A 141,384-nucleotide genomic window follows, 5' to 3' on the forward strand; every position below is an offset into this window, starting at 1 on the left:
TCCATGATGGTTTGGATGAAAGAACATTTGAGCAAATCAAGAACATTGAGAGAGCTCATGAGGCATAGAAGGAATTGGAGGAATCATTTGAGGGCACTCAAGCCATGAAGGGTGCAAAGGCATACATTCTCAAAGAGAAGTTTGCAGGCTTCAAGATGAAGGAGGATGAGAGTGTGCCGGAGATGTTTCATAGGCTTTAAATGCTTGTCAATGATCTCAAAGCACTTAGAGAAGAGGTGAAGGATAAGGACTTCTTCCACAAGTTCTTAAGATGCTTGCCTTCAAGATTTGGCACATTGGTCACTATTCTAGTGAGGAGTGATTTGGACACCATGACACCAAACCAAGTGTTGAGAGATATAATGATCGATGATACATATAGAGATGATGATGAGAAGGAAGAAAAGAAGGAGAAGAAAGATGAGAAGAAGAAGAGCGTGGCATTCAAGGCCACATCATCCAAGGGCAAGGCAAAGCAAGATACATCAAGTGAAGATGATGGTTCATGGGATGATGATGATGATGAGAAGATGGCTCTCTTTGTCAAGAGATTTGGCAAGTTCATGATGAAGAAGGGCTACCATGCTAGAAGAAAGAAATCTTTATCCAAGAACAAGGAAGAGTTAAGAAGGTGCTTCAATTATAGAAGCAAGGATCATCTTGTTGCTCAATGCCCATACAATAGCAACAAAGACGATGACAAGAAGACAAGAAGGAAAAGAAAGAGAAGAAGGACAAGATGACCTTCAAGAAGAAGAAGGGTGGTTCATATGTGGTCACTTGGGATAGTGATGCTTCCTCAAGTGATGATGATGATAGTGATGATGACAAGACCACCAAGAAGAATGCACTTACAAGCATTGCTATCAATGAGAAGCCTTCTTTCTTCGACACTTCATCATGCTTCATGGCTAAGTCCACTAAGGTACAAATTTATGATGATGGAAGTGATGAAGAATATGATAATGAAAATGAAAATGAAAATGATAGTGATAGTGATGATGATGAACCTACTAAGGATGAACTATTTGACATGCTAGAAGATGCTAAAGAATACTTTGGCATTAAGAGAAGGGAATGCAAAAGCTTGCGTAAGGAACTAAAAGCCCTTAAACAAGTCTTTGATGAGCTCAATACATCTCATGAGAGGCTAGAGGAAGCCCATGAGAAGCTTGGCAAGGCTCACAAAAAGCTTGAAAAGGCTCATTCCTCTTTGCTTGATGAGCAAAATAAAAAGAAGCATATAGAGACTTGCAATGTAGGCTTAACTTGTGATATAATTGATGAATCATTATCTATGCCTACCATTGTTGCTCCCACTAACCCTTCTTATAGTACTTCTACTTCCACCTCATCTAGTAGTGATGGTTTCACTTATGATGCCTCACTAATGGTTGAGAATGACAACCTTAAGAAGGAGGTCAATAAGCTCACTCACACCTTGGCTAAGGCCTATGGTGGTGAGGACCACTTGCTTATGTGCTTGGGTAGCCAAAGAGCTTCTCTCTACAAAGAGGGATTGGGCTATACCCCCGAGAAGGCAAGGCGGCCTTTGCTCCTCACAAGACTAATTTTGTGAAGAACAATGGTCGGTTTTGCACTAGTTGTAAGCAAGTTAGTCATAAAGAGCATGAATGCAACAACAAGAGCAAAAATGCTAATGTATCCTTCATTAAGCTTGATTCTTTCTATATGCTTACTAAGGGTGCAAATGGTGTAAAGGCTAAGTTCATTGGTAAACCATGGATGGGCTCAAAGAAAAAAGTCATTTGGGTGCCAAAGAGCTTGGTCACTAACCTTCAAGGACCCAAGCAAGTTTAGGTACCAAAAAAATTGATCTTCTTTTGTAGGTCAATTACAAAGCCAAAGAAAGGCATTTGGTTCTTGATAGTGGGTGCACTCAACACATGACCAGTGATGCAAGAATGTTCAACTCAATCACAACCAATGGCAATGATGGTTATGATACTATCACATTTGGTGACAATGGCAAAGGCAAGGTCAAAGGGCTTGGTAAGATTGCAATATCCAATGACATGAGAATTTCCAATATGTTGCTAGTAGAGAGCTTGAACTTCAATTTGGTATCCGTGGCTCAATTATGTGATCTTGGATTCAAATGCATATTTGGGGTAGATGATGTAGAGATCATAAGTGTAGATGGCTCTAACTTGATCTTCAAAGGCTTTAGATATGAGAATATATACTTGGTTGATTTCAATGCTAGTGAAGCTAAACTATCTACATGTTTGTTCACTAAGTCTAGCATGGGTTGGTTATGACATAAAAGGCTTGGTCATGTTGGAATAAAACAATTGAAAAGATTAGTTAAGCATGACTTGGTTAGAGGCTTGAAAGATGTTGTGTTTGAAAAGGATAAGCTTTGTAGCTCTTGTCAAGCCGGCAAACAAGTTGGAAACACCTATCCTAAGAAAAGCATGATGAGCACTAGTAAAGCATTTGAGTTATTGCACATGGATTTATTTGGGCCAACTCAATACACTAGCATTGGTGGTAATAAATATGGCTTTGTGATAGTGGATGATTATACTAGATATACATGGGTATTCTTTCTAGTGGACAAAAGTGATGTATTTACAGCATTCAAATCATTTGTCAAGGGCATTCACAATGAGTTTGAAACAACCATCAAGAGAGTTAGAAGTGACAATGGTAGTGAGTTCAAGAACACTAGAATTGATGAGTTATGTGATGAATTTAGAATTAGACATCAATTCTCAGCCAAGTACACTCCATAATCAAATGGCCTTGTTGAGAGGAAGAATAGAACATGCATTGATATGGTAAGGTCTGCTTAGTGAGTACAATGTAAGTCAATCTTTTTGGGCTGAAGCTATCAATACGGCTTGCTATTGTAGCAACCGCCTCTATTGTCACCCATTGAAAGAGAAGACACCATATGAGCTCTTGAATGGTAGAAAGCCCAACATTACATATTTTCAGGTCTTTGGTTGCAAATACTAAATCTTAAGGAAAGGCACTAGATTGGGCAAATTTAATAAGAAATGTGATGAAGGATTCCTACTTGGATACTCAACAACTAGCAAAGCATATAGAGTTTGGAATTTGGATAGTAGTACTCTTGAGGAAGTTCATGATGTTGAATTTGATAAAACCAAGGGTTCATAAGAAAAAAAATAAGAACTTGGAAGATGTTAGAGACATTCAACTTTCAAATGCCATGAAGAACATGGATGCTGGTGAATTGAGGCCTAGGCAAGTAAATGATGATGAAGATGATCAAGTGAGAGTGCTCTCTAACTCAAATGTGCAAGATGATACAAATCAAGCTAGTACAAGTGGATCTCATGATAATGAACAAGATCAAGTGGCTAGTACATCATCTCTACCCAATGATCAAGCAAGTGCAAGCAATCAAATTCCAATACTCCAACCAACTAATATTGCAAGGGATTATCCATTGGACACTATCATTGGTGATATTTTAAGAGGTGTGCAAACTAGATCAAGATTGGCTTCATTTTGTGAGCATTTCTTATTTGTGTCATCTATTGAACCAAAGAAGATAGATGAAGCCTTAAAGGATGTTGATTGAGTGAATGCTATGCATGAAGAATTAAATAATTTCATAAGAAATCAAGTATAGGAATTAGTAGAGAGACCAAAGGGACACAATGTGATTGGAACTAAATGGGTCTTTAGAAACAAGCAAGATCAAGATGGGATAGTAGTAAGGAACAAAGAAAGATTGGTAGCACAAGGCTATACACAAGTTGAAGGTCTTGACTTTAGAGAAACATATGCTCCGATTTCTAGATTAGAAGCAATTAGAATCTTGCTAGCCTATGCTTGTGCCCACAACATCAAGCTCTATCAAATAGATGTTAAGAGTGCATTTCTCAATGGTTACATCAATGAAGAAGTATATGTTGAGCAACCTCCTGGTTTTGAAGATGACAAGAAGCCCGACCATGTGTATAAGTTGAAGAAGTCATTGTATGGTTTGAAGCAAGCACCTAGAGCATGGTATGAGAGATTGAGGGACTTCCTACTCTCTAAAGGGTTCATGATGGGCAAGGTTGACACCACTCTTTTTATCAAGAAGATTGGAAAAGATTTATTTGTGTTGCAAATCTATATTGATGACATCATATTTGGATCAACCAATCAAGACTTTTGTGAAGAATTTGGAAAAATGATGGCTAATGAGTTTGAAATATCTATGATTGGAGAATTAAATTATTTCCTTGGTCTTCAAATCAAGCAATTGAAGAATGGTACATTTATGAGTCAAGGCAAGTATATTAATGACATGATCAAAAAGTTTGGCATGAGTGATAGTAAAGCCATTAGCATACCAATGAGAATAAATGGCAACTTGGATAGTGATGCAAGTGGTAATATGGTGGATCAAAAATTATATCGGTCTATGATTGGAAGCCTACTCTATGTGGCCGCATCAATGTCGAATGTCATATTTAGTGTGTGCATGTGTACAAGATTTCAATCCTCACCAAGAGAAAGTCATTTGAAGGCTACAAAGAGAGTATTGAGATACTTGAAGCATACACAAAATGTTAGTTTGTGGTATCCCAAAGGAGCAAAGTTTGAGCTAGTTGGTTACTCTGACTCTGATTATGCGGGATGCAAGGTTGAAAGGAAAAGCACCTCGGGCACATGTCAATTGTTGGGAAGATCACTTGTTTCATGATCATCAAAAAAGCAAAATAATGTTGCATTATCAACCGCCGAAGCCGAATACATATCTGCCGATAGTTGTTGTGCACAAATACTTTGGATGAAGACCACTTTGAATGACTTTGGAATTAAGTTTAAGAAAGTGCCATTGCTATGTGACAATGAGAGTGCAATCAAGTTGACCAATAATCCGGTTCAACATGCAAGAACAAAGCACATTGATGTCCGCCACCATTTTATAAGAGATCACTAATAAAAAGGGGATATTTGCATTGAGAATGTAGGCACCAAAAATCAATTTGTCGATATTTTCACCAAGCCATTGGATAAGAAAAGGTTTAGCAAGCTAAGGAAAGAGTTGAACATATTGGATTTCTCAAATCTATATTGATGCACCCCCACTTATATGACATGCCTCTCCTTCGAGCACCCAAGGTAAAAGTTGATTGGTATGGCATACATCCTTGCTAAGGACTTGTTTATTGCATCTAGACATCTTTCATATTTAATAGGCTCATTCATGAAAATCAAATGAATTTGATGATTGTATGGTACCACTATTGCTTCTATGCTTATTTTGGTCTAGTGGTAGCATATAACATGTTTGTGGGCTTGTAAACCTAGTGTTTGATCTAAAAAATGTGCTCTAAGTGTTTAACTCAACATGGTACAAGATAACCCTTATTTGGAGGTGTGAAGAAGCTTGTCCTTGGATCAAATCGAGTTAAATATCTTTGGCAAATGTTCTAGATTGAACCAAATTTGGGAAATTGATCCTCACCCCATTGATTTGACATTGATAATCTCAACCTATCTATATTTTGAACCTTTGTGGTCATTGATCATAAAGGGGGAGAAAAACAAAGATATTAATGATATTAGTACATGGAGAGAAAAATAACGATATAAGTGATAGAGGGAGAATTTGACATAGGGGGAGAGATATGACAAAGGAAAGGGATCAAATTAAAAATTTAAGCACACAAGTAGGGGGAGCAAGCTCATAAACTTGTATGGTGCATTTCATATGTTTGCTTGCATGGCACATGTTTTAAATTTCAATATCCATGCTTGTGTGGTGTGTGCTAGTTGTAGGTTTGAATGATGAAATGAAAAACTAGCTTGCATAGGTTATCTAGTGATTTCATTTCTAAGTGGTTTAGAGCTAACCATGATGCTAAGGATGGTATATTGGTGCACATCGATCGGTATCATGCTTTAAAGGTCCATATTTTATACCTTAGTATCATTTGGTAGACATTGTCTCCTATATCTCCTATCTAAGCATATGTGCAACCTTCAATCCAAACTCTTAGCACATATGTAGGGGGAGCAATTGCTACCATACGGGGTTTATGAAACTTATCCATATTCTTTTACACATGGTAAATATGCTTGGGCAAGCAACATGGATTCAATTGAATTTCAATTCATATCTTTCTGTAAGGGTTGTCATCAATTACCAAAAAGGGGGAGATTGAAAGCTCTAGTTTGGTTTTGGTTAATTGATGAAACCCTAAGTGCTAACCTAGTTTATCAAGTGATCATGAGATAGGTAGCACATTCTAAGTGGTGAAGCAAATGAAGATCATGACATGATGATGGTGATGCCATGGTGATGATCAAGTGCTTGGACTTAAAAAGAAGAAAGAGAAAAACAAAAGGCTCAAGACAAAGGTATAAATGATAGAAGCCATTTTGTTTCAGTGATCAAGACACTTAGTGAATGTGATCACATTTAGGATCGATAGCCGTACTATTAAGAGGGGTGAAACTCGTATCGAAATGCGGTTATCAAAATGCCACTAGATGCTCTAACTCATTGCATATGCATTTAGGATCTAGTGGAGTGTTAACACCCTTGAAAATGTTTGTGAAAATATACTAACATATGTGCACAAGGTGATACACTTGGTGGTTGACATATTTGAGCAAGGGTGAAGAAGATAGAGTTGAAAAGGAGTTAGTCACTCTGGTCACGAAGTGACCGGATGCTAGGGTCTTGTGTCTGGTTAGTGGAAGCAGTGAAGACGCTGGCGTCGGTCTTTGACCGAACGCTGGGTCACTTGGTGACTGGACACTGAGTGGGTGCGTCCGGTCCCGTTGATGTGGCAGCGCACAGAGGAGATGTTGAGTGACCGAACGCTGGGTGAGTCCGGTCGAGCATGACCGGATGCGTTCGGTCATGATTTTTTGTAGCTGAAACCTTACTGGAAGTAACCAAACGCTGGGGTCCTATGTCCGGTCGTGGCACTATGCTGCGTCCAGTCATCACTTGACCGTTGGGATTGGGCATTCGGTATTTGAAGAGAGGGATGATGTGGCAGCCATCCATTGACTGGACGCTAGCAGAGTGCGTCCGGTCGATCAGACCGGAGCGTCCGATCACCCCTTGTTGTGCCCAGTGAAGGGATACAATGGCTCTATTTCGTGGGGGCTTCTATTTAAGCCTCATGGCCAGCTCAAGCTCACTCTTTTGGCCATTTGTATTGACATAGCAACCTTGTGAGCTTAGCCAAAGCCCTCCCACTCATCTCCATCATTGAGTCATCATCTTTGTGAGATTGGGAGTGAATCCAAGTGCATTTCTTAAGTGTTTGCATCTAGAGGCAATTGGTGTTCGTGTTTCGCTGTAGGATTCGCTTGTTACTCTTGGTGGTTGCCACCATCTAGACAGCTTGGAGCAGCGAGGATCATCGAGCGGAGGTTGGTGATTGTCTTCGGCTCCAATCGTGATGATTGTGAGGGGTTCTTGACCTTTCCTCGGCGGAGAGCCAAAAGGTACTCTAGTGAATTGCTCGTGGCTTGTGTGATCCTCATCTTGTGTTGGTTGTGCGGCACCCTATTGAGGGTTTGGCGTGTTATGCCAATTAGCATATGAACCTCCAAGTGAGTGAATCGCCACAACGAGGACTAGCTTGCCAGCAAGCAAGTGAACCTCGGTAAAAAATTATTATGTCATCATTTGATTCCAAGGTGATTGGTATTCATTCTTGTGATTGATTGGTTCCTTTCTCGACACGCTGGTACAACCATCTTGCTCACTCTCTTTACATTATCGTAAACTAGTTGTCAAGCTCTTTAGTGTAGCTACTTATGAGAGCTTTTAGTTTGGTTAGTGTTGCTCTTTAGTTAGTATTTGAGAGCACACTAACTTAGTATAGTGACATAGCTATTGTGTGGATAGAAACTATATAAACTAGAATTGTGGTAGATGGCTTGCAATTTTAGTAGGCTAGCGCAACACTTGCTTCGCCTCATAATTGTCTAACCAGTTTGTTAAGTGTTGTTGTAGAAATTTTTAATAGGCTATTCACCCCCTCTAGCCATTAGGACCTTTCATCGATACCGAACAACGCAGCAGCGTCCTCTCCGGTGTCGTCGTCGTCCTTAGGGGCCTGGTCTGCCACGATCAAGTCGTCGTTGCCGGTGAGCGGCCAGACGATATCGTCATCAGCAGCAGCCATGGCGGACGACTCTCCAGCACCGTTCCTCAACAGTGCGCGGGGCCACCTTGGTTGCTCTATACCATAGCTAGAGGACGACGCATCGGCTGCGGACCTACGCAAAGAGATGGAGGATGATGAAAAGACCAGATCAGAAAAGATCAATGGAAGAAGAGGAGGGTTAGGGCTAGGGTTAGGGTTAGGGTTTTACCTACGCAACCGGAGCCCGGTGCTACAGAAGACGAGGGCCACCAAGAGAAGACGACACACCGGTTAGCAAGGACGGCGAGCGGCGGAGGAGGGACAAACAGTGACACGAACTCACATAATCACCGAGATCTAGAGGGAAGAGAGGAAGAGGGAGATGGGAGAGGCAGAGAGGGAGGAGGAGAAGGGAGCGGCTCACCGGCGGCAAGCGGATCGAGGTCACCGGAGTCGGGGAGGACGAACACCAGTCGCCAGCAAAGGAGTCGGAGAGGCGAGACGAGAGAGCGGCGCGGCGGGTGGAGTGGGGACTGAAATGGATTAGGGTTCGGGGTGAGGGAGAGGGTGCCGCATCGGCTCGAATATATATGAGGGGGGGAGACGGGGAGCCGTTGGGCTGCTCCACTGCTGAGCCGTTGAGAGGTGGGGAGGGCCGGAGGGGAGGTGGGGATTGGGGAGGCCAGACCGCTCCCGGGCCATAGCCTAAAGGTCGGGCCGTGCCGGGCTGGCACGTCGTGCCTGGGGTAAGGCCAGGCACGGCCTGCTCTACTGGGTCGTGCCAACCCAGGCCCGCACACCACCGGGTAGAGCCGGGCTTGGGTCGGGCCAAATTTGCTGGCTTCGTGCTGGACCGCCGGGCCTCGGGCTGCACGGACATTTATACTTTGTTCCATTCAGGCGGGTGCAAGGAGACGTCTAGCAAACTATACATGGACTCTTCCGTGTCACCCATGGATGGATGGAACGTTGGATCAATCCGTTATCGATCTCTTGCTATTCGTCTTTCTTCCTGATCTTTTTTGGAAGCGGTATTTATTCTCTATTTGGAGGACGGCAAGACGCCGAGACCGAAGGGGATTCAGCCGGACTAGGGGACGGAGGGCGAAGCCGCATCGCCGCCGCCGGCCGGGCAAGCTGGAGGCGGCGTCAGCCGTCAGGCGTGTTGCTGGGGTTGTGGTTTCCGTTTGTGTTTTTAATTTTGAGTTGAGGCGCGCCACACGCACGACCACGATCGGGTGGGGTAGTGTGGGCCGCTGGGCTTGTTGGGGAAGGAGCCTTCCCTGTCTTTCTTTTTTAACGAACGGGCACAACACCGTTTCTATTTACAGGAAATAAATTACTGGCCAATAAATAATTAAAAAAATGCTCAGCAAACAAACTACAATGCAATTTGGCCAAATATAACTCGCCTGCCATCAATTATTGTCTAACTGTTGAACTTGAACAAATGGTTCATGTCCTCGCACAAGACCATGCGATTTACATTAATATATATACAAAGTACATGCCATCAGGAGTTCAGCTATTTGACAATGTTTCATCCCCACCAAACGCTGCATCGTGGACTTGGAGTTCTGCTGTTTTATCTGACGTGGAGATTCGTCAGCGAAGTAGTTCACAAGTTCTTCAAGGCAAAAGTACTGTGTCGCACTTGCCCATCAGCCACACCACCGTCAATGGACATCCAGAACATTCACAGGCATTGAGTTGAGTAGCAGCTCATGTATTGTGATTCTCAGGAGGACTGCTCCCATCTTTGGACGAAGATGTGCTTATCCACATTAATTCCAATGTCGTCATTAAAAGAACTCAGTCATCTCTACTTGTTGCCTTCCAGTGCCTTGATGTCAGCCTGGTTGAGCTCAACAAACTTCCCAATTCTGAAAAGTACAGAATAAACTAATACTCACTTTTTCATTCACAATCTTCTCTTTGTTAACATGAAGTTGATTAACCAAAAAAATAAGAAGTGTACTAAACATCTACTGACTGTATAACTTTGCTTCTTGACTACAATAATGATATGCATGCTGCCTCTTGACAGAAAATTCACCCATATGGCCATATGACTGGTATTTACATATCAGCTCCTAAAGGCATATATGAACAGCACATCATATCTGTGCCTGGCTGCCAGATTTACACAAATGATACTTCTGTGATAAGTCCATCAAAGATTGATCTTTCTGAAATAGATTGCTCAATTTTCCCATAAAATAGTCCAAAAGGCAGAAAAAGTTAGCCTAAAAGGGCATTTTGTAAAGCAGCTAAATTGAGAGTAGAATTGTATCAATCCATGCAAAAAGTTAAAGTATCAGTCAAACACACTGATACAGTCACCATTCGAGGAAAAAAACGACGTTACAGAAAGTACATTACCCCAGATCTGCCGGAAGCCTGAACCTGCCTATCCGAACACGTTTCAATGCATAAACCTATCATCAAGGAAAATTAAGCATCAATTACATACCAAGGGAAATACAATAGCACAAAATGTTATTTGGCTCACAAATTTGCATTCTATCATGTCCAAGCATACAGTGCCAGACTGATGGATAAGTCTCATGTGTGGCTGGTCTTTGTGGGGCTATGATGCTCACATGGTCATGGTCCTTGTGGCTGTTTTTCTGTTTTTAGGACAGCATCTTAGACTAGAGGACAGCATCTTAGAGGACAGCATCTTAGACTAGAGGACAGCATCTTAGCTAGGACAGCATATTAGCATCTTAGACTAGCATCTTGGCATATGCTTGGCTGGCTAGCAGCCTATAAATATGTAACCCCAACCCCTTGGGTTGGCATGGCATTTGTGTGAGCTTGTGTGAGAAATAGACAAGAAAATTGCCCCAACTCCTAGTGTCATCCTCTCTCGATGAGAGTAAGAATTCTCCTACTACCAAGAGTGAGAATTCAGCGACTAACAACTGGTATCAGAGCCGTATTATCCTGTAGCCTGAGCATCTCTTGCTCATCTTCTCTCCCAGCCCCACAACAGCCCCATCTGTTGGCAGCAGCAGCTCCTCCGGCCGCTCCTGTTCACTCCTCTCCTAGCTCGTCTGAAGCAGCCCTCTCCCCACGCAGCAGCCCCCCGGTAGCGCGTCATGTCCGCAGGGCAGTCTCAGCGCTCGGTCGCCTCGAGCACGCGGCGTCGGCAGGAGGCCGAACTTGCCGCGGCAGAGGAACGCGAGCGAGCGGCGGCAGAGACCGCTGCGGCGGCGGCAAGGGCGTCGAGGCTAGCAGCGGCGGAGCTGGCAGCAGCCAGAGCGGAGGCGGAAGCAGCGGCGGCGGCGAATGCAGCGCGTGCGGCGGCGGCGGAGGTTGAGGCTCTGCGCGGCAGCATCGGCAGCTCCATTTCCGCTGACGACACCGCCGACGCGGACCTCGAGCTGCTAGAGAGGGAGGCAGCGCGAGCGCGGGCGGCGCAGTGGACAGCCGCGCACGCCCACGAGCGTGGCGGCAGCCCAGACAGGCGTGGACGCGCTGGCGGCGCTCCTGGAGGAGGCGCGCACGGCGGTGGCGCTCCTGGGGCAGCCGCGCACGCCCACGAGCGCGGCGGCAGCCCAGACAGGCGCGGACGAGCCGGTGGCGCTCCTGGAGGAGGCGCGCACGGCAACGGTGGCGGACGGGTCGATGGAGAGCGCGGCCTTCACAGGCAGCGTGGCTCTCTCTCCCCGGATCGGTACCGACGGGTCGATGGAGAGCACGGCCTTCACAGGCAGCGTGGCTCTCTCTCCCCGGATCGGTACCGTGGTTACCACGGGCTCCAGGCTGTTGTCAGGGACGTCGGTCCCGGCGGTGGGTGGCCTACCCTCACCAAGACCAACTACGTCGAGTGGGCTGCGGTGATGAGGGTAAAGCTCCAGGTGCGGCACATGTGGGAGGCAGTCCGGTATGGCGACGTCGACTACGACCTAGATCGACGGGCGCTGGATGCTCTCATCGCTGCAGTCCCGCCCGAGATGCAGTTCTCGCTTACCAGCAAGCGGACTGCCAAGGAGGCTTGGGACGCCATCGCTGCGGCACGCATCGGCAGCGACCGCGCCCGCAAGTCCACACTGCAGGCACTTCGCAAGGAGTGGGAGAACCTGGCCTTCAAGCCAGGTGAGGACGTTGATGACTTTGCTCTCCGTCTCAACACTCTGTTGCAGAAGATGGTGCAGTTCGGCGACGACACTTACGGCGAGGAGAGAGCTGTCGAAAAGCTCTTCCGCTGCGTCCCCGAGAAGTACAAGCAGATGGCTCGCTCGATCGAGTCTCTGCTGGATCTCTCCACGATGTCGATCGAGGAGGCGATAGGTCGCCTCAAGGTCGTCGACAGCGATGAGCCACAATCCATCTCGGGGCCCATCACCACTGGCGGGAAGCTCCTCCTCACTCGGGAGCAGTGGCTTGCCAGCCAAGGTGACCGGAGGAAGGGGGAGCCTTCTTCCGCGACAGGCGGCCGCAAGCGTGGCAAGCCACGCAAGGCGCGCAGAGACGCCCAGGCCGGGGCGCGAGGACGTGCCGAGGGTGATGCCCGCGGAGGCGCCCAGGGCGGCGCCGCCGGTAGGCACAAGCCGGCACGAGACGACACCTGCCGCAACTGCGGCCAGCTTGGCCATTGGGCCAAGGACTGTCGACAGCCACGACGCGGCCAGGCCCACGTCGCACAGGCGGAGGAGGAGGAGCCGGCTCTGTTCATGGCACATGCCAGCATCGAGATACCTCCAGCGGCACCGGCCGCAGCGGCTCTCCTCCACCTTGACGAGCCAAAAGCACACGCCCTCCTCGGCGACAGCTCCGGCAACGACAAGACTGACGGGTGGTGCCTCGACACCGGCGCCACCCATCACATGACCGGTCGACGGGAGTTCTTCACCGAGCTTGACTCTAGCGTCCGAGGCTCCGTCAAGTTTGGGGATGCCTCCGGCGTGGAGATCAAGGGCGTCGGCTCCATCATCTTCACCACCGTGTCTGGTGAGCACAGGCTGCTCACCGGAGTCTACTACATCCCCGCGTTGAGGAACTCCATCATCAGCTTGGGACAGCTGGATGAGAACGGTTCGCGCGTGGTGGTTGAGGACGGAGTCATGAGGATTTGGGATCGTCGCCGTCGCCTTCTTGCCAAGGTATCCAGAAGCGCAAATCGACTCTACGTCCTTAACGTGCAGGTGGCACAACCCCTCTGTCTCGCTGCTCGTCGGGACGACGAGGCGTGGCAGTGGCACGAGCGTTTCGGGCACCTTCACTTTGAGGCCCTGAAGCGGCTCAGTGCCACGGAGATGGTGCGAGGCCTGCCGTGCCTCGACCATGTGGAGCAGCTCTGCGACGTCTGCGTGTTGACGAAGCAGAGGCGACTCCCCTTTCCCCAGCGGGCGAGCTTTCGAGCCAAGGAGAGGCTCGAGCTCGTGCACGGGGACTTGTGTGGCCCGGTGACACCGGCCACACCGGGAGGACGACGCTACTTCCTGCTGCTCGTCGACGACCTCTCCCGCTACATGTGGGTGATGGTCCTCGGCAGCAAGGGAGAGGCTGCGGACGCCATCAGACGCGCGCAGGCTGCTGCGGAGGCGGAGTGCGGCCGCAAGCTGCGCGTGCTGCGCACCGACAACGGCGGCGAATTCACGGCGGCTGAATTCGCGTCGTACTGCGCTGATGAGGGCATTCAGCGCCACTACTCCGCGCCGTACAGCCCGCAGCAGAACGGCGTCGTCGAGCGGCGCAACCAGACGGTTGTGGGGATGGCTCGGGCCCTCCTCAAGCAGAGGGGGATGCCGGCTATCTTCTGGGGAGAGGCGGTGGTGACGGCCGTCTACATCCTCAACCGCTCGCCTACCAAGGCGCTCGACGGCAGGACGCCGTACGAAGCTTGGCATGGGCGCAAGCCGGCGGTCTCCCACTTGCGGGTCTTCGGCTGCCTCGCATTCGCCAAGGAGCTTGGCCACATCAGCAAGCTCGACGACAGGAGCACTCCGGGAGTGTTCATCGGCTACGCGGAGGGCTCGAAGGCCTACCGCATCCTCGACCCGAAGACACAGCGTGTGCGCACGGCGCGCGACGTTGTGTTCGACGAAGGGCGAGGATGGGCGTGGGACAAGGCAGTGGACGACGGCTCAGCTCCGACGTACGACGACTTCATTGTCGAGTACGTCCACTTCGAGGGAGCTGGGGGAGTAAGCAGTTCTTCTTCGGCGTGCGCGTCTACCCCAGTCTCCGAGCCTCCACCGACCCCGGCACCTGCTACTCCGACAGCACCACGCTCTCCAGCCAGGACCTCGGCTGCGATGAGCTCTTCGCCGGCTCCACCACAGCCGGCAACGCCACGCACTCCAGCACCGACAGGCACCACTCCGGGCACGTCTACTCCACCACCAGCTCGTGTCGAGCACGGCCCGGTTGAGCTCGCTACTCCGCTCTCTCACGACGAGGAGCGCGTCGACGCGTACCACGACGGTGAGCCGTTGCGGTACCGTACGGTGGAGAACCTTCTCGGCGACCAGCCGGTGCCGGGACTGGTGCCTCACGACCTGGAGGACCTGGAGGCGCAGTTGCACCTTGCGTGTGACGACGGCGAGCCTCGGTCGTTCGCAGAGGCCGAGAGACACGCGGCATGGCGCGCCGCGATGCAGTTGGAGATGGATGCGGTTGAGAAGAACCGCACCTGGGAGCTTGCTGACCTTCCTCGTGGTCATCGCGCGATCACCCTTAAGTGGGTGTACAAGCTGAAGAGGGATGAAGCCGGTGCCATCGTCAAGCACAAGGCTCGCTTGGTGGCACGAGGTTTCGTGCAGCAGGAGGGGGTCGACTTCGACGACGCCTTTGCTCCCGTGGCACGAATGGAGTCCGTGCGACTCCTCCTTGCGCTAGCTGCCCAGGAGGGCTGGCGTGTTCATCACATGGACGTCAAGTCGGCGTTCCTTAACGGCGACTTGAAGGAGGAGGTCTACGTGCACCAGCCGCCGGGATTTGCGATCCCCGGCAAGGAGGGCAAGGTGCTCCGCCTGCGCAAGGCCCTCTATGGCTTGCGGCAGGCACCGAGGGCGTGGAATGCCAAGCTGGATTCCACGCTAAAGGGGATGGGCTTCGAGCAAAGCCCGCACGAGGCGGCCATCTACCGACGGGGCAATGGAGGTAATGCCCTGCTGGTGGGTGTCTACGTCGACGACTTGGTGATCACCGGCACCAAGGATGCGGAGGTGGCGGCATTCAAGGAAGAGATGAAGGCCACCTTCCAGATGAGTGACTTGGGGCCTCTCTCCTTCTACCTGGGAATCGAGGTACACCAGGATGACTCTAGGATCACGCTTCGACAGACCGCCTACGCCAAGCGCGTCGTTGAGCTAGCTGGGCTCACCGACTGCAACCCAGCTCTCACTCCGATGGAGGAGAGGCTGAAGCTGAGCCGCGACAGCACGACGGAGGAGGTGGACGCTACGCAGTACCGGCGTCTTGTGGGGAGCCTTCGCTACCTCGCCCACACACGGCCGGACTTGGCATTCTCCGTCGGCTACGTTAGTCGGTTCATGCAGCGACCGACGACGGAGCACCAGCAGGCTGTGAAGAGGATCATCCGCTACGTTGCGGGGACTCTCGACCACGGCCTCTACTACCCGAGGTGCCCTGGGGCGGCACACTTCGTCGGGTACAGCGACAGCGACCACGCCGGCGACATCGACACCAGCAAGAGCACGAGCGGGATCCTCTTCTTCCTCGGCAAGTGCCTCGTTAGCTGGCAGTCGGTCAAGCAACAGGTGGTGGCCCTGTCCAGCTGCGAGGCCGAGTACATAGCGGCCTCCACCGCTTCGACTCAGGCGCTCTGGCTCGCTCGACTGCTTGGTGATCTCCTCGGCAGAGACACTAGAGCGGTGGAGCTCAGGGTGGACAGCAAGTCCGCTCTGGCCCTGGCAAAGAACCCCGTGTTCCACGAACGCAGCAAGCACATCCGGGTGAGGTACCACTTCATCCGAGGCTGTTTGGAGGAAGGGAGCATCAAGGCGAGCTACATCAACACCAAGGACCAGCTTGCGGATCTGCTCACCAAGCCCCTTGGGAGGATCAAGTTCCTTGAGCTCTGCTCCAGGACCGGGATGGTTCAACTCTCCCACAAAACGACGCACAAGACTTAGGGGGAGAATGATGGATAAGTCTCATGTGTGGCTGGTCTTTGTGGGGCTATGATGCTCACATGGTCATGGTCCTTGTGGCTGTTTTTCTGTTTTTAGGACAGCATCTTAGACTAGAGGACAGCATCTTAGAGGACAGCATCTTAGACTAGAGGACAGCATCTTAGCTAGGACAGCATATTAGCATCTTAGACTAGCATCTTAGACTAGCATCTTGGCATATGCTTGGCTGGCTAGCAGCCTATAAATATGTAACCCCAACCCCTTGGGTTGGCATGGCATTTGTGTGAGCTTGTGTGAGAAATAGACAAGAAAATTGCCCCAACTCCTAGTGTCATCCTCTCTCGATGAGAGTAAGAATTCTCCTACTACCAAGAGTGAGAATTCAGCGACTAACACAGACAAACTATGTTAGGAATAGATAAAGGGCAGTGGCTTATTTGTATAGATCAGTGAATAGCAGTGTGTGGCACCCATCACCATCAGGCCATCATGTGTTACAGATATGTGTACGATGGAAGGCAATGTGGTCATCAGGTATCTCCGGTTCCCATTCCAACAGTAAAGTGGAAAACAGAAGGCAAAAGCAACATTATGCTGCCATCTCAAACCAAGATCTAAATAAAATAGTAACCAACTTATTCTGCAAAATAAAATGTCATCTAGGAATGGACAATAAACTACATAAGAACAGGTGGACAAAAACAAACCAACCTGTAGCCCTGCATTCTGTACAAGTTCACGGACTTCATGATTTCGTCCTTCATGAACCTGCAAGAAGTCAATAATATCAATGGGCAATAGAAAATAACACACGATGCTTAGCATGTTTAGAACATTTCTTCCGTCAAGTCTATTTGCAGCAACTAAAGAACAACTTGACATGTTAGAATGCTACTAGTATGGCCAACAAAAATGGGACTATAACAAGGCATTAGAGTAGGGACGAAGGGTAGAGAGGAAATTGCAATAACTACATGCTTGATTCCACAACCAACAAGCATGTGAAATGTAATTGCACTTCCTCATATATGGAAATACTGTGACAGTGAAGAAGTGAAATATAAATGCTGTAATATAACAAAATGTAGTTATCGCACCCTTTTTCACATTGCAACGATATGGCAATATGCCGATTCCACCAGGCTTTGAAATATAATAATGCAAGAAAAGGTTCCAACATTAGTTCCTCACAGGCAATCGTGGCTTTTCCAATTGTGAACAAGTTGAAACAGAGGTTTCTCAGCAGCATGTTCTATTTATGCAGAATGGAATTTATGTTAATTCCAAACAAATTATCCATGGAAGTACTTGCTTGTCACACGTTGTGATGGACTTCAAATGTTTGCCAAGCACTTTGGAAGGCTATAAAGTACCAACTAATATGCAACCATTCCCACAGGATACTATCCAAAAGAGCTTTCATGTGGCTATAGTGGATATACAACAACCGATAAAGAGTAAGAGGACAAGCAAAATCGCCTATTTTTTTAATAGTCCTGAGGACAAATGACAGACACATTGCTTACGTGAATAAGTGAATCCAAAAGCAAAGAGGAACAGGACAGAATAAATGAAGCTAGAAAAAAATACCACTATCTTCAGGCGGGTCTTTCTTGTATCTGATTGGGCATCCAATGGTTCTACTAAATCAGGAATGCACATGACCCCATCAATTTTTGTGCCTTCACTGATAGCTATGAGGTGTTTTTTGTGCACGGCACCATCAATAGTTACCACATATCTGCAGCATCGAAAAAACACAAACCTGTCAGATCAAATTTATGTTCCCTTTCTCTACTGTTCATTGCCCAGCAACCATTTTAAAAATGATTTATAATTGGAAAACCATGCACAGAGAAGATTTGTATATTGATGCTATTCTAATGGTCTTCTTTCATAGTTCTCATATTATATGGTAGAAGAGACGTTACTAAATATTTGTGCTACCCAATTCTGCATAACAATGAATAGTACTGTTCCAGTACATGTTACTTTTGCATTACAGTATTCAGATAACATATAAACCTGCCAAAGACACTAAACTTACTCTTTTGTTACATTTGAAGAAGGATGTGCAAGTTTTTGAGCAAACTCACCTAAAAGAGAGGACAAAAATCAAGCATAAGTCTTGGGTGACAAAAAACTGCCCTTTTCCAAAGTACTCCCTCCGTTCCAAATTGTAAGTTCTTCTAGCTTTTCTAGATACATACCACTCTCTGTCCCAAATTATAGGTCGTTTTGGCTTTTCTAGGCACATAGGTTTTGTTATGCGCCTAGATATACGATGTCTAGATACGTAATAAAAGTTATGTATCTAGAAAAGCCAAAACGACATATAAATTGGAATGGAGGGAGTAGTTTTTACTATGTTCTAGGTACGTAGCAAAAGTTATGTACCTAGAAAAGCCAAAATGACTTACAGTTTGAACGGAGGGAGTACATATTACCAAGTATGATAAACTTACCATCATTTGTGACTATTATCAAACCAGACGTGGCAACATCAAGACGACCCACAGTAAACAAGCGTGGTTTTGGCAGCCCTGGTTGAATCTTGTTCTGTAAATATGCATAGGTATAAATGTATAATAGAGATTTGTCCAATATAGATTCATAGTCAGAAAAGGTTCAGCAATTCATCAATTCTTGTGAATTCCATTAACATCATTATAATATGAATGTTATGTGAGGCCCTGTTATGGAACATACCCAGCCCTTCAAATAATCATTAAATAAGGAGACAACAGACTTTGAGTCTTCGCCACATGAGCAAATGTACCTGTAGCACAGAAACAAAATTTATTAGATTGATGATTCCTTTTCTCTGATTCAAAAAATATTTCACTGGAATACAAGATAATCATGGCATCATGATTAATGCACAAGGATGGTGTCAAAAATGACCTGAGTCCCAGGCTGAGCCAGTTCAAATATGCCTAAAGTCCCTTATGACTATGATATTTCTATATACAATTAAGTGAGCTTCCATGGACTTGTAGACCAAGAGCCAGGGCTGAAACACATGAAGCCCAGGCCTTGGCTACACGCCTACACCACTGATGATGCAGCACATAAGTCAAGTATGGAAAATAAGTGACCAACCCCTTTGGCTTGTAAACAGCAAAATACAGCTTTGGAGGCAGCTTCTTGGAAATGCGATTCCCATTAACGTAGATAGAATCCTTTGAGATGTCAACTTTGGTCTGCACAAAATGAATTTTTTTATCCTTCGATTTAACCACAGAAACGAAGTTTTGTTCATAGTGTAATGCAATGGAAAAAGTTTGGTAAAAAATCAAGTCATATAAAACGGTTCAAGTGTTCTTGGACCAAACAATTGTTGCTCTAAGACCAACAGAGAACAAATTTGGATGTGGCAACAACATTACTATGAAAGTAAAATATTATGGTACTAAACTAGTATCTCCTCATTCATGGATGACAAAAACTCTGAGAATTCATACCTGAGGAGAAGTACATACTGAACCATTGACAGTCACCTTCCCTTCGAAGATGAGTTCCTCACTGGTCCTTCTTGATGCCACTGCGAAGAGTTGTTTAGTAAGCATCTTAACAGATAATGGTAATCAAAACCAAAAGTTTTGAAGGGTGAAGTGTTATATTTCTAGAGTTACTCGGAAGGAACTAAATAAAATCACAAGCGCTCAACTGCAATATTCCAAATCGGTCCCCTAGCTGCATCATCATTGAGCAGGCAAAAGAAATGTTGAGTCGTTTTCAAGACTTCAAAGTCACAAAATGTCACAGGAGTGCTAATGGAGTGGCTCATGCTTTAGGGCAATTTAGCAGGAGAGTGTTTTCTTCTTGTTTTATGTCTGAAGGTGTCCCGACCTGCGCGTTGGCAGCCTTGGACTATGATTGTAATCACGCTCATGGTTGAAATATAAGCTCTTTCATGTGTTAAAAAAAATCCAACCTTCCAATATTACAAATGGCAATTGGAAATAGCAACCCAAACTTCGAAATAGCAACCCAAACTGCTAAAGGTATCAGGAGCAAACAAGCCAAGTATGCAATAGAAGCCGCCAATTTTGGGAGAGCTGTCTGATTCCAAAGGAGAACAACCTGGGTTTTCTAGTGTAGTTCATTTGGCCAAAAATGCTAGGTGCTAGTACAATCCAGGAGATATTCATAGTATCATACAAGCATGGTTATCTCCACAAATTAACAACAGCTGTTATACCACTAGAATCAAAAACCCAAAGCATCTGTCTTAACTAATCTGATCTAGGACGGGGAACGTTAAGCTATTACTACTTGATTCGAGGCTTGAGGTCCAGAAATAGAGTAGGACAAGGACTACCTCCTGCGGCGGCAAGGACCTTGGCGAGCCGCTGCGGCTCCCGCTCCTTGATATTCTCATTGTAAAACCTCCTGGCCGCCTTGGAGAACTTGGGCGGCGCGGTCGGGGCGTTCTTCCGTGCCTTGACGCTGGCATTGGAAGCAGCCGCGGCGGCGGCGGCGGCAACCGCGCCTTTTGGGCCCTTGAGGGTTTCCTTTTTGGCGGCCTTCTTAGCTTCCGCCTCCGCGAGCGCGATGGCCTGGAGCACGTCCGGCGGCGGGGAGGTGCTGAGGCGTGGCTTGCCGTCCTCTCCGCGAACGATCCACGGGACCAGCGGCTGCGCGGACGGGGCCTTTTTGGACGGCGCGGGCTCCGCGAAGGTGATGTTGAAGTCCGGGGAGGCGGAGGCGGAGGTGGACGAGGTGGCGCGGAGGAGGAGGGGTGGGAGGCGGAGCCCTACGCGGAGCACGGAGGCGGGCCGGGAGAGGAAAGGGTGGAGGGAGACGGCAGCGGTGGCGAGGGCCATGGGCAGGGGCGCGGGCGGGCGGGCGGGTGCTTCGCTGTTGCAGAGTTGCTGCAGGCGGGGTTTATCGGATATCGCCGCGCTTGCGCCACGGAGAAGCTGGGAGCCGAGAGACCCAGACGAAAATGGGCAGCACATCACTGGTAGGCTGCTGAGAAGAGGCCCGGTTCCATTCCGGCGAGGCCCGAACGGGTAAGCTTAACGGCTTTGGGCCTCTCATACAAGGCTTGTCGTGGGCCGCCCCAGGCCAGTCCCAGTCCTAGATTCTTTTATTATAATAATACGTAATATAATTTCTCAAAAAAATAATACGTAATATAATAGCAGCTCTTAAATTCCTTTTATGTTTGATCTCGAGATTCACGAGGTCATCATAGGCGCCTAACTGTCGACGGGACATCGTCTACCACTGAAATCATAGCGCCGTAGAATCCTAGGATAAATCTAGGAAAATACGAACACCCATGGCAATTATAGCGCCGTTAAATCCTGAAATAAATTCAGGAAAATGCGAGCACCCGTGCCAAGTCGATGACTTAAACCCGGATAGACTGGTTCCACCACAAGGAACTCAATCAATGATCAGTTAACATCTGTATTAAAAATAGTATTCAAGTAGCATTTGGACATCTGTTCTCTTTTAAATAAGATTGTAGATATATCCTCTTTAATGCGATTAGGTCTAGGAAGTGCCAAAATTTATTTGCTTGCTATTTCCAAGGTGGGTTATTTCACTCTCTTGTAAAGATGTTACTTAGGGCGTGTATGGGATTGGTTAACGAACTTTGCTCCACAAACTTCATCATAGAGAACTCCACAACCCCTTTAGGTGCTCTCACAAATATGCCTTTTTTCTCTCGAGCATAATGCGTGGAGCTGAATTGTTTGGCTAAAAAACATGGAGCAGAGCTAAAAAACGTGGAGCAGAGCTGAAAAACATGAAGTGGAGTAGTCTCAAACATCCCCTTAAGTATTAATAAACTTTCACTAGAGCAAAAAAAGATATATCTGTCGGTGCAGGACCCACGGGATACCCCACAAGAAAGAGAGAAGACCTAGTCTAATTAGGATTCTTCTCCTGTAATCTTAGTAGTAGTATTACTCTGTAATCCTACTAGAAACTCTCATTGTAAACCGACTAGGACTCTGGTCTCCTGACTATATAAAGGAGGGCAATGCTCCTTAGATCGGGAGTTCAAGACAACAATTGTACAACATTTTACGATCAATCCAACGCGAAGGCTAACACCGACTGGACGTAGGGCTATTACTCGATCCACGATCAAGGGTCTGAACCAGGATAAATCAACTATCTCTTGCGTTAACCGTCGAGTTCTGCATACGCTGAAGCCCGAACATACTGCCCCGGGTACTCCCGTGGCAGGCTATCGGTGGTCAAACATCGACAGCTAGCGCGTCAGGTAGGGGCTTTCGGCGACTTTGCATCCGAGAGCTCGATGGACCTCGACAACATGATCTTTTCGAAGGGATCAAACTTCATCTTCGGTTCATAGATCTGCGAGGCAGGCAATGATGTCAAACTCCAAGGTCGTCTCCTCGAAGATTTAGATCAACATCAGGACTTTTTCATTTCGGCGATAACGACAGATCAGCTAACCGGAAGATTCGCACAGCTCATAATGTCCAACCCGACTCAGATTCCACAGCTTCACGCATCCGATTCAAACTCAAGTTCCGCTTCCGAGACGAAGTCTTATCCGAGTTCTTTCGAAAACTGAGTTCTTTTCTGACAAAGCTCCAGAACATGATGTCAACATATTAAGAATACTACTCGGAGTTCACTGAAAGTACTTCAAAGAAGTCGGGTCCTCTTCCGTTCGGATTCTACAACATGGCAACATCTTATCAGACATGGCCCGAAGGATCCACTTATCCCATGCTTAGAATGCCGCTGAAGGGAGCCCAGGAAGGTTTCGTTTTAACCATAACATCTCAAGACTGCATCATTCACTGGCCAGGTACCGTTCCTGAGAATGACGGCACCCAACTAGTCGACGATACGACAATAGCAATTCTACCCTACTAAGAAGGAGATTCGATCTATGACTTTGAAACATCTACTGAAGTTATCAATAGCTCTGGTAGTACGGAAATCAACAACGATGACAAAACAACTCATGCTAGAGAAGTATTGATGATTCGCCGTTCTCGATCACCATTGATCCCCCCAGAAGCACCCGACGTAAGGTCTTCAGATGAATCCAAATCCAATATATCACCATTTATCCAGGGGCACGATGGTGAGACTGAAAGTCAAAGGCAAGCGAGAGAAAGAAAGAATAAATTGAAACAAGGACGTCAATGCCGTGCTAAGCAGCGAAAGGACACTTGGATCAAATATGAGTCAGATCTAGCCAAGTACAACAGAAGAAAATCAGAGCGAGAAGTTGAAGAAGGACGAACAGCGAATACACCCTACGATAAGATCCGAGAAGCACTAGAAGAACTCAAGGCGACCTCATATCCCAATGAAAAACAAGAACAGCTCCGAGATTTTCTCCGATCGACAGTCTTTCGGACAAACGATGGAAGGGCAACATCTCATAAACAGGAAGATCAAAATCAAAGGAAATCTACTTTCGAAAGACTTAGACCAAGTGGAAGTCACAACTGAGAAAGCCGAAGAAATCTCAGTCAAAATAATAGAGTCGAGCAACCAAGAAAGGCCAGAAGCAGAGCACCTACTCGGACAGCCACATAGAACTACTCTCACCAGGACGACAGTTGGCAAGAAGGGGGTGCAGAATCAGAATATACAGAAGCCAGAACGCACGATAAATTCTCCTGTTTTGTAAACAAACTTGCTTCAATACGACTACCTCACAAGTTCAAGCCGTCCAACCACTCCAAGTACGATGGCAAGACCGAACCAAAGCAATGGCTCAGGATTTACTCACAATCGATTGAATTAGCCGGAGGAGACGATGACATCAAAACCTTGTTGATGAGGACACTGCCACGCTAGACACACCGATGCCATGATCTTCCCCAAGTTGCAATTTGTTCCCAACTCAGCTGCCATGTCACGCTCGGATTCAGCAGACACGTCGTCACTGTTTCGGTCATAACTTTCTCATACGACATCGAAACAGGCCGTTTTTGGATGCATTGGAAAGGGGACGATGACGCCATCGTTTTGGATCTGGTCCCAGCTCTAGAAGGTCCGTGGATCATTCTGTGTGACCACGGCAAGGTGCTGTGTCACCTATTTGGGCCAACTTGGCCATGTATCGTGTCGGGCCTTAAGCCCAAGTTGTGGGCGCCCAACCCCTGGCCGTCCTCAACCCTAGGTCGAGTCTTAGACTATAAACACAGCCATCGCCGCTGCTACACAATTGAGTTTTGTTTTAGAGTTTAGTTTTTCATCGAGAAACTGAATCGTTCATTATAACTGTGGTGACAAATCCTTTTACAGTGATCCAGGGCCCCCATTCTTGATCTCCTCTACTGTGTCGATTAGTCCTTTGAAACCGAGTTCTTGAATCCTCTATTGATATTCGCGTCATTCATATTTGCAATTTCAGATTGCGTGTTTTACCTTCTTGCTTGTGCTCTTTGATTTGCTTGCAAGAAAAGCCTTCTTAGCGAGGTCAATCAAGTTGTGCTTGGTTGATAACCAATGGAGCAGTGGTGTAACGGTTGCAGGGTTTGAATCGTGTCTGATTTGAAGCCGGATCGCCAACATCGAGATCTCCACAAAATCGAACTTACCGGCTACCTCTCGGAAGATCGGGCCTGTACTCATCAATTGGTATCAGATATTTCAGGTTTACCACGAGGTATAATCTCGTTTGCCTTAGATTCATATTTGTTCATTACCTAGAGTCCACAAAAAGCCCAAAAATATTTCAATTTCCGCTGTCCTATCGCCCTTTGTGCCTTTGCAATTTCGTTTTAGATTCGTGTTGTTGAGTTTGTGTCCATGGTCGAGTCTTGTTGCTAGTTTAGGATTGTGTTCGTGGTCATAGTTCAATCGCCCGTTGCTATGATTTTTGTTTTTCGCCGCTATCCCATCCACCGTTTCCAAACAACAAGTCGAAGCCACCACTTTACTCGACTTGCCCCGCTAGCCGCCTTGTGTAACTTCTCGCCGCCATGCAAACCGATGATGAGGACATCGCCACGCTGGACACACCGACGCCATGGTCTTCCCTAAGTTGCAATTCGTTCCCAACTCAGCTGACATGTCACGCTCGGATTCAGCAGACACGTCATCACTGTTTCAGTCATAACTTTCTCATACGACATCGAAATGGGCCGTTCTTAGATGCGTTGGAAAGGGGACGACGACGCCGTCGTTTTGGATCTGGTCCCAGCTCCAGAAGATCTGTGGATCATTCTATGTGACCACAGCAAGGTGCTGCATCACTTATTTGGGCCAACTTGACCATGTATCGTGTCGGGCCTTAAGCCCAAGTTGTGGGCGCCCAACCCCTAGCCGTCCCCAACTCTAGGTCAAGTCTTAGACTATAAACACAGCCGCCACCGCTACTACACAATTGGGTTTTGTTTTAGAGTTTAGTTTTCCATCGAGAAACTGAATCGTTCATTGTAACTGTGGTGATAAATCCTTTTATAGTGATCCAGAGCCCCCATTCTTGATCTCTACTGTGTCGATTAGTCCTTTGGAACTGAGTTCTTGAATCCTCTATTGATATCGCATCATTCATATTTGCAATTTCAGATTGTGTGTTTTACCTTCTTGCTTGTGCTCTTCGATTCGCTTGCAGGAAAAACCTTCTTGGCGAGGTCAATCAAGTTGTGCTTGGTTGATAACCAACAGAGCAGTGGTGTAACGGTTGCAGGGTTCGAATCATGTCTAATTTGAAGCCAGATCGCCAACATCGAGATCTCCACAAAATCAAACTTACCGGCTACCTCTCGGAAGATCGGGCCTGTACTCATCACTTGTTCTTTCCCATGGCCCTAGAAACCATGCCACTCCAATGGTTTGACAAATTGAATCCAGGATCAATCAGAAATTGGGAAGACTTGCAAAGAGCTTTTTGTGAAAATTTTGCATGTATTATTACACATCCAATCACCCACACAGAGTTAAAAGGACTCAAGCAGAAAGGAGGTGAAAGTCTCAGAAATTACTATCGACGATTTGGCAAACTACGAGCTCAAGTACATGACATCACACAACAAGAAGTAATCGAAGCCTTCTCTCATGGAATCATGGCTAGGTGGCAATTTTAAGACTTCTATAAAGAAAACCTAAGAAATAATGAAGAATTCAGAAGAACAGTGGAAAAGATGATTACTGCAGAGGAGAAGACACGAGAAAGATTCCTAGATAGAAACAACAGAGACAACCCGGATAGGCAAATTCCTCGAAACAGCAGACATCAGGAGAGAAAGCGTGGTCCAGACAACATAGTAGCAATGGCTAACAAATCAAAGAAATTTACTAAACCTAGAAGATATGACGACATTGAAAACATACGTTGTCCCTTGCACCCCAATGGAAAGCACACCATCGAAAATTGCTACACCTTCAACGAAAGATACACTAGAAAAGATAGCAAGGGAAACAATAAAGAAGACAATCAGAAAAAAGAAGGAGACAACTATGAAGACAAGGGATTCCAAAAATCCAGAGGGACAGTGGCAGTAATCTTTGCTGAGGTTCCAGACTCCATAAGCAAACATCAAGAAAAACTAGCATTATGAATCATCATGGCAGCAGAACCTGCTACACCAAGATATCTCAACTGATCAGAGTATCCAATCCAATTTTCAAGAGAAGATCAATGGACCAGCGTAGGAAACGCAGACCATTACCCATTGGTTCTAGATCCAACCATTGCCGGTATGACTGTTACGAAAGTACTAATCAACGGAGGAGCCAGACTCAACATCATTTTTTAGAAACTCTAAGGAAGATGGGACTACAACTCACTGGGATGATCACACCAACAAGCACACATTTTTATGGCATAATACCCAGTAAGGCAGCAATGCCACTTAGACAAATCACTCTATCGGTTACTTTTGGGACTCCCTCGAACTACCGCACATAGTTCATCAAGTTTGAAGTCGCAGATTTCGATTCATCATATCACGCAATCCTCGGGCGCCCAGCACTAGCAAAATTCATGGCAATACCGCATTATCCGTACCTGTTGCTCAAGATGCCAGGGCCTAATGGCGTTCTTTCTCTTCGGAGTGATTTAAAGCACGCATTTGACTGTGATGTATAGGCAATCCAAATTGCAGCAAAGGCACAGGCAAACGATGGAAAAAAATAGCCACTATCGCCGCAGAAATAAGCCAAGAAGAACTAGAGATACCAGCTAAAAGACCAAGCATCCTAGCGCCACCAAAAGAAGCCAACATCAAGCAAATCAACCTAGGCACCGGTGATCCCTCAAAAACGGCAACCATCAGTGCCCACCTATCAGCAAAATAGAAACTCGCGCTCACCAACTTTCTTCGGGACAACAAGGATATCTTCGCTTGGAAGTCGGCCGACATGCCAGGGTCCCAAGAGAGTTGGTTGAGCACAGAATTGATGTCAATGAAGGCTCCAAGCCTGTGAAGCAACGACTACGACGATTCTCTCCCGACAAGAAGGCAGCAATTAAAAAGGAAATTACAAAACTAATGGCAGCTGGATTCATCAGGGAAATTCTCCATCCAGATTGGCTAGCAAATCCAGTTCTAGTACAGAAAAAGAACATGTACGAGTGGCGCATGTGTGTTGACTATATAGATCTCAACAAACACTGCCCAAATGATTCGTTTGGGCTACCACGCATTGATTAGATAGTTGATTCAACAGCAGGATCTGCCCTATTATCCTTTCTTGATTGCTATTCCAGATATCACCAGATCGCATTAAAAGAACAGGATCAAAGCAAGACATCTTTCATCACTCTATTCGGCACCTACTGCTGTAAGACCATGTCGTTTGGACTTAAGAATGCTAGAGCCACTTACCAAAGAGCCATCCAAACATGCCTTGGTGATCAGATCGGCGAAAACATAGAAGCATATGTAGATGACGTGGTTGTAAAAACAAAGAACCTGGATACATTGATTGAAGACTTAAAACAAACCTTTGAAAATCTAAAAAGGTGGAGGTGGAAATTGAACCCAAACAAGTGTGTATTCGGAGTTCCTTTAGGACAACTACTCGGATTTTTGGTCAGTCATCGCAGAATAGAAGCAAGCACCAAGCAAATTCAAGCCATAACAAAGATGGGCCATCCTTGAAGCGTCAAAGATGTACAAAAACTAATAGGCTTCATGGCGGTACTCAACCGTTTCATATCAAGACTCGGCGAAAAAGGGTTACCTTTCTTTAAACTACTAAAGAAGACAAACAAGTTCGAGAGGATGGAAGAAGCTAATGAAGCTTTCAAGAAACTTAAGGCATACCTCACTTCTTCACCAGTCCTCACACCTCCAAAGAAAGACAAAGACATGATGCTATATATTGCAGCAACTTCTACTATAGTCAGCACGGCGATAGTAGTAGAAAGGAAAGAAGAGGGGCGTGTGTATAAAGTACAACGCCCAGTATACTACATCAGCGAAGTGCTGTCAGAATCAAAAATCTGGTACCCACATGTGCAAAAACTACTCTACACCCTACTGATTACTTCACGCAAGCTTCGTCACTATTTTGAAAGCAACAAGATTACCATGGTGACAGATTTCCCACTAGTAGACATCTTACACAATAAAGATACAACAGGACACATATCCAAGTGGGCGGTTGAACTCGGTGCTCTCAACATCGATTTCACCCCCGGAAAGTAATTAAATCTCAAGCCCTTACTGATTTTGTTGCCGAATGGACAGAAATTCAACAACCCGTGTCAAGCGCCATCCTTGATCATTGGAAGATGTACTTTGATGGATCACTCAAGCTAGGCGGAGCCGACATAGGCATCCTCCTAATCTCTCTAGATAGAAAACAACTAAAGTATGTCCTTTAGATATTATGGCAAGCTACCAACAATGAAGCAGAATACGAAGCTCTCATACACGGGCTAAGAGTGGCTATTACCCTCGGAATCAAGCGATTACTCATATACGGCGACTCGATAGTAGTCATCAACCAAGTCAACAAAGATTGGGATTGCACCAAAGAAAACATGGGTGCTTACTGTGCTGAAATCCAAAAACTCAAAAAACATTTCCAAGGATTAGAAATTCTACATGTCCTGCGGGATTCCAACATTGCAGCAGATGTCCTCGCCAAACTTGGATCAGACAGGGCAGAGGTACCACCCGGTGTTTTCATAGAGGAGTTATCAGCCCCCTCTATCAAACAACCCGGAGAAATAAGCCCTCAAATCTCAGCAAAAGGCACCCAGATCTTGGTAATCACTACTTCATGGACCTAGGTTTTTATTGATTACATCAAAGAGAATAAGTTGCCAGCAGAAAAACAGGAAGCCACACGAGTCATTCGCAAAAGCAAAAATTACGTTCTAGTAGGAGACAAGCTATATAGAAGAGCCGCATCATTAGGTGTATTCCTAAAATGCGTCTCATTTGAAGAAGGCAAACAAATCCTAGACGAAATACACTCAAGTTGTTGTGCAAATTATGTCACTTCAAGAACACTAGTCGGCAAAGCATTTCGCACTGGTTTCTACTGGCCAACCGCCTTGAAAGACACAGAAAAACTCGTCAGAAGATGCAAAAGTTGTCAGATGTTCACAAGACAGGCTCATGTGCCAGGCCACAACCTCATCTGCATCCCACCCGCTTGGCCTTTCTCCTGCTGGGGGCTGGATCAAGTAGGACCTCTCAAGAAAGCAAAGGGTGGTTTCGAGTACATCTTTATAGCAATTGACAAGTTCACTAAGTGGATTGAATATAAACCACTCGCAAAATACAACGCAGCCAAAGCAGTCGAGTTCATCCAAGACATTATGCACCGCTTCGGCATGCCCAATTGAATCATCATAGACTTGGGTTCTCCCTTCACAGCTATATAATTCAAAAGTTGGGCACAGGATTGTGGCTTCAGCATTGATTATGCATCAGTCGCACATTTAGAAGCTAATGGACAGGTAGAAAGGGCTAATGGACTCATACTAGCTGGATTGAAACCAAGACTGTATGAAGAACTAGTAGACTATGGATCAAAATGGATTGAAGAATTATCCAAGGTTGTATGGGGGTTACGGACTCAAATAAGCAGAGCCACCGGATACTCACCTTTTTTCCTAGTGTATGGATCAGAAGCCATACTACCCGCAGACTTGATCTGGACGTCACCAAGGATAGAGTAATACGACAAAGGAGAAGCTGAACAAACACGAAGATTAGAACTCGACAGTATAGAAGAAGTTAGAGTAAACGCTACCCTGCAATCAGCAAGATACCTCCAAGGACTAAGGCGCCACTACAACAAGAATACCCAGTCTCGATCATTACAAGTCGGAGACCTAGTACTAAGAAGAGTACAAAAAACCGACGGACACCACAAACTACTCAGTCCATGGGAAGGTCCTTTTATAGTCACAAAAGTCATCAGACCAGGCACATACAAGCTCATAACTGAAGACAGAAAAGAAGTCAACAATACATGGCACAAGACAAAAGAGATCAACGATCATGATCAACAAAGATAGCGCTCATCAAGAACATATGTACCATTGTGAAACATCAATATTCAAGATCAATAAAGATGATTCTTTCTCGACAAACATATGTCTCATCATGGCTTCCTCCGAGTTGTTTCCTAAATGCAAAATGGCTGAAAATACGCCTGAGCATCCCGACCGAGAGCAAAATAGCTAAAAAGACACTTGAGCCCGCCGATGAGGGTAGCTAACAAGCTAACACCCGAAATAAAATGCAAAATAGCTGAAAAGAGCCTGAGCATCCCGGACGGGAGCAAAATAGCTAAAAAGACGCTTGAGCTCGCCGATGAGGGTAGCTAACAAGCTAACACCCAAAATAAAATGCAAAATGGCTGAAAAGACGTCTGAGCATCCCGGCCGAGAGCAAAATAACTGAAAAGACGCTTGAGCCCGCTGATGAGGGTAGCTAACAAGCTAACACCCGAAATAAAATGCAAAATGGCTGAAAAGATGTCTGAGCATCCTGGCCGAGAGCAAAATAGCTAAAAAGACGCTTGAGCCCACCGATGAGGGTAGCTAACAAGCTAACACCCGAAATAAAAGCTAACAAGCTAACACCCAAAACAAAAAAGAAAAACGCCTGAAACTAAGCCTGAGCATAGACCAGAGCAATTTCAAGACAAGACCCTCTAGCTACTTGTCCCAAATAGCAAGAGGCTCAGGGGCTACACTGGAAATGCCCAACAACACAAAGACCTACATATAACGAGTTGTTTACATGGCACAGAAGAAGGCCAGACAAGCACTCGACAGATTAGGAAAGGTTGTCAACAAAAAGACCTACATATAACGAGTCATTTACATGGCGCGGGAGAAGGCCAGACAAGCACTCGACAGATCAAGAAAGGTTGTCAGCACAAAGATCTATATATATAATGAGTTGTTTACATGGGACAGAAAAGTACTCGACAAATCAAGAAAGTTTGTCAAAATAGCGCACAAAGTTGTTTACAAGGCAAAGACGAAAGTAAGACAAAGTACTCGGCAAGTCGAGTAACTCTGGCCAATTGTACAAATCATCTAAGGAATAAACAAGGAATCCTGGCAGAGAAGACATCAACAAAAATCTTCATTCAAAAGAAGCATAATGTCATATTACAAGGCACGAGCGTAAAGGTCAAATACATCAAGCCTCATCATTAGGAGGAGAGAGAACAATATTAAGATTATCTACTATTCTACTAGCTAAGTCTTCAACCTCAGACTCCATCCTCTCAACGGCATCAATGTATTCTTGACTATCAGCTTCCTCTGCTATCTTGGACAAAGGAGCCACTGGAGAAAGAACCCAGACCTGGGCCAGGACATTCTTGGTACACAGTTGAGCGCACCTCTTCACAAACTCTTGGAAACGAGTCGGAATTCGAGGAATCAACTGAGCCCAAGATTGCCCATCATCCGCTGAAGTTCGAAGAACGTTAGCTACTGAACGAAAGGATTTCCACAAAGCCTTCCAGTTTTCAGTAGCCGTCGCCAACTTACCAAACAAGTCTTCAATAGTTTTTTGGGCCTACACAAGATCTCTATCAGCTCCATGCCTAATCAACTTAGCAAGCACGAGTTCCTCCTTAGCATGAGTAATTACCTCCTCAGCCTTATTGTGACTTGTACGAACAAGAGTCTTCATTTCTTCAACGCCCTCCGAGAGCTTCTGCTTTTCAACCCGGAGAGCTGTACAAGACAACAAACAACAAGTTGGCAGAAAGGAGAATTTGAATGCAGAAAGAAACAAAAAGAACCCTCAATACCGTTGCACTCCTTCTTTACGGCCTCCAAGTTCTTCATGGCCTCCGAGTTCTTTTGAGCCTCCTAAAAAGCGGCATCCCTCTGCTTCTCGGTCTCAACAACCCGGGCACGAAGAGATTTTTCCTCATCCTGATGTGTTTGATGCTCAGCCTCCATCTCGGCCCAAAGGAGGTCAAGATCAGCTTTTAGGGCGCTCACTTTGGAAGACAACTTTTTCTCATTTTTGGACGAGAAAAAGAAGCCGGTATGATTGTGAGAAAAGAACTAAGCAGAAAGAGATAAAGAAAAACAAAGCATAAGGACAGAAGAAAAGCAAACATCCAAAGAAGGAACGGTGGAAAAACTTACCTGGAGCTTTTCTCTAAAAGAAGTCGCAAGGGATGATAAGCTTCCTCAGGCAGCAGTTAACTCCGATAGCCGATGTGTAGCATCAAACTGCTGCACCACATCATCGGTAAAAGGCGGACCACTAGAGGCAAGAGAAGGAGAAGGAGAAGCTGGCCAAGGCGAAGAAGGCACGACCAGAGCAATCTCCCGAGAAGCCGAGGCCAATCCTTCATAAGGACCCGCCGCAATGGCCACGGTCACCTCCGGGGCAACCAAGTCAGCAGCGGCATCACCACTAGAAAGTCTTGTCACCCCCACAACCACTTCACCAGCAATGTGCCGTGAGTCCTGAGGCTCAGTACTCGGTGGTACAACAGAGGGCTAAGAAGAAGTCGATAGAGGGACGAGAGAAGACGAAGGCCTGAAAGTTGATAAAAGAACTCGCCAATGAGAACAAGAGAAAAGGAAAACAGAAGCAAAGAGATGAAACCATAATCCACTCACCCAGCTATCTTCTTCTTCGCAAAACAAAAAGAGGACCTCGCAGGGGGACCATGGCGGCAAAAACGTCCCTGCCACTTGGCGGCAACAGCGGTATAGCCGATACCGGAGCCCCGGAAGAAGCCGGTACCGGAGCCCCGAAAGAACTTGGCACCAGAGCTCCGGAAGAACTCGGTACCAGAGCTACCGAAGAACTCAACATCAGAGCTACCAAATGAACTGGCACAGGAGCGTCAGAAGAACCCATACCCGACGTCCAATTACTACAAAAAGATCAAGACTAAAGTCAAAACAAAGAGGAGGAATTCAATGGCAGGAGAATATGAAAACAACTCACCACCGCAAGATAAGGGGTACTTCATCATCCTCTTCCTCCTTGGTCTCAACCAAGGCCACCAGGGCACCCACTGAAAGAAGAACAAAAGTACTCGGTTCAAGATAAAAATAAGAAAACAAAGGGACAGAGAGTATTAATATGCTCACCTAAGAGCATGCTAGCTACAACTGGAGTACCTGGACGAGTACTTGGCTTGCGAGACTTCTTGGAAGCAGGCAGACCAGATGAAGAACCATCCGTTCGCCCCCTCTTTGAGACACTACGAGGACCTCGAGGGACTGGACGAGGAATATATTCTTCATATACATCAACAAATCCGGAAGAAACTCTAGAAAACACTATGGCGATTGGGAACTTACTGGTTATAGAAGCCCCTACAAGGTTCTCCCTAGTAATCACCACAACAGGGGGACATCAAGAGGGATCGGGTTAACAAAGTTGCGCTCGAATTCCTACAAAAAAGAATAAAACAACAATACAAGGAAAAGTTAAATAAAAATGGATACAACAAAAATACAGAAAGTATTCGAACAAAGAGAAAATGACTTACAGCTGAAGGCGGGTTATTGGCAGAGAACTCAGAGATAGTAAGCGGGACAACGCTTGCTCCTTTAAGCATCTTTTGGAGATGCTCGAGTACCTCCTTGATGATTAACTCAAGGGCTAGGACCATGCGTGAAGGGTCCTCAGCCCTAGAGTACTTGAAGCCAAGATGCTCTCGCTCCTTCAGAGGCTAAACTCGGCGATGAAGAAAGCTTGAGACAATACCGAAACCGGTCAAGCCCTACTATTTTAGAATACTGATTCTATCAAGAAAGGGTTGGATTGCCTAAACCTCAGCAGTCATCACAGGGTTCTTATCCCATCGGTCATTAACCAAGGGACTAGATCCAGAGTGGACAGCGAGAGAAGGGATCAGATTGGCGGCATAAAACCAGTCAGCACGCTAATCCCTTACAGAATCAACCAGGTCACAGTCAAAGAACTTGCTCTTAAGACCCTGGCGAAATTAAATCCCGCAACCACCAAGAACACTGGTGTCTTCACGGCGGGGTTGGGGTTTCAGGTGAAAGAAGTAACAAAACAGAGAAAGAGAAGGGGGAATTCCAAGAAAAGTTTCACAAAGATGAACAAAGATAGAAAGGTGAAGGACTGCATTAGGAGCAAGATGATTCAGGCAAATCCCAAAATAGTTGAGAAATTGATGAAGAAAGGCGGAGGCAGGAAGGCAAAGTCCAGCGCGAATGAAGGAGACAAAAAGAACGATCTCACCAGGACCTAGGGTAGGGACCCGATGCTCGCCTAGAATTCTCCATTCAGCAATGGCCTTGCTCTAGATCAAGCCATCGCCAACGAGTTCCCAAGCTGATTCTCGGTCATCGTCGAAGCTGGCCAGGACTTCTAGGCAGCCCTCATAGCCACGAACTCTTGGTTCTTAATCACGGAGAGTGATGATTCCTCGTCCATGAAGGTTGACTGGGACTTGCTCATAACCTTCTTCTTAACCATGTACTAATGGAGGCAAAAAAGCAACTAGGGGAAGAGAAAGCTTAGACGACGGTGCTAAGACGGCGGCGGCAATGGCGACGGTGGAGGTCTAAGAGCTAGGGTTTCAAGGCAAGAGAAGGGCAGTAAAGAAAAAGAAGATGAAGGGTCTTTAAATAGATTTTACATCAATAAAAACGGCCCACCAGGCCCGTTAAAGCACCGTGTGAGAACGCAACGGTCCATTTACCGACACAGCTAAAATGACGGAGGGCACAAATCCATACAATGGTACAATTCAATGGGCAGATTTCAGACTTATCCATCCAGCACTACGGCAGAGTTATCAGATTATTGCAAAAAACAACCCGTCAACCATGAAGAAAAGAAGGGCTACCTCACAAAGAACATAAGAAGTCGGTTATTACAGAAAGAACTCGGTAATCTCATGTACGACAGGGATTACAGCATAAAAGTAAAGGACAACTCAGAAGACAAGATTTGTTCCATTATAAGTGACTTCAAAAATAGAAGATTACAAATCTTACAAGACCCAACGAACTCGGTACCACGAAAAGCAAAGTAGCAAAGAGGAACACGGATACGGCTAGGCTCTAGATCGACTACGTGTCCCAAATTGCTACTCAGAAGGATAAATCGCCATCGGCTACACTATTTTCTTCAAAGGATGGACGTAGTGCATCCAAGGCGGAAATCAGAGAAGGCCGGTAGGCATCTGTCTACCCAAGACCGATGTGATGCTGGATATGGTGTTGATCTGCACTGGGCAGTCTCAGGACAGGCGACGAGGATCAACCCAGAACTGCTAGATGAAGGAACGAAGCCCACATCACAAGACTTCCTTCAACTACCGCCACGTACATTCTGGTATAATGCTGCTGCGGGATTAGCCTACCTCTAATCCCTATCACAAGACTTCCTCCAGCTATGACAAGACACACAGGAACTACAAAACACGCCCGGGGGCTACTCTACTTCACAAACTACCATATTCATGACCACGAAGGTTTCAACAGAATGTTCAATGGATGAAAACAAGCACTCCGAGAGGGTATTTATAGATCAAAGGAGCGGTGCACATGGACTAGGAGTACCAACAAAATAAGCCTAACAAAGGACATAGTGAAAAGACAGGACTCAATAATGGAAGACTCAGGCGAGAGGGAACAGTACTCGAAGACGAGCATATCCGTAATAATATACCAACACAGTACAACCCGTGAACAAAAGGCATTTACACTCAACCACCACACAACTACATCTGACAAACAGCAGACTACCAGAGAATACGCCAAGATTCTGCATCTGAGTTCTTCCTGAACAAAACAACCCGGATATACGCTCGGGGGCTGCAAAAGGAAAGGTATACAGTTTTTTCGGACAACTCAGATTCAAGACCCTCTAACTTTTTATTCCAAATAGCAAGAGGCTCGGGGGCTACACTTGGTGAGTGCACTTTTTAAAAAAAAAGCGCACGTCACTCGGAAGACTTCTTCAGGACAGACAACTTTAAGGCCACAAGACAAAAAGAACCCGAACATAGCTAAATCCAAACTCTTCTCAACAAAGAAAATGGGTATATGCTCGGGAACCTTTCGACGAAGAGTTAGAGAGACTTCAATAAAAGACCCTCAAAGCTCTTTGTGCCAAACAGCAAGAGGCTCGGGGGCTACATACGAATGGGAATACTTTTTTTCTTAAAAAAGGTATACACCACTCAAAGGTCTCATGAAGCGCTACACGATTTCATTCAAAAAAGTACTCGAACGACGCTTGTTCCTACTCGACGAGACTTGAAGGAACAAGACGAGGCTTCCATAACTCAACCATGAAGTGCTCGGGGGCTTGTCGGTACGGGACCCACGGGATACCCCACAAGGAAGAGAGAAGACCTAGTCTAATTAGGATTCTTCTCCTGTAATCTTAGTAGTAGTATTACTCTGTAATCCTACTAGGAACTCTCATTGTAAACCGACTAGGACTCTGGTCTTCTGACTATATAAAGGAGGACAGGACTCCTTAGATCGGGAGTTCAAGACAACAATTGTACAACATTTTACGATCAATCCAACGCGAAGGCTAACACCGACTGGACGTAGGGCTATTACTCGATCCACGATCGAGGGCCTGAACCAGGATAAATCAACTGTCTCTTGCGTTAACCGTCGAGTTCTGCATACGCTGAAGCCCGAACATACTGTCCCGGATACCCCGTGGCAGGCTATCGGTGGTCAAACATCGACAATATCCACTTAATGAAATACTTAAAATGGTATGGTCGTGAAAAAAAAATACATACAATACCAAAAAAGTATATTATATTAATCACGAAATTTCAAAAATCCAGGTATCTAAAAATTTTATGTAAAAAAAGGTGGTTGTAACAAGTACAACCAAGCAGAGCCAACTAACAGATGGAACATAAGTGATTTAAGGCATATTTGAACCCCTGGCGTCCGATTTTGGACGCCAGATCCACCCCCGATTTGGTGGTCCAAAGCAAACCACCCTATCCATTTCCGAGCACCGGTGAATATTCATCCTCCCAGTTCCAGATCCCAGCTTGCCAGCTCATCGTCCAACTCGACAAAGGAATCTGGCCCCTTGGTCTCATCAACGAGCGACCAGCTAACGTCCGAGATCCAACGTGCCTTGTTGTGGACACCAACGCCACCCACCGGAACAAGAAAGAGAAGACGACGCATGGCCAAGCAGAGGCAGCAGGCACCGGCCAAAACGAAGAAGTCCACCACCTCTCGGGAATCCACGACCACCACAGGAAAAAGAGACGAGCGCGCCGCCCTTTATCCGCGTCACCTGCGCTCCTCGCTGCCGCTGCATCTTCCTCAGACCCGTCTCGCGCACCATTCCCATGGCCGATTCAGCCGCGCTCTCCACCTCCCTACCCCGCCCGCTGGCGTCCAGGAGGCCCCTCTCGTCCCCTCTCCACGCCAGGGCCCGGGCCCGCTCCCAGCGCCGCTGCTGGCTCGGATCGCGCTCGCTCCACCGGTTGCGTGCTCGGGCGGGGAAGGATGATCCGGAGGACCTCTACGGGCCCTACCCATGGGACCAGCCCTTGGATCTCACCACTGGGCTCGGTAAGTTCGCCAGCGGACTCTCGGTTGCTGCCCCGAAGCCCCGATGCTTCGGTTGCAACCTACGGTGTTGGATTCACCTTTCGCTAATGTATGCTATGTTGTGCTGGATCATGTGCTGCGGGTTGAGACTTTTATAAGAGTGCTAGTGATTGAGGCAACGATTGCTGTCTTCTGCTTTGCGGAAAGCTAATGAGACATATAATGGAATCAATATTTAGAGATTTTCGTTTGCTTTTCGAAAGTGTTTCTTTTTCCTCTTCTGCGCACAGTTTTCACACCGTCTAAAAGTCCCGATTTGTGTGTCCTAGCAGACATTCAGTGGGTGCCAGAAGACAGAGTCACGCTGTTCACTTCTGATGGCCTGATCCAAATTGGGGGTTCCCTGGTTCCTCGTCGAGTTAGTGCTTCTGAGGTACTGAATCTTTGCAATCTGTACATCCCCTATTACAGTTTTGGCTGTGATGATTTGACAGTATGCTATTAGAATACATAGATCCTTAAGCCTTAATAGTTGGTACTAATTAGAAAACTCCATTTCTAAAAAATAGGAATTAGAAAGCTTTGTGCATCATACTGAACAGCAGTAAATTGATTGTAGCTGTAGTTGTTTTGTGCCTCTTGCTATAAAACATCTGAATGTCTGATTCAACTCAAATATCTATTTGGATGTAACAAAAACATGTGAAAGGGAAATATGAGCGCGTGTTTAGTTGGTGGAAGTTTGGAATTCGGGCTACTGTAGCACTTTCGTTTTTATTTGGTAATTAGTGTTCAATCATGGACTAATTAGGCTCAAAACGTTCGTCTCGTAATTTTCAACCAAACTGTGCAATTAGTTTTTTTTTCGTCTACATTTAATGCTCCATGCATGTATCGCAAGATTCGATGTGATGGGTACTGTAGCACTTTTGGGAATTTGGTTGGGAACTAAACACGGGCTGACTTTAATTGTAGATATATTCGACATTTACATTCTGACATACTATGGTAGACACAGGCCCACCTTCACAGGTCGCAATGCACCTTATTTGCAAGAGCTCTCAAGTATGTAATGAACTAATGACTATGAATATCTAAGGAAGAGTAAATTTCAGGCGACTATAAGTATTGTGTCAACTACTGCATAATTACACATTACGAATCCATTTCACAATTCCACAAAATTATTTCCGATATCAATTGTACAGAAGCTCTGTGCATTGATTGTAGAATTAGTAACAAGTATAACATCCATTTTGGCGTAAATGCATTTTAAAAAGTTTCTTTAATTGCATGCATCTCTAGCTACATCTTACTAATATGAAAGATTCTTCACCTTTTAGCAATGTCCGCTGATGCTAGGTCCGGAGATATCATATTGACAAACTCTATGTCACTTCTGTTAGTTTTGCTTTGTCCTCATCGACGTTTCCCATGTTATCTGGATTTTTCTTCTCATGTCACTTTTTTTTTTCAGAAGAGGCAACGGAAAATGAAGAGTGCACAAAAGTTGCGCCGGTTTCAGGAGAGCTCTTACATGGATCCAAATCAAAGTCTTTGCCTTGGAGCACTATTTAACATAGCAGCAACAAATGTAAATATTTGTTACTTCTTACTTGCTTATCATATTTAGACTTTCTTTTAATTATACCATTTGATATCTCAGGGCCTAGACATGGGCAGAAGATTATGCATCTTTGGCTTTTGTCGTTCTATTGAAATGTTAAGCGATGTGGTGGAAGATACAGTATTGGAGCATGGTGGCGAGGTATGTTTTGCTATTTGGTGAACTCTACATGTGCAGGACTTTAGTTTGAGAAGTACTAAATGGTGTGCCTTGATCTGCCCTTAGTACTTCGAGAAGAAAAAACTAAGAGGCAAGAGCGCAGTACATGGTCAATGATTACTGAAATTATATGGCTTTGGTGATGAAAAGACAGTACCCAAGGAATGAGGCGCACGACACGAAGCACGGTAGAGAAACACCATTAAGTTTAATCGATAAGAATAAAAGGTCTACTGAATATAGAAATGTTGCACATACATCAATATTTTGCAGATAACAGTGATCTAGTCAAGTGACAAGTTCTTTTGAAGTTTAACCATTCACAAGTAGCAAGCTAAACTGAGTTTTTGTGGGAAGTTTAACAGTGACGTTAACAGAATTTTCACTTATGCTTTTTAATAGCTTTTGTTCATCTGAATCCTACCAAATGTCTTGGAAATATTTAGGAATTTGCCACCCTAAGTGCATTTGCAGGATTTCCAATCTTGTCCCTCTGGCATGCGGCCATGCAACCCATGCATCAATAATGCATCCAGTGATAAATCCTGAAGTGTTCTAATGACGAATTCTAAGCATATATGGCCGCAGCAGAATATGTGTGAAGTCATAGGTTAATTTCACATAATAATATTTGAACCAACTTAGGGGTGCAGTACTGAACTCACGGCTCAGATGCTCACACCTCGTGCCTTGAACACATTTAGCTTAGGCGAGCATTAACATGGAGTTGAGTGCATGATTAGTTGATTATATTTAGTTTGCTGTAATGGGCATTACCCTCGCAGGTTGTCACTGCAGAGAAAGCAAACAATGACGGCCTCCAGGAGAAGCTAACCATGTCTGTCGCAGTACCATTGCTGTGGGGGGTTCCTCCAGCATCAGAGACCCTCCATGTCGCTGTGCGGAGCGGTGGCGGTATTGTTGATAAGATCTATTGGCAGTGGGACTTATTCTAGGATGTCCGAAGCCAAAACGTTAACAAAATTGATTCCACGATGTATATATATCTCTAATTCTCTGCACGCATTGTGCAGGAAGTGTAAACATAGTCTCTACCTGTACAGTCCCGGTCACCCTTGTGCATATATAAAAGAACTCTGGGATCACATCTCATTTTTCATGCATCTGTTTTGAAGTTAATGGATTATACTTATTGAACATTGATCAGTGCGAGCCTATTATGATATGCCTTGTTCGTTTCGCTGAAAAGTCAGGCTGAAAAGTATTGTTTGCTGATTAGTTGTGAGAGAAAAAAAAATATTATACCATAGCTAATAAGTTCAAGCAAACATTGTATAGATTTAGGGATTCAGGACCGAAGACAAAAATGCTAGTCCGGACGCCGCGCGCGCGCGGGAAATGTCGTGCCCACCGCTCATTCCCTCTGACCCTCCTCTATCTCTGGGCGGGCGGGACTCGAGAGCTGGCATGAGGACGAGCACGCCCTGTCTGCAGGATCCTAGGTGCGTTGCGCGCCCCGACCACCGGCCCACGGCTCGCCATGACCCATCACCAGCGCCGAGGCCGTGCCCCCTATGACTCTCTACCTCTGAAACATAGAACACTTGGATGCAACATACGACTAAAGCAGATGAAACATTTGGAATATGCAATTGCAACATGTGTGTGAAACATATGCAACATCCAAATAAAAACACTTGCAAATTGCAACATGAAAACACTTATAGCAACATAAGACTGAAAAACATTTCGAACATACTTTTGTAACATAGGTGTGAAACATGTGTAACATCTAGATAAAAAACGCTTGCAACATGCGTCTAAAACAGATAGAACATTCTGAACAAACGTTTGCAACATGTGTCGGGTACCGTAAAACGGGGTACCCCGAGCGTACATCAAAAGAGTCACTTAAATCCCATCAACAACAAAGCCAGAAGGTAAGCCATGGGTTCACCACCAGCCCCGTCCGAGCCCACCGGCTCTCCGCCTCACCTGAGGCCTCGCACGGGAGGTCTCGACACCCTGACGAAATCTTCGCCTCGCGCGAGGCCTCTCGCGAGAGGCCTCGGCAAGGATCCCAATCTCCGTCTCGCCCGAGGCCCCGTGCGTACAGCCTTGAATGAGACAGCTATTCTTCGTATCGCCCGAGGCTGGCTTGTCAATAACCCATCGCTCCCGCCTCGACCAGTCTTCCCGACAGCATGTCACGTCCTATTAATGCGTCAACCACTCCCGCAATCTCAGTCGGACGACGGCTCGACACCACGGAGTGGCCGACGGGACAAGGAGTCGCATCAACACCATACCGGCTAAGACAAGGCACGGCGGGGATTACCGGCCACTGTGTTCTGGCGCTGTGCCCACGATCAGCGCCGGCGCTACGCTGTGCCCCGTAACACCCGCCCCGAAGACAACACGGCATGGGAAGTCTGGCCTGGGTCATCATCGCCTCCGAACCAGCGTACCAGACCGACCGCTCCCTCCGAGCCTCGGCACCCTACATCAGGGCCTCGGCCATCTCGAGATTCACGTCTGCCGAGACCCCCACCATGGTTTGGCCTCGGCACCAACCGAGCCTCGGCCTCGCGCGCAGTCAACCCACAGCAACCCGCACACTGACCGCTGCATCCGCTTCGAGGTAGCCCTAGAGCTCCCATGACGCACAGGATTGGATGTGACCAGCACGTCGCCCCAGCGCTTCAAGGACGGACCACTTCGACGACCACGCCGCCATAGGAACAGGCTACAGGGCTCGGACACGCCGCCTCCGTTCGCACGACGCTGTATAGTTAGCACACGTACTACCCTGGTCCTCCCTTCAACTATAAAAGGAAAGGACTTGGGCCATTTCTGGGAGAGGAACACAGGCACACACAAAAACAACACCCTGTAACACGCATACTCCCCCGCTATCTGAGAGCAACGTCTCAAGCAGCCCGCATCACTCCGTGCCGAGACCTGGGACTAGCTCCCTCTCTCACCCAGCTGGTAACCCCCTACTACAAGCACCTCGGTGCAAGGAATATAAGATTGATCTCTTAGACTGGATGTAGGGCACCGATTGCCTGAACCAGTATAAGCCTTGTGTCTCTTTGCATCACCATCCGGGATCGGGAACACGCAGTATAAATTTACTAGTTGGTTGAGGACCCCTCGGTCTAAAACGCCGACAGTTGGCACGCCAGGTAGGGGGATCTGCGTGTCAGTTTTGTCATCCCAACAAGTTTCGGATGGCAGACCCTGTACGACCACTGTGTCTCGGCACAGTGGTCTGGTTTGGGAGCCTAGAGTTCATGTCTCTAGGGCACGAGTATGACATGGTACTCCTCACACCCCGAGCCTCGCCTATCGACGATGACGTCATGCACCGGCAGCCCAGGCGCAGGCGGCGCTCGGGCGGCCGCTCTCACCGCGCTCGCTAGGCACGACGCGAGCAGGATCACCTCGATGCTACGCGAACCCAGGGCGACTCGCCGCTCTCCGCTGGTATCCTACGACCAGCTGTTGGCGCAAGGTCCCTGGTTAGGGACCTGTCTAGCCTGAGGTGACGCCCCGACATCAAGCTCCGCTCCACCACTCCCTAAGGAGCCAACTCCGGTAGAGCAAAGCCCGACGATGGCACCCTCCCCATACCCCTTTGGGTTGAGAAATGCCGCCGCCTCCTACGCTTACGCCTACGCTTCCATTCACGCGGAGCCCTCAGGACACCACCAACGCTTCGCTCTCAACTTCGACACAGCCACGTCGACTCACACCTAGGCCAACTCCTTAGAGGAGGACGAAGCATGGGCCGGAGCGGATTTCTCTGACCTCCACGACTGTGAAACCATGCGCCGCTTCTTGGCCGCGAGTGACTATTGCTTTGGCTACTCTGATTCTGACGACGAAGGCGCTCACGATCCCTCTCGTGAGTGCTTCCACATTGGACTTGGGATGCCAAGCACGGGCGAGGAGGACGAGGGGGTAGGCAACCGTACCCCGCTTCATCAGGGAACGGGCGATGCCACGCCCTCACGCGTTGTCCCATCGATAGCACGGAACGAGAACCTAGTCCTCGGGCAATTTCGACGCCCAGACCTAGAGTAGCTCCATGTACTTCAGGCTAAGGTCGAGCAAGATCGACTCCTTCTACAACAGCTCTGAAACAGTCTTGAGCAGGAGTAGTAGGGCCGCGATGACGGCGGAGGGGCCCGATGGTGGGCCCGCAACGTGCACCACCGCATCAACGATGACGAAGGGGACGATCGTCCCCCAATATTCAACCACGCTAGCCAGAATGTCGCGGCTGCAGCGATGCTGGTTTACGCGATGCCTGAGCCATCTACCATGGAAGGGCGATGGGTTCGCGGCGAGCTCCGAGATCTCCTCGAGACCGCCGTGGTGCAGCAGGCCAAGAGTTCCACCTCCCGGCGGCGTAGAGCCGCCTCGGACCTCCCCTCGGCACCACATTGGTAGGATAAGGAGGCCTCAGTTCGTCTTGAGCCTGCTCGGGCGCTAATAGCCCATGGGGTCCCCTTGCGGCTCAACCGCCTCGGCAACCAACGCGAGGTGCAGGCAGACCATGAGGTGGTCAGCAGGCGACGACGCCACGATAAGGAAGGGCCCACCTGAGGCTACCATCCACACTAGGGTGGCTGTTATGACAGTGAGGAGGACCGTAGTCCTTCTCCTAAACTATCTGGTCCTCAGGTCTTTAGCAGAGCCATCCGTGCTACACATTTCCCAGCCCGGTTTCGGCAACCAGCCAACCTCACGAAGTATAGCGACGAGACCAATCCTAAACTCTAGCTTGCCGATTACTGTCTGGCTTGTCAGCTAGGTGGCGTGGACGATGACCTGCTCATCATCCGCAACCTCCCCTTACTCTTGTCAGACTCGGCGCGAGCCTGGTTCGAGCACCTTCCGCCCTCTCAGATCCACGACTGGCGTGGCTTGGTTAGGATCTTTGTCAGGAATTTCCAGGGCACATACGTGCGCCCTGGAAACTCCTAGGACCTTAAGAGCTATCACCAGAAACCAGACAAGTCTCTCCAAGACTTCATCCGGTGCTTCTCTAAATAGTGCACCGAGTTGCCTAGCGTCGGTGACTCAGAGATCGTCCAGGCTTTTCTCTCCGGCACCACCTGCCGAGACTTGGTCTGAGAGTTAGGACAGAACATGCCATGCTCGGCTGCCACGCTCATCGACATCGCCACCAACTTTGCCTTGGGCATAGAAGCTGTAGGGGTCATCTTCCCCAAGAGCGACGCCAAGGGGAAGCGGAGGGATGAGGCCCTCGAGGCCTCGGTTCTCCACCTCCCCAAAAGAAAGAAAAAGGGGCGCCAAGGGAAGCAGGCCATCCTCGAGGCCGATCTGGTCACGGCTGCAGAACGCAAGAATCCTCGAGGCCCCAGGGGCCCCAGGCCCTTCAACGACATGCTTAAGAAACCCTGCCCTTACCACCAGGGCCCGGTAAAGCACGCCCTCGAGGATTGTTCCATGCTGCGGTGTTACTACGCTAGGCTCGGACTCCCCAACGACGACGCCAAGCAGAAAGGCGCCGGCGACCGGGATGATGACAAGGACGATGGGTTCCCAGAGGTGCACAACGCCTTCATGATCTTTGGCGGACCCTCGGCATGCCTTACGGCGCGGCAGCGAAAGAGGGAACGCCGAGAGGTCTTCTCGATCAAGGTGGCCACTCCCCGGTACCTCGACTGGTCTCGGGAGACGATCACCTTTGATCGAGATGACCACCCCAACCATGTCTCGAAACCCGGGCAGTACCCGCTCGTCGTCGACCCAATTGTGGGCAACACCCGGCTCACTAAGGTGTTGATAGACGGAGGCAGCGGCCTCAACATCCTCTACGTCGGCACCCTGGAGCTCTTGGAGATCGACCGGTCGAGGCTCCAAGGTGACGCCGCGCCTTTCCACGGCATCGTGCTAGGGAAACGCATGCGACCCCTTGGGCGCATTGACCTTCCTATTTACTTTGGCACCCCTCCAACTACCGCAAGGAGGTCCTCACCTTCGAGGTGGTCGGGTTCAGGGGAACCTACCACGCCATCCTGGGGCGGCTGTGCTACGCCAAGTTCATGGCGGTCCCCAACTACACCTACCTCAAGCTCAAGATGTCGGGCCCCAATGGTGTCATCACAATTGAGTCCACGTACAAACATGCATACAACTACGACATCGAGTGCATCGAGTATGTCGAGGCTTTCGCGGAGGCCGAGACCCTCATCGCCAACCTTGACCAACTCAGTGGTGAGGCGCATGACTCCAAGCGTCATACAGGGGTGTTCGAGCCCGCGGAGGCCATCAAGCTCGTCCCGGTCGACCCCGCCTGCCCTGATGACCGAACACTGAGGATCAGCACCACCCTCAACATCAAATAGGAGGCCGTGCACGTCGACTTCCTCCGTGCGAATGCCGACATTTTTGCATGGAGTCCCTCGGACATGCCGGGCATACCGAGGGAGGTCGCCGAGCATGCCTTGGACATCCGGGCTGACTCTAGACCGATGAAGCAACGCCTATGCCGATTCAACGAAGAAAAGCGTAGAGCCATCAGCGAGGAGGTGCAGAAACTCTTAGCGGCCGGGTTCATCAAGGAAGTGTCCCACCCAGAGTGGTTGGCTAACCCCGTGTTAGTTAAGAAGAAAAATGGGAAATGGAGGATATGTGTAGACTACACCGGTTTGAATAAAGCTTGTCCAAAAGTCCCCTTCCCATTACCTTGAATCGATCATATCATTGACTCCACTACGGGGTGCGAGACCCTGTCTTTCCTTGATGCGTATTCTGGTTACCATCAAATCAAGATGAAAGAGTCCGACCAGCTTGCGACTTCTTTCATCACCCCATTCGGCATGTACTGCTACGTGACTATGCCTTTTGGCCTCAGAAACGTGGGGGCCACGTACCAGTGGTGCATGACCTAGGTCTTTGGCAACCACATTGGGCAAATCGTCGAGGCCTATGTGGACGACATCGTAGTCAAGTCCAGAAAGGTGAGGATCTCGTCAACGACTTGAAGATAGCCTTCAAATGCCTTAGAGAGAAGGGCATGAAGCTCAATCCTGAGAAGTGTGTGTTCGGGGTCTCCCGAGGCATGCTCTTGGGATTCATAGTCTCGGAACATGGCATCGAAGCCAACCCAGAGAAGGTCTCGGCCATAACCAGCATGGGACCAATCAGAGACCTCAAGGGAGTGCAGAGGGTCATGGGATGCCTTGTGGCCCTAAGCCGCTTCATCTCGCGCCTCGGTGAAAAAGGCTTGCCTCTATATCACCTCTTGAGAAAATCCAAACGCTTTTTCTGGACCCCCGAGGCCAAAGAAGCCCTCGCCAAGCTCAAAGCACTGCTCACCAATCCTCCTATCCTAGTACCACCGGCCAGAGACGAGGCCCTCTTACTCTACGTCATCGCAACGACCCAAGTGGCCAGTGCTGCCATAGTAGTATAGAGGTAGGAAGAGGGGCATGCTCTACCCATCCAACGACCTATCTACTTCATCAGTGAAGTGCTTTCTGAGACCAAAACACGATACCCCCACATCCAGAAGTTGATCTACGCCATAGTCTTGGCCCGACGCAAGCTGCGCCACTACTTCAAGTCCCACCCAGTGACCGTGGTGTCATCATTTCCCTTGGGAGAGATAATCCATAACCGAGAGGCTTTGGGTAGGATAGCCAAGTGGGTCATCGAACTAATGGGGGAAGCCCTAACCTTTGCGCCTCAGAAAGCAATAAAGTCTCAAGTCTTGGCCAATTTTGTGGCTGAGTGGACCGACATCCAATTGCCACCTACTCAAGTCTAGATAGAATGCTAGACCATGTACTTCAACGGGTCTCTGGCAAAGACTAGGGCAGGCGCGGGTCTGCTCTTCATCTCGCCCCTCGGAGTACACATGCGCTACATGGTTTGGCTCTATTTTGCCGCCTCCAACAACGCAGCGGAATATGAGGCCCTCGTCAACGGCCTGCAGATCGCCATCGAACTTGGAGTACGGTGTCTTGACATCTGGGGCAACTCGCAGCTCGTCGTCGATCAAGTCATGAAGGAGTCAAACTGCCTTGACCCCAAAATGGAGGCGTACTGCAAGCTGGTATGCCGCCTAGAAGACAAGTTCAACGGTTTCGAGCTCAACCACATCGTGCGGAAATATAATGAGGCCACGGACGAACTTGCAAAGATGGCCTCGGCACGGGCTCCAATCCCCCCGAACGTCTTTGCCAGAGACCTCCATAAGCCTTCCATTGACTATGCCCCAGCAGTGGAAGAGGGCCCACTGGCCGAAATCACCACGGGGCTCGACGCCCCCTCCGCTGCTGAGACTCTCTTGACCAAGCCCGAGGTCATGGAAGTCAACACCGAGCCTCCCTAGGTCGACCAAAGCGCAGACTAGCGAATCTCATTCCTTGATTGGCTTGCTCGGGGAGAGCTTCCTAGTTACAGGACCGAAGCCCGACGGCTTACACGGTGAGCCAAGACTTACGTCCTCTGCAATGGCGAATTCTATAGGTGAAGTCCCTCCGGTGTCCTCCAACGATGCATCACCATCAAGGCAGGTCAAGCCCTACTTTGAGACTTGCACGCAGGAGCCTGTGGGCACCATGCGGCGCCTCAAATGCTCGTCGGAAATGCTTTCCGCCAAGGGTTCTACTGGCCGACGACGGTGGCCGATGCCACCAAGCTAGTACGCTCCTACGAAGGATGCTAGTACTATGCTCGGCAGACGCACCTCCTAGCTCTAGCCCTCCAAACCATCCCCATTACGTGGCCGTTCGCCGTGTGGGGGCTCGACATGGTTGGGCCTCTGCAAAAGGCCCCCGGGGGCTACACCCATCTACTGGTAGCAATCGATAAGTTCTCCAAATGAATCGAGGCTCGTCCGATCAATCGAATAAAATCCGAGCAAGCAGTGCTGTTCTTCACTGACATTATCCATAGGTTCGGGGTCCCTAACACCATCATCATCGACAACAGGACACAGTTCACCGGCAAAAAATTCTTGATGTTCTACGACGACCACCACATCTGTGTGCCCTGGTCGGCCGTAGGACACCCAAGGACCAACGGCCAAGTAGAACGTGCCAACAGCATGATCCTAGAAGGCCTCAAGCCAAGAATTTACAACCGGTTGAAGAAGTTTGGCAAGAAATGGCTCACCGAACTCCCATCGGTCATCTGGAGCCTGAGGAACACTCTAAGCCGAGCCACGGGGTTCACGCCATTCTTCCTGGTCTATGGGGCCGAGGCCATCCTCCCCACTGACTTGGAATATGGTTCCCCAAGGCTATAGGCCTATAACGAACAAAGCAACCACACCACCCGAGAGGACGCCCTCGACCAACTGGAGGAAGCCCGAGACGTCACGCTGCTGCACTCGGCTAAATACCAGCAAACCCTACGACGCTATCAGGCCTGGCGCATCCAAAAACGAGACTTGAAGGTAGGCGACCTGGTGTTGAGGCTGGCGTAGAGCAACAAGGGTCGCCACAAGCTGACCCCGCCATGGGAAGGACCGTACATCATCGCCCAAGTGCTGAAGCCTGGAACCTACAAGCTAGCCAATGAGAAGGGCAAAATCTTCACCAACGCTTGGAATATAGAACAGCTACGTCGCTTTTACCCTTAAAAGTCCAAGCATTGTATATATTGTTTCTCATAATACAATTGAAAAGCGTTCTTTAGTTCTAATTTTTCGAGACCCCCCCCTGAGCCTATCGTTGGTCTCAGCAATACGATGACACTGTAAGGGAGACTCGGCTCTGCTTCCGCAGAACCGAATCTCCCTCGGGGGCTAGATGGGGGATTCCCCCTAAGTCCCACGCACCATTTTTTAGTCATTTTTTGAAAAAATTCCTACTCTAAACCCTCTAGCACGCTCTGACAAATCGGTTGCGGAAAACCCAAGGACCAAAAGCCCGTCTCAGGGCCAGAAGGCCGGTAGAGTCGCGAGACAGCCTAAGCCTCTAGGCTACGGCGCTCCCTCACCACCCTTCGCCCAGGGGACGGCTTAGGCTCCAAGGAGGTTTTTTGCAAAGAAATCAGATCAGAGACAACAAGAGGGCAGAGGCTCGGAAATACAAGACAAACGATTAAAGAAACACGAGTACTTCAAAAGAAAGGCCTCCACGGCCACAAACGTTACGATACATAGTTAATTCCTATCCTATTTACATGGCCTCTTAGGCCCAGGTCACGGCTTAAGGCCTCCAGCATCGGCAGACGGCGGAGGAGCGACCACCTCCTCTTCGAACAGCTTGGCCAACGCCGTACCGAGGCCCTCCGTCGCCTCCATCAGCTTCGCAACCGCCTCGTCAGCCTCCTCGTCATCGTCGGGCAGGACATAGCCATCACTAATGGCTTGGAGGTCAACGCCTATATAGTGCAAGGCGATGACGGCTAGCGCGCGCTTGACGCCCGTGTGCAGCGCTCCTCGGAGCCGCTCGCGCACTTGACCACTCAATGCAATCAGACGGTTCCCAAGGGAGCTACCTGATTGAACCCCCTCGACCTCTAAGGCCTCGTAGGTGGTGTGGGCGGCACTCTTTAGTGCCCCGTGCTCCCCGATCTCGGTCTTGAGCACTGCCTGCACCGCGACGGAAGCCTCGGCTACCCGGGTAACCTCCGCCTCTGACTCTGCGCCATAGGAAACGAAACAGGGTTGAGCGCAAAGGAAAACAAGCTAAATAGGGATAAGCCTATAGAACTCACCCTTGGCCTTCAGCTCCCAGTGTCGAGCCTCGACCCAAAAGGCCTCGGCTTTCTCCTTCAGGCGTTGAGCCTCGACTCGAGAAGCCTCAGCCGCCCTAGAAGCTTCACTCCCCAGCTCTGCGTCACACCAGGAAGTTAGGGAGCGAACATAAGGAAAAGAGAATAAAACGAGAGGACTAGGACTCACCCTCGGCCTTTCCCCTCCAAACCATAGCCTCGGTTTGCGAGGCCTCAGCCGCTGCAAGGGCCTCATCCAAAGCGCCTTTTGTCAGCTGGTGCGCACTCTGTTCCGCTCCTAGCTGCCCAGCAAGAGCCTTGCCCGAGGCCGTGGCTTCTTTGGCTCGAGACCTAAAGGCATCCCAATCACTGGCCATGCGGGTGAGCTCCTCCTCCAACTCCTTGACCCATGCCGCCAGAGGGGCGAGCTGCTCCTGAGCCGTGGCCGCCTTGACCTTCGCGTCAGCACAATGAAGGTGGAGGTCCTCCACCTCTGCGCTCCTGAGCCATGGTCACTGAAGCTAGTCCCAGACATCCCTCTCCCGCTGGAGAAAGACCGACTTCCCAAGGGACCGGGTCTCGAGCTCCTAGAGGAAACAGAACTGGGGTCAATCCCTATAAAGAAAACCCGAAAAAAGACCACCGCATGAGAAAAGAAAGCACGGACCTAGGCGACTCCGGGCAGATCGTTGGCCACCACGGACAGCGCCGTCCATAGTGACCGCTCCGCCAGCTGGCGATACTGCTCGAATGTGTCCCAGTGACTGCCCTTGACCGCGTCCTCAAGGGCAAATAGAGGCTCCACCCCAGGGTCATCCCGGCTCTACCACAGGACACGCGGGTGATCCCACCCACGGGGCTCGGGTCGTACACACATGAGGCTAAGCTTCTCTCGCCCGGGGTTGGAATCGGCTGTTCCACGACACCGACCACCTCGGCGCCGGCCATCTCCTACGCCTAGGAAGTATCGTCGGAGGAGATCGGAAGAACTTCCACCTCCCGGGCGCTCTCCCACAACGACGACGGGCCTTGAACCAAGGGTGCCGTCGAGGCCTCCGCGGCCTTTGTCTCCACTTCCTGGGTCGACAGCCTCGCCGCAATCACGTCAGCCTTAGTGGTCCCAGGGGCTTCGGCCTTCGCCATCATGGCCTCTATGGTCCCAGAGGCTCCGGCCTCCACCATCGTGGCCTCGGAGGTCCCAGGGGCTCCGGCCTCCACCACCGTGGCCTCGACGGTCGCGGGGGCTCCGGCGCCCACCGCAGTGACCTCGATGGCCCTGGGCGCCACGGCCTCCGTCGCCTCGGCCTGTGAAACCACGAGGACCTCGACCTCGGTGGCCTCCGCAGGCAAGGGAACCTCGGCCCCATCCGACCCACGGGCCTCGCCATCATGGGGTGGAGGCGCTCCCTCCCCCGCCTGTGTCGGGGCCACCCCGGTAGCCCCTCCTTGGGTGGCCGGCTCCTTCGGGTTAGCCCTTGCCGATGCCACGCCACGTTGTAGGGCGGCTTGCGCCTTCGCCACCCAGTGGGCGGAGGAGCCAGGGTTAACCTTGAGCGCTTTTAGGGGCGCTAAGGTAGGCACCTCCGTAGGTCGCTTTCGGCTAAGGACAAAACATTTACAAGGTCAGCCCAAGACGAAAAAGCACTATGGCTCCACCAAAAATACACCTACCTCGAGCGGGGCTACAACTGCTTCGACACGGCGACCCTTGTCTGCGCAGGCGGTGGCGGCGGCAGAGGCACGACCTCCATGTTCATCGACGCCGGTTGGTCCTTGATGGACCCCGGTGCCCCCTCGATCCTCTGCGGGGGCAGTTGCGTTGCCCCCGCCACCACCTGCTCCACCACTGCCGCTGAGCCCACCAGGCTGATGACACGCTTGCCCAACGCCCGCTCCTTGGGCATGTCAGCCTCGGCCCTGAGGCGGGCAACCGCCGACCCAAGGGTAGCAGCTCCTCCTCCTCCTCCTAGGAGCACCGGGCTGCTTGCCGACGCCCCAGGCACCGTCTCCCCTACGTCAGGGAGATGGTCCAAGGGACCCCGCCCCATCTCACCCTTGTCATCCCCATCAGAGGCATCCATCGATATCGACAGCGACGGGGACTCCTCCAATGGGAGGCCATCCTTCCTTTGCTGACGACGGCGCTTATCCAGTTCCTCACGTGTGAGGATCTTCTTCGTGCGCTTCGCCGCCTTGGCATCCTTCCGCTTTTTCTATGCCTCGGCGTGCGCCAGGTTGATCGCCTGCCGCCTCGCATCCTCAGGAATGGGCGGTGGAGAGGCGCGCACGTCCCTCATCCCCTACAAGAACGGCGAACGCGCATAAGGGAACGAGAAGTAAGGAGAAACGGAGAAGGCTCGGGGGCTGCAGCGACGCGTGACTTACCAGCGAGAGGAACCCCCGCAACGGGCACATCGCGACGGGGGTCAGGTTGCCGCCCCTCAGCTTCGCTTCCACTGTCTCCCCCACTCGACAAAGAATTTCCTCGTCGGAAAGGGCGGAGGAGGACATCCGGATGCCCTCATTTGGCTCACCCGGCCTCATCTCGAACAGGCGCCGCCACCGAGCCATCAGCGGTAGCACCCTCTGGCGGTGGAAGGCAGCCACGACCACGGCCATAGTAAGGCCACGGCCCCGTAGCCTCTCCAGCCCCTCTAGAAGCGGCTGCAGCTTGGGCTGATCTTCCCTCGGGACGTCGTACTTCCACCTCTCCGGGCAGCTCCCCACAATCCACCCAGTGTAGGGGGGAAGTCCGCCATCATCATTGCGGAGATATAACCAGCTCATGTACCATCGATGATTGGATGACGCGAGCTGGGCCAAGATGTAGAGGTGCTGGCGGTCCTGACGCACTTGGAGAGTGCAGCCACCGGCCCTCACCGCCTTCCTCATGCCCGATGTGCCCGTCGGCTTAGTGGTATGCCCCATTCGGAAGAGATGGAGCCACAACTCCCAATGGGGAGCAATCCCCAAGTACCCCTCGCAGACAGCGACGAAGATGGCCGCCTACGCGATGGAGTTGGGGTTGAAGTTGTGGAGCTCCACGCTGTAATAGTGCGGGAGCGCCCGCATGAACCGATCTGCCGGAACGCTGAGGCCATGCTCGTGAAAGGAGACGAAACTCACGATGTAACCGTTGCGAGGCCTTAGCTCCGGCTCACCCGATGAAGCGATCCACTTCGGCCTGCTGGGGTCCGTCACCGGACGAAGGAGTCCACCGTCGATGAGCAACTGAAGCATCTCCACGGTGACGTCAGATGGATCCTAAGGGTCTGCCTCGATGACAACGATGTCGCCGGCCATGAGTACGATGGAGGGTTCGAATGTGGCGGTGAGTTTCTCTCTCTCTCTCTCTGGCTCGCCCTTCTCCCTTCTTCTTCCCGGTGCTCGCTGCTCTAGCGATGGCTCGATGGGGGCAGAACTAACGTAGGCAAGGTGAGGTGGGGAGGGGTGAGGCTTATTGCGTATTTATGCAGGGCAAAGGCGAAACGAACGAGCGATGAAATCAGGGAAGTTTCCCCCGGATCCGACGCGGTTAACCCCGATCCAACTTTACCGCCCACGTGCCCACCTTTTCCTCATTAAATGCGGGAACAGTTACATCCCATCTGCTGACACCACGTCGCGCCCGACCGCTACGGCAGCAGGCGTCATTCCGTCTCCCAGAAAACCGCCTCAAAAGGCACGCCAGCCGTTGCCGAGCCAATGGGGAAGATATTCCCCCCGCCCTATCCCTTCCAGATGAAGGAACCGGGCGTCGAGCCTATTATGATCCAGGGGTTCGAAGGCTGGGCCCCTAGGGGTTTCGACAGCCACCCTAGGGCAACAGAGTCAGGGACGACCATGGGCGAGCCCACTTAGGGCCGAGGCCCAAGCAAGCAAAACGCTTGGGATGCCCTAAGTCGTGTCTGAGACTGGCAGGGAGGTCTCCGAATGGGATCCCACCGTAGGGAGGCACCGAGCCACTGAGGCCCAGTGAACGGCCTCGGCACCCACTAGAGAAACCCTCCGGTACTCTTAGAGTGCGTCTCTAGACCACTAGCCATCCCCTAGCGAACGGGGCATGGGCCTCCACTCAGACTTACCCGATAACAGCTCACTGGAAGTGCCATCGCTCGTGCCCACCGAGGGTAGCCTGGCACATTCCACCCCTCCTTCTGAGCGAAAAGGAAGCGTGAGGGTCGTACGAAAAGCCAAGGGAACCACCTGATGGACCTCTTGCTCCATGCAAAGGCTAAGGGGCTCTTCCTGCAACCTTGCCGAGACCTAGCGACCCCGGCTCGCACTTGAGGGGGCTCGGCAAAACAACCCCTCCTTCCGAGCGAAAAGGAAGCGTGAGCGTCGTACAAAAAGCCAAGGGAGCTCCTGATGGCCCTTTTGCTCCGTGCAGAGGCTAGGGAGCCCCTCCTACAAATATGCCAAGACCCCGCGACCCAGGCTCGCACCCAAGAGGGCCTCGGCAAACAAACCCTCATGCGCGAGGGACGTACAAAAAGCCAGGGGAACTCCCAACGGCCCTCTCGCTCCATGTAGAGGCTAGGGGGCTCTTCCTGCAACTTTGTCGAGACCCAGCGACCCAGGCTCGCACCCGAATAGGCTCGGCAAACACCCCCTCTGTCCGAACGAAAAGGATATGTGAGGGCCGAACAAAAAAGCCAGGGGGCCCCTGACCGCCCTCTCGCTCCGAGCGGAGGCTCGGGGGCTCCTCCTGCACCCAAGACAAAGACAAACGACCTAAGCCCACGCTAGAAGTCTCGTTACAAACACAATAAAAGGGCGTCAAGCCCGTTACGGTCCAGGGGTTCGAAGGCTGAGCCTCCTAGGGTTTCGACAGCCGCCCCAGAGCAACAGAGTCAGGGACGACTATGGGCGAGCCCACGTATGGTCAAAGCCTGAGCAAATGATCGCTCAGGGCGTCCTAAGTCATGTCTGAGGCCAACAGGGAGGTCTCCGAATGGGATCCCACCGTAGGGAGGCACCGAGCCACCGGGGCCCAGTGAACAGCCTCGGCACCCACTAGAGAAACCCTCCGGTACTCTTGGAGCGCATCTCTGGACCACTAGCCGTCCCCTAGCGAATGGGGCACGGGCCTCCACTCGGACTTACCCGATAATAGCTCACCAGAAGTGCTATCGCTCGTGCCCACCGAGGGTAGCCTGACACATTCCACCCCTCCTTCTAAGCGAAAAGGAAGCATGAGGGTCGCACAAAAAGTCAGGGGTACCCCTGACCGCCCTCTTGCTTCGTGCAGAGGCTCAGGGGCTCTCCCCGCGGCCTTGCCGAAACCCCGTGACCCAAACTCGCACTTGTGGGCTCGGCAAATATGATAAAAACTCCTCACTCAAACACAAAAAAAGCCCCTGGAGGAGTAAAATCCACTCCTCTAGGGCCTCGGGGGCTACACCCGGCGGGTGCGCTCGCGCGCACCCACCGAAACCTCAAGAAGCGAAATGCAATCCCTACAGGAGCGGCTGCAAGCCAAGTCTCGACAAACCCTCAGGGAGAATGCACGCACTCCCCCTAAGGCTTGGGGGCTACTGTTGGGTACCATAAAATGGGGTACCCCGAGCGTACACCAAAAGAGTCACTTAAATCCCATCAACAACAAAGCCTGAAGGTAAGCCATGGGTTCACCACCAGCCCCATCCGAGCCCACCGGCTCTCCACCTCACCTGAGGCCTCACATGGGAGGTCTCGACACCCTGACAAAATCTCCGCCTCACGCGAGGCCTCTCGCGAGAGGCCTCGGCAAGGATCCCAATCTCCGTCTCGCCCGAGGCCCCATGCGTATAGCCTCGAATGAGACAGCTATTCTCCGTATCGCCCGAGGCTGGCTTGTCAATAACCCATCCCTCCCACCTCGGCCAGTCTTCCCGACAGCATGTCACGTCCTATTAATGTGTCAACCACTCCCGCAATCTCAGCCGGACGACGGCTCGACACCACGGAGTGGCCGACGGGACAAAGAGTCGCATCAACACCATACCGGCTAAGACAAGGCACGGCGGGGATTACCGGCCACTGTGTTCTAGCGCTGTGCCCACGATCAGCACCGGCGCTACGCTGTGCCCCGTAACACTCGCCCCGAAGACAACGCGGCATGGGAAGTCTGGCCCGGATCATCATCGCCTCTGAACCAGCGTACCAGACCGACCGCTCCCTCCGAGCCTCGGCACCCTACATCAAGGCCTCGGCCATCTCGAGATTCACGTCTGCCGAGACCCCCACCATGGTTCGGCCTCGGCACCAACCGAGCCTCGGCCTCGCGCGCAGTCAACCCACAGCGACCCGCACGCTGACCGCCGCATCCGCTTCGAGGTAGCCCTGGAGCTCCCATGACGCACAGGATCGGATGTGACCAGCACGTCGCCCCAGCGCTTCAAGGACGGACCACTCCGACGACCACGCCGCCACAGGAATAGGCTACAGGGCTCAGACACGCCGCCTCCATTCGCACGATGCCGTATAGTTAGCACACGTACTACCCTGGTCCTCCCTTCAACTATAAAAGGAAAGGACTTGGGCCATTTATGGGAGAGGAACACAGGCACACAAAAAACAACACCCTGTAACATGCATACTCCCCCGATGTCTAAGAGCAACGTCTCAAGCAGTCCGCATCACTCCGTGCCGAGACCTGAGACTAGCTCCCTCTCTCACCCAGCTGGTAACCCCCTACTACAAGCACCTCGATGCAAGGAATACAAGATCAATCTCTTAGACTGGATGTAGGGCACCGATTGCCTGAACCAGTATAAGCCTTGTATCTCTTTACATCACCATCCGGGATCGGGAACACGCAGTACAAATTTACTAGTTGGTTGAGGACCCCCCGGTCCAAAACGCGGACAACATGCTTCTGAAACACTTGCAACATCCCAATCTACTTTTGCAACATCCATAAGAAACACATGGAATACCTCTAAAAACATCTGAAATACTTGAAATTTGCATTTGCAACATATGGGAGGGGAGGTCGGGGCCGATTGATCCCAGCCTCGAGGCGCGAGCACCAACAGCACGGCCGCGCTCATGGGTGTCTTTGGCTCGGCCGGGGACCGACCTGAGGCACACGACAGCACCACGAGCACCAGCAGAGGCGGGCGGCGCGCCCGATAGCGTGGGAGCGAGCGGCGCGCGGCGGATGGGACTATGGGAGCAAGGAGCAAGAGCCGTGGGTGGGCGCGCACGACGGGTAGGAGCGTGAAGCGAACAACACAGGATGGGACGCGTGTGGTGAGATGGCTGCGGCGGCAAATGTGGAGTGGGGCGGGAGGACCGCACGGCGCCGTGAAGCGTGCGATGGGCGAGCTAGTAGGTAGATATTTTTAAGAGAGATATGAGAGACGTAAAGAGAGGAGGCAGACTTGGTGGGCCGCGCAGGCCCTGAAAGGCGTCTGATGGGTCGGATGCCCGCATCAAGCATTACCGTTTCTGATAGCAAACTTTCTTTACGGTGATCTTTCACTTGTCCAGGACACAATTTTTACCAACTCTTCAGTATCTGATACAAGCCTGTCCTCAGTCTCACGCGTTCTCAGAGGTAAAATCGCATGGTTCTTCACATGTTCTCATCTTCTGACACAGTGACACGTGAAATGTTTTGGCGCTACGAAGTTAGCACGGACTGAGTAGTTGGTCAGTATGCTCATGCATATACATCAGCAGCTAGAGGACGATCCAGAACGGCAAGCGATTTACACTAGCGAGCCTAAACGCAGCCAAGGGACGCCGACGCGCTGGCCGACGGGGCAGGAGGAAAATGGCGATGGCGGGTTTCCTACTCGATCCGTCCTAGCCAGCTTCTTACTAGCTTTCTTACCCTTAGCCCTGCTTTTATGGGCGAGCCTTCGGCAAAAGAGCTGAACAAAAAGCAGAGTGAGAAGGAAGGGTTCCCTGATAAGGAAGGTTGAACCGATACCCATAACCTACAGAGAGCGAGTTTAGTATCCGCCTATAAAGAAGCAACTAAAATCCTGACTGACAAGGTTTGAGGGTATTTAATAGCAAAAATCTCCTAACAAGACAGGGTATGCACTACTGTAAGGTACTGAGAGATTCTTCCTCACTTGAAGAGGAAAAAGATTATTGACTTGCTGGGGAGGGTCATGGACTGGCCGGCACGAAGCTTGCATATCCAAACTTGGCGCTAGCTGGTGGGCCTATAGCTGGCTCGCTCGATAGATCAAAAAAATCTTATCCTGGGAGCTCTAGTCTAAGAGATTTGAATTGTAAGGTCTGGTTACCATTTCGAGTAGAGAAGGTGGGGAAATAAGGAACTGAAAAAACCAACCCTCTGACTCCAACAAGCAAGTAAGATTTATCAGCAAATAGGTGAGCCGATAAAAGGAATTACCTTTTCTAGGCGGATTTATTCTTATTGAAAGTTTGTAATTCTGGCTATACTCAAAACTAAGGGACACTACCCATGGGACACCACCAAAAGATTCTTCGGCTGGCTTTGACTCATTATAATACTCGGTTGGGAAAGTAGACGGCTGGCTTGCTTCGCTCTTTCAGAAAATCTTAGTCTAAAGATACGCTCGTAAACAAATCAAAATCTTATTCGATGGCCCAGGAGATGTGGTGGAAAAGACTGCTGACTTGATTGGGTGAATAAATGGGTACTTTACCTTAAAAACTGGGTTGCCCACTAGATACCGTTTACGGATAGAGGGAAAGGACCGTCCCCTTCAACACGGGTATAGCCATTAGAGAATTTCTAAAAAGGATAGAAGCCATTGCTTTTCCTATTGGTATTTCAACTACTAGCAGTACTCAAAATCCGGCTTCGTGAGACCTCACTTTGATCTGCTTGGATCGTTACTATCTTCGTGACCCATACCTCCAGAAAAAGGATTAACGGATGCGCTTCTTTCTTTATTTATGATATTTCTAGCGAGCAAGAATCGAACCCGGCAAAAGAAGGTCATCTTCTCGCTATCCAGCCCTTAATGGGCATCACTCACTGAAAGATATCATGGAATTCAATCAACTAGTACTTGTTGTTTTAAGCGGGCATTTGGAAGAGACCCGCACTCACTCTCTTCCCTGCAGCCCCCCCCCCCTCCCAAGCATTCTCGGCATAAATTCAATAGCTCCAGTGCGGCTTGGCACACTCAACCGCTAATCTCAAAGAGGATCTCTTCTGGGGCTTTGCTTGATAAGACCGATCTCATCCGACTTGCTAAGCATTCAGTCCTAGAGAGGATAATGCTTCAAGAAAATGTCAACTTGTTACATGCAGCATACATGCATAACTAGCTCTCTCACTTTCGATAGAAAGAATATGCTTTCCTAGACAGAAATGAAAAAATCTTTTTCATTCCCCAGCAAGAGGATGTGCGTTAGCGCAACGGCTTTCGCGCTAGTTGCTCAAAAAATCTTATAAAAATCAAGCAAGAAAAAGGTTCTGGCAAGCTGCTGGCGTGGGACCGTAAATCCCCTTTTGCTTGAATGAGCATTCCCCGTATTATGCCTTGAAGAGGACTCGAACCTTCACGCTCTTTAGCACGAGATTTTGAGTCTCGCGTGTCTACCATTTCACCATCAAGGCATTTTGATAGTGAATCGTATTCCATTAATATGATATCTATCGAATTTGATATATAGAATATATGACAAAGGTGGAGTCTTGGAATATTTCGATCGATCGGTCATATACATATAGGCCTGAGTCAGACATCAAATAGCTTCGATTTGCATTATCCGTAGGACACCTTATATGTATTAAAATCGATATCAAAATCAAAAAGATGTACAATACAATTTCTCGATTCAATAGAAGCCTAAAGAGGTGCATATGGTACCCAAATAAGAATATGATAGATATGTTAAAAACAGATCTGAGTACACCTATTCTAATCCTAAATAGAATGTAAAAACATAGAGATTTCTACGTAAACAGAGTATCCTATTTCCATAGGCTCGAATGACCACTTCTCATAATGAGAATGTGCACAATCTAGTCCGGTATGGAATGAACTTATAATCTGATGACCGAGTTAATTCCATGATTATAAGTTCATAATCTTAGCACCCATTTCTATTTTAGGCGGAAAAGATCTACTGATTCTTTTATTCCGGTTAGTAAGAGAGCGAGGAGGCGCCGGCCGCTGGCTACGGCGAGGATGGCGTGTACCGATCGATGCGCCCGGCGGTGCCCATCCAGTCAGACCCGGCTCTCTCCCTGAACGACCTCATCTTCCGCCACGCCGACGCGTGCCCCTCCGCGTTCGCGCTGGTCGACGCCGACACGGGCAGCGCCTTCACCTTCGCCGGACTCCGCTCCGCAGCTCTCACCGCGGCCTCGGCGCTCTCCGCGCGCGCGGGCGTGCGTCCCGGCGACGTCGTCCTTCTCCTCGCGCCCAACTGCGTCCTCTACCCCCTCTGCTTCCTGGCCGTCACCGCTCTAGGCGCCGTCGCCACTACGGCCAACCCACTCTACACCGCCAGAGAGATCGCCAAGCAGGTCGCCGACGCCCGCGCGGGGCTCATTGTCACAGTCTCCAACCTCCTGCCCAAGGTCGCGGAGCTCCGGCTCCCCGCTATCCTCCTAGACGGCGACGCCGCCGCCTCTGTGATCGTGCCTTCAGGCGCCAACGTTACGCTCTACTCGGACCTCGTCGACGGCGTGCAGGAGACGGAGTACCGGCGCCCGCCGACCAAGCGGAGCGACACGGCCGCGCTGCTCTACTCTTCAGGCACGACAGGGGAGAGCAAGGGCGTCGTCCTGACGCACGGCAACTTCATCGCGGCGCACTCCATGTTGGCGTCGGACCCGGACGCGCGCGGGGAGGGGCAAAACGTGCTCCTCTGCTTCCTGCCCATGTTCCACCTCTTCGGCCTCTCCGTCGTCACGCTCGGGCAGCTGCAGCGCGGGAACGCCGTCGTCGTGATGCCGCGGTTCGACATGGCCGCCGCGATGGCCGCCGTGGAGCGGCACCGCGTCACGTACCTCTACTGCGTCCCGCCGGTGATGATCGCGCTCGCCAAGCATGGGAGCGCCGGCAGGTACGACCTCAGGTCGCTCAAGTTCATCATCTCTGGTGCCGCACCGCTTGGCAAGGATGTGATGGAAGCCGTGGCAAAGGACTTCCCGGGCGCCAAGTTTATCCAGGTAACTGAGCATTTTTCAACTATGCAATTTAAAATTTGAACCGTGGAATGCTGCAGCACTTTTAAGATTCTTCTTACACATTTCAGATATGACAAATTAGGGAATCTTAGCAACGAATCTATTCGTGCAAAATACTACATATGGGGGATCATCAATATCCCTCTTTATAGAAAAAAAAAAGTTGTCTCTAGTAAAAATTCAGTTGACAGCCACAAAAGAGTTGTGAACACAACAAGGCATATTAACCTTCCATATCACCGGAATGAAAGGGCATAAAACTTCGTCTGAATAAATACCAGTAAAATTAAACTACTAAATGATAGCATCACATTCATCTATAACTAAGAAATGTCGATGTGCCCGTTCAAAAATGTTTTACTCTAGTTGGTTCTGCCATGACTCGGTGAGCTATGTGGTACCTATAAATCTAGAATGTTTTTTTAGACCAATCTAGAATGTTTTCATGTGTAAACTTTTGTACTGCATGGTGCTCCTCTTGTAGGGTTATGGGATGACAATCTTGTGGGATCATATCACTAGAGAATCCTGAAATGGGAAAGACTCATAAATCATTTGGGTCAACTGGAACACTCGTCACACAAGTCGAAGCAAAGATTCATCGACGTAGAGACATTGAAACATCTTCCACCGAATCAACTTGGAGAAATTTGTGTTCGAGGACCAAGCATAATGCAAGGTAACTTTGAAATTTGAATCATGCTTCGTATGCACCCCCCCCCCCCCCCCCCCCCCTCTCCTGCCCGGCCACGCCACACCTCGTCCTTCTAGATCAAATTTTATTCAATAGGAACCCTGATGTCGATTTCTTGGCCACCTAAACACACAATACTACAATAGTGAGGTTCAATCAAAAGACATGACAACGGGAATGAATCATTTGCTCGTATCGTTATCTTTGCCTTCGTTGTTTATGATGAATGCCTGACATTATGAAGTAGAAACTATTTTCAATTAAAAAACAATCAACATTTTGTGTCAGAAAAAGATGTTCTGGGCCTAAAAATGCTCACTACATGGAACCATGCATGTCTATCAACATGGTCTCCAGTGTATTCTCTCCTCTATGCTAGTCTCAATGAGGGTTTCATGGGCATTAAATAAGTTGATATGGCATGGTATAAATGAAAGGAGAGATGAAAAAAAGTTTCATGGAATGAAATGAGTTTCATTGGGATGAAAAGTCACGAAACTCCCACTGAAACTGGCTTTAGGGATAATGGAATGAATCCCCTACTTATTTGACTGTGCAATACTTTTATGGTATCTCAACAACGTGGAAGCTACAAAATCTACAATCAAGCAAGGGTGGTTGCATACCGGTGATCTTGGGTACTTTGATGAAGAAGGCCAGCTTTTTGTTGTCGATAGACTTAAAGAGCTGATTAAATACAAAGGATTCCAGGTAAAAGTATCAATTATCTGCAATCTTGCTATCATGCTGAAAGAAGTCAAGCACTCAATCCTACCAACGTGCATGTGTTGTTTTTTTCTGGGAATATCATATTATTTGTCCGTTTGGAGGAAAATATTGTGTGTGCATGTGTTTTTTTTTTCGGGAATATCATATTATTTATCTTTTTGGAGGAAAATATCGTGTTTAAAATTGTACATATATTGCACCGGCTGAGCTTGAAGGCCTACTTTTGTCTCATCCAGAAATTCTTGATGCTGCGGTTATCCCGTAAGTTGAGCCACCTAATCTTTATCGTTTTTCTCTGTTTATAGTCATGAATAGTTCCACTTGTTGGTTTTTTTTTTATCTCCTACTTAACCGTGGATTCAACTTGTTTTTAAGGATTCCTGACGCTGAAGCTGGGGAAATTCCTGTTGCCTACATTGTCCGATCACTAACAAGTTCCTTGAGTGAAGCTGATGTCAAGAATTTTATTGGAAAGCAGGTGATGCTGACTAGGAACCTTGACTTGGTTTAACTCTTTATCCTCGTAATTTTCCGTGCATATTGGGTTTTACTCAACTATAGCTGAAACTTTTTGTTTTCGATTTTTAGTAACTTCTTCGTATAATTTTCCGTGATTTTTAACAATTATCGTTCACTTGGTGATACGTGTGTTTAATACTTCTGTAGTTTCTTTTGTGTGGAACTGTTACTGCCTTATTGTCATGGAAATACAGTGTTTTTTTCTCCATGAACTACATTGCAGGTCGCACACTACAAAAGGGTGAGGAGGGTAACCTTTGTGGACAGTGTACCAAAATCTCCATCAGGAAAGATTTTAAGAAGGGAGCCCATCGCCCAAATTATACCATAAAAACCAAGATATAGCAAATGTACTTCTATGTTTCAGAATAGAGAATGCTGCCCCCAGATTCTGCAAAAATCAAACCATGTCAGTTGAGCACCGTCAGACATAGTGTTTGCTTATTGCCCGACAGGTTCCCACTATTCTAAAAAGAAGAAAAAACAAAGGAAACAATTTACTATTGTAAGCTTATTGCCCGACAGGTTCCCACTATATTAAGTCACAAAAAAAAGACAGGTTCCCACTATTCTAAAATTGCCACCAAGCAGACCAGTGCTACCCACTATAAGGTGGCATTCGGATTATTGAAAATGGGAGGCAGGATAGGGGAATAAGGTTCAGGGTAAAGCTTTTGCCGGATAGGGGAATAAGGTTCAGGGTAAAGCTTTTGCCTTGTTTGGATTTTAGGTTAGGAATAGGAGGGGTGTTTACTTAGGTTAGGGATAGGACACGGCGGTCCAGTGATGATAGCTGTTTTGTTCGTGGATAACGACAACCAACAAAGAGGAATGTTGTCTAAAGCCTCCTTCGGCACGGCTCATCTAAAACGGCTTCACCAGTGAAGCCAAAGCCGATGAAGCCAGAAAAACTGATTTTTTCCGACTTCCAGTTCATTTTAACCCCGGCTTACAAAACGGCTTCACGCTACAGTACATCGATTTACACAAAATAGATGAAGCCGAAGCCAATATAAGTCGTGCCAAAAAGGCCCTGCATACGGTGGACAAGCTCACCCCTAAAATTTGGCTGGGCGAGCTCATCCATGTCAAGTCGTGGCTGGTTGCTTATGTGGGACCATACATTAATTGCTTCACTTTTCAGGTTAGCGATCTTCAAATGGTTTTATCTTACAAATCATTTACGTAATTTGCCATGTGATTGCACCATCGTATAGTGTTACAATTAAATCTACGAAACAAGATCTTACATGATTACGTTTTGGTAAAAAATAAACCAATGAAAAGTGGATTCGACATGCCATAACCAGACTAGTATCCTTGCCCAACTAAACAGAAAAATGATTCATCTCATCCAAATCTTATCCATCCAACCAAACAAAAAATGACTCGACCCATACATCCAACCATACATGCAGTATGGATTAACCATATTATAAAATTCATGGATATCCATATCTTATCCAACCTTGTCCTCGAACCAAAAGATGGGTGGATTATGGATCCGTCTCAAACATGTAAACTTACAATTCTGCGTCTATTTATGTTGCCTCTCCACTTATTTAATAAGGGTATCATAGTTATTTGATATTTATTTCCTCATGCGAAGCCCATTACACATTAAACAAGGGAATGAGATGAAAACTTATATACTTCCTCCATACTAAAAAAAAATGAAGTCGTTTTAGACAGCGACATGGTCTCCAAAACATAACTTTGTCTATTTATTTTTATAAAGATATTTATCAAAAAGTGATATATGTAAATTTTTGTGAAAGAATTTTTCAAGACAAATCTATACATATGGTTTTCACATTTCCAAACTCAACAGCTTAAAAATTATTCATGATTTATATTCCCAATGTTTGACCTAAGTCTTATCTAAAATGACTCATTTTTTTTTAGCAATGAGGGGGTATCAAATAACATTTCACGGAGTACAAGCCTGTCCTCAGTCTTCACACGTTCTCAGAGGCAAAATCGCATGGTTCTTCACATGTTCTCATCTCTGACACAGTGACACGTCACACGTGAAATGTTTTGGTTGCGCGAAGTTAGCACGGACTGAGTTCAGTATGCTCATGCTTATACATCAGCAGCTACCGGACCGATCCAGAACGGCAAGCGATTTACACTAGCGGGCCTGGACGCGGGCTACGGCGAGGACGCCGTGTACCGATCGATGCGCCCGGTGGACCCGGCTCTCTCCCTCTCCCTCAACGACCTCATCTTCCGCCACGCCGACGCGCTGGTCGACACCGACACCGGCGGCGCCCTCACCTTCGCGGCACTCCGCTCCGCAGCGCATCGATCTAGAGAGATCGCCAAGCAGGTCGCCGACGCCCGCGTGGGGCTCATCGTCACAGTCTCCGACCTCCTGCCCAAGGTCGCGGAGCTCCGGCTCCCCGCTATCCTCCTCGACGGCGACGCCGCCTCCGTTACCATGCCTTCAGGTGCCAACCTTACGCTCTGCTCGGACCTCGTCGACGGCGTGCAGACGGAGTACCGGCGCCCGCCGACCAAGCGGCCGGAGCGACACGGCGGCCGCGCTGCTGTACTCTTCGCTTCGGGCACGACGGGGGAGAGCAAGGGCGTCGTCCTTGCGACTCCCTGCGTGGGCCCTCCGATCGTATCGTATCGGAGTCGGGCCTCGACTCAGAGGAGGAAACGCACGAATGTGGAAGTCGAGTCGGCCTGTACGTGACGCGTAAAAGCTGACTATTATTAGTAGCACAAAACGGGGTAGAGAATCGACTTAGAGCATTATTAGTAGCACAAAACGCAAGACCCAAGAGAGCACGAAATGGCGACACAGCCAAGTGAAGTGGACACGACTGTCAACGACGGCAGCAGCATCAAACGCGGGAAAAAAGAAGCAGCCTGATCGGTTGGCTGATCGTATCGTTGCTGGTTCGTGAAGAAGTACTGTTGGCTGGTTTGTGTGAGAGAAAAATATTATTCCGGCTAGAAATTTATCATCGTTTACAACAAGCCACAGCTAAACGAACGAGCTCAAGAAGCGTGACTGAGATCAACAACGGTTGGGATGAGACCAAGAAGGTCGCCGACGTGCTTAGAGGCGGGCAGAGAGCCAAGGGAAACGACGGCAAGTCGGAGATGCAACGTGAGGATCCAGGGCTGTTGGAGCTTTTTGCGTTGTACGATGTTGCCGATGCCCGGCACACCAAGGGGGTTATTGCAGAGCTGCTCCGGCAACGCGAAAAGTTAAAGCAACTCGGGTTTGCTAGGGTTCTAGATTAAATATTTCTCCATAGATCAATCCATCTATTGTAGGCATGTAATTTGGTCATGAACCAAGGGGGGAAAAAATCCTCGTCGCATACGACCTGAGTGCGACACCACCTGCATGCGTGATCTGCATATAGGGATATATAGTCTAATCTGCTCGGCTGGATCACCGCCTAATGACCTGCAGGTGGGACCTACGTCGAATTATCGCACGGAGGTTTTATGTGACACCGACGCAGTTTTTTTTTTCCTGAACCGAGAGTACCAAACGTAATTGGCGACATCATATCAATTCTGTACTAATCTATCTAAAGGTTAGCACTAATAATACCTATATTTGAAGAAGGAAAAAACCTACTCCCTTTGTTAAAAATTATAAGTCGTTTTTTACTTTTTTCGTGCATCAATTTTGTTATGTATTTAGATATAACGTATTCATTCCTATATGCAACTTATTTTTGCAGGGCACTAAGACTCATAAAGGTAAGAATAAAGCCCTAAGAATGTCTCAGCGAGGGATGCAGAACTTTGCATATAAGATAAATCCACTATTAGTCCATATTATTATTCCCACTTGCCTTGTCATGGACTCTCATGCTACGTCTTCTAATGTCTTTGCAATTCTCTGGATAGCTCAACGTAATTCTGTTCTTCAATTCTCTGAATAAATTTTCCCTCCATCTAATAATTAGGCGAAGCTCTAAGGCTAACCGGCTGGTTTGGGTTCCTGAGTTTTACACTGGAGTTGCAGTTGGTGAGTCATCGGCGGCATAACATGGCAGGGCCAGGGCGCGAGAATGAAGGGAAAGGAGGAGCAAGATATACGTGCCGTACCTACATGGTGGCCTAGTCGGCCAGTTCGTGCGCCGATATGTGTGCGGTGCAGTGGCCGCTTAGTCCCAAACACAGGGCACCGGCGGCAATGGACAGCAGGTGCCGCAACGTCCGCGGAGGTAGGAGCTCATTTTTTTTCTTTTCTGACCTCGACGACGACACTGCAGCTGCAGGTGCTCCGGATACTCCTATATGACGCCAACGTGTGGAGGCGCGTCGCCGTCGCCTTGCCAGCGCGCGTGGCCGCGCGCGCGCCGCAGCCCGCAGCTCGCTGAGGCCGGCCGGCTTGTGGGCGTGGTGCGTGGCCGACGCAGGCACGCGACCAGCAGGCTGAGGTTCTTTCTTCTTGATGAGAAATGTGGATTCATGACCGGGCAGGTTGCTTGTCCAAATGTGAAATGTCCACCGTGCTCGATGTCATAAATGCCCAGTGGCAAATTGGCAAACCATGGAAAGAGATGTTAATGGTAGTGTATGCACGGCACGTCACGCGAGCGCGATCGGATTCGGATCCGTGTGGCCAAAAAAGAAAAAGGCAACGTTACTGCCAAGGAACTGTGAATTGAAAAGTCTCAGTCTCCATGTTGTACGCTACGATACGTACGCCATCCATCTGGTGGATGTTTGTTCACGCCAGCGAAAACAAAACTACCTCAAATCAAAAGAGTAAAAAATCAGCCGTTTTGTCCGTTTTTTTCTACCAGATGCCGAACGGGCTGATGAACCGGAGTCTGAACCCTTTGTCTTCTGCTGCCCAGTTTCTCAGGATGCGGTACTGCATAGCAATTTCTTACCGATGCCTGTAAAATACGAGTTAAATCGTCTACTTTGTTTTCTAGAGAAGTCAGACAGAGGGAGCATATATCATGTATATATCAGAAATTCAATTTAAGTACTCCCTTTATACTAAAAAATAAAGTCGTTTTGGACAGCGACATGTTCTCAAAGTATTACTTTGACTCCTTGTTTTTATAAAAAATATTTATCAAAAAGTGATATATGTATATTTTTATGAAAGTATTTTTAAGACAAATCTATTTATATGGCTTTCACATTTCCAAACTCAACAATTTAAAAGTTATTCATGATTTATATTTCCAATATTTGACCCAAGTCTTGTTCAAAACGACTTTATTTTTTAGTACAAAGGGAGTATTTAGATTTGGATACAGCGTAGAAGCTAAATGTCCTCATAGGTGGATTATCCAAGTATGATTTTGACACTTTCTTAATAGACGGATGAGAGATATCCGTCGTCATTTTATCCCTGCATATTTGCTCTTTTCTTCCTTACCAATAATACACACACGCACGTCCTACTCATGTTTTATTTTTCTCCTCCACATTGCAATCGGAGTTGTGGCCAAGGATTTCTTTTCTCTTATCTATAAAAAGATCTCTTATGAGATTTGAGTTGTGCATAGAGAGTTAGTTCACGTTATGTATCCTCTCCATTTTAAATTGCAAGTCACGTAGTTCTTAGTATATATCTAGATATACTATATATTTATATACATTGTATAAAAATTACTATAAAGATAAAATAACTTTATAATTTAAAACATAGTAGTAGTATGTGGAAACATGTATTGTTTAATATAATTAAATCTGACATACTAGCTAGCCTGTTCGACAGGATTAAAAAATAAACTAAAATACTATTCTGACTGATTGTTGTGAGAGAAAAATACTGTTCTGTCTGATAACACTGTTCACACGAACAATATCTTGTGAGTATGCTGGCCAGCCCAGCCCCAGCCGGCCAGCCAGCCGAACGGGCACTGATGCAATATTAGGTTTTGTTTGACCACTGTATAAACGTGCATATTTTTTTTTTTTGAAACGAACCGGCAGGAGAGCTGCCCGCTATATTAAAAAGAAGAAACGTCCAGACGGACACTGTACAACTCAGTCAACTCGACTCTGTACACAACTAGAAAAACAAAAAACACAATAATCACAATTTAAACCTGCATATGAGCCTATACAGGTAATCAAACATGGCAAACTGTATCGTACAAGCCTAGATACAGGCCAAAACAACAATCGTTATTTGGTCTGTCTAGTTTTATGTTTATAAAAGTTAAAAAATAGTTTTATGTTTATAATTGCTTTCCCCTGTAAGTGGTTGTACTAAACCTTGAGCTACAGAGTGAAGTATGGGTATATAAGCTCGACTTGCTTTAAAGATAGTACTTGTATATATATACCTTTACGGAGGTAACGAACCAGACACGAATCGTCAGAACCTAAATAGTAACATTTTAGGCTATCTCCAATAATAACATCTAAAATATAATACCCATTTATTTTTTGATAGCGTTACAGATAAAAAGTTCAATATCTATTCAGCATCTTCTCCGACAACGAGACTCGAAAAAAAATCCTTTTTACAAATAAGTTTTTAGGAGAGAGGATACTCATATTTAAGACGTGTCTCTCAGATAATCTAAAATATGTCTTTCATATAAATACTGTGTTAAAAACTAATTTTAAATCTCTTCGTATCTATTTTGGGATTGAGTCTCCTTATTTATCGGAGACCGTCTACGTTGGGAGAGGAGAGGCGGGACAAAGCGGAGGCACCTCCAAGGCACCACCACTCCACGCACGCCAACGGCACTCTCTCGGGCGCAACAGAACAAATCGACCGAGCAAGAGACAATGGCCCGCACGGCGGCGCCGGCCGCGGGCTACGGGGCGGACGGAGTGTACCGCTCCCCGCGCCCGGCCGTGCGCATCGAGTCCGACCCGGGCCTCTCCCTCAACGACCTCCTCTTCCGCCGCGCCGACGTGTGCCCCTCCGCTCTCGCGCTGGTCGACTCCGCCACCGGCCAATCCCTCACCTTCGCCGCTTTTCGCTCCGCCGTCCTCACCACGGCCGTCGCGCTCTCCTCGCGCGCGGGCGTCCGACGCGGCGACGTCATCCTCTTCTTCGCCCCCAACTGCTTCCTCTACCCCGTCTGCTTCTTCGCCGTCACCGCCCTCGGCGCCGTCGCTACCACGGCCAACCCCCTCTATACCCCCAGGGAGGTCGCCAAGCAGGTCACCGACTCGCGCGCCAAGCTCGCAATCACAGTCTCCGAACTCCTTCCCAAAATCGTGGAGCTCGGCCTCCCCACCATCCTGCTCGACGTCGACGGCGGCGCGGCCAGTGCCACCACCTCCAAGCCTCGGGGCGCCAGCGTCACGCTCTACTCAGACCTCATTTCTGGGGCGCGGGAGACGGAGTACCGCCGCCCGCCGACGAAGCAGAGAGATACGGCCGCGCTGCTATACTCGTCCGGCACGACGGGGGCGAGCAAGGGCGTAATCCTGACGCACCGCAACTTCATCTCGGCGGCGGCCATGATTACAGCGGACCAGGACGCGCTCGGAGAGGGGCCCAACGTCTTCCTCTGCTTCCTGCCCATGTTCCACATCTTCGGCTTGTCCGTCATCACGTTCGCGCAGATGCAGCGTGGCAACTCCGTCGTCGTGATGTCGCGGTTTGACATGGACTCTGTCATGGCCGCCGTGCAGCGGCACCGTGTCACTCACCTCTTCTGCGTGCCGCCGGTCATGATAGCGCTCGCCAAGCTCGGGAGTGTCGGGAAATACGACCTCAGCTCGCTCAGGTTCATCGGCTCTGGCGCGGCGCCGCTTGGCAAGGACGTGATGGAGGGCGTGGCCAAGAACTTTCCAGAAGCCGTGATTGCCCAGGTAATTGACCATTCACGATTTTGCAAATGTGATTATGGTATGCTGAATAATTTTAGTACTTGTTTCGGGTCTTTCTGGGATTGAATGGACCTAATTTTTCATCCTTTTCCATCAGTGTCTTTGAGGAGGCTAACCTCGATTCTGTTGTCCTTATCTATAATTGTTGGATTAGACGACAAAATTCGAATACTTTTTTATACTGCTCTACCAAGGACATAATAGTGATGATGGAAATACCAAATGAGCGGCTATAGACTTGATTTTGCTTTTTGGAACAGAGAAACTGAGAAAGTATCTCTCTCTCTCTCTTTCGTTCTTTTTTTAACTATATAGGAAAGTGAACTTTTAATGCTGTATACTTGGACATTCACTCGGCATATAACTTAAAGTAAGGCACAAGATGGGCAGTTCTGGTTATACCCACTAACTATGTGCTGCTCCAAACTATGTGCTGCTCCAAACTGTGTGCATCCTTTTCTTAGTTTTAGGCCATTGGTTGTCATATTCCCATACTATGTGCTGCTCCAAACTGCAAAATTATGGAGCACGATATTGATATTCCTAATTCAACTGCATGTTGTGTTGCTTAGCATGTGACTAGATCTGTTAATGTGATGTGATCTGTCTTTATTTGTTTTATCCTACATGTCATTTTGAGATATTAAATAGGGTGATTTACTTATTTGCCACTGGTGGTTTTGTTTGACAAATATGCAATTGTTTCTATTATATATGAGATGCTGCTGATCAGATGTTCACGTGTGATCTACATGATAATAACAAAGTAACATCAAGGAACTGAATAACGTGTCCACCTGTAAACATAAGATGCCTGGTCTGCAGGCATGGGTGGTTTTCTTTTTAGGGAAATGCAGCAGAGGAAACCCCTGCCGTGTGTTGTGGTAAACAAATTGTAAATAAATGGGTGTTTATCTTGAAATCACAACTAACCTTTGACAGCTGAGTTCATTCCATAACATGGCTGCAGTATTCATACACCTGAGGAGCTAAGTGACCACCATAGTAGTAAATAGCTTAATGAGGTTCATCTCCTTATGGGAATATCCATCATTGTGGATTTGTGGATGCATCCCGTTTCTCTTCAGATTAGACATGTACTCACTATGCTGCTGAATCTGTTCAAAACGTGCACTCTTTTTGGCGTTCCATTTACTCCCGAGTCATGACAGCTGTAAACTGAGCATATTTTCCATGCCTAAGGGCCTGTTTGGATCTACTGAGGAATATAACAATCCAAGTAGTAGGTTTGGAGGTGTAATGGATTATTGAAATCTGGGTGGTTCGATAGTTGTTTGTCCACACTAGAATGAGGGGTATTTGCATCTCATTGTCTTTTTAGCTGATTCTTGTAATCCATAGTAGATCCAAACACACCCTTTGTTTCATGGAATATGGTGCTCCTCTTGCAGGGTTACGGAATGACTGAAACTTGTGGGATCATATCTTTAGAGTACGCAGAAAAAGGACAAGTTCGTGAATTTGGGTCAACTGGAGCACTTGTCTCAGGAGTTGAAGCAAAAATTGTTGATGTAGAAACATTGAAATGTCTGCCACCAAATCAACTAGGAGAAATTTGTGTTCGAGGACTGAACATAATGCAAGGTAAAAGTTTAAAGTTTGTCTGTTTTGTGTTTTTATTCTTTCTCCCTGTGTTCGTCAACTATTAAACATTACCAATCTTGGTCCACAAATATTATAATTAGACTCTAGCGATTTGTTGGTAATGTTTTTAGTTTGCAATTAGCTGTTTACAATGTACGATTTAGGAGTAGTATTAAGCAGCAACTGTTTTCCATTAAAAAAACTCCCAGTGTTTCAGATAATCTGCCTAGAAAGCTCCTTGTCAACGGGCTGTTTATCTACATTTTTATTTGGGAAAATTGGTTCTATAGCACCGAAAAAACACCACTTCCGTAAAATACCACTGAAAGACGCTCGTCACGTAAAATACCATCAAAAGACAGTGCCGTCACCTCTATCTAGCATTCCGTCACGGTGGCACACCGACGTCGTGAAATCCACCTCCAAACGCCTGGAAAAAAAAACGGGTCCTGGTCCTCCCCTCGTTTGCTGCCTGTTCATGACGACGCGGAGGCGAGCTGAGTCTGGGCACGCAAGGCGGCGCCCAGCGCGCAGGCGAGGTCGGCCGGGGCGCGGCCACGGCAACACCGCGCAGGCGAGCTCCGCCATGGCGCGCAATGCGGTGGTCGCGCCACGCAGGCGAGCTCTGTCGCGGTCGCTCCAACTCACATGCACCGATGATGCACGCGACTACGTGAGCAAGAAGATGGTGCGGGGCAGAAAGAATGAATTAAAAATTGAAATGGTACGCATGGGAGAGGACGGTGGCGGAGGTGCCGTTGCTAGCGACGCTCATGCGGAGTTCATGGGACCGGCCGCCCGGGATGATGGTGTCGGCGGCACGGGCGAGCCCAAGCTGGCAGACCTAGGCGGCGAACAACAGCGTCTCCCGCACCGTGAGCATCGGGTACAGCCGGTCGTCCTGCTTCGCGTACGCGGAGATGGCGCGCAGGCGGCGGCCCTGCAGCCGCTCCCCGTTGAGCGTGACCCCGCCGCCGTGGAGGCTATCGTGCGCGATCCGTCCCGCCAGCGCGTTGCTAGACCCCTCGCGCCCACGCACATCACGGCGAAGAGCTCCCCCTCGTGTGCGCGTGCAGCGGGCGCTGCTTCGCTCGCCTGGGCCGAGCTTTTCTTCGCGAAGCGGACGCCGCCTCGTGTGCCCTGGCAAGCTCGCCTCATCGGCTGCACGCCGCGGCCGCCATCTTCCGTGCTCCGGCCAAGCACACCTGTGTGCCGCAGTCACCTCCTCACGCGCCGCGGCTGAGCTCGCCTGCGTGGCACGACCGCCGCATCACGCGCCATGGCGGAGCTCGCCTGCACGGTGTGGCCGTGGCCGCGCCCCGGCCGACCTTGCCTGCGCGCTGGGCGCCGCCTCGCGCGGCCTGGGCACCGCCTTGCGTGTCCACTGCCCAGACTCAGCTCGCCTCCGCGTCGTCACAAACAGGCAGCAAACGAGGGGAGGACAAGGACCCGTTTTTTTTTTCTTTCAGGTGTTTGGAGGTGGATTTCACGACATTGGTGTGCCCGTGACGGAATGCTAGATAGAGGTGACGGCACTGTCTTTTGATGGTATTTTACGTGACGAGCGTCTTTCAGTGGTATTTTACGGAAGTGGTGTTTTTTCGGTGCCATAGAACCAATTTTCCCTTTTTATTTTCCCACAATAGCTCCCAAAATTTTTCATTGTGTTCTGTCCTAGAGAGATACTGTGGCCAAAACATTTCGCTACTCATTGGAGTATATTATTTTTAGGGTATTTCAACAATGTGCAAGCTACTGAATTTACAATCAAGCAAGGGTGGTTGCATACTGGTGATATTGGATACTTTGATGAAGGAGGTCAGCTTTTTGTAGTTGATAGACTTAAAGAACTGATTAAGTACAAAGGTTTTCAGGTAAAGATTCTCATTTTTTCACAAACAAATGTTTAGTTTCTGCAAACTTTACTTATAATCACGTGGGGGTGAAAATTAGTAATTTGAACAGCGCTTATCGAAAGAAGATTTTGTCCAGCCTCATTTGGGTCCTTTCTGCAGCTAATGTTTGCAGTTCTACTAAGCATTTGCATTCATACAAATTATTATTCAGTACATTGATTAGTTTTCATCTAGATCACTTCATACAGTTAAATTTTTTAAATCATTTTGTCAGATATAACTAGAAACTACAGTGTATTGTGATTATCTATTTGGAAGCATGGGAGTTTTCCTAATGGCCTCAATCAGTGTATTCTTTCTCTACTATTCAATCTAACTATCATAAAATGGATCAGCCTTATTCACATATGTTATTTTCTCTTTTCAATCTTATATCATGTATTTTCCTTTAGTGGAATCTCATATTTTTCTTCTGGCAGATTGCACCCGCTGAGCTTGAAGGGCTACTTCTGTCTCATCCAGAAATTCTGGATGCTGTTGTTATCCCGTAAGTTTAGCCACCTAATCATTGGGGTTGATAGCTACTTTTGTGCGTGCGTTTTCGAAATCTTTTTCTTCTTCTGTATCTTATGGGAAGATATACTTGCTCCCAAGGTTCCCCGATGCTGAAGCTGGGGAAGTTCCTATTGCCTACGTCGTAAGGTCCCCTGTGAGTTCTTTGACTGAAGTTGATGTCCAGAAATTTATTGAAAAGCAGGTGAGCCTGTGTAGGAACCTTGGCTTAATTGTTTCTATCGGCAAGTCTAACTCTCATAGTACCTGTCACTCTAGTATGGAACGTTCGTAATTCCTGAGTAAATTAACATTACTCGGTATTTTTCATCAACTGATACAACCGTGTTAATACATTACCGATTTTGTTCATGAACTCCCTTATAGGTTGCATACTACAAAAAATTGAGGAGGGTTACCTTTGTGGATAGCGTACCAAAATCTGCTTCAGGAAAGATTTTGAGAAGAGAACTCATTGCTAAAGTCAGATCGTCCAAGCTATAGCAAACCAGCTTCTGTTTCATAAGACTGCTTGCCTCCTATCTAGTCCCTCCATTTCAAATTGTAAGTTATTCTGGCTTCTTAGTTACATGGTTTTTTGTATGCATCTAGATACACTGTGTCTAAATACATAGTAAAACGAAGTATCTAGAGAAGCTAGAACGACTTACAATTTGAAATGGAGGGAGTACTAGATTTGAAATTTGTCGATTGAGCGTAAAGGTTTACATGTTACTGAGAGGAGCATATCAAGCAAAACATTCAGTTTGACACATCAGACATTGCCCGTGTATATCGTCATATATGTGAGATATATATGCTCCAGTTGGCCTCAAGCCCAGTAGCCATGTACATGGCGGTGTTGTGTGAATTGTATCAAATATTGGGCCTGATTTACATACACTAATTGAAAACAGTATAAATATGTAAGATGACTCTGCTGCGTGTACATCTTACATCTATATAAGTCGACGTTCTTGGTCCATACAGACACAGTTGTATCAAGAAATATTGCGTGGTAGTTTGTGTAGCCACCAGCGCACTATCTGTGGGACTGTGGCTGACTGTTAGCCATGAGCGTACTATATGTGGCTGTTAGCCAGTCGCCCATCATTCCATCCCATCCTCGCTTCTCTATAAATGTTTGTTTGTTCTGGACTTCTATTTCATTCCAAAAGGTCCAAAGACCTGTTTTATCTAGCTTGTTGTTTTATTTTGTTATGTTTTGCTTTTCATTTTGCATTGTATAGGTAGAACAAGATTTGGCCCAGTTGAGTGAGAAAACTTGGCCTAAGGGCCTCTCTTTCTCTCTTTTTTATATGTTGTATTTTGATTACTCAATTAGGCATATTTTTTTACATATATATAGATGCATAGTTTTTGCTATACACCTAAATATACGCTATGTACCTAAAAAAACCATAACGACTTATAATTTAGAACAGAGGCAAAGTTTTCGTACACCAAACACAAGCTCATGAGGCAAAACTAAGCACATAGTTTACTAGGAGACATCAACCTATGGTTAGCGGGAAGATCTCTATGTATGTGTTTTGGTTTGGGGAATCACCCCATTTTTCATGAGGGCAAAACTAAGCACATAGTTTATTCGGAGACACCAACCTATGGTTAGCGGGAAGATCTATATATATGTGTTTTGGTTTGGGGAATCACCCCATTTTTTATGTGGTGGTGCATCATGAGTTCATTCCATAATTTTTTGTGAAATCAATATATTATTCCTCATGCATATACTAATTATTAGCTTGTGAGAAATGAGGTGGTGATGGATCAATTCGTTTCATTCTACAAACCAAACAAAAAAGGTGAGTAGTGAGAAAAAAAATGGATCTACTCATTTTTCCAAACCAAACACACCCTGTAATAATCGTCGCTTCCAACATCCAGCTATGCCTACTTCTTGGCTGAGCATCTCCTTTTGTAACTAGTAGGATCAAAAACAAAATCCACTTTGGAGCTCTGAAGATCATCTGCATGTACAAATAAATTAATTTTTCTATATACAATAATACAATATCAATTTCTACTTAGCCAAATAAGCCAACATATCTTTCTATATACAATTCTACCTAGCCAAATAAACCAACATACTGCATTTGTCCCCGCTCAAAATTAAATCTGGGTGAGAAGATGACAGGGTGTTGGATATATTATGGGCTTCGCCCGTATAATATTTAATAAATTAAATAAAACTCTATGGTATGTAACATTAAGTGTTGTATGGTTTAATATCGTATGAGATTTTGACTGAACGTTTACTCAGCTTATATGGTTGGAAATTATTCATCTTAATTGTGAAGCTGAGAAAAGAACAAAGGAGTGCCACACGCGTGGGCCGAGGCTGTGGCGAGGCAGGCGGGCGTGGCCATGTTTTGCCACTTAATCCACATAATCACGGGAGTTTCTCTCCTTTATGGTGAAGGCGAGGCGGACAAACGTGTCTAGGTTTTGCTACTTAATCCACATAATCACGGGAGTTTATGTCCTTTATGGTGGAGGCGAGGCAGGTGGGCGGCAAGCGGGCGCGTGTGGCCAGGTTTTGCCACTTAATCCACATAATCATAGAAGTTTCTCTCCTTTATGGTGGAGGCGAACTGATTGCGCCAGTTAGCGTCTCTTCCGCTTTCCGTCTTCTGGGATTCTCCGTTGCCTTTCTCCCTTCCCGTCGCAGCCATAAATCCGCAGTCCTCCGTCAGTTCACCGTTCTGGCTTCGCTTCCGAGAGAGACCACATCTCAGCAGCCCTTTGGCTTCCCCGTCCCGTACCTCTGCGTGCACGGAGAAGTGGGAGAGCAGGTGCCTCCGGAACCCTCGTCCGTCTACAAACCTTGCACGGGGTGTGCGGCGATTAGGTTTTTGGGGAGTGATTCCGCGACTGCTCGTTCGACATTTTCCTCGCGGAACCCGTCTTCTTCCTGGTGATCGCTAGCAGAACCCATCTTCTTCCTGGTGATCGCTCGCGGGAACCCGTCTTCTTCCTGGTGATCCGTTCGTGGGACTGCACTGCGAACACCGTCCTGCATTGACTGTGGTCCACGACTTCGAGCAACGCACTATGTCGACTAGTGCGAATGGAGCATTCATTGCCCTTGGCATGGGACCCTCCGCTGGGTACAATCTTATCTCTATGATTACCGCACTTTGCGTTCTTACTGTATCCATTTGTATGTCATGTCTGCATGCTATAGCGTTTGTTAGAGATATACACACACATATATATATATGTGTGTGTGGTCACGAACCTGCTGACGTTATATTTCTGGATTAAATTGATCGTGAAAATGCATAATTATCTAACAGCGCATGCCTGTCCCCTGACCACCGCATGCACCCTGCTGCAGCACGCGCACGGCGGCACTGGCAGTGGCAGGCACCCTGAACGCCTACTCCGATGATCCATCTACTGCTGGGCCTTGGCAGCCCTGTAGAGTTTGGCCATGTTCCTCTTCTTCTTCTCCTCCAGAGCCGCCAGCGCCTGCTGCCTGGCAGCATCCTCGCCGCCGGGCACCACCGGGACCGGGTTCGCAGGCTCGCCGCTGCCGCGGAGCTTCAGGCCGGGCCTATCCGCCACCTTCTCCTGGCCTAACGGTTCGGCGCCCGGCTGCGGCAGGTTTGGCGGCACCACCGTGTTGGGCGGCTGCTGCACATTTGGTGGCACCACCGTGTTGGGCGCCTGCTGCTGGTCTCCTCCGACGCTGACGACCACACCACCGGGAACCTTGGCGGCCGCCTCATTCGCTACTATGGCGGGTGTTTCCACCTCGTTGGGAGGGCCCACCTTCCTGGGCGACGACCCTGGCTGCGACAGCCCGGCCATCTGGTCGGCGTTGACGGAGCTGGTCCGTATCACCGACGTGCTGCCGGTGCTGTTCTGAGGGTTGTTGAACTCGGAGCACACCTTCCTGATCTCGCCGTCCTTCCCCGTGAGAACCTTCATGATGCTGAGCTTCTCCATGGCCTTGGCGAAGAGGGGGACGAAGTCGGTGGTCTTGTCCGACATGGCCTTCACTATGGGCTCCGTCTTCTTGTCCATCCCCATCAGGCGGTCGATGGTGAGCGGCATCTTCTTCTCCAGCACCAGGCCGAAGTAGCTGCCGTCGAAGACGTTGGGCGAGGTGGAGTCCATGGGGACGGAGCCCGAGTCCTTGCCGTCGCAGGCGTCGCTGATCTTCTTCCTGTACTCCGGGTCGATGGGCGCGGCGTCGGCCTCGATGAAGAAGCACCTGCAGATGCCGATGCTGTGGCCGCCGCCCAGCATCGCGGTCATCTCCTCGATGTTGAAGCCCTGCTTGGCGAACTCGTCGACGAGCTTTGGCACCGCGATGTCCGGGCCCGGCAGGTTGTCGGCGTCCTCGCGGTTGGACACGAGCGAGTCGCGCCGCCCCAGGGGCACCGCGTACTCAGGCCCGCCCGTCAGCTTCACCGAGTCGCGGGCGCTCACGGAGATGATGTCCGCGCACGACACCACGCCTGGGCACTTCTTCTCCAGCTCCGTCTTGATCTCCTCGATCACGTCGTAGCCCTTGACGGAGATGTTGGGGCCCGCCTCCTTCTCGGAGGCCTGGTTCGACATCGGGTCGATCAAGATGGACGCGTCGCAGCCCTGGACGGAGACACGCACAGCAACCAGTCACGCGCTGCAAGCATGCATGCCATTGCCACCAACGACGACTGCTAGTAAGTTCGTTGTCACGTACGTTTGCGAAGCAGTCGTGGAAGACCAGGCGGAGGAGGCCGCCGGCGGTGCCGGGGTCCGCCTTGAACCGCTTCTCGACGACGCCGAAGATGATCTTCTCGGCATCCGGGCACGACGCCTTGTAGAAATCTGCCGAGAGCTGCGCGGAGGCCAGCGGCGCGGATGCCGCGGCCGCGAGGAGGAGGAGGAAGACGAGGCGGAGACTGGCGTCCATCATGCAATAGTATGGGAGGGGGCTAGGACTCGGCCGGGCCACGCTTATACCGCCGGTCAGCCTGGGGGCCTCCGAGAGAGGCGGAGCGGTGGACACGGCTGGAACGCGACGAGCGGCTGTCTCTCTCGCGGTGTAATAATAGAAAGGCAGGATTTCCATCGTGGTCTCGCGGGGCGCCATGTCGCGAGCCCCTTCTCTACGACGAAGGCGTGGCCGCACACTCTCACAGCGATCGATGTTCGCGTCCCAGCTGATGTAGCAACAGGAGGATGCACATGAATGTCGCTGGGTTTTTATTCATAGCAAAGGGAATAGTGGGGGCGGCGGCGTTAACACGCGACACATCGCTATGAACTAGGTGTGGGACAAACCATAGTCACAACCATTGCATCGACCCTAAATTAGAACAATCTATGAAGAACTAGATGTTAGGGAAGGACAAACTATATTCATAACTCATGTAGTGACCACATGTAGTGACCACTGATCAGAGAACAAGCTGGAAACTAGGAGAAGGAACCAACCATAGTCACACCATTGTAGCGACTCTAAATCACAGTATATTAACTACAAATTGTGGGGAGTGGGGGATGGCGGACAATAGCTAGAACCCCTGCTACAACCACTAATAAAAAAGGTGTGGTGGGGGTGAAGGGCGAACTTTAGTCACAACTCCTATAGTGATCTCTAACAACAAGACGCAATCTAGGGGGGACACATATAGTCATGCATAACCCCTGTTGCGACTCCTAATTAGTATTGATGTTGTAATCCTAATCATCATGCATGAGTATACAGGATCTATTTTGAAACATTCTAAAAAGTAGCAACATTAGCATACAGTAGGGCAAACCCGTAACTCTAACCAATATGCCTACCACGGCCCTAGTCAGTACATATATGTTGCAACCCTAATCAGCATGGGTGTCGTGACCCTAATCGACATGGATGCTACGAACCTAATCGGCATGGATGTTTTGACCCTAGTCAGAATGGATGATTCAACTTTAATTGGTATGTATGAGTATATATGACGCCCGTGTTTGACTATTCCGAAAAGTAGCAACCTGAGCAAACAGTAAAACCTAATTAGTATGCATACTACAATACCGATCACCTTAATTGCTCCAAGTTATATACAAACTGTTTACCAAGTAACGTAACGACTTGTTGTCTTATGTGTAGTTACACAACCATCAGAAGTTGCTATGTACTTCATCTGTTCCAAATTATAAGTCGTTTTAACCTTTTTAGTATATTTTTCTATGCATCTAGATATAATAATATGTCTACATATATAACAAAATGGATGAACCAAAATAGACAAAGCGACTTATAATTTGTAACGGATGAAGTATATTTAATACGTAAGTCATTGTATATAAAACATTAATTGTCACTTTATAAAATACTTGTAAATATATGTATCATAGATTTAGACTCGTAGATCTCATGTGGTAAGAAAAACAGTGGCGCAAACAGAACTAAAAACGCATTATACAAAAAGAAGTTATATTACATTTTAAAAAGAAATAAAAAAGGAATATATGGGCCACGGCAACCGAGTCCACCCTTCTACGGGCTGTAGCAGGCCGCGGAAGTAGCGCAAAAGGTCGCGCCGTGGCGGCATCGCGTGCTTCAGTGACACCTCAACAAGTTTAGTAAAGGAAAAAGTCCATGTTACTCTCTCCAAGTTTGGTCTATGTCCAAATAACCCTCAAACTAACACTTGGTTCAATTTACTCCCTCTAACTATTTAAATTGGTCCAATTAACACCTTAAAGAGATTTTTCTTTTTTGTTTCTCTAAGTATAAATTATATTTTAGTTTCAAATTTTGTGAGGTGATAGAGGACACTGTATTTTGTATTAGAAAAATGCACTATGAATTTTTCATCATTATGTTTTATACGATATTGTACCTCCAGTGTTAATTTATTATTAAATTTCCTAAGCTATCAAAATAGTGGCAAAAAGTTAAGATATATTTTTCTAACATAACTTATGATGTTCTCTATCATATCACAAAAGTTTATATTAAGACTCAACTAATACGTGGAAAAACAAAAATAACAAACCATGTTAAGGCGTAAACTAGACCAATTGAAATAGTTGGAGGGAGTAAATTAAACCAAATGTAAGTTTAGGGGGTAATCTGGACATATGCCAAACTTGAGGGGTAATCTGGACATATGTCAAACTTGAGGGGAGTAACTTAGACTTTTTCCTTTAGTAAAGTTATTACTAATCTTGATTTTTTTTTTTTGAAACTAGGTGTAATCTCATTACTCAACAGCTAACAAATCGTTAGCAGCAATTACACAATTACATGAACGTTCTCCGGTGTTTTTTGGCAGCATGAACAAAAAAAGGCTCTCTATCCCAGGCTCCCAGCTCCCAAATCCCAATCCATCCATGTTTAGAAAAAAAAAGGAAACATCCATGCGCAGACATACACAGACAACCACTACTCTCTATGGGCACTGTTTTTTTTTTCTTCCCGACACTCTATTAACTCGATCGTCGCCGCCAACCGCTGCTAGGAGGCTCGTCCGAAAATTGTTGGTGAGAGTTTTTTTTTTCTTTCCAAATGGTTATTGAAAAGGTTGCAAAACCAGATTTTTTGAATTATTTTTATGTTTTTACTATTGGAGATGCTCCAATATATTCTAAATTTAAAGACTGAGCAAATTGAATTCCAGAACCTGTGTTCGTTAAATAAGGATCCAACCGTCCAGGGCCTATTTCGAACGCGTGAATTTCCCAAGACATTACAACGGAACATTCGAAACCAGGCCTGTCTATAGCCAGGTGCCAGACGAGAGCATTTCAACTTAACAGTTTGCCTTGTCACAAGCTGTACACCTTATAAAATTTGAACTTCTGATAATCATATGAGAATTAAGGAAAAGGAACAAGAAAAAAAAAGATGCTTGTTCCCAGAACGAAGCACGCAACCTGCTCAAATTTCACCCAGATAGACATCAACTAATTTACAATGCTCTACAATCACATGTCAAACCTTTTCTCAATCATACTAAAGGAGCCGATTCAAGGATGGTTACACTTACTCAGGGCACCCGTCGTTCTACCAAATATGGTGCAGAGCTAAATCAGACCAAGCTACTCTCCCCCTTGCCTAATAATTTACAGGCCCTTTACACAACGAAGAAATGTAATAAAACAAACTGCTCAGACGACAAGGCCAGTGAACCAACACCCAAGCGTTAGTGCTCATGCTTCACACGCCCTTTCAATATCCCTGGAATAGGCGGTGAGCTTGGTAACCTAACGGTGCCATTATTTGGCCGCTCCAGATGCTGTACTTGTTGCCAATAAATATTTGACATGCTTGAGCTCTCACCTCCATTTGATGTCGACTCTTGAGCACCGTCATGTTGTTCTCTTCCACAGAACCGCATTTCTTTTAGGACATATGAGTCATCATGCAGCTCAAATGGGGTGCTGCAGTTTCAGAATACAAATTAGAAAAGAATACAGCAAAAACTTGAGTCAATCTAATAAGCATATGCACAAATTCTATTTAGACAACATATTTCATTCACAGAGATATCACTGAAACGATGTTCAAAGTTTATCTTTTCTAATTCAGAATCCTGGTGGGTGCTTTGTCCAGTTTAAGCTAGTGTTGCGCACTTGCAACCGCACACCATTCTCATACAAAACAGACACAAAAGCGCAAGTAGCAACAACTCTACGCTGAGAACCAAATGGTATTTGTATTGATACAAGTTGCGTCATTGCCAAACCTAAAAATTAGTTTAGCAAAATCTTCTGGTTAAAATTAGAGCCTATTCTGCATGTCACAAAAATTATTCTAAGACATAGCCAACAGTTAAAGCAAATAATTCACATTAACAATAATGAACATGATGGTTCTCCCATTGCACAATTTGCAAACCCTTGACAGCAAGCATACAAATGAGATATGAACATGTGACGTTCCCACCAGCAAACTTTCAAGCTAAAGATCAATCAAAGTAATAGCCACATTTGACAAAAAAAGAGTATCATTCCCAGTCTCACCTATTGAAGTCAAAATGCACCAACTGCATATCTTCTGATATTTCAACTTCCACAGTTGCATGAGGTCGGGTCTGCAAGCAAAAGAATAAATATCCGGCATTTAACTCTAAACCATGCGCAGAAGCAGAGTTCACTTCCATTCGGTCCATTATATACAAAAGGAAACAGAACATAGAACTGAAAACATATTCACCTGTACTAGGATAAATGGCAAAGCCACTCCACCAGAAGGTGTGTTTCCTGAACCATATAATTGCTCATTTCGTTGAATCAGGTTTTGCAGACCTACATACTTGATATGCCAAAAAAACAGCCCACAGATATGAAAATCACAAATTGGGTAGGCGATAAGAAAATAAGAAATACTAGTTGTAAGAAATAGCAAGCATAAAATATAAAGAAATAATTATTGCAATTGTTTTCTGTGAACCAATACCGTGACAACTGACAATCAAGGTTAGGAATGATGATGGCACACCAGGTTTTCAGTAAAATTAGAGTATGGAATTTCACCGTTTTTTCTGGCAGATTACAAGGGCAATTGGTTTCGCAAAAACTAGCTGGTCCAGGAGCCAACCTGCTACAGCTTACTGAATGTGACAATTGTATATGACAATTAACTTATGTGTTCTACAAATCTAAACCAGCACAGAAGCCAGAGTGGTGGACCTTGATATGATGATGTGGAGAACATATGCTAATAAAGACACTGAGTTACACTAAATATGCAGCATAAGAGACAACTATGCTTCTGTGTAAACAATAAAGAAAATATTTGTGCAATCAGTATACAGATGAAAATAAAGGATGGCACACAAGAGTATGTATTTGTTCTCCACTGAGACTTTAGTTGTGGTAAAGCCACAATGAAACAAAGTATACAATACCATCAGCTCTTTTGCTATAAGGGTTGTGACATATATATAATATATACAAGTTACAACTGTATGAAGCAGAGGTGGGAAGAGGAAACTGATGTCATATCCTTACTTGGTCTTGTAGCTCCTGTAAGTAAGCACTTTTCTTCTCAACCCTACCTTTCAGTCCCACAAGCTCCTTCTGTAAAAAAGGATAAAGCAGTGGATAAAAATAGCATAAGCAAATCAAATGTCAAAATGCATTGTTAAGAGTGACAAGAACCTTCAATTCTTCAATATCGCTTATACTAGTCCGCGGCAAGCCCTTCCACTGGATATCCTTTTTATCTTTAGATATAATGTCCATAGCCATCAGAACATTTAAAGCGTCATAAACTCTTCGTCGTATATTTTTCTCATCATATTGTTGCTGCATGTTAACATACAGTGAGGACCAAGCACATATCAGATTAAATAAATAAAATCATGCCAAGGAGAAGCCACATTTCTTACCGCGTTAGGGTTATCAGGATCTGGTGCCTCAAAATTATTATTGGGATCTGTAAACTCAGCAACAAGTTCATCTGCCACCTGTCAAAGGAAGAGGATAAATATGAATTCCAAAATTTAGTATCACTATACACAGTAACCTATAGGATTTTTTATTCACAAAACGAAGCCAAAAAAACATGTAGATAAAACGATGTACAGTAGTAATGCACTAAAATCCTCATTTTCAAAGTGAAAATAATGTTACAGGACCATAGGGGCCAGCATGGATATGAAGCAGTCTGGTCAATGATCATCAGCTACTTTTGTCCTCTGTATATAATGCCATCAAGTTTTAGTGTGTCTTTGCGTAATGTTAAGGGGACCCTCTATTGAACAATTGACGTAAAACCAGAAAACAAGTCTAACAGTTTGTATGCATGAACATATATGAACAAGCCAGTTTAATGATCAAATGGTCAGATCTTCCTGGTACAGATAATGACGTTAGGTTTTACTTTTACAGTGTATCCAACCTTCCTTCCTCTTTCAAATAGTGGATCAAATCTTCGAAGTAGAGCATAGACGTAATACATGCAAAGGAATAAAAGAAACAATGCAAATTTGCAGGGTTTTTTATCAGAAGAAAAGCAAGCCAATCTGACCTAGAATACACTGAATAAATGGGATAATATAATGAAAAGGCACTGACCTCATTATATGTTGTTCTCCCTTTACTTTCAACTTTCTCACAAACTGCAAAGGAACAAATGAAACACGCATTAAGTCACCTATGATATTTTGCATTCACTGCTTTACTGTACCATTCACTATACACGTAGCCTTCAAATGTATCAAGAAATGGATGCACTGATGTGATGGAAACATAGATGGCATACTTTAACTGCCCAAATGTTTACATTTGCACTATGCTCCTATCTTAACTTTCCAAAGATAACTGTCATATAGAAGTATAACATGGAAGGGGAAAAAATAGCCTCACCTTTCATACTAAACTGGCGCAGTCCTCGGTTACCTTTATCAGGACCCACTGCCCGTGTGCCTCTCCTTTTCTTCTTGCTGCAGTTTTACAATGCCCCCAAAAGCTTAGATAAGTAACTAAAAGAAAGGATACAAAAGAGAGTCTTAAGAAGTAGAAACTCCTGCTATGAATTTTCAACCTATTTACTATAATAATTAACTGTGTCTGCACAAGAGTCTGTGTAGCCTGCCTAGAAACAGCTACATCGTAAGACAAGACAAACCACATGAATGCTAGCAAAAATATAATGTACATTGTTAACTGTTAGGTTCAATTTATGCAGTATAGGATTGTAGAACAATACAAGTCATATGGCTGATATAACAGCTTAACATGGGTGCATACTTCAAATAGACAATACATTGCATTCTGTCCACCATTTAAAAAGTTCATCTTATCTAGCAAGCACTGGCGGAGCTACGGCTCAGCCAACCTGGGCGATGCCCCCCCCCCCCCCCCCCCCACCCCAAACCCTGGTCCAAAATATTTTTCAGTGATTCCAGGCGTACCTGAACTAAGGCCTAAACAATGCTACAACCTAGCTGCTGGCCTGTTGCTCTTGCCTATTGTGCTTCCGATTGGGAAGGACCAAATTACAGCAGCGCACACAACACATGCCCACAATCGACCGTTGGCCCTGCCTGCCACTCCGAGGATCCAAGCTTGTGTGCATGTGTTGATAATTAGGCACCCCCCCCGGCGCGCGCCTCATATTTGAGCTCCGCCACTGCTAGCAAGGCTGACACGATCAGGAAGCCAAACCTACAAGACGGGAGCTAGTACATGCTTTTGAGTAAAATCATGCTTGCAGACATGAAAATGACCACAGAAGACACTTCACCAGGCATGCTTCGTCCAAATAATAACAGCTAACAGTTCGTCATGACACAGAATGAGCAACCTCCCACAGTATGTTTCCTGTATGGCTGTATCTCCAGGACAACCTTTCTCATGGTCGACACACTGTAAGTCTGTATCGATGCCTATCTCCAACATAACCGCGCAGCAACCAAAGCACCCCATGGTTCGAATAACGGGCAAATACAGCTGCACAGACCGACACAAGTTTCCACAAACCAACCTCGTAGGAGCCTGCGACGACGGCGCGTCGTCGCCGTTGATGTCGAGATTATTCAAGCGGAGGAACGTGCTATCGCTGGCCGGGGTGGACGCCGCCGCCGCCGCGGGCGCAGCCCCGAGGGCAGGACCCTTGCCAGCACCGTCGGGGCCGTGCTGCTCGCTGCGGCTGGACGGTGGTGAGCCGGCGCTGCCCCCACTAGTAGACGCGGAGTGCGCGGCGCCGCCGGAGACCGGCGGCGGCGTGGCGACGGGCGTCTGGGCCCCCACCTGCGTGGGCGGCGGCGGCGGCGGGCGCTGGGTGGCCTGGGCGCCGCCGCCCCCGTCCGGGTTGTGCGCCGCGCCGGAGACCATGGCCGCGCGGAGATCGCGCGAATCGGGGCCGCGGAATCGGGGAGGGAGGGAGCGAGGCGGATCGCAGAGCTGGAGAAACCCTAAGGCAACGAGACAGCAAGCGGAGGGAGGAAGGAAGGAAGAGAAGAGGAGGGGCCAAAATGGAGGGAGAGATGGAAATCGTCGCGAGAGCGGGCAGGCACGCGACCTCGAATTTTCTTTTCTGAATTTTTCTTTTGCCTTGCGCCGTTTGTTTCGCGTTCCTCCACCTTTTAGAGGCGCAGCGTTTTTGGCGGTTGCGCATGGATCGGAACGAGACGACGATGGCGTCGCGGAACGCAGCCGCCCCCGCGCCGTGGCAGGCCGCGTGCAGGCCGCGAACGCGCCCACCAACAGCAGATTGGCCCAGCCCACATAAACACATAATATACCAGTAGCCTACTGTCTACAGTAATAAAACGCATGGCCCACATATAAACAAGATGGAATTTCACTTTGACCAACAACCACTCGCTTGGCACGCCGCGATAGTACAAACTGGATTACTGGTGGACGCGCCATCTGGAAGCGTGTAGCCCACGCTGAGATCTGTTTGGCCCAAAAGGAATCGAGCCGGGCAGGTTCCGACCCAGTTCAAGCGAAGCCGGTTGGGAAGCCGTCGTTCGATTCCGCGCTCCAGCTTCTGCGTCTGCGAGACGGCGACGAGACGTCACCATCCTCCTGGGCTGGGCATGGCAAGTTTCGTCATCGTCCGTATCACGCCATCGGCAGAATCGCCATGTCCACGCGCACGAGGAACGGAGCAAATGCTAGTAGCAAAAGGCGGAAAGGGCAGAAGACGCGGTAAGAAACTACTACTCGTATTGTATCCCTAGCTTCGCGTTGATGAGATTCCCTTTTTCTTTTTCTAAAAAATCCTATCGAGTGGCGATAAGATTGTTATGTTTGGCTTACCTTAAATCCGACTTGTTCGGCTTCTTTTTTTAATCGAAATACCGTTTTTTTTCTCACAATATTTCAGCTAGAACAGTGTTTTTCAGCCAAGTTTCAGCAAGCCAAACGGGGTGCATCCGTGCCTTTGCAGTTTTGCTTTCCATTTTTATTATAGGTATATTAGCCAGTGGTCACATCGCAGAACATGGAACTGCCGTCTGCCGAGTATATATAGAAAATAGAATAGAAAGATAATACTAAGATCAGGAAAACATTTAGTTCAAAAAAATAGTACAATGGAGAAGAGAATAGCAATCGATCGCTTGGCTAAAGGGAAGTGCCTCGAGTAAAATAAAAATATTCACAGCATGTAACTCAGTAAATGAGTGCTTGAGCTCTCGTACATTCGGTTTCTTTTTTTTCGCGGGACGAAATGCAAGGTGCCTTCGGTGCCAAGCAAATATCACTACTTACAAGATTTTTGCACATGAAAAGATGTACGTACTCCTACCACGTAGTAGGTGGTGGCAGTACATGTGCAGTTCCTGTCAAACATACAAAAAATGGATTACTGAATAGCCGAAGATAGTACGGAGTACTGCCACTATTTAAAGATAGGCACGTATTTTGATTTGCCTCTGCTTGCATCGACAGAGGTAGTATACTCCTATGAAAATGGAAATGTACCGGAAGCGAGTAAGACACTCCACCGTCATCCCCCGTATCATGTGCCACCGTGTGGGACGCGTGTCACTGAACATTTGGGTAACACGAGTGCATCGGGTGTTTGAATCCAAGGGTAAAGATATCGGGTGCTAATTACTAGAACTAGACATAAGCTAATTATAAAACTAATTATAGAAGCCGTGGCTAATTCGCGAGAAAAAAATTATTAAACCTAATTAATCCATCATTAACAAATATTTATTGTAGCACCATATTATCAAATCATGTACTAATTTGATTTAATAAATTCGTCTCGTAAATTAATCATAATTTATACAATTTTTTTTTAATTAATATATTTAATACTCTAAATTAGTATGCAAAGCTAGCCGTTTGAAGCCGGCGGCGCCGGCACCGTGGTAGTACAAGCAGCCTGCAGTCCCCCAGGTACCAGAAGATTACTGTAGATCAGTACTACAGTACAGCAGCATACGACTAGCACAAGTCAGCGCTCCAGAACACCAAGAAAATCTGCGCGCTGACGCCACAGCTGACCGTAACCGGCACTCATCCATCCATCCATCCACCACAGGCAAGTGCACCTCCACCAGCCGCCACCAGACATCAGCAGCCTGGCAGAAACTTACGCCTTCTCCAAAAGACTGCAACGCCGGGGCCCGGGGGCAGACGGCGGGGCGTCACTTTGTCCGACGCGGATACGGATCAGCACCGGCTGACCCCGCGGCCCCACCTCCCTCCCTTCCTTTTCCTTTCTTCTCCCCCTCCCCACGCGCGTTGCGCCCCGCCTCCTATTTATGGCCGCCCGCGGCCGTCTTTTGGTTTCTCTCCTCTTCGTCAGACCAACAGCCACGCACAAGTGCACAATCACGGTGAGAAGAAGAAGCACATCCACCAGCAGAAGGGACAAACGATCCGGAGCGGAGTCCAGTCCAGTCTCAGTCTCGGTCCATGGGTGCGGGAAAAGGAGGAGACGGCGGCGGTGAGGCGGCCGCGGCGGCGCCCGAGGCCGCGCAGCCCGTCGTACTGAAGATGGACCTGCATTGCGCCGGCTGCGCGCACAAGGTCAAGAAGGCTATTAAGCGCGTTCCTGGTACGTGCTCTCGCCGCGGCGACCTTCGGTTCGCGCGTGGTTCTGTAATTTCGTTGCTTCTTCATCTCATTGGCCGGTTCTTGTCGCGCGCAGGTGTCGAGTCGATCGTGACGGACGTCGCGGCGAACAGGGTCGTCGTGGCGGGGACGGCCGACGCGGGCGCGCTCAAGGCGCGGCTCGAGGCCAAGACCAGCAAGCCCGTGGAGGTCGTCTCCGCCGGCGGCGCCCCCAAGAAGCCCGCCGCCGCGGAGCCCAAGCAGGACGCCGGCACCGGCGAGAAGAAGGAGGACAAAAGCGCGAGCGCCAAGGAGAAGGAGAAGAAGCAACAGGCGGAAGAGAAGAAACCCAGGCAGGTCGGTACGCGGCAGGCAATGCCGCCCACGCAACCCAACAACTCTTCTGACCTGCAGCAGCAGCAGCAACTAAAAAACGCCTCTGCTTTTGGTTCTCCGCAGGAGACGGTGCTGCTCAAGATCCGCCTCCACTGCGACGGCTGCGCCGACCGCATCAGGCGACGCATCTACAAGATCAAAGGTGAGCAGAAAAATTCTGTTGGTTTGTTGTGTGTCCCTCTCACATCGTCTCAGGATTCGCATCCTGTTTTTTCTGTTATAATTTCGCTGAACTGCACGGCTCCAGAACTGACGCTTTTGGTTTTGGTCGGTGCAGGCGTGAAGGATGTGGTGCTGGAGGGCAATGCCAAGGACGAGGTGAAGGTCACGGGCACCATGGACATCCCCAACATGCTCACCTACCTCAAGGAGAAGCTCAACCGCGACGTGGAGGCCGTGGCGCCGCCTGCCAAGAAAGACGGCGGCGGCGGCGAGGGCAAGGACGACAAGAAAGACAGCGGCAGCGGCGGCGACAAGAACAAGGGCGCGGCCGGGGCCGGGGCGGGCGGTGACGATAAGAAAGACAAGGGCAAGGGGATCGACGTGTCGGCGGGTCCGTCCACGGCGGCCGCCGCGGCGTTCATGGCTGCGCCGGCGGGGGCGAGCACGTACCACGTGGCGCCGCCGTACGGGTACGTGGCGTACCAGCAGGCCCCGCCCCCCGCCAGCTACTACCCTTCCTACCCGTACTACGGCAATGGCGACGGCATGGGCCACGCCAACCCCTCCTACTACCACCAACCGCAGCAGCAGCAGCCCGACGGCAGCCAGCAGCCGCCGATGGCGTACCCGCCGTACCCGTACCGCTTTGACATGGCGCCGCCGCCGCAGCTCTTCAGCGACGAGAACCCCAACTCCTGCTCCGTGATGTGACGCCGCCGCAGCCGGTGGGTGCCCCTTGGTTGCGTTAGCGAGCTCACTGATCCGTCGTCAGCTTTAATTTAACCTTAGCAGTCCGGCCGGGAAAAAAACTCGACCTGTACATATCGTCGTCAATGAGGATTCAGCCTTTCGTCCAGAGCTCTAGGATTAATTTTCTGATGAAATTTTGCTTCATTTGTTTAATCCTTTCGTTCTTATCGTCTTCTGATGAACGCTTGTTCAACTTCATTGGTTGAGTTGGTAGTGAACTTTTGAATCAGACGAGATGAACTGGTCGAAAACTGCGACTGCGTGCTCAGCGACATTGAATCGTGGACTGGTTTGTCATTTGTGGTCGTAGCCGTTTCCTAATCTTTTTTTAGAATTAGCCGTTTCCTAATCTAAGGGGGTGTTGGTTCCATGGACTAAATTTTAGTCCATGTCACATCGGACGTTTGGATGCTATTTAGGAGAACTAAATATGAGTTAATTATAAAACTAATTACATAGATGGAGACTAATTTACGAGACGAATTTATTAAGCCTAATTAATTCGCCATTAGCATATATTTACTGTAGCACAACATTGTCAAATCATGGACTAATTAGGTTTAAAAAATTCGTCTCGCAAATTAGCCACAATCTGTGCAATTAGTTATTTTTTTCGTCTATATTTAATACTTCATGCATGTGTCCAAATATCCTATGGGACATGGACTAAAATTTTCCTGTAGAAACCAAACACCTCCTAAGTTATGGCGTTCGGTTCAGCGATTAATTGGACGATTAAACAAAATCCATTAATGTGTGCGGTTCTTGGTTGACAATGAATTCTCCAGACGCCACTGATTTAAAATATCAGCGTCGTTTACTATGCCAGGGAGGGAGTCAGATTCTTCGTGGCTGCAAATTTGGCCTCGTCTCTCTCGACTCCGACGTGGAACCGAAAACGACATAAAGACGGCTTACAAAATTCGCCGTGCCATCTGTCTCTTTGCCATCGGACAATTACGATGCAGATTGTTTCGATATTTTTCCTCTGATGATGATGGATGGTAATCTAGCGATACTAGTACTTCTAGATCACAGGCAGTAATTAAAATCTCGGTGCTGATAAAGACATTCCAAGGCCTGCTGGTTCACATTTCTTTTGACGTTTGGGGACCGAGCAAGGAAGGAAGATTTTCTTTTTACCACACGCGGTGAATCACAATTTCACAGATCCTTTTTGAAGTCTTCATCTTCTCAAATATTCGGTATGGAAGACCTCGCGGTTCGGGGCAGGGCGTTCGGCTGGTAGGTAGAATAGTGAATTTTAGATGGTTGAATAGTATTCTGTGAGAGAAAATAAGCTGAAACAAGCGGGAAGTAACCGAACGCCCTGCTACCACTGCGTTTTGAGACCTGCCTGCGATCTGGAACCCCAAAAAAAAAAAACTGTATGTACTACTGCGACTATCGGCAAGAAGGCCAGTGATAAACTGGTTTTGACCGTGCTTGAACGGACGAATCGTGTCGGTAGCTTGGACGACGGGATCACAATTTCTGATGTCACAGTGCTTCCGAGGCGTTATCCGGACGAGAAACGGGGCTTCCAGTTCCATTTGCGTGCGCTTTTCGCACGCATTTTTCATGCCCCTGGGCACGACCACCACCAACCATCATCCCAGCGAACACGGCAGGGTCTTGCATATTCCTATTCGCCCGTCGCGTGTTCGTCGACCGCGACGGTCGATCAGGGATAAACAAACAAACGTTTTATTTCTTATTAGCTAGCCTGCGATTGCGTGGACTACTGGACTGCAACCAGGGCTTTTAGGCGTGGACGTTGAAATGGTTATTATCACAGTCCCAGGATTAGATTAGAGCGGCACGTCGTGACGTCACGCCAGGGGAAGGGATGGCCATGGTTTCTCTCCTTGGGACAATTTCTCTGGGTCAGGCTGATTGTAGGTGCGCATTCAGATTGAGACTGTCTGATTCAGAAAGGAAAATTGAAGGTAATCTGATCAAATTCCGAATCCCATGTCCGGACTGCCACGGTCCTCTGTTTTGCTTTTCTGATGAGAAAACAGGTTTGTCACTTTGATTTTCTGATCGATGAACAGAGTTCCAGGTTCCAGTTCCGCCCGTCGCTTGGAGTGTCGCTCAGCTAGTCAGCTCTGCTTATATTGACAAGCAATTAGCCTTTTTTATTAAAAAAATGCGGTTGGCGTCAGCTTGCAGACCTTCAGCAAAGCATTTTCCAACACAAAGTTTGTTGCGTATAGCCAATGGAGCTGATCCGGCATGTAAACCACGCGCCCTATCCATTCGCAATTGTCCGGCTATATTGTATAATCAATAATCATTGTGGCCTTTCAGTAATCTACTAAGCATCATGCTGCTGCTGATGCATCGTCGAGACGGTGCCAAATGCAGGAAAGAACACACGCATCAACAGTACCAGAAACTCGTCATCGCCTCGCCTGCTATTATTTTTTTGTCCTCGGGCATGGTACGTTTGACCAGGAATATATTCCCACTGTAGCTTATATAATAAGCTAAGAAAACTTTTTTTATGATGTTTGCATAAGCACCGTGTCAGCAGTATGGACTTTGTATGCTTCAAAAGAATATTCAATTTGCTACCCCTTATGTTATAACAAGTCACTGGGATCTCTTCTGGAAGTGCTGCGTGATCGACCTAATCCCGTTTGAGCAGCAACTGGCCACGTGTCCTTTGTCGGCGCGCTCATAGCTCGCTTATAGTTATCTGATGACTCGGTGTTGTAAGTTTCGTTTGGCCTTGGGACGTGCCAACGGGAAATGGCTTTGTTGTTTCCCGGGTCTCGTGGTTTAGGAAACCAGGAAGAAGCCCTCCGGAAATCATTTTGACGGTCGTTGGGTTCTGGACTGCTTTTGGAACTATAATTACACACAAAATGATGTTTATGTGCTCGCCAACGCCGAGCCCCGTGACGGTGAGGAGGATAGCGTCTCCATCTCGTTCAGATCCTGTGTGCTGCAGGCTCAAGCCACACAGAATATTCAAATGAAGCACGGGCGCTGGTAGGTCAGAGCGTCCGAGTCACACATGGGATTTGGATAGAATCAAAGTAGCAACCATGCTGTTGGACAGAGTAGTTTCTTCTGTTCACAAAAGAGTTGCATACCGTTCCACACAAAGAAATGGAAACTGTATCTTTTTGGTTGAAAGTTCGAATTTGTATTGTATGTACTGTCGAACTGTTCCAAAAAGAAAAAAACAAAACGCTGGATAATCTTGAGAGGAAATCGAAGCATCGACCGACCTTGATCCGTACCGTACGCGCTGAATTTGATTCGATCGGATTGTATAGTTTTCAGGTAAAATTGCTTGTTTAGACATTTGTTTGCACGAGACAGAAAAGAATGTGCTAAAATTTTATATATATAATCGGATTGGGCGGCTGTAGAGCTCGCTAAAAAATGCTATGACCGGACATTGCAACAGGACTTGGTCCATGTAAACTCCCGCCTAAACGAAAAGCCAAAGCTTTGTGCTGACCTTTTGCCCTTTTCGTCTTTCTTCTGAATTTTTCCTCTTATTTATCTTTCTCCTCTCAGCTTTGCTCTTTTTTTTTCTCTTTATATGATATGGCATCCTTTTTTTTAACTTACGTAGTACCTGTTATGGTAAAAAGAAAAAGAACATGGGATCACAAGGGAATCTATCTATCAAAAGACATGAAGCAAACGAACAAGACTGTTCCTGCCTTTTGGGGTGGGTCCTTAACCACATGCTTGGGGTCCTTTAATCCTTTGCTTTGCCACCTCACGCCTGTCCTCTTGCTCGTAGCCATTTCCCTGACTCCTAGATGGCTGCAGGCTGCAGCCATTGGCATTGGACAATTTGCATATGATGATGGCCGCTGCTCTCATGCTCTGCCAAGTGCTACCCCTACTCTGGCCTCTGGGACAGCTCCTTCCATTCTGGTGCAGGACTGGACAGCAGTGTCCCGCAAGGCCTGGTTTGGTGGTGACTTGAGTGTCCACATCTCATGCTATGCTAGCTTCTCGTTCTAGTGACTTCAACTACTAAACTTTTAGGGCGTGTTTGGTATCCTTCCCAGCCCAGTCAGGCCAGCTCTAGGCAGCCAGGCTGCATTTGCCTAGGCCAGATGCATGCAACAAGGGTTGTTTGGTTGCATGCATGTGTGGAACCAGGCTGGGCTGAGACAGTGTTTGGTTGCATGCATGTGTGGAACCAGGCTGGGCTGAGACAGTGTTTGGTTGCCCATGCATGGATCATTGTTTGGTTGGCTGCATACACCAAGTTCTAGTCACCTCTTGCATGTAGTGGTAACATTACCACCCACTAGTTGACATCAGATATTACATCAATTTCCAAATGAAAAAACCTACTAGCAATGCAATAACTACTGCTATTACAAGTATAAATGAACTATGGCACAAGCGAAAGTTGTCATTTCCATCATTTTCTAGTAGAGGTGCACTGACAGGTTGGAGGGGAGGTGGATTTTCAGGTTGATCACCATAGAAAGCTAGCAAAGCTTCATTTCTTGTTTCGTATTTTTTGTAGCAGTTTCCCTTGAAACCGACTACTTGAGCATGTGCTTCGGCCCAGCTGGAGTAGACCCCAGGCTCCTTCCCAACATGAACAACATACCAAGCCATAGCTGAACATGTTCTCAGATCAATCAAAAAAACATCACAGGCAATGGACATGTGCTCAGATTAATCAAAATAACATCACAGACAATGGGCATGTGCTCAGATCAATCAAAAAACATCACAGGCAATGAACATGTGCTCAGATCAATCTAAAAACATCACAGGCAATGGACAAGTGCTCAGTTCAGTCATAAAGCATCACAGGCAATGGACATGTGTTCAGATATAAGAAAACAAACATCACAGGCAATAAGGCAAGTGCTCAGAATAAAATTATGCAAATCACAGGCATAGGCTGGTGCCCATATCAAGTTCAGAACCACAAGGTTCACATCATTGGCAATGGACTCATGGTCAGATTGCCACCACTAGGTTGATCTAGGTTGTAGGTGCAGGGTTATCTAAGACACTAACTATATGTTAGTGTTAGTAAGTAAGCTATGCAGGATCAGATCAATTGCACAAAAGAAAAGGTCAACCCACTACACATCCACCAACTGTAGTTAGGTATGCACAAAAGATGCCACCACTGCACAGGGACAGGCCACCACCATTGCATAAGGGCAAACCAGGCTCCCAGGATACATGTCCAAAGCCTCAGCATAAGTGTAGTATCACAGAAAATTTATCATCATTGCACATGCCCAAAGCCTCAGTATAAATGTAGCATCACAGAAAATTTATCACCATTGCACATGCCCAAAGTCTCAGATCAAGTGTAGTATCATAGAAAAAAAACATCATTGCTATTGCCCAAAGTCTCAGATCAAGTGAAGAATCACAGAAAAAAAAATATCATTGCTATTGCCCAAAGTCTCAGATCAAGTGAAGAATCACAGGAAAAAGGGTGCCCTTCTCATTCTAAGCATGTTCACACACTATATCATTGTAGTTGTAAATTAAGTTCAAGTTCCTTTGGCGCTCCTCATCCCTAATGCTCATTGGACCATAACTGATCTGAGGCCGCTGACTCTGAAGCATTCTAAGTGTAGCAAGCAGCACGAGCAAAAAGAATGTGTCTCTTCTCTTCCAAGTCCATCTAGAAAAAATGAATGTAATTTAAGGATAAATGCTCAGAATGACAATGTCATCATCATGGACTTGGACAAAAGCTCAGAAAAAGGATTCATCATATACTTAGAACATGCTAAAAATAAGACTTTCATCATCACAGACTAGGACAATAGCTCAGAAAAAGGCATCATCATAGACTAAGGCAATAGCTCAGGACAAAAGGAATCATCACAGACTTGGACAATAGCTCAGACAAAATGGCAACTTCATATACTTGCTCATAATCTCACAAAGTAGGACATGCATCCAAATCCAAGAACGCAGGAGTCACTATCGCACGGTACAGATTAGAGAGGAGGCGAGAGGGGGAGTAGAAATACAAAATACCCACGTCAATAAGCAGCAGCACTAGCAAAAGCCCGACCCAGCAGGTGAGAGAGCTCAGATCTGCAAGCACACAAGCAAAGAGAAGATGATTAGCATACAGAAAATAGGATTTTTACTTAAAAAAACAAGAAAAAAATGAGACCTAAGAACAAGGATCCATACCGCAATAACAGCCAAGAAATCAGATCTGGTGTGCCTGCAGCGAGATCAACGATCAATGGTGACCTAGGGTTTCAAATCGCACAGAAAAAATGGAGAAAGAGAAGGGGAAAAACTCACTTGCTTCGAGAGGACGCAAATCCACGGCACCTGCAACAAATCGAGAGAGAGGGTAGGCATTAGGAGGCCACGAATCCATCAAGAACACCGGGGGGAGGAGGAAGAGGAGGTGGAGCTTACCGGCGGCGCAGACGGGGAGCGACAAGAAGAAGAAGAGAGGGAGGTGGCGGGAGGGAAGATATAGAGGCGGTGAATGGCGGGAACGGGGGAGGTAACCCTAGGATCTTTGCGCCATCTCCCCGCGCACGGAATCGTCAGGCGCGCGAGCTCGCGGGAGGACGGAGCGAGCCAGGCTGAAGAAAAACGGCCGATTTAGGCGTTCCTCGTGAGCCAGGCCAGGAGGGGACTTTTGCACGAGCGGAGCCTGGCTCGGGAGGGTGGCCAGGGAACCAAACATGAGCAGGCTGCATCCCAAGAGCCTGGTTTGCCCTATGCGGACAACCAAACACGCCCTTAGGCGACCTGGTAATTGGAGCTGGTAACTTGCAAGTGAAACAACCACCTTACCCCGTACTACATCATTGTCTCTCTACCAAATACAATATAGATAGCTTGATAAAAATATCAGTTTTGTGCTTTACCAGATAGACGTAGCTGTATTTTCTTTCCTGTCCTTGGTTTTTTGCAGTTGCAATGTGGCTTGACTCGTCCGGCAACTTTGACGAAACATCCAATCTAGTTGCACGAAGCAGACCGTTCTGTGTCAGCCAGTGGCTATCAGGTCTGAACCAGTACATTTCTGAATTCTGACTTTGATGGAAGAAACCAATACTGTCGAGCTCAGCATCCTACTGTATTTCAGGAGTGGGTTCAAAGTTTTGCACAAGGTCTTCACGAACAGTTTCACAAAGAAACACTATAGAATATCTAAGCAAGACTACAAACTGATATCTGCATGTTCAGACTCAGAGCCATAGCTGTCTAGAACCAGAGATTTCCAACCATCCGTTTCGCTGATGAGGGCACCACCACCAACTACAATTCTACGAAGACCTTAGATACGTGTAGAACAGCAAAATCTTGCACGAAACCAACAACTTGACTTCTTAGCAGTAACACCTTTAACCTGATCTTACTAAGGCTGTGTTTAGTTCGCGAATTTTGGGAGTTTGGCTACTGTAGCACTTTTGTTTTTATTTAGCAAGTATTGTTCAATCATAGACTAATTAGGTTCAAAACGTTCGTCTCGCAATTTCCAACCAAACTGTGCAATTAGTTTTTTTTTCGTCTACATTTAATGCTCCATGCACGTATCGCAAGATTCGATGTGATGGCTACTGTAACACTTTTTGGGAAAGTTTTTGTGAACTAAACAAGCACTAATTTGAGCACCAAGCATGGATGCATGATCATCAGTTGGACTCTAGTTCTGGATTTCAGAATCCAACAGTTCAGGATTGGGGAAAAGAAGTCTACCTATAAAATAACCTACCCCTCCTTTTCTTGCAACAAAGTAAAAATGGAGCCCCTTTAGGAAAGGCAAAGGAGAAAGTGTGCTCTGTGCTGCATGCCTGCATGGACCACCACCTCCCTTTGGGCTCTTGGCATGTCACATCCTTGCTCCCAAATTCAGAGCTGCTTTTGCTTGTCCTCTACGGAGTATTTCCTCAGACGCATCAGGCATGCCGAATGCAGCGCAGGGCAGGGGGCAGACGAGGCTGGCTGCAGTACTGGAAGGAAAGCGAAAGAGAAGAAGCATTCCTGCACGAGCACACTACGGACAGTGCAGCCGCTTTGCCTTTACAGCCGGAGGGGCGCTGCTGCAGGTCAACTTTGCAATCGACCTCCGCTGCTTTGCGCACATGTACGGTTAGTTGCTTGCACGGCCGCCTTGTTCAGTTCAGTTCCACTACGAGGGTAGCAATGAATTATGCGTACATCCAGATGAAAGTTTCGCCAGATCAGTGAAGTTTCATCAAGTTTGCAGGCAGTTTCGAGGGAAAAGGAGTGCTGCCCTGTTGCAGACCTTGCGCTGCATTTGCATCTTCACTCAAACAGAGAAAAAGAAAACAAGCAAATATGAAAGAATGTGCAGGAGAATTTCCTCCCGAACACCCGGTAGCAAGTTGCAAAGAACATGAGAAATGTCTAGCAGTTCAAAAACATCGATGTCGTACTTATCTTGATTCTTCATCTTTCGGTTCCAACTAAAATCGCAGAACAGTGAACCTCTTGTGTTTCCTATCGATCTATGGATTCTTCAGTTATGATATTTCTTTTTCACAAATTCTGATTAAGAAAAATATCATTTGTAGCATAGATTAGTTAGGTTGTTTACCTATCCACTCAAGTTAAGGTATCCAAATCTACACAGGTACTCGTATTTACGTTAAGTGATCTATCTATCATACACGGTTTTTATAGGAAAAAAAAGAAGAAAAAATAGTTCCAGAAAAGGAAAACAACTTGCGCATCACTATCACAAAAAGGCCTAATCACGCCAGAATGCATGAGGCCCATTCTAGCAATACAGCCCGGCCCAAACACCGTGGGTAAACTTTGCACCTCTCTCAGATCGTCCACTGACAAGCCCACCCATGACGCCCGAGCGCCCAACGACCTGGCTTTCCCCGACCCCGAGCAGCAGCAAGCCAGCAACGCGTCGCGCGTGCATCGCAACGACAACGAGATTCATCAGAGTCCAGACCACCGACGAGAAAGGACAAAACTGCGGCGGACCTACCCGGAGCCGGAGGCAGGGCAAAGGCCCGATCCCCCTCCCGCCGGTTGCCGCGCTTGTGCCACGGTGCGCTAGCCCCGTCGACGCCGGCGGGCATCGTGAGCTATGGGTTGCTCCTCCTCCGTGCCAGGTTTGCACCTCCTTTCTCGAGTATTAAAAATTCGAAGGTTCAGGTGTAGGATCGTTGTATTTTGTCTTCAATTAGTGGCCGGAGATGACAGATTAAAAGTTTAGCACTGGTTCTGGTGCGGGTTTGATGTGTAGTGGTTTAAGCCGCGAATTCGCTCAGTTCGCGGTGCGTGTTTTAGGGTTTTGTGCTGTGCTTTGTAGATTAATTGGATTGGATTGATTGGAAGTGGCGGTTGCGTGCTCATCGCCGCCAAAAAGAAAGACCGTGTTCACAAAGCCTGTGGTGGTGGACTTAGTTGTTTTTTTAGTTAATTTGGGGATTTAATGTGACGACAAGGTGTAGGAAAATGTGATATGTGGTTGGTGATCATACAGTTCGAGCAGAAGATAGTCAAATTAGTTAATGTCTAGGTATATAAAGCTAACGCAGTATGTTTTTCCCCATTTTCAGCTAGAAGTACTGGAGGGCTGAACACTATCAGCAATGATAACTCTCCTGCCACTGATTCAAAGGACTTGCGTGCTAAGGTTAGCCAAACTCCACCCTCTTTACCTTTTGTTATTATGGTGGTTGATTTCATATTTTCTTTCGCTTCTTTTGGTTGCTTCTCTTGGCTTAGCATTGGTTGTGGTACCAGCATGTCAGCTGTATATTTAGGCTCACCTTCCCTAGATGCTCTAGCGAAGAATTTTGAAAGCAGTCATGGACGGAAAATTTTTTAAATGCTTAAAAGCACATAAAAACGTCGTGTATGTACTGAAACTTGTCTAGTATGCTCTTAATGCTCAGATACTATGATGCTGTATATCATTCAATTGCTTAACATTTCATCCCTGCCAAGGGTTTTTGGGATCTTACCCAGTGAATCTGCATATTGCAATACCTAATATACTCAGCAGGTTGTCATTTGTCTGTTTCTGCTCATTAACAATGACTGTGATCTAGAATTCAGTATACTTAATATGTTAGGGCATCATTTTAACTACCATAAGCGGTATATGTACATACTCAGCTTTTTTTTTCATGGTGGATGTTTTTTTTGCACAAGGTGCCTCATGCAAGCATTCTGCCTCATTCAACCTTTTTGTATGTTCTTCACATGAGCATATGCCAAACACACTGCCTTATGTGCTGTATTGGTTTTTACAATTTCCAAGGAATCAAAATTTCAACTACCCCACAAAATATATTGCTTGTTATAGTGGCTATTAAAATTTGAGGTTGTGTTTCTTTTTTGTTACTATGCTTTATTTCTAGCTTAGAAGTAGAAGCAGGGACATAAGTGTAGTGTATATATGGATAATTGAACACTTTTGGTATGGAAGTTAATGCATTCATTGCATCAGTGGCCCTACCAAGCATATCAACACACTGTGATTTATCTAGTAAAACCTGATTAACGACTTTGTTTAATGTTTTCGACCTTTTCCTGTAATAGCTGGTATTGCTGGGAGACTCAGGTGTTGGGAAAAGCTGTATTGTTCTTCGCTTTGTTCGTGGTCAGTTTGATCCTACTTCCAAGGTGATTTCCTGTTTTGATCAGATCGAGCCATGAATAAAACTTTACTTTCAGTTGCAGCATTTCCATTCCCCAACTTATCTTCTCAAATGGTTACAGGTAACTGTTGGTGCATCTTTTTTATCACAAACATTGGCATTGGAAGATTCAACAATAGTGAAGTTTGAAATTTGGGATACTGCTGGGCAAGAGAGGTAATTTGGTGTTGTAAGCCAGTACTTATTTTAGATAACTAATTTGGGATACTTTTCAGCACGTATTCTATGCACATTTGATCCATCTTTCTTTGCAAGCACATGCATGTTTTTGCCCGAATCAAGAAGTCATTAGAATTGACAGCCCGTCAATTTCAGGTATGCTGCCTTGGCACCACTTTACTACAGAGGAGCTGCTGCTGCAATTGTTGCCTACGATATAACGAGTCCGGAATCATTTAGCAAAGCACAGTATTGGGTAAAGGTAAACTACCAGCAACCCTCTACTCTTCTGTGTTATTAACTTATTATGCTTGGTTTTCTCCCCATTCCCTATTACCAGTCTGTGCTTCTGCTTGAAACACTGATGTGATACGGTACCTAAAACACTCTTTAGCAGTTGACCTGTTGATTATATTCAATCTTAGTGGTCTGAAATTCTATTATGGTTTGTACCCTATTTTTGGTTTCAGGATTAAATACAGCACTCCTTTTTTTCTTTCCCATTCTGCAGGAACTTCAGAAGCATGGTAGTCCTGGTATTGTAATGGTTTTGGTTGGGAATAAGGCTGACCTACATGATAATCGAAGTGTATCCTCGCAGGTAAGAGTATATGCTCATTGCCAACTGATAGGTATTGTATTAATGACTGCTATGTGATTTTTACCATATGGTGTACTTGTTGCAGGATGCACAGGACTACGCAGAGAAGAACAATATGTTTTTCATTGAGACGTCAGCCAAGACAGCTGATAATATAAACCAACTGTTTGAGGTACGCTTTGAGTACATAAAATATTTGTTTTACATAACATGTAAGAGGATAAGAAAATCTAGCTGCAACTGTTAATGTTATTCTACTTTAAAAAAGATGAGGCTGAGCAAACAAAGCATTGGATCCTTGAATTTCTCAGTTTTCTGTGCCTAGTAGATGAGAATGGGTAGGCAAGGATAAACAAACTCACCCTCCCTTGGAGGCTCTGAGTTATTTAGGTTTAATCTTGCTTGATCTCCCAAATTGGCCGAATGACAATCCGTTTAAGCTTACAAACCTCCTATACTTTAGCTAACTTAATCAACAAGACATTCCCTAGCAATTTCAAATCCGACTCTATCTCTAACCTTGTTTTCTACTTGCCTGCCTTCTTCTAACGCCTCTGGTATTGTCTTCCAAGGAAAGCGCCCACAACTGGCACAACACATCCTCCCTCCTCTGGAAATAGTTTGTCCCCGAGCTAAAAGTTTGGGTATTTGCCCCTTGAATTCTTCCAAGTCCTCCCAAGTAGTCTCAGCTTGACTTGGACCAACCACTTAACTGAAACTTCCCATGTGCCACGGTTGAGGCGAGCACAAAGAACCTTGGCAGGGACTGGCAGTACTTGGCCACGCTTGATGGGAGGAAGCTGCACCTGTTCCTGAGGAGGATCACCAATGTATTTCTTGAGAAAGACCACATGATACACATTATGAATAAGAGCCTTTGGTGGCAAAGCGAGGTGATATGCCTTAGACCTGACATGGCCACACGAGAGGGGCCATAAAAGTTAGATGCCAACTTAGCAGGTGATTTGTCTGTAATGACTGGCTATGCGCTGATGCAAAAGGAACCACACCCAATCACAAACTGCAAACTCCACATCACAGTGGCCCTTGTCATATTGGCACTTCATCAGCTCTTGAGCATGGGCAAGCTGGATCATGGATTTGACCAAAAACATGCCACGAGCTCAAAACTGCTTGTCCCAAGGACGGCACTTAAACAAGTCCTGGATCATAAGAGATCAATTTAGGTGGGTCTTGACCATAAACCACATTAAATGGGTAGTCTTCAGCGCCGTTTGGAGTGATGTGTGGTAGCAATATTGTGCCCTAGATAGCCATTGAAGCCAACTCTGAGGATGGTCACCAGCAAGGCAACACAGGTACATGCCCAATGTGCGATATGTAACGTCTGGTTGGCCATCGGTTTGGGGGGTGAAAAGCAGTGCTGATTCAAAACTTGACACCCATGAGGTTGAACAACTCTGTCCAGAGGCAGGGTCACAGTCACCGACAATGGAGCACGGCAACCCCTGTAGCCACACTATGTTGTCGAAGAAGACCTGCGCGATGGAGACCGTAGTGTAGGGGCAGCTGAGCGAAGAAACTGTGCATACTTGTAGAAGCGGTCTACCATCGTGATGACCACTGATAAGCCCTTGATAAAGTCCATGGCTATGTCAGCCCACACCAAGCTGGGCGTGGCAAGGGGCTGGAGCAGTCCGACCAGGTGGAGATGCCCTGTCTTGCTCCTCCCGTCCTCCGGCAGACACCAGCTCTGGATGAAGTCCCAGATGAGCCTGGCTGCATTCGGCTTGTAGAATAAATCACACACCCACTGCAGCTTCTTTTTAACGCCTTCATGGCACACACCATCAGCTGGGTCCAAGATCTGTGGCCACCACATGGAGGGCGATGGCACAAAAAATGCACCCATCATGCAGGACTTGGCCATCTGCACAGCCTGAGAAACTTCGCTAGGCCTTGTTCGTTTCATCCCTAAACCATCTAAACCATGGGGATTGAGGGGGATTGGAGGGGATTGAGGAAGATTTTGACTTGGGATTTATAATCCCCCTCAACCCCTCCCACTCCCCTGGGTTCTAAGCTAAACCGAACAGGGTTAAGCAGCCCATGGACATGGAAACCATTATGCTAGCCGTCGACACTTGGGTATATCATTATGATATAAATGCGGATTCATTTGTGATCCCTAAACATAATACCACATCTGTTTTTACCAGCCATGTATTATTTGCTTATGTCAAATTTTCAGTTTCAAGTTTGAATCTGTAGCCATACAGCTACCAGTATGCATCTGTGGTGATCATCCTCCTAACATGACCGTGTTCCTGTACCAGGAAATTGCAAAGAGGTTGCCTAGGCCAACGGCATCGTGACAAAGCACTTGTGTGTATTCAAGAGTGACACAAATACAAGCTTGTACCATGTAATGCATGCCAGCCCATATATATGGGTACTGTATGGAAGACCTCTCATGTAAAGAGTTTTTTTTTTTCCATTCTGTTATAATTGTGGAGGACCTTCGGGTATTGAATATCCTCTGATGTCGCAACTATTGGTCACTGATGACGAATTGTTTTTCTTTTCCTTTACCTTTTTCTAGAGCATTCTAATCTAACAACAAAGTAGCTGCGCAAGTTTTGCATGTTACAAGATACGTAAAGTTCATGTAAACTGACAGAATACATGCGTGCTTGTCATTCTTTATTTTTAGACGTTCGACACTTCGACGTGGTCTGCCCTAACCTGATTACGAAAACAGGAACTTGGCATTACAATTCACGAATATGTCTACAAATTTTGCTGAAGCTGCATGTGACCATGTGCATCGGATCTAACACTACTGCTCCTGCATCTATGTAAAGTCGGTTGCTTTACATCACAGGGTTTCTTTCAGTAGTAGGTAGGATCACCAAGATATACCAAACTTACCAACGAAGGTAAACAGCCCAATATCGCTGCTCCATCGACCATCAACGAACAACAACACATCCTCCAGAAACTGCCATGTGGGCCCGTCCGCCCCATAAATCCATGGACCGCAGTCTCCAAGTCGGCCACGGCCCACGGGCCCGACCTCCCCTCTCGGAAAGCTCTAACCCGAATTCCACTGTCACGTGGGACCACGGACGCTCGGACCCCGCACGTCATAGAGAAACCGAGCCCGACACGTAGAGAAGTCCCGAACCCCTGCTCCAAGAAAGAAGCTATAAAGGCGAGCCTATCCCCTGACCCCCTCTTCATCTTCATTTCGGCCCCCGAACCCGAACGTACACCCCGCAAATATCTGTCGCCGTCTCGCCCGTCTTGCGAACAACACCAACCGCCAACTCGAATTCGACCGCCATGGCGAGCCAAGGCGAGCCGTCTTCCTCGGATCCGTGAGTACCCGCTCTGATCTGGCCGCTCGCGCCTAGGGCTTAGATCTGTTGTTGGTGGTGCGAGAAGAGGGTTTTGGGGGGATTTTATTGGTGATTTTTTTTGGTGTGGAGCAGGAAGGGGAAGAAGGATTACTCGACGGCGATCCTCGAGAGGAAGAAATCGCCGAACCGGCTGGTGGTCGACGAGGCCACCAATGATGACAACTCCGTCGTCGCGCTGCACCCGGACACCATGGAGAGGCTCCAGCTCTTCCGCGGCGACACTGTCCTGCTCAAGGTACGGATGAGCTCTTTACCTCGCCAACTCTTATGTTTCGATAAGATTATTACGGGGTCTTGGTTGTGGCGATTGTTTACTGTGTGAATTACAACTCCGTTGTGAAAGCTGTGACCTTTGTCGCTGTTATTGTGTAATCTTAATCATAGATTTGGGGAAACTAAATGCTTGGTGAGATATGTAATATTATTAGTCGGTTATGTTTTGAAAGTTTGACCTTGTTGTAGTTTTCTATATTGGTTGAAGGGTAGAGAATCGCAGTACATGGCTTTGGTAATAGTTTGTTCCTGGTTTGTTTTAGTCCTGTGTTCATAGCTGTTGTGAGAATTTAACATGGTAGGGTTCCCGACCCTGTAGGGCTGTAATTGTGTGATAGTGCATAAATCTGTGCTTTCCTCATGACCAAGTTAAATTGTGTGGTAGCGCATAAATCTGTGCTTTTATCCTAACCAATCTATATGCAGCTAGGTATGCCACTGTACTTTTGGACATGTTACATTGTTTGTAGTTTCCATTGTTCGGAAATTTGAAGTTTTGAACCTGTAACATAAATTATTTTGGTTCTGTTACCATGCTGCTGTACATGTACTGCATAATGAGGCAGGCTTTTTCTATGATGATGCTGTGAGGTTAATGGAATTGCTTGTTATAGCTACATTACTTGCACATTATGGATGATGCTCTTTAATTTCCCCTATACTTTGAATTTGGGACTGGTATGAGATAATATGTGGTCACTACCACTTGATTCTTGTCTTCTGATGTTCTGGGTAACTTCATTGCAGGGTAAGAAGAGAAAGGACACTATCTGCATTGTGCTTGCAGATGACACATGTGAGGAGCCAAAGGTCCGGATGAACAAGGTTGTCAGGACGAACTTGAGGGTGCGGCTTGGAGACGTGGTATCTGTCCATCAATGCCCAGATGTCAAATACGGGAAGCGTGTGCACACACTTCCAATTGATGACACCATTGAAGGCATCACTGGCAACTTATTTGATGCCTTTCTGAAACGTGAGATTTCTTTATCACTTCCTTGTTCTCTTAAGCACTTATTTTGATAGATAAATACACAAACTTTACTTTAGATTTACATTTAATTGCAACTATTTATTTATATAGCTTTATGTGTGTTGAAAGATGGTATCTGTGGGTTTCACAAAAAAAAAAAGATGGTATCTGTGGTACTAAACAAGCTCAAGAGTTGTCCAGGTGTTAGTACTAGTTTCCATGATTTGGTTGCATCTCTGAACTATCATCATTTATTCTGCTTACTGGGCTATATTATTGCATCGTTGGTAAATGGAGTATGTGATACCTTGATAGATATCTAACCATCTGTAGATGATAGACTACTGGGCAACCTACAATTCGTTTTGCTAGTCTGCTTTAATGTGTTTTCTTTTCTTCTGCTGTAGTCAGTTTCATTTTCTTTTTGCTAAATACTTTATCTTCAACTTTTCAGCATACTTCCTTGAAGCCTATCGTCCTTTGAGGAAAGGAGACCTTTTCCTAGTCAGGGGTGGCATGAGAAGTGTAGAATTCAAAGTCATAGAGACTGATCCTCCAGAGTATTGTATCGTTGCACCAGATACAGAAATATTCTGTGAGGGTGAGCCTATCAAGAGGGAGGATGAGGAAAGACTTGATGAGGTTGGCTATGATGATGTTGGTGGAGTTAGAAAGCAGATGGCCCAAATTAGAGAACTGGTTGAACTTCCGCTGCGTCATCCCCAGCTTTTCAAGTCTATTGGTGTGAAGCCACCAAAGGGCATATTGCTGTTTGGGCCTCCTGGATCTGGCAAGACCCTTATTGCTAGAGCTGTAGCTAATGAGACAGGTGCTTTCTTCTTTTTGATCAATGGACCAGAAATCATGTCAAAGCTAGCAGGAGAAAGTGAAAGCAATCTAAGAAAGGCATTTGAAGAAGCTGAAAAAAATGCACCTTCCATCATTTTTATTGATGAGATAGATTCCATAGCTCCTAAGAGAGAGAAGACCCATGGAGAAGTTGAAAGGCGTATTGTTTCACAGCTCTTGACTCTTATGGATGGTCTTAAGTCTCGTGCACATGTTATTGTCATGGGTGCCACAAACCGTCCAAACAGTATCGATCCTGCTCTTAGAAGGTTTGGTAGGTTTGATCGTGAGATTGATATTGGTGTTCCAGATGAAGTTGGACGCCTTGAGGTTCTCCGGATTCACACCAAAAACATGAAGTTGGCTGAAAATGTAAGTGACCTTCACTCGTACTCGTATTGATGTGAATATTAGTTTTCTATGTTATTTATTCAGTTCTATATTTGAAACCGATCTCGAATTCTCAACTACAATACAATACTGTTGCAGGTTGACTTGGAGCTCATTGCGAAGGATACCCATGGTTATGTTGGTGCTGATCTTGCATCCCTTTGTACCGAAGCTGCTCTTCAATGCATCCGTGAGAAGATGAATATTATAGATCTTGAGGATGAGACCATAGATGCTGAGATATTGAACTCTATGGCTGTCACAAATGACCATTTCAAGACTGCACTTGGGACAAGCAACCCATCTGCTCTGCGTGAAACTGTGAGTATCTGTCGTACTAACCTCTTCTGCATGTTGTGATAAATTTCTACTTGTTCCAGAAGCTAACCTTGAACTTCTTTTTCCAGGTTGTTGAAGTTCCAAATGTCTCTTGGGAAGATATTGGTGGTCTGGAAAACGTCAAGAGGGAGCTACAGGAGGTATTTTGGTTTCATATATTTGTTCTGCTGTTAAATTGCTGTTTCTTAGTTGTCATTCTTGCAGACTGTTCAATATCCTGTGGAGCATCCCGAGAAATTTGAAAAGTTTGGCATGTCTCCTTCAAAGGGTGTTTTGTTTTATGGCCCTCCTGGCTGTGGCAAGACTTTGTTGGCCAAGGCAATTGCTAATGAATGCCAGGCTAACTTCATTAGTGTGAAGGGTCCTGAACTGCTTACCATGTGGTTTGGTGAGAGCGAGGCTAATGTCCGTGAGATTTTTGATAAGGCTAGGCAGTCTGCTCCATGTGTCCTCTTCTTCGATGAGCTTGACTCCATTGCTACTCAGGTATAGCCTCTCGTTTATGCTCATGTGCTCACACACTGATACAACCTGCAAATGAATCGTAACTGACAGTTATTATTTTGAATTTCAGAGAGGAAGCAGTGTTGGTGACGCAGGCGGTGCTGCTGATAGGGTGTTGAACCAGCTGCTTACTGAGATGGATGGCATGAATGCCAAGAAGACTGTTTTCATCATCGGTGCAACTAACAGACCAGATATCATTGACCCTGCCCTGCTGAGGCCAGGGCGTCTGGATCAGCTTATCTACATTCCTCTACCCGATGAGCAATCTAAGGCTTCAGATCTTCAAAGCTTGCCTCAGGAAGTCTCCTGTGGCTAAGGATGTTGACTTGAATGCTCTCGCCAAATACACCCAGGGTTTCAGTGGTGCAGATATCACTGAGATCTGCCAGCGTGCGTGCAAGTATGCCATCAGGGAGAACATCGAGAAGGTAATAATCCCTTTGCTCGGAATTTGTTTTGCAGCATTGGTTATGCAGAGTGATATGCTTGTTTGCTAACCGTGACATTTGATTTCAGGATATCGAGAGGGAGAGGCGTAGGAAGGACAACCCTGAGGCCATGGAGGAAGACGAGGTAGACGACATTGCTGAGATCAAGGCTGCTCACTTCGAGGAGTCCATGAAGTTCGCCCGCCGCAGTGTTAGTGACGCCGACATCCGCAAGTACCAGGCCTTCGCCCAGACACTCCAGCAGTCTCGCGGGTTTGGCAGCGAGTTCCGGTTCCCCGATCAACCGACGGCAGCTGCAGGCTCTGCTGGTGCGGCTGATCCCTTTGCATCTGCTGCAGCAGCAGCTGACGATGATGACTTGTATAATTAGATTAGCAGTCCTGCTGTGACGCATCTGAGTACTTTCCTTCGTTATATATGCTTATTATATATATTAATGTTAGACTTATGTGCAAGACACGGGGATTCGCTGTACCTATATACAATTAAGTTAATATATTTTAGTAGGTCCTTGAAATATGTTTGCATGCTTGCCTGGTGGCTGGTGCCATGGTTTGTGTTAATTTGAGATGATCAAAGATGGTCATTTGTCTGAAATGTTCGTTGTATGGATTTGAGATGATCAAAGATGGTGTGGTGGCGGTGGTGGTAATCTTCAGTCTGCACCGCCGCGCTTTGGGGTGTCTTTTAACGTGGGGTCCTTTTCTCGTGGGGAGGTTTTATACTGCGTGCCGCCGCTCCCCATCGCATAAAGGAGAGCTTAGATTCGTTGGTTTTCCTGAGGGCTCACGCAAACGAAATGCATTGTGTGATATACTTCGTTTCTAGAAGAATTCTTATATAGTTATGTCTGAAAAACGAAATGCATTGTGTGATATAGTTCGTTTATAGAAGAATCTCCTGCAACTAAAAAGAACAAAGTGTGGATCTTTTTTGGTGCGACGTTTGTTTTGGTTCGTCCGTCTGCCCACGTCTGCGATCCCACGATATCTCCTGCATGCTGCGTCCTTTGGTGCGAAGAAAACACGAAAAGTCATTGCCTCAAACAAGGAAAGCGATCACCCACGTCTCACGCTCGATCATACCGCTCTTGTTCCACAAATATGAAATTCTTGACCCTGATTTGCATGTGCTACAAACACGGAAGACCATCGTTGCTCGTCGCTGCACGATCGAACGCGTCTTCTTGGTAGGACTTAAGCGCATCACTGGTCGCTGCACGGAGACGATCGTCGCACGCCCCATTCCTCAAGCCCCTGCACGATCGAGCCGCCCCTACTTCTTCCTCGTCGTGTAGTGAAGAAGTAACAACAATGGATCATCCACCGTCTGTCTACCAGTGGATGCACCTGTGGCTGCATCATCGATCGCCGCAAGGTCACCTCCCCGTGCGATCTCCCTTCCCTATGTGATCTCCCCTCCACGACCTGCCTCATCGTCTGGTCTGTGCGCCCGCGCCGTCATCCTCCCCGTGCGCCACGTACACTATCGCCTCCACGATGTTGTGCCGTCGTCCTCATCGTTCGCCCGCATCGTGCACCTAGAAACACCGCTGCCTCCACGATGTCCGCGCCGTAGTCCTCGTCGTTTGCCCACGCCATGCACCCAAGCTGTCGTCCTCGGCTACCGCGCCGCTACCTCGACGCCACCTGAGTCGTGCACCCGAGCCGTCGTCTTCGCATATGTAGACCGATTGATGTCGCCCGTCCTCCATCGCTCGCCGTTCATGATGTTACACAACCATAGTTCATGATGCTACAGACGTTCTTGTTATATAGTTAATCATCTATTTTTTCGATATTGTGTGCCTGCACATTGGATGCCATTGTTTTTAGCATAGTTAGCCCTTTGTCTGTACCAATCTCGTTTCAAGTAGCCCGAACCTTATTTATTTACTGATAGTCTCAATTTATGAGCTTGGTGTACCAATGTTAGATACTTTATTGATAAAATATATTAGATACTTTTCTCTTGTCAACTTTTTATGGCCACTGAATTTTTGGCTTGCTAATTTTTTTATTACACTGGATGGTATTCAGATGTTTGGTATTAGGCCTTTGCACCTCTAGACCTCGCTCGCTGAATTGGTGTTCCTGTCACAGCAACACCAAGCCAGGTCATAAAGTTATCTCTGCACTGCAAAATGTCTGTGGATTGATCTTTGTTTATTTTTGAACAATCTGATGTAGGCAGGCAAGAAAAAGAATGATAATTTCTCACTGAAGTTAAACCTTGAAAAAGAGGGATTTCTCACTGAACTTGCCATGAATTGTTGTAATTTATTGCCATGGCTTACATTTGTAAACTCTAGAGGATGAGTCAATGGTTGGCATTGATACACTGATGCTTGATGCAACATTTTTTGTGCGATATTTATTTTGGTTCGTCCGTCTACCCACGCCTGCGATCCCACGATATCTTAATTACTGATTGATCGTGCCATTCTCCTTGATTGAATATTGCCTGTCATGTGATAGAGGGATCACGGCAAAATAAGAAGTAGAAAATTATTGTGCTATCCATATACACATTACATGTTTGCATGCACCAGCATACATGGCAACGAGCAAAAGGAAAGAGAATTAACACAGAAGAAAAAAGAATAAAACAAAATGAACATCTTTGCATTTATGAGAACCTTGTCAAATCTGCCTACATTTAATTACTTCCCCTCTTGGCATTTGCAAAAGGTACAACTTTTTCCTTCTTTCATTTGGTTTCACGCTCACGTGTTCCATTGCCCTCGCTTGCTGTTTCTTGTGTGAACCATAGTTGATGTCATCTGCCTTCCATGGCTCTGCCTCCCAATCCTAAGAGAAGGTTCCTACCTCTCCTTGACTAGAGATCCAGCCTACCAGAGGATCTCCTTGAGTCCATCGAGCAGCGTCTCGCATCAAACCACGACGCAGCTGAAAAGTCCTTGTGTGGTTTTGGTAATTGAGTGACAATCTAGGTGGACTAATTGTGTTTATGTGAGATACATAGGTGATTAGTCCATAGGTACATGTGTGTGAGCAACATATGTCATGAAGGTGAAAATAGCTTGGAGATGTTGCAAAGCTCACACATGTGATGACGAAGGAGCTCATTGCAAATGAGATACGATATTGAGTCATGTGATCAAGGTGGAGAAGATCAAGACATGACTTGGCTTGATGGACCTTGAAAGCATCTAGTCTCCTAGTTGGGTTTTGGTGATTAATGACAATACGTGATTACTGTGACTAACGTGTGGTATGCAGAGGCAATTAAGTTAGGTCACGATAATGAAGATCGATTGGGCTATCATGGTGGTCATGCCCCTACGATGGAAATCGTTTCGGTTTTCAAAGGATGGACGACAAGGTTAAGGATAGACTAGTTCTAAGTGTCGTTTGGTGTTGAGGAGACACTTAGAGTAGTTTAGGACTTTGTTTTTCCTTTGGCTGTACTATTAAGAGGGGTATGGATGGGTAGCTTGACCTAGATGAGTCTAGTGAGTTAGGTGTGGTGCACACTTGCTAAATCTAGCACTAGGTAGCTCCTAAAAAGCCCTTAGATCCATTAGAGCAAACTTTATTCACGTATGATCGAGAGTTGAAAGTGAATGGAGGGTCAAATGCTGATCGGACGCTAGTTCCGAAGTGACCAGACACTGGCGCAGAGTCCGGTCAGTTCATTTGATCAAGGTGAAATCATCTAGTGCGATCGGACGCTAAGAGGTGAAGTGACCGGACGCTGGGTCCCAGCGTCTGGTCGACTCCAGTAAGGTTCCAGAGGAAAAATCGTGACCAGACGCGTCCGGTCACAACTTAAACACTAGAGATCGGGGAGAACTGACCGAAACGTCTGGTCAACATGACCGGAACATCCGGTCACCCCATAGAGTCTCATAACGGTTCGTTTTTCAGCCATGGTTATAAATACTTCCTCGATTCATGTGTGGGGGTACTTTTGCTTATTCCAATAGCTGAGAAACACCTTTGAGAGTGCCAAGAAGAGCAAGGTCCTAGTGAGGTGATTGAGATATGAGAATCCCAAAGAGAGCCCTCATTAGTGAAAGCAAGAGTAGTAAAGTGTGTATCCACCTTTCTCATTAGGCTTGTCATGGTCAAATGAGAGTTCGTGCTTGTTACTCTTGGTGATCGCCATCACCTAGATGACTTGGTGGTGATTGGGAGATTGGTGATCATCTGGCGGAGCTTGTGGATGACCCAACTCAAGTTATGAGCGGTTGTGGGTGATTCACCATGATGGAGTATCAAAGAATCAACCCGTAGAGAGTACTTGATCCTTGCACGGATCAAGGGGGAGCTACACCCTTGCACGGGTGCTCCAACGAGGACTAGTGGGGAGTGGCGACTCTCCGATACCTTGGCAAAACATCGTCGTGTTCCTCCTTCTCTCTTTACTTTGAGCATTTACTTTGAGCAATTCAATTATTGTCATTTACATTCATAGAATTGCCATGCTAGAGTAGGATTGGAACATAGGTCGCTAAACTTTTGTGTGGTAGATCAATAGAAACACTTTCTAGGCACAAGGGGTTAATTGGGCTAACCGTAGGACTTAATTATTGCAAAGAAATTTGGAATTAGCCCAATTCACCCCCCTCTTGGGTATCTTGATCCTTTCAATTGGTATCGGAGCCTCGTACTCACGTATTTAGGCTTAACTGCCTAGAGAAAGATGTCTCATGGGGATGGACCTCCTCCTATCTTTGAGGGGGATGATTTTCCTTATTGGAAAATTCACATGGAGACATATCTAGAAGCTCTAGATGTTGGAATACTTAGAGCCGCCTCACAAGGTTTCCCAAAACCTCAGGATGCCACACACCTACAAGGCGATGAGGTGAATTACGAGAAATGGAATGTAAAGGCTTAAAACACCATCTTTAGAGGCCTTTGCAAAGATGTGTTTAACCGAGTGAGGAACCACAAGGACGTCCATGCACTATGGTCGAACGTTTGTGCGCTCCATAAGGGAACAAAGAGTGAGCGTGAGGAACACTATCATCTTGTCATGAAAAAGCTTAACTCTTTTGAGATGCTTCCTAAAGAATGTGCTAATGAGATGTACTTACGTTTGAATATTCTTGTAGAGGAAGTCAATGGGCTTGGACTCACTCAAATACAACCATCCGATGTTGTAAGAAAAATCTTGAGTGTCCTCCCCATTGATAAATATGGGCATATTGTGACCGTGCTTTATCAAGATGATCTTTCCACCGCTACACCAACACAAATCTTGGAAAATATTAATGCTCATGAGATGTACATGTACATTACACCACAAGATGGCTCATCCTCTACTAAGAAGAAAGAAAAAGACTTAGCATTCAAAGCTAGCCAAGAGAAGGGCAAAGCAAGGCTTGAGTATGAGAGCTCAAGTGATGATGAAATTGATGATGCAAGTCTTGCTCTCATGGTAAGAAGAACAACCAAGATGCTAAAGAAGCTCAACAAGAGTGGCATCAAGTTTGATGGCAAGAATAAGAAGTTCTTCACTAGCTCTAGAAGGAAGCCAATCTCCAAGATGAATTGCTACAATTGTGGAGAACTTGGTCATCTAGCACACCAATGCACCAAGTCCAAGAAAGACAAGTTCAAGAACTAGTACAAGGGCAAGAAAGATGACTCAAGCAATGAAGAAGATGAGAAGAAGAAAAACAAGCCATACAAGAAGAGATGGCAAGAAGGAGTTCCATAAGAAGAAGAAAATTGGAAATGCATACATCGTTGGTGATTGGCTCACGGACATTGATTCATCTAGTTGCTCATCTGATGATGATAGTGACAATGAGAAGGTGGTCACCATTGTTATTGGCTGTTCATCATCTTCACCGCCACCACCGTCACCATCCTCTACACACCTATGCCTTATGGCCAAGGGTGATCGCAAGGTATCAAATGATGATAGTAGTGGTGATGAACATGCTAGCAATGATGATAGCGATAGTGATGATGATGAATATGAATCACCTTCTTATGATGATCTTGTTAAATTGCTAAATCAATACACTAAGATCATTAGAAAGAGTAGATCTAAGAATGAAAAACTAGAAGCTAAGAATATTTCTCTTTTAGCTAAATGTGATGTAGCTGAAAAGACTAGTGTTGAACTTAGAGAAGCAAATGATGCTATATCATCCAAACTCAAGGAGCTCAAATCTTCTAAGAAAGAGCTTAAAAATAAACATGATAAGCTTAAGAGGATACACAATGAGCTCATCACTAGCCACAACATGCTAAAAGAAGAATATACTACTATTAAGATTAATCATGATAATCTTGTCATTGCTCAAGAATATTTATCCAATGAGCCACATGATGCTACTAACAATGTTGTTAAGATTGATATAGCTACATCATGTGATGATTTGATCATTGAGAGCATTGAGCAAAGTTCTAGTAGCAAGGGCAAGCAAGTGGTTGAGACCAAAGATTATGATGAGTTTGTCAAGCTCAAGAATGACAATGAAAAGCTCAAGAAAGATCTTGAAGAGATCAAAAGCCACAACACTATTGTGCTAGAAACTCTTGATCATGATAGTGATTTGATTCTTGAGAATGAGAAGCTCAAAGAAGAGAACAAGAAGCTCAAGGAAGAGAAAAATAATGGCGCTCTCAAGAAAGAGAACAAGAAGCTCAAGTTGGAGAAAGAGCATCTTAAGATTGGATTGAGCAAGTTCACAAGAGGCAAGCATCTTCAAAGTGAGCTACTAATGAACACCATCATGAAGATGGATAGAAGTGACATTGGGTACTTGGTAAACCAAGAGAAGAAGGCTCAAGCTCAACAACAACACAAGTCAAAACTAAAGCCAAAGATATGTTTTGAGTATGGATAAGAAGGCCACTTTGATCATGAGTGCCAAACTCCACCACCACAACCCTTGCCTAAGCATGCTAGACCTTTTGCTTTCAATGCTCATTACATGCTTAGAAAGGATTCTAGTGGGAAGATGAAAGTCATGTTCTTAGGACCTCCCAACAAGAATAGGCCTAAGAAAATTTAGGTAGCAAAGTCACTTGTTGAGAAGGTGAAGGGCCCTCAACAAGTTTAGGTTCCTAAAGCTTGATCTCTTATGTGTAGGTGGACTACAAGACTGGTGGAAGTCATTGGATTATTAATAGTGGTTGCACATAACATATGACCGGTGATCCTCGTATGTTCACCTCACTAGATGAAGAAGTAGATGGACAAGAAAGAATCACATTTGGAGATAATTCAAAGGGCAAGGTTAAAGGATTGGACAAAGTGGCAATATCAAATGATCATTCGATCTCAAATGTGCTATATGTTGCTTCATTGAGCTTCATCTTGCTATCCGTTGAACAATTGTATGATCTTGGCTTCCAATGCTTGTTCACCGAGAAGGAAGTTATTATATCTAAGAAGGATGATGATTAAGTGATATTCAAAGGATTTAGATACAACAACCTATATCTAGTGGATTTCACCTCCGAAGATGCTAATTTGAAGACTTGCTTATTCACCAAAACAACACTTGGGTGGTTATGGCATAGAAGACTTGCTCATGTTGGGTTGAGCTCACTCAAGAAGCTAATAAAGAATGATTTAGTGAGAGGGTTAAAGGATGTGAAGTTTGAGAAGGACAAGCTTTGTAGTACGTGTCAAGCCAGCAAGCAAGTTGCAAATACTCATCCAACAAAAGCTTTCATGTCAACCACAAGAGTGCTAGAACTCCTTCACATGGACTTATTTGGTTCAACAACATACAAGAGTTTAGGAGGAAATCTTTATTGTCTTGTGATTGTTGATGACTATTTAAGATATACGTGGGTATTCTTCCTTCATGACAAATCCAAAGTTACATCTTGCTTCAAGAAGTTTACCAAGAGTGCACAAAATGAATTTGAAGTAAAGCTCAAGAAGATTAGAAGTGACAACGGTAAAGAATTTGACAACACAAACATAGAAGCCTATTATGATGAAGTTGGGATCAAGCATGAGGTCTCCGCAACATATACTCCTCAACAAAATGGTGTAGTTGAGAGGAAGAACTGGACATTGATCACTCTTGCAAGAACAATGCTTGATGAGTACAACACTCTCGAAGCTCTATAGGCAAAAGCTATCAATACCGCATGCTATGCATCCAACCACCTATTCCTTCAAAAGTTTCTTGGCAAGAGACCTTATGAGTTGCTCAATAGAAAGAAGCCGAACGTCTCCTTCTTTAGGGTGTTTGACTGCAAATGCTACATCTACAAGAAATAACACCTAGAGAAGTTTCAAAGACGTTGTGTCGGTGTTTCGTACAAGCACCGGCAAGTAAATTTATAGTAATGCGTGTTAGGCCCGGATGGTGCGCTAGAGGACACAAGATTTATACTGGTTCAAGCCGAATGTCCCTACATCTAGTCTGTTGTTGCTCATGTTATTAGCACCGAAAATGGTTCGTAGTAGGGAGTACAAACAATTGAGAGAGGGACTGGTCCCAAGTCTCTGATGGAAGGGTCAAAAGGATGCCAAGAGCTTAGTAGCAGCTTGACTGTGTGTGTTGTGTATTGTGCTATCAAAAGTCGATCCAGAGTTCGTCAAGCATCGGTCGGCTCCGACCGGAAGGGTCGCGGTCGGAGCTTGGCGGTCCTATGGTTGGGAACATTGATGTCGATCTAGTGAGTCTAGGCTTCCAGAAGTCCCTCATCCCCCTTCGAGGGAGGGAGCGCATCCCCTTTTATAGATGAAGGGGATGGCTTTACAGGTGAGAGGGAGAGAGTACAGATATTTCTAAGTCTTGCTGCCTACAGTGATGAAAACTGGATAATGGTTGAAGCCCCCCAATACTGTTGATGTCGCTATAGGATGTTAGATGTGCACGGGAGGTCGAGCTATCTTCTTTAGGAAGGATGACGCCGGTACCTACAAGATACTTCTTGATGCCTAGTGGCATGTGGGGAGCCATGCTACGTTCACTCGGTATGGCAAATCCTAGAGCCTATACCACGATCGATGTCCAGAGACACATGGGGGGCTTACCATATGGGAGTTTCTAGCAGCCCCTACAATACTTTGTGTTAGGGTGGCTGCAGAGCACTGCTTTGTATAGGGTATGGTCCCTGGTACAGTGGTGTTGACTTGTGAGCCATGCCTTGCCTTTCTCCGCATGCCTTCTGGTTCTTTCTGAGCAAACATCCCTGGTCAGATGGCTCCAGTTGGCCCTCAGTGTGTCATTTAGAGAAGAGCGGTGAGCAGGCTTCCCGCGAGCCCTAGTCGTGGGGTCGGAGTCACGGGGTCAGAGCCGGAAGCAGCGCTGTGGGCAAAACATTTTGATCAGAGGGGGCATCCGGAGGCTAAAGTGAATACTCTGATCTGGTGGACCTGAGGGGCCATGATGCGGGTGCTGCTCCCTTGGGATCATATCGTGGTGATAGCATATTCATCATTTGTGGAGGACGCGAGTCTTTTTCTGGACCGTAGTGGTTGTCGTATGTCTACGTCGGGTTCCGTGCCTGAGGGTTGAAGGCGGAGACTACAACTTTGTAGAGTGAAGAGCACGTGCCCACAACACTGTTCAGGCTCTGCTATGCCTAGAAGGGTCTAAAGCACCCATCCTGTTGTTCCCTAGCAGTACCTTTCCTACCGGGGCGCAGGGTATGGTCCCTGGTATAGTGGTTTTGACTTATGAGCCATGCCTTGCCTTTCTCCGCATATCTTTGGGTTCCCTCCAAATGGGGAGCCCCCGGTCGGATGGCTCCTATCGGCCCTTAGTGCGTCGGTCAAAGAAGAGCATGAGTAGGCTTCCCGTGAGCCCTGGTCGTGGGGTTGGAGCAGGAAGCAGTGCTATGGGCGTCCCTCGAGCGAGACCGAGCCTGTCCCTCGGGGGTCGGGCGAGGTGGAGTCAATCTCTAAGCTCTCGGGCGAGGCAGAGCTGGCCCTTATCCCTTGGACAAGACCAAGCCTGGCCCTCAGGGGTTGGGCGAGGCAAAGTCTATCCCCAAGCCCTCGGGCGAGGCGGAGCTGGCCCAAAGGCATCGGGCGAGGCGAAACCAAACTCCCGTCATTCGGGAAAGGAAAGTAGCTACGCCCTTGTCCATCCAGAAGTTTTTAACGTTCGATGGTTATTAGTTCCACCTCCTTGGGTACCCCGGTATTAGGTCCCTGATAGTAGCCCCTGAGCCCCTAGGTGATTCGGGTAGAGTCACCCAGGGGATGTATTCAATTTTGTCGGAGTTAATTCGCCAGAGGGTGCGCGCGAGCGCACCCGATGGGTGTAGCCCTCGAGTGATTCGAGTAGAGTCGCCCAGGGATAGTATCAGACCCTCCGTGGGTAAGGCCGTAAGACTTGGTTTTTTGTCAATTGGATATTTTTAAGGGAAACGTGGTATTCCGTTCGTGGGAATTTTATTTAGGGCCGACGAGCTCTTGGCGGAGCTGCAGACAAAGCAGGACCTCAAGCTGAAGGCTAAGGAGAGGTCTGCGACATTGCAGGAGAAGGCAAACCAGGATGCCGTGGTGGTCGATCGGGCCATCTGAGAGAGCAACGAAGCACGTCAGGAGGCCGAGGCACGCCGGGCGGATCTTGGAGTCGAGGTGGCCCGACAGCTGGATGCCGAGGAAGTTTCTGCTGGTCTGTGCACCGATCTCACCGAGGCGTGGGGACTTCTTCAAGTTGAAGGTGATGAGTATGATCGCCTGTCTTCCACTGTCCTGGCAGTGTGTGACGACCTACGGGTGACGCAAGAGGAGGGGGCTGGTTCCCTCGCAGTCCGTGCTACTGGTATCATGGCGCGTGGGCCAGCTTGAGGAGAGCGCCTTTTGCCTCGAGATCAGCCAGGCCTTCACTGTCAACCATTCCCATTATGCTTAGGAGATCAACCTAGGGGTGATAAGCCAAGGCTTTGCGCTTGTCTATGAAGATGCTGAGCTAGATGAGATGGAGAAGGCGGTGGCTCCCCTTGCGCGGAACCTGGCGGACAAGCTGAAAGAAGAGGTTCTCCCTTCGTGGAAGTAGTTAGTGGAATTGGTTTGATAAACACTTATTTGTAACATGTGAACAAGTGTCAGTGCTTTTGTGTCCTAGAAATGGTTGCATAAGTCTCGTTTTGTTTGTTTTGATCTTTCCTTCTCTTTTTGTGATGAAAAAGATTTAGACAATCGACCCTTCCATTTGTTAAGACCATAGGGCCTAAGGTTTTTTAGGGGAAACTTGATTGTGCTGGTGAGCAAAATTACTGTAGCTATTTGGGCGTGGGCCTTTTGTGGTCTTACCAGTCTGTTCCGCCAAACCTTGCCCCTAGTCTTGATGTGAAGAGGAGGTCAAATGTAATATTTTCTCGAAAAGAAAAGAAAGGAGGTTCCCATACCTTTATTTGATGATTGTTGCGTGACCGTGCGTTATGAGCTTGCTAATGGGGATGTTTGGATGGAACGCGCGCTACCCCATCCTCGGTTTCTACGGTCGGAGGGGCTGAGTTGACGACACTTGCCTCGATGGCTTGAGTGTCGTGCTCAATGAGCTCGCTAACGGGTATGTTCATGTGGAATCTGGATCCATCATTCGCTGATGGGGTCGGCAGAGCGCTCATGTGGCATTCCACTACTTCTAAACCCACCTCCCGATAGATGCCCGAGCCGTTCGTTGGGCTCAGGCGGCCCGTTGGCCTCTCCTCGATGGAGATTCTGTGGGTCTAGCTCGAGGTTAGAATCGAATGAGAAAGGTCAAGATGTCACTGTCCGCTTCTTGCACGGGGTCGGGCAAGGCCGCTGGGGCTCATTTTGGTTTTTCTCCCCTAGCTCTGTTTGATACGATGCGGCCTCGAGCCCTTCATGGGCAGGCCTTCAAACCCCGGTCAGGCATCGCTCATATTAAATGAGGCGGCTACCGCTTCGTGACGTGACACGAAGCGTTGAGATGCAAGGGTTTGCATATGCAATGTTTGAATGCATGAATTTAACATATAGTTTAATCGAGACGAAAGCGGGGGTCGGTAACGTTACCTTGGTGGTATGAGCCGTGGGAATCTCCTACCAAACATGTCCGTGCTAGGTTCGGGTCTGACGTTTGCGACGAGGCCAGCGTAACCTACATAAGTATCGCGATTTTTTGTTTTCGTCTCTCGGTGGCAATTCGAGCCGTATGATTGATTTTTAAACGATCTATCAGCTTCCCCCTGAAGGGGGCTATATAGGCGGACCCCTCCAAACTCCTTTTGGGAAGGTGGGAGCTAAGGCTAGGGTCTGGTGGTTTGTCCAGTTGTACTCATCGTTGTATTCCCACACGCCGTGCTTTTGGTTTCCCAAACATAAGGAGGGGTCAGGCTAAGAGGGTGTTTAAACAAACATGCGCCCTCGGCAGCCCTTGAGCGATGTCCATGCCCCTGCTGCTGCTGGGGTCGGAGGCCCAGTAAAGAATTTAATACTCAAAGTAAGTAAATAGGGGTACTTATCTTTCAATTGGTTGTTCATTTGTTGTTTTGCCTGGGCCGCCTGATCGACCCAGGAGGCCCATTGGACTCCCCCTGGAGGGAGGTTCCGTTGTTGGGTTGTTCTAGGGGCCTTTCGCCTTTCCTCCGCTACTATGCTCCTTCTTTAAATTGGGAGGGGGAGAGGAGTTCTCGCCCCATTCCTAGCCAGCTTCTGAGCCACCACCATTTCTCCTTCCTTTCCACCGAATGTGGTGGTTCCTGAGTAAGAGAGGGTGATGCGAGGGAGAGAATAACTCACAGGTCTGCTTGTGAATTTGGAGCGCGATGTCGAGCTGGAGGTCGTCCCACATAGATGAGACGGTGTGAGCCGCCCTTGCTGTGGGCGCACCACCACCACCGATGGAGGAGGGGCACTGGAGGACGCCGAGCATCATTGACCTTGCCGTCGTTCGTTGTGGCCTTCCTTCGGTGGGAAGTGCCTCCTGTCCCAACGCCGTTGTTGGGGTTGGAGCTGATATGATGGCGTAGTCCCTGAATGCCCCAGTAGAGGGGCACCGCATTCGCTGACGCAGTGCTCGATGTTGCAGATGACGGTGCCTTCAAAGATCCCACGGCGCAGTGGGATGTTGCCGATGGAGAGCGTGGTGCGGCGGCCGTAGTAGATGAATTGTATTATCGATGTCGCTGCAAACACTTCTTGATGCCGTATAGCGGCCCCTTGCCTTTCTCCGCACGTCTTCTGGTTCCTTCTGAATGGGGAGCCCCCGGTCGGATGGCTCCAGTCGGCCCTTCGTGTGTCGGTCAGAGAAGAGCAGTGAGCAGACTTCCCGCGAGCCCCGGTCATAGGGTTGGAGTCACGGGGTCAGAGCAGGAAGCAGTGTTTTGGGCCAAGCCTTCCATTTGGAGAGACTGCTTAGAGACAGCTGGTGCCGAAAGCAAGTGCTCTGGTTGGAGAAGTGGGCCAAAGAAGCTGATGAGCGAGCAGCCTGTGCCTTCATCGGTCGCACCGTCAGCAGATGCCGCTAGATCGGTTTAATACCCTTTTTTTAAGCACAAGTAGTTAGTAAATGTAAAAAGTTTAAGTTCATGGGGGAACCCCTGTGTAAAATGTTCATGTGTGTTTTAATGACTGCAATCGGTTTTTGTTTTTGTGATGGAGTTGCTCCGTTCGGGGAAGCTTGTTCCCTTTCATTCCTTAGTTCTCCCTTAGCATAATTTTGTTTTAAATTTCTTTCTATCTAGTACCTGTCCATTTGTTTCATAGGTCACAACTTTGCGAGCCCGGGGCATGGCCCACGAGGCTCGGCCGGTCATAACCATAGGAAAAGGCGGGGTGCGATCAGTCGGAATGTTCTAAAGCAAAGTTACGTAAGGTAAAACAAAGGAACAAACTACCCTTTCATTCAGGTAGGAAGGAGTTTCTTCATATAAAACCAAAAGAGTACTTAGGGTAAAAACAAAAATAAAGGGGTCGTAAGCCCCCTAGTGGAGCCCCCTGAGTGCCCCGAGCCAAAAAGTGTTCGGGTCGGGGTGCTCGTATGGGAGCATTCGCTAAGTAAAGGTAAGACTGAAACTTAGGAAGAGAAGAAAAGACATAGCTGTTCCAAGGTCATCGGAGAGAGCATCATCATTGTTGTCCCTTAGTCGGTAGGCTTCCGGTCGGATCCCTTCGTGCTCCAGTTGTCTGGATCCTTGTCCGCTATGCCCCCTTCTTCGGTCGCTGTCTCCTCGCCTTTTTCTTCCTTTGGCCTGCCAGTTACCTCAGCAGACGCTTGAGGAGTTGGCAATCCTTGTAGAGGTGTTTGATAGGGTAGTCGTGGCTGGTGCATGGGCTCTCCATGAGATCGTGGAAGTGGCCCGAAGGGTCTTGCTGGGGCTGCGTGCCCACATGATCGGCCGTGGTGATCGGCGCAAAGTTTGCCGATTGGCGGCGATCCTTTCTATTCTTTTTTCCCCTCTGCATGGAGGGGCCCTCGTCTTGATCCTGGCACTTGGCCTTACCTTTGTCGCAGCCTCCGTTGAAGCACGGTGGGACCGGCGCTTGCTGGAGGTGTTGGACAAAGGTCCGTGGTCCCAGGTAGTCAGGGCTAGGACTTCGATCGACGCTGCGCATGTCTCGGTTTGGCCCAAGCCATGCGTAGACAGGCGGTCGGCACGGGGCGATCATCAAGTTGAGGTGAGGTGCCATTGCGGCTTCCTGGGCCACAATCTGTGGTTGTTGCGGTGAATGGGTGTAATGCCCCATCTGCTGCGTCCCTGTTCCCCGGACGGGGAGCGCGGTCGTGGGTCGGCGTCATGATTCGGAGCACTCCGCTTGTTGAATGGCGGCAGTTTCCAGCAGTGCCCCAAGGTTCTGGTGGATCGCCCGTTCGCGAGGGTTGTTCGGCTTGAGCAGGTCACACAGGAGCATTGCCACAGCGGCAACGTTCTGACTAGCCCGAGTGAACTATGGTGGATCAGTCCTCTGAACTAGGACGTTGTGCTAGGGCTTTCGGGCATGACCTCGAGCGCTATTTGCTGGTTTATGTGCATGGGGCACTGCGTGGTGTGTCGAGCGTGCTAGTGCAGTCGGTGGCTGATGCAACCATTGTTGTCGTCGTTCCTCCCTGTGCTCAAGTGTGAGCTCGGGGGTCTCTGCATGAGGGCCCAGAGGGGCGTGAGTCCATGAGAACTCTGCTTCCATCGATGGGTGTCTCGGAGGGTCCGCCATGGCACACTCCCGAGACGGACGGTGGCTAGGTGCCATGTCGCCGATGCTGGAGCCATCAATCTTGCCATCGTCATCCATGAGGTCGAAGAAACAGGTGGAAGCATAGCTCGCCATTCCCACGAATTAGGATGTGAGAGGAGGCGGTGCGAGCATCCTTTCGGAGCCCCCGGGCATATGCGTCCATGGAAGACGCAAGGCCATAGGGGAAAGAGGGGTTTGAGCAGAGAGTTTGCTCAGAATGAAGCATAGATGACGCGCCATCAAAGTTGCGCATCTCAGAGTCGATGGAGGATGTCCCTCTGATGGGTGCCGGGTCACGAGCCTCCTCGTAGAGGTGGAGTATGCCAAGTCGGTGAGCGATGAAGTCCAGGCTTTCCTCTCTAGAGATGCTTTGGACGTGCCCCTCAGGGGTTTGCACCATGAAGCATTCCTGGGAAGGGTGATGGCTCCCCCCGCTAGAGTCAGAGCTAGAGGATGACTCTGGTTCCTGCGTGAGGAGCCCGTGGAGTGTCTCTGGATCGTGTTCAATTGCCCCCATGAACTCGCTGTCCATAGGCGGCTGAACCATGCATAGTGCCAGAAGGTGGCCAGCGGTTGCCACAGCATTGTGGATGCCGAACGGAAACGCCATCGAGGCATGCCATGTGGAGCGTTCCGAAGAGAGGGTGATGTGGTGTGGGGCCTCTCTGGATGATGGGGGTCCAAGGGAGACACCGGGCTAGCCCTCAAGCCTCCGGTAGCTAAAGTTGACCGGAGGGAGAGACTGGACGGCTGCGTGGGCCAGTGCCAGCTCTCCTCCTAGTGTGACAATGAAATCCAGGTCACCAAAACACACACGTGCACCCAAGACCCAGCTGATTGCATGGTTAGCCATCCGAGGCCTGATTTGGAATGTGCAAAGGCCCCTACCTGGCGCGCCAACTGTCGGTGTTTCGTACAAGCACCGACAAGTAAATTTATAGTAATGCGCGTTAGGCCCAGATGATGCGCTAAAGGATACAAGATTTATACTAGTTCAGGCCGAATGTCCCTACGTCCAGTCTATTGCTGCTCATGTTATTAGCACCGAAAATGGTTTGTAGTAGGGGCTACAAATGATCGAGAGGGGGACCGGTCCCAAGTCTCTGATGGAAGGGTCAAAAGGATGCCAAGAGCTTAGTAGCAGCTTGACTATGTGTGTTGTGTGTTGTGCTATCAAAAGTCGGTCCAGAGTTTGTCAAGCATCGGTCGGCTCCTACCGGAAGGGTCGCTGTTGGAGCTTGGCGGTCCTGTGGTTGGGAACGTTGATGTCGATCTAGTGAGTCTAGGCTTCTAGAAGTCCCTCATCCCCCCTTTGGGGGAGGGAGCGCATCCCCTTTTATAGATGAAGGGGATGGCTTTACAGGTGAGAGGGAGAGAGTACAGATATTTCTAAGTCTTGCTGCCTACGGTGATGAAAACTGGATAATGGTTGAAGCCCCCCAATACTGTTGATGTCGCTGTAGGATGTCGGATGTGCACGGGAGGTCGAGCTATCTTCTTCAGGAAGGATGACGCTGGTACCTACAAGATACTTCTTGATGCCTAGTGGCATGTGAGGAGCCATGCTACGTTCACTCGGTATGGCAAATCCTAGAGCCCATACCACGATCGATGTCCAGAGACACGCGGGGGGCTTACCATTTGGGAGTTTCTAGCGGCCCCTACAATACTTTGTGTCAGGGTGGCTACAGAGCACTGCTTCATGCAGGGTATGGTCCCTAGTACAGTGGTGTTAACTTGTGAGCCATGCCTTGCCTTTCTCCACATGCCTTCTGGTTCTTTTTGAGCAGGCGTCCCCGGTCGGATGGCTCCAGTCAGCCCTCAGTGTGCCGTTCAAAGAAGAGCGGAGAGCAGGCTTCCCACGAGCCCTGATCACAGGGTCAGAGCAGGAAGCAGCGCTGTGGGCAAAGCCTTTTGATCGGAGGGGGCGTCCGGAGGCTAAAGCGAATACTCTGATCTGGTGGACCCGAGGGGCCATGATACGGGTGCCACTCCCTTGGGATCATATCGTGGTGATAGCATATCCATCATTTGTGGAGGACGCGAGTCTTTTTCTGGACCATAGTGGTTGTCGTATGTCTATGTCGGGTTCCGTGCCTGTCGATGAAATATGGTCAGCAGTCTACCTAGGGGTATGCCCAAGGAAGTAGATTATCGACAGATAGATGCGCAAGTAACAAACAAGATGGTTACGCAAGACAGACACAAGATTTTATCCAGGTTCGGCCACCATAAAGGCGTAATACCTACGTCATGCGTCTGATTGTATTGCTGTATGTCAATGAGAGATGTTTTTTAGAGGGGTCCCCTGCCCGTCTTATATAGTCCGAGGGGTAGGGTTACAGATCTAGAAACTAATCCTAGCCAGTTATAATTGCCATAGGTGGCCGGATAAGGATTCCTATTCTAACCAACCAGGATCTTGCTTGATCTCCAAATCCACCTTGACTCCTTGCACGGGATTCTGAACAGGTTGCTCGGGCCATGCGTCATCTTCTAGTGGGCCAGACCCCCTGATCCGAGCCGGCCTTGGCCTAGCCATAAGGGTATAAGGGTTAATACCCCCATAGCTAGTCCTCGAGCACCATGTATTATGCTGCGACACGCCGTTCGATCTCCTTTAACTAATGTGATCCGTCTTCATGTCATTTCCAACTGATTGAAACATTGACCAATCAAATGTGCCAGCATTCTGGAGAGCAGTAGACCACGATTAGAGCCGAAGATTCCGGTTGTCCGAAGAATGCATGGTGCTCTTAAAGAAAAAAGAAAAAGATTTCTTTCCTTATTAAGTGTGCCCACTTGTATTTCTAAAAAGAAATGTAAGTGACCCTTGGATAATAGTAATTCTGGCAATTAGTCAAAGCGTAGGGGTTGATAAGATAAACACATTCACCGTAAGGTGAAGTGTGCCCACTTAGTCCCTGAGCCTGGTAGTAGGTGACGTAGGCACGTGGTGCTAGGGTCTAAAAAAGAATTTCCACTGAAGTTAAAAATCCAATCATCGTACAAGCAATACGAGATGCACCGGCAGGTGCATCATACCAATGTAGTCCCTAAGCTTGCTGGAAGGTGAAGTATAAGCCTTGTAGCAAGGTCCAAATAAATGCCTCTCGACTGTATGTAAGTACAAATCACATGTAGCCGAGGAGAGCGGTCTCCGAGCAGTGGTCGGAACAGCCTCCGAGCATGGTAGTGGTCGGAGCAGTCCCCGAGCACGGTAGTAGTCGGAGCAGTCCCCGAGCATGGTAGTGGTCGGAGCAGTCCCCGAGCACTGTAGTGGTCTGAGCAGTCCCTGAGCACGGTAGTGGTCTAGGCAGTCCTCGAGCATGATAGTGGTCTGGACCATCCCTGAGCACGAGACGTGCGGCGAAGAACCAAATACCACTTGTACTATTATTTGGTGTATTTATTTATCTTCTTACTCTATCAAGTCTAATATGACACGTCTGGTCAAAAAAGTAGATGGGTATAGCACGTCATACTGCCCTCTTGTCATTTCAAGCAAACAGTCACTTGGCACCTGTTAGGAGGTGCGCAGCGTGGGCCCTCTCACACTGGTAACAAAGAGGCGCATACACTGATAATGAAGAGGCGCATATATTAGCATAGATCTCGAGGTTGGGAAAATAACCATCCACGGCGCGTGCGCATGCCTCCCAAGAATCTCGGGCAGATGAAATGACAGAACTCTTGGTTAAATGTAGTATAAAATTGGGGCGTTACTTTTTACCAAACCCCATTACCATTCGCCGCCACAACCTTCTTCTTCCTCTTGCAAACCCTAATACCTCCAAAATCATCACCAACCAATCCTCCACCGTATCCTCGTTCATCAGTAAAGCCAGATTCATGGCGAAAAGTGATGCCTAGAAGAAAGCAGGAGTCATGGCGAAGGAGTGGTGGAAGTCAAGAAGCAACGAGCAGACCATCGAAGACCTCGTCCTCATGGGAGTACTCCATAACAAAGAACTCGTAGGATGGCACGCGCTAGAGGGCGAGGGGTACCCCGATCCATAACCAGGTGAGATTGTGGTTTTTGAAGATTTCTTCAAATGGGGTTTTGGGGTTCTAGTGCACCCTTTCCTTCAGGGGCTCTATCTGTACTACGAGATTGGGATTTGCAATCTGCATCCCAACTCGATTCTCCTTGTCTTCACCTTCATTCATGTTTGCGAAGCATATGGTGGCTTCTAGCCCCATTTCGACTTCTTTCGCCATCTTTTCTGTCTGTGGAAGAAAGGAAGCGGCGGCTCGAAGATAGCCGGAGGTGTGTACCTCAATCTTCATGATGGGATGAAGGCCCAGTACTTGCACTGCCCTTGGAACATGTCGCTTGACGACTGGTACAAGAAGTGGTTCTACATCCATGAAGAGCCGAACACGATCACATTGTGTGATGTGAGGTTTATTCCGGAAAAGAGGACCAGCTGGTCGGAGAAGCCCGAGCACCTGGAATAGATTCTAGAACTAATTGGGATGATCCCATGGAAGAAACTGGATGGTCCTAGCATGGTCGGGAACTTCATCAGCCAAAGGATCTAGCCCTACTAGAGGAGGGTACATCTCGGCTATGAGTACCAAGGTAGCGTGGATCCAACAAGGACGAGGCAGGAGGCGCTTGACAAGATCGAAGTCAGAGCCAGAATTGGAGAGCTATTCAACTTAGCTGATCCAAATTATGTTAGATCGAGCGCCATCGAGCACGCTTTCAAGCTCACCCGACCTCCCCCAAAGGTAACTCATCTTACCTTGTACCCGTAGTCTCATATTGTAGTAGAAACTTACTATGTGATTGCCTATTTGTTTCCCAGGTTAATGGTCGAGATAGAGCGATAGTGTTTGTGTCGCCACCCCCTGGTGTAGATTGGCCGCAAGTTGCTATCCCGACCACCCAGACCAGCATCAGGGGCGAAGACGTGGACTGGGCCATGCTCGGAGTTGGAGAGGAGGCAGCGGCCAGAGCTACTGGAAAGCAGCCGGCGACCAGCAAGCATCGTCAGGTGATCTTGACTCTGTCGGACGACGACACAGAGGATGCAGACATCTTTCAACTCATCCCTCGAAAGAGGAGGAAGCAACTAGAGTCGACGGAGCAAGGTGGCTCCTCCGTGCCGGTGGGACTCACATCGCATACCACTGCAGCGCTGAGGACAAGCGGCGTAGGGGTCGAGCATCAAGCCCCAGCGTCGGTGCTGATCTTAGAGGGAGACCAGGTGTCACCCACAGAGCACGTGGAGCAAGCACGGCCAAAGAGACGTGCTTTCACCATATCATTCCATGCTTCCAACATGTAAGTATTTGTAACCTTGATGTAAGCTTACAATTTATATTGATTACGGTTGCCTTCTGAACTTATCTCGGACATATTAGGTCGGCATCCACTGAAAATCTAGACCAACTAGCTGGGAGCGGCGTGGCTCCACCAGCAATGTTAGAGAAGACTGCCCAGCAGCCGGCCAGGGAGGAACCCATAGCAGAAAGTCCACCGGAGCCTCAGCAGACAAGCAGCCAGACAACAGTCCCCGAGCAGGTGGTCGAGGGGAGAGCTGAGCCAAGCACAAGTGCTCTGAGCACCAACCCTGTGGAGGGCGACACCTCAGCACTAGGGGTAATAGGTCAGACCGAGGAGCGGTGGCTAGAGTCGAGAGCACAGAGCACGCTTGTCGATGCTATAGCCCGTGGGAAGGCCATAGTTATCGCAGAAGCTGCCAACTCTGGACCAGCACCGGTACCTAAAGAAGAGGCTGAAGAGAACGAAGTAGAAGAGGTCCTGGGCCATCTACAGGACAGATGACAACATGTATATGTGTCGCACTGGCGAAACAACCAATGGGTTATTCATGAGGAAATCTCAGAGGTCGAAGAGACCAAGAAGGTTGAACGAGCGGCAAAACGACTGGCGACGGAGGTCCAGGTATGTTTTGCTTCATCACCTAATCTTGCTATGTAGTCAAACTTTCTTACTTAGTCTTTTACACATAGGACTTAATGAAGACCGCAAGGTACCATAAGAAATGCTTCGACCAGATTGAGGGGATCACTGCAAGCAACAAAGAGCTGATGACGGAAGTGGAACGTTTGTGTCACCAACTTGAAGCCGCCAGCCGTGAGAGGACGGAACAAGAGTCCTAGAACCAGAACCTGGTCGTCCTGCTCAGTAACAAAGAGCAAGAAAGAACAAGTAAGTAGTCACTTTATCACATCAAGTGTATGATAAGTGTTGTTGCGTTGTTGGTAGTAATAGCTGTAGTGCAGACTTAGAAGCCAAAGTGGTCCATCTCTGAGAGGAGAACAATCGTGCGGTCGCGGAGTGTGATCGCCTGAAGGAGGACAACAAAAAACTGGCGCATGACCTATCATAGCTCTGGGACCACATGACCAAGATGAAAGAGGAGCTAAAAAGTAAGGTTTCCAAGCCCCTATGCTCACTTTTGTTGCCCGCCTTATCTTGTCGTGATATGATGTTTTAATTGCTTGTGCGGTTTATAGTTTTAAAAGTCAATGCCAAGAAGCATCTGGAAGCCATGATGAAAGATTGTGACGGCTGGAAGGCATGGTGCCAAGAGATCACCGAGGATCGGAACACATGGAAAGACCGGTGCCAGGAGGTGGCAACGGGCATTTTGCCAGTCCTCAACCTTATTGACCCAGCGCTTATAGAGGAAGCGCCAAGGACGCCGCAGCTCGGTCTGGTCGATAGGTGCCAAAAGGCATGGGGATGGTTCCAAGAGTTCGTGAAGGAGGCGGGTGAGTACACAGGTGCACATGTGCTAAGCATGGTGTGTGCTCACTACCCCTTGATCAATCTCAAGCGCCTAGAGGCTAGATACCCGAAGGAGGTAGATCCAGACAAGGCTGAGGAGCTTTGGATGACCCAGCTGGATTTGTCTTCAAAGATAATTGGTGACATTAACCTGTGTGGAGGTGGGACAGTGTCTGTATAGGGTATGCCATCAACAAGTCAGCTAGAAACGCCATCAATTTTAAGCCAACCGACGAAGCCTATGGTCTCGACTAGCCAGGCATCGGCGGGGCCATCCTCTTTAGCTCGACCAATACAAGAGTCCTTGAGACTTGAGCAGGATGTCGGGAGCAGCGAGCAGCAAGTGCCGCGTGCCCCAACCAGCCAACAGGATAGGCTAGAGCTATAGAAGAAGATGTAGTTGTGTTATTGTAAACTTGTACCTTTTCAGGCAAGCTTGTAATAACGTAACTGTATATCATCATAAGCTTGTTTATTTTGTATAAAACGTATTTAAGCTTGGAACTCATGTTGGTGTAACTAAGTGAGAATATGTTAGCGTTCTATTTAGTTGTACCAGTTTAGTCGACATGTCATCCTGAAAGGTTTGTACGACCCTGGTTTGCCATGTGGTTGGAGTGTGAGGTGCGTGACCTATGCACACATAGACATAGACAAGTCAAACCAGAGGGGACCTACCGATCACCCATAGCGTAGAGAGCAGATCCCATGCACGCATTGGGAGGAACTGGAGATAGGGCTTGCTCCAAAAACCTAGGAAAGAATGGTGGCCGGTTTTGACTGGTTGAGTTAGAATAACCATAGACTTCGAAGTGGCACATTAGAGTGGTCGGAGAAATCATAATAGCTTTATTGAATTAAATCAAAAGTACAAGAGGAGTACATATCTTAGTAGTTAAGCATAGAAACACCTAAGCTTGTCGATGTGCCATGAATTGGGTACGTTCGTACCATCCAGGTGAGCTAACCTGTAAGACATTGGTCGTGTAACTTCCTTGATCTTGAAGGGCCCTTCCCATGGAGTTGCGAGTTTATGGACACCAGCCTGATTCATCTTCCACTTCAGGACCAGGTCCCCAACCATGAAGAACCGCTCCTTAATGTTCTTGTTGTAGTACCTACGCAAAACAGCAAGATATTTGACTATATGTATGCAAGAATCAAGCCGCTTCTCTTTTGCACTATTCACTTCTAGCTCCCATGCTTCATTGGCCTTGTCTTCGTCGAAGTTCTCTACCTGTGCTGATCTAAAGGCTATATCTACTAGGAGCACTGCCTCAGCGCCGTAAACCATAAAGTATGGTGATACGCCGGTATTGTGACTGGGCTGGGTTCTGAGGCCCTAGACCACGGCTGGTAACTCTTTGAGCCATCTTCTAGGAGCCTTATCATTTTCTCTGTACATCCTCTTCCTCAGTGCGTCTAAGATCATACCATTTGCCCGCTCGACCTGTCCATTAGCTCTGGGATGCGCCACCGAGATATATTTTACTACTATGCTCCTTTCATCGTAGAAGTCCCAAAAAGCGTTCCCGGTGAACTGAGTACCCAGATCAGTGATGAACATGATAGCCTTTTCTAAAGATGCCTATACCAGAGGCATGTACTCTATCCACTTAGCAAATTTGTCAATCAGCACAAAGACACATGTGAATTTCCTAGGAGCCGGTTTGAAGGGCCCGATCATATCCAGTCCCCAGCATGCGAAGGGCCAAGAGGCTGGTATTGTCTAGATCTCATGTGCTGGTTCTGCATCGGCTACAGCTGACGGCCAATAGAACCCTGCTCGGAAAGCCTTACCAACCAGCATTCTCAAGGCCACGTGGTTGCTACAGGAACCAGAGTGGATCTAGTCTAGGAGATGTTTGCCATCCTCCTGGGTTATACACTTCATCAAGATTTCCTCCTTTGCGTTCTTGCACCATAATTTGCCATCGACGAGCAGGTATTGCTTACTGCGACGCATCAGACGTTCGTTTTCTGTCTGATTAGTGTAACCACTACCATCTGTCAGGTACTTGGTGAAAGGTACTCTCTAGTCGGGCTCATTGGTGGTCGGAGGTGGCTCGATGGTGCTTGACGCCGGAACCGTAGCCACCAATAGCTGGTCTAGAAGCTTGTCGACCGTGGGGTCTTCCTCTTTGATGGAAGGCATGAGCAGGTCTTGAATGAATACACCATGTGGGACTTTGGCTCGGGATGATCCTAACTTTGACAGCGCATCTGCTGCTTGATTTTTGTCTCGAACCACGTGTGCGTACTTGATGCCGTAGAACTTGCCTTCCAGCTTTCTGATCGATTTACAGTATGCATCCATCTTTTCACTGGTCGTGTCCTAGTCCTTGTTGAGTTGGTTGATGACCAGAGCTGAGTCTCCATAAACATAGAGATGTTTGTGTGACAGAACCGCCCAATTTATACAAGATCAAGTACGGTTGTCCCTGCTAACACGTTGACACACCCATACTTTCACTCATATAAACCCGGTAGTCCGCCGAGTGTCCCGAAAGACCTCGGTAAATCAACATCACAACCAAGATCGCGTGATTAAGCAAATACACATCACATACATCGGGTTGCAGCGGAAATAATATTACAAAGGGGTTAACAAATAATAGTACAAGTTTGGGTTTCAAAATCGCTTAGTGAAAACAACATAACTTTCAAATGATTACATTAATATAAGTTCCAAATATATTGCTAGCATAGTGACATCATCCGACAAAAGCATATAGATGAGAAGTAAGTATAGAATCACCGAGCCCACCGGTGGTTAGCCACCATCATCAACAGGTCGAGAACATCACCTGCAACAAGGTGGGATAAACCCTGAGTACTCGAATGTACTCAGCCAGACTTACCCGTCTTAAACCAAAATAAAGCGACACCAAGGATTATGCAAGGCTTTCTTTAGTGGGCTAGCTGACTTATTTGCGAAAAGCATAAGCTATCATGAAGAAACCATTTTAAATACTTTGCATCATCTTTATTATGACCTATCTATCTAGGTAAGCACCTGTACTATAGCAATCACTTGATTAACCAATAACATCTAGTTACCAATTTAGATTTAGCATATCCCATACCATCCATATAACCATCATTGTTCCATAATAATTACTACGATGAAGTAACTTGAGTCAAATGCTCACTATCCAGGAGCGATGGCGATTCGAATCGATTCCTAACCAGCTGGTGATTTATTCCTTACACAAACCTCACTCACCCGCTAAAGTGAGATATTAATCACCGAGTCAACTTTCCAGGAATCTCGAGTTTGTTAGGAACCACATGTACCCAGGGGCCGACCGACTGCACTTTGGTCTTATCATCTCGCCCCCGTGTCCTACCACACCTGCTCCGGCACAGTGCGTTGCGGGCAATCTACTCGGCCTGAAAAATCTCCCAGCTTCGCGGTCGGAAGGTACTTTATCCGGCCAGCTAAATGTAAGGCATGCATTCAACATGACTCGAGGCCCAACAACGGTCGGTCCTTAATCGACACAGACAGAAACTAACAGCACCCCAGAACCCTGTCTGGTTGCCTCCAACTTTTTCCGTCCGGTCTCCAATTCTCCATCACACATGGTTAATTCTAGGATATCATTCTTTCCATAGCTAAATTCTTCTAGTAACCACCTATCAATGTAGGTGACCGGATATCACCGATCGCTACCGGTCTAAGCAAGGCTAAGCAGTTATTCGATCCTGACCTAACAGGGTAAAAAGGTAATAAGGTAGGCAAGGATAGTAATAAATGCATCAACGGTTTCAATCAACTCCTACAACTTAATGCAACAATATATAACTCATATATAGAAAGAATTGCTTTTATAAATTAGGAGACTTATAATGCTCCGGGGCTTGCCTGGGATCCGACATAAGTCAGTTCAGTTAGCTTGCACCATCCTGGTGACATCTCAGATCCTAGCACTCGCTTAGTCCTTCCATCTTCGGGACAGATCCATCAAACACTGTCTTCGGGTTTGGCTCCAACATCACGTCCTTCACGTGGTTCATCTAGCGTACCTAAATGAGATGCAAGATGCATGTGTATGAATGTGATGAATGGTAACACAAGATGCATCACATAAGCATTCAAGACAACACAAGATTATGTAAGACATAGACACCAATAGCTATTTAACTATCATCACACAACTAACTATAGAGAGCAAGCACATCAAGCATGACACAAGTTTAATAAGGTCACAAGTATCATAACTTGATCATCAACAAAGCCACACTTAGCAATATACAAGCAAACAACTATAATTGGAATCTGTCAATTTCTGGACATGCAAACAGCAGCTACAAGATTTAGCCATAACTGGAGTTACACAAATCCAAATGACTTGCAAGAAGACATTATGGAAATCTTATGAAATTTTCTACAATTCATATTTAAACCTATCAGCATGATTCCAAAGTTAACAAGGTTAAACAGGCACATTTCTCAAGGCTGGTCTAGAAATTCCAGAAAGCTACAATTTCTGAAGACTAACTTAGAACAGTCATAACTCACAAACTACTTGGCCACATGCCATGAAAATTTAACACAAGCTAGTTAGGTGAGTTATCTACAACTTTCTTATTATCATCTCAAGATGATTCTACAGTTAGAAGGGTCAATTAATCCAATAATTGCATCTCTGTCCAAAACATAGACAGAAACTGACATGCCACTTTAAACAGCTATAAATGGAGTTATACATATCCAATAAATGTGGTTCTAGACTTTTTAGAAAGCTTATCAAATTCTAAACAACTTTGTTGTAAACACCTAAAGCAAATTCTACTATTAAGAAGGCCCCACAATACCAACAAGGTAACCCTGTCAGAGTTTGGGCAGAAACAACCACTGATATTTAAGCAAGTATAACTCAAGATCTACTTAACAAAAAATCATGATATTTAGCTTTTTGAAAATCTTAATAAAAGTACTACAACTCATGTATTATCACAAAGTCATGATTCATAACCTAACTAGGCCAATTAATTTAATCTTGCAGGCCTATTCAGAATAGGGGTAAGGCAATACAGGCAATTTGTTATTTTTATAGATCTTAAACTATCAAGCCTAAAATACTGAAATTTTTACCATACATCACTAATCACATCAGTAACACTTCATAAAAATTTTACATTTATTTGAGTAAAATAACTGCAGTTATAAAAAGAACAAGACATGACTAGCATTAAGAACCTAACTGCCTAAATCTATTTTTACAGCTAAACCTTTAAACTAAAACATGTAATATTATAGATCTAGTGCACAGCGAATTTCATAAGGATTCCAAAAAGTCCACATTTGTTATTTTAGGATTTTTCTACTAATTAATACGGATTTTCAAAGTGTAGCATTCAAAACTGTAAAAACCAGAGAAAACAAGGAAATTGAAATCTTGCATCGGGGTCCCTGAGGAAAACATAAATTAAACATCAGCGAATCGACCCTTCTTGGCACTATTCACTGGAGTCACAAGTTCTTCACAAAACCCCCTGCCTTTTCCCTTATTCGAGCGCGAGGTCCCTCTTCTTCCTCCTCCGGCCGGAACAGAGCAGCACGCCGGCGCTCGCTCTTCCGGCCACCGTGGTGCTCACCGGCGGCGAAGGAGGGGTGGAGGAGCACCAAGGGAGCATAGCGGATCCGTAGGACTAACTTGCTCGGCCTGAGATGAGCCCGGACGTGCTGGCCGCGGTAGCGGCGATCTTGGCCCTCCTCGGCCATGGCGGCGCCCGCGCACGGCCGGCTATTTCAGCTGCGAGGAGACACGGAAGTGGAGGTGGACGGCAACGTTCATGTAGCTAGGCATGGAGAGTCCAAGGGGCAGCAGCAACGCTAGCAGTAGTGAGCTCGGCGGTGGCATCCATGGTGGCCGTGCTCCGGCGTGCGCGCGCGCAGAGGAAATGCACCAGGGAGGGCGAGAGCGAGGGAGGGAGGCATGGAGACACCCGGGCGCTCGGTTTGAAGCAGCAGGGCACGAGGCGGCACGTGGCATGGAGGTCGGACGCACGTCAGCCATGGTGGGGCGCGCTCTGGTGCATGGCCGCCACGAAGTCATTCTGACGAACACGCGGCGGGCGACGGTGAAGGTGATGTGGGGAGCCAGTTTGGGCCACTTCCAGGCCGAATCAGACATTGGGCCAAGAATGAAGTTTGAAGCCCATGAACTGCTCTTCATTTTTCATTCAGAGACCAAGGTCATTAGAGCTCTTCAACGGCGGGTAATTAAGCCACAAACTGCTAGTGTCAGCGTATTAACAGCGACAAGCAAACGTTCAAATTGACGATGAAAACGAGGTCAAACTGGTGCCATCTTTTTACATGCCCTTCCTCATGAACTTAGCTCCAACTTCCATTTTGGGGTCAAGTCAAGTTACTTAACAAAATTTGGAGAACGCGAGACGTCAATGCCGATGTCGATGAATTTCAGACTTAGAATATTTCTAAGTGCTGAAATTAGCAGCAGGTTCCAACTTCGTGCCTCTGTTTGACTTATTTCCAAGTTGATCTAGCTCTTGGTCCAAAAATAAAGTTTGTTCTACATGATATGGACTACAACTTTCATTTAAGGTCCAACCTCAACACTGGTATAGAACCTGTTGTTCTACTTTGACCAAAGTAGGATCACGATGAAGCTTAAATTATCCTTTTTGATCCATTGGAGCATTTTCTTGGCATTTTCCCAACATGAACCTTTCATGACTTTTGTTGTAGAGTTCATCTAGAGTCATTTGGGCATGGTTGCAAGTTTTGGTTGACATCTCATGTTCTCATTCACTTAATAGCGCAATTCAAGCACTTAGTAAAATCATTCCAACAAGGATATAACTTATCATTTCATGTGACTTTTTGATTCCAAGCTTCATGAAACTTTTCGAGTGATCCATATAGATGGGTATTGATATGAGACACATGAAGGTATTCCAATAACACCAGCCAAGCATATATCTTGAAACGGGCCTATATGTAAAGCAAGGGTGCAATATCCGAGTTTAGGTTGGGGCTTATTTCCATAGGTTTGACCTTGACATCTCCAACACCACTTAACATGTCATGGTTGAGCTTAAACCCATTGCTTAACTAGTGACAAACACCTAGGGTGTTACAGCCCTCCCCCCTTAAAGGAATCGCGTCCCGAGATTCGATGCGAAAGACTTTTAAGGGAAGAGAAACATGTCATCCAGTTTCCAACATCAGTGATAGCATTAGGCTACTTAACTTTGGAGCATCAGAGAGGCTAATTTGGTCATGACACTTTTTGATACTTGCTCTTCGTCGTAAGCTGTTGTCTGAAGAATTTCCTTCTTCGGCCTTCATGAAGTATTGTTACTTTGGGAGGAATCCAAGATAGCAATGTCCTACGTACTTTATCCTTGATGTACGAAGAGCGATACAAACGTAGACTAAATACTTGTAGCATCTACTTCCCTAGTGGATACAACACATACCATATGGACTTTGCACTAGATGATAATCTTCTGAAGGATACTCGTTGCAATGGTTCCATGTGTGCAGTTCTCTTTCTCTGATAACAATATTGTATGGTCTGAGTCTGCCGAGTGAGTGGTAAACATAGTAGCTGACTCTGTCGGCTCAACGTTCTCGATGATCATTCCTTAGGGAGCCTTCGTATCCAAGTTGCAACAGTGATCTGGGTTGAATCTGATGCAACCTCTTGGGTAAAAAAAAACACATATAAGGTACCAAAGGCATGTCAGCATTAGAGAACCATTGATGCAGAAAGATGTTAGCATGGCTTGGAGGACAACACAAGTTGCAAGTAATCACAAAACTAGGGACTAGGTCACTATCAAGCAGGTTGAGTACAATTTGCCTTCGTGGTGCAGTTGCACAACAAGTTGGGTTGACTTGCATCGTAGCAAAACCAGCCTTCTTACTACATTTGTCGTCGAGGCTTCCATTCTAAGGCCAATCAATATCCCAAAAACCATAATCCAAAAATCTGCGGTTTGACACCTTTCCAATTGCTTTCGAATTGCAAGGGCACAATTTTGACTTCTAGAACACCTTGACTGCTCACGCATCGCTGATCTAAGAGGGCAAAGACAAGGCACATAGGGGTGCAATTAGTCTTCTCAAGGGTATGGAGGGTAGTCTAACAGCAATACACCTACAAGTTGTAATTTCTTGGCATGAATTACCAACACAACCGTCTAATGTAAAGGATGATAGCAGTCACAGCGAAATTGCAGATTCTGTACCCTTTTGTTTTCTATTCATATCTCACAAACTACTGCTCCAATATGCACAAATTTTTGTGGACATGTAGATCCATGGGTCTTCTAACTACTCACCAAAATTCAACTCAAATGGACACCGTTTGACCATCCAAACAATTCATCTACCAAAACTGCTCTGTTCTAAAATGGCAGCAAACCGAGCCAACAAGATATCTCTTAAATCTGATGTTTTACTCAACCAATACTCAAACCAACTTAAGACATTGAAGGATCCTAAGCGAGGAATGAGATCACCAAGTTTGGGGTCAATCCAACTTCGTTTGAGTCACTAATCGCTGGCTTGAAGATAACCGGTTTAGTGCCACAAAATCTGGACATATTTCGTGTTCTCCCTTTTCTTTGCTTTCACTCATTGATGTGTG

At 47.5% G+C, this 141,384-nt stretch overlaps 8 protein-coding genes, 1 long non-coding RNA gene and 1 pseudogene across 12 annotated transcripts; 6 read left to right on the top strand and 4 right to left on the bottom strand.

Moving 5' to 3' along the window:
• Positions 1–9,500: 9,500 nt before the first annotated feature.
• On the bottom strand, positions 9,501–21,071 carry LOC136552780 (putative ribosomal large subunit pseudouridine synthase SVR1, chloroplastic). Its single transcript, XM_066544349.1, has 10 exons — positions 20,541–21,071; positions 19,681–19,760; positions 19,319–19,419; positions 18,926–18,995; positions 18,682–18,775; positions 18,264–18,312; positions 17,807–17,957; positions 16,928–16,984; positions 10,491–10,546; positions 9,501–9,991 (listed from the first exon to the last, which is right to left on the bottom strand). Exons 1-10 carry the CDS (start codon positions 21,043–21,045, stop codon positions 9,931–9,933), a joined length of 1,224 nt encoding a protein of 407 aa, XP_066400446.1. The 5' UTR covers positions 21,046–21,071; the 3' UTR covers positions 9,501–9,930.
• A 16,716-nt stretch (positions 21,072–37,787) lies between these two features.
• Positions 37,788–41,062, top strand: LOC136507628 (uncharacterized). 2 transcript variants are annotated; one of them, XR_010771755.1, is made up of 6 exons: positions 37,788–38,189; positions 38,501–38,601; positions 39,646–39,762; positions 39,835–39,936; positions 40,021–40,142; positions 40,740–40,878. XR_010771755.1 is itself a non-coding variant. In XM_066502293.1 (5 exons), exons 1-5 carry the CDS (start codon positions 37,964–37,966, stop codon positions 40,908–40,910), a joined length of 717 nt encoding a protein of 238 aa, XP_066358390.1. In that variant the 5' UTR covers positions 37,791–37,963; the 3' UTR covers positions 40,911–41,062. The 2 variants fall into 2 exon arrangements, 1 of the variants encoding a protein (XP_066358390.1); XM_066502293.1 differs by lacking the exon at positions 40,021–40,142 and having other exon boundaries at positions 37,791–38,189; positions 40,740–41,062.
• Positions 41,063–53,911: 12,849 nt separating this feature from the next.
• Positions 53,912–64,234, top strand: LOC136469257 (4-coumarate--CoA ligase-like 1; annotated as a pseudogene).
• A 6,111-nt stretch (positions 64,235–70,345) lies between these two features.
• Positions 70,346–76,353, top strand: LOC136552789 (4-coumarate--CoA ligase-like 1). Its single transcript, XM_066544361.1, has 6 exons — positions 70,346–71,486; positions 72,917–73,109; positions 74,841–74,983; positions 75,445–75,512; positions 75,620–75,722; positions 75,905–76,353. The coding sequence occupies exons 1-6, from the start codon at positions 70,449–70,451 to the stop codon at positions 76,019–76,021; spliced, it is 1,662 nt and encodes a 553-aa protein (XP_066400458.1). The 5' UTR covers positions 70,346–70,448; the 3' UTR covers positions 76,022–76,353.
• Positions 76,354–78,744: 2,391 nt separating this feature from the next.
• Positions 78,745–80,758, bottom strand: LOC136552798 (peroxidase 44-like). Its single transcript, XM_066544370.1, has 2 exons — positions 80,235–80,758; positions 78,745–80,140 (listed from the first exon to the last, which is right to left on the bottom strand). The coding sequence occupies exons 1-2, from the start codon at positions 80,625–80,627 to the stop codon at positions 78,938–78,940; spliced, it is 1,596 nt and encodes a 531-aa protein (XP_066400467.1). The 5' UTR covers positions 80,628–80,758; the 3' UTR covers positions 78,745–78,937.
• Positions 80,759–83,312: 2,554 nt separating this feature from the next.
• Positions 83,313–88,626, bottom strand: LOC136507642 (transcription factor-like protein DPB). Its single transcript, XM_066502302.1, has 9 exons — positions 87,963–88,626; positions 86,843–86,919; positions 86,552–86,595; positions 85,864–85,941; positions 85,634–85,780; positions 85,484–85,552; positions 84,687–84,785; positions 84,494–84,564; positions 83,313–83,911 (listed from the first exon to the last, which is right to left on the bottom strand). The coding sequence occupies exons 1-9, from the start codon at positions 88,310–88,312 to the stop codon at positions 83,674–83,676; spliced, it is 1,173 nt and encodes a 390-aa protein (XP_066358399.1). The 5' UTR covers positions 88,313–88,626; the 3' UTR covers positions 83,313–83,673.
• Positions 88,627–90,726: 2,100 nt separating this feature from the next.
• Positions 90,727–92,458, top strand: LOC136507649 (heavy metal-associated isoprenylated plant protein 3-like). Of its 2 annotated transcripts, XM_066502314.1 has the most exons (4): positions 90,731–91,001; positions 91,095–91,354; positions 91,457–91,535; positions 91,671–92,458. In XM_066502314.1, exons 1-4 carry the CDS (start codon positions 90,860–90,862, stop codon positions 92,264–92,266), a joined length of 1,077 nt encoding a protein of 358 aa, XP_066358411.1. In that variant the 5' UTR covers positions 90,731–90,859; the 3' UTR covers positions 92,267–92,458. The 2 variants fall into 2 exon arrangements, with proteins under 2 accessions (XP_066358405.1, XP_066358411.1); XM_066502308.1 differs by having other exon boundaries at positions 90,727–91,001; positions 91,095–91,535.
• A 5,218-nt stretch (positions 92,459–97,676) lies between these two features.
• Positions 97,677–99,013, bottom strand: LOC136507659 (uncharacterized). Of its 2 annotated transcripts, XR_010771757.1 has the most exons (5): positions 98,711–99,013; positions 98,591–98,620; positions 98,474–98,507; positions 98,316–98,371; positions 97,677–97,949 (listed from the first exon to the last, which is right to left on the bottom strand). It is a non-coding gene; the product is annotated as an uncharacterized lncRNA (long non-coding RNA). The 2 variants fall into 2 exon arrangements; XR_010771756.1 differs by lacking the exon at positions 97,677–97,949 and having other exon boundaries at positions 98,251–98,371.
• Positions 99,014–101,142: 2,129 nt separating this feature from the next.
• LOC136552815 (ras-related protein RABF1-like) lies at positions 101,143–106,269 on the top strand. The gene is made up of 8 exons (XM_066544391.1): positions 101,143–101,400; positions 101,851–101,927; positions 102,839–102,922; positions 103,019–103,113; positions 103,273–103,378; positions 103,628–103,717; positions 103,803–103,889; positions 106,015–106,269. The coding sequence occupies exons 1-8, from the start codon at positions 101,376–101,378 to the stop codon at positions 106,051–106,053; spliced, it is 603 nt and encodes a 200-aa protein (XP_066400488.1). The 5' UTR covers positions 101,143–101,375; the 3' UTR covers positions 106,054–106,269.
• A 563-nt stretch (positions 106,270–106,832) lies between these two features.
• Positions 106,833–111,399, top strand: LOC136552809 (cell division cycle protein 48 homolog). Its single transcript, XM_066544379.1, is given in 10 exon segments — positions 106,833–107,058; positions 107,173–107,335; positions 108,121–108,349; positions 108,801–109,567; positions 109,685–109,906; positions 109,993–110,064; positions 110,129–110,410; positions 110,499–110,699; positions 110,701–110,859; positions 110,948–111,399. Coding segments are annotated over 10 exon segments (2,433 nt in total). The 5' UTR covers positions 106,833–107,023; the 3' UTR covers positions 111,251–111,399.
• Positions 111,400–141,384: the final 29,985 nt, after the last annotated feature.

Source organism: Miscanthus floridulus, chromosome 1 (genome assembly GCF_019320115.1).
Source record: "Miscanthus floridulus cultivar M001 chromosome 1, ASM1932011v1, whole genome shotgun sequence".
Classification (NCBI taxonomy): domain Eukaryota; kingdom Viridiplantae; phylum Streptophyta; class Magnoliopsida; order Poales; family Poaceae; genus Miscanthus; species Miscanthus floridulus.

Excerpts from the sequence above, each read along its gene's own strand:
- LOC136552780 (XM_066544349.1), bottom strand. The coding sequence starts at position 21,045 with ATGGCCCTCGCCACCGCTGCCGTCTCCCTCCACCCTTTCCTCTCCCGG. Across the intron at positions 19,761-20,540 it reads GGTCCTTGCCGCCGCAGGAG|TGGCATCAAGAAGGACCAGT; the intron begins GTAGTCCTTGTC and ends AACTCTTCGCAG. Across the intron at positions 17,958-18,263 it reads TCTTCAAATGTAACAAAAGA|ATATGTGGTAACTATTGATG; the intron begins GTAAGTTTAGTG and ends TCGATGCTGCAG.
- LOC136507628 (XM_066502293.1), top strand. The coding sequence starts at position 37,964 with ATGGCCGATTCAGCCGCGCTCTCCACCTCCCTACCCCGCCCGCTGGCG. Across the intron at positions 38,190-38,500 it reads GGATCTCACCACTGGGCTCG|ACATTCAGTGGGTGCCAGAA; the intron begins GTAAGTTCGCCA and ends GTGTCCTAGCAG. Across the intron at positions 38,602-39,645 it reads GTCGAGTTAGTGCTTCTGAG|AAGAGGCAACGGAAAATGAA; the intron begins GTACTGAATCTT and ends TTTTTTTTTCAG.
- LOC136552789 (XM_066544361.1), top strand. The coding sequence starts at position 70,449 with ATGGCCCGCACGGCGGCGCCGGCCGCGGGCTACGGGGCGGACGGAGTG. Across the intron at positions 75,513-75,619 it reads CTGGATGCTGTTGTTATCCC|GTTCCCCGATGCTGAAGCTG; the intron begins GTAAGTTTAGCC and ends CTTGCTCCCAAG. Across the intron at positions 75,723-75,904 it reads AGAAATTTATTGAAAAGCAG|GTTGCATACTACAAAAAATT; the intron begins GTGAGCCTGTGT and ends ACTCCCTTATAG.
- LOC136552798 (XM_066544370.1), bottom strand. The coding sequence starts at position 80,627 with ATGGCGCCCCGCGAGACCACGATGGAAATCCTGCCTTTCTATTATTAC. Across the intron at positions 80,141-80,234 it reads TCCACGACTGCTTCGCAAAC|GGCTGCGACGCGTCCATCTT; the intron begins GTACGTGACAAC and ends GTCTCCGTCCAG.
- LOC136507642 (XM_066502302.1), bottom strand. The coding sequence starts at position 88,312 with ATGGTCTCCGGCGCGGCGCACAACCCGGACGGGGGCGGCGGCGCCCAG. Across the intron at positions 85,781-85,863 it reads ATCCTGATAACCCTAACGCG|CAACAATATGATGAGAAAAA; the intron begins GTAAGAAATGTG and ends GTTAACATGCAG. Across the intron at positions 84,786-85,483 it reads TACAGGAGCTACAAGACCAA|TATGTAGGTCTGCAAAACCT; the intron begins GTAAGGATATGA and ends TGGCATATCAAG.
- LOC136507649 (XM_066502308.1), top strand. The coding sequence starts at position 90,860 with ATGGGTGCGGGAAAAGGAGGAGACGGCGGCGGTGAGGCGGCCGCGGCG. Across the intron at positions 91,002-91,094 it reads GGCTATTAAGCGCGTTCCTG|GTGTCGAGTCGATCGTGACG; the intron begins GTACGTGCTCTC and ends TGTCGCGCGCAG. Across the intron at positions 91,536-91,670 it reads ACGCATCTACAAGATCAAAG|GCGTGAAGGATGTGGTGCTG; the intron begins GTGAGCAGAAAA and ends TGGTCGGTGCAG.
- LOC136552815 (XM_066544391.1), top strand. The coding sequence starts at position 101,376 with ATGGGTTGCTCCTCCTCCGTGCCAG. Across the intron at positions 102,923-103,018 it reads AGTTTGATCCTACTTCCAAG|GTAACTGTTGGTGCATCTTT; the intron begins GTGATTTCCTGT and ends AAATGGTTACAG. Across the intron at positions 103,379-103,627 it reads AAGCACAGTATTGGGTAAAG|GAACTTCAGAAGCATGGTAG; the intron begins GTAAACTACCAG and ends CCCATTCTGCAG.